This window comes from Trifolium pratense, linkage group LG6, assembly GCF_020283565.1.
Source record: "Trifolium pratense cultivar HEN17-A07 linkage group LG6, ARS_RC_1.1, whole genome shotgun sequence".
NCBI lineage: Eukaryota > Viridiplantae > Streptophyta > Magnoliopsida > Fabales > Fabaceae > Trifolium > Trifolium pratense.
In genome coordinates this window covers 17873461-18003343 of record NC_060064.1, presented here as the reverse complement: position 1 = coordinate 18003343, position 129883 = coordinate 17873461, and the positions used below count along the sequence as shown (strand labels likewise).

Below are 129883 nucleotides of genomic sequence, written 5' to 3'. Positions count from 1 at the left end.
CTCAGCATGGTGAACCTTCAAACCTTCATGATGTTGAAATCGTTCCAGAATCGATCAACACCCAACACAACTGCCAAGTTCCTCAGTTTGCTACTTGATTAGTGAATTTCTGATGCACTTTCTTTTATCTTATGATACGTCAATTATATGATTTCTCCCTTAATTTCTAATGTTTTTAATGTGTTTCCTAAGTTTAGTTGAGTTTTGCTTTTATTTTGTTTTCATGAATAAACACCAGTTTGACACCTTCTCATTACGCATAACATAACTGGAGCTACGAGTATCGAATTGAGGCTCGCCAATATGCGTTGGAAAGCTAAGGTGAAGAGCTACAACTTTTATGTTGAAGCCTAGAGCCAAATATGAAGTTCCATCGTGCCGCGATGGCCTACATTGTGCCACGATGAGGAGGATATATTTTTGAAGGATATCTGCGCAGAAACAGAAAGTTGAGAAAAATCAGGTAGCCATCGTGCCACTAATATTTGTTCAAGGATTAAAAGAACAATTGGTGTTACTAATATTTGTTCAAGTGTGCAGGATTGTAAGATAAAATTTGTATCCACTTAAATTTGGTAAAGATAAGCTAAAAACAAACCGTAAAAGGAAAACTTTGAAGGTATTCAGAGGCAGCAAGCTTCAGAAGTTGAAGAGCGTCAGAAGCAGTGAACATTAAACTCTAGGTCAGTGAGACTTGGAAGTTCAGACGTTGGTCACTCAGAGGTTCACTTCAGAGTTGACAAAGAGAAAAGAAGAAAGTACAATGTGATCTTGGCATTTGGTGCAGTTGTCCTTTTGCCATGAATATGAAGACATTATCCATATCGTCAAAGCCAATTGAGCGATTATTACCTAGATTGCAACTACCTTTGTAGAAAGCAAATTACAAATTCCAACAAGCTTCTCAACGGTCATCTTCAACGAATCTATTTCTCTGCCTATAAATAGAGCCATCCAGTTGAAGAAAATTATCAAGACTTATTCTGCTTAAGCGATTGTAATCAGTTGTGATTATAGTGAACTCTCTTGAAAGTGCAAGGGGACTGTACTACTCTCGTTTGTGGGAGGAACCCGTATAAAAACTTTTTGTTGTCTTTTCTCTGCTCTTTTTCTCTCTACGTGTTTATATTTTCCGCTACTATACACTATGTTTTGTTAAACACCAAGAGATTTTTTGAAAAGCCAAAACACAATCAACGTTTCAATCCAAAATTTAAAATGGAGATGTGGTGTTTCAATCTACTGATGATCCTGAATCGTTAGTTTGTTTTTAATCCCTACATTCTTTAACACTTTTCATACAACCCGAGTTTAAGCTTTAGGGGCTTCCATGATATCATGAATTTCATTGTCAATATAGTATCATTAATTACTCCCTAATTATTTCTCATTTGTTTGTTCTCTACTAACTGAATTATTAAAAGTTCAAAGACAAATAAATTTATGGACAATATTAAATTAAATTATATTCCTTTACTATTATACAAGTTACTATTACATAGAAGTGAAATCACTACAGGAGAATAATAACCTCCAACAAAATGAATACAAGAATTAATACATTGCACATATTGAACAACTCTGTTTGAATACATAAATAAACCTCTCAAATTAGCTTACAATTAATTAAACTAATTTGTAAGCAAATTTTAGATACTGAAATTCAATCAAAAGAAGGTGGAAGGAATTCAATCTTCCTGTGTCTCAGACTTTTCTTCTGTCTGTTCCTCTGTTTCTTCATCTGGCTTTGATGGTTCATCATCAACATCAGCAGCATCAGCTGATTCAGCTGGTTCATCTGATTCAACTGGTTCAGATGGTTCAGGAGGTGGAGTTGCATTCTTTTTATTTGCAGCAGCTTGAAGTACATGATTGTAGTTTCCTTTCTCCATGAAAAGTTGTTGAAAATGGTGCTTGCAATAAAGGACACCATCTAGGGCAGCATATGAAGAATGTGTAAGGTGGCAACCTGCATGAGCACACCTAAAGCAATTCTTGTGGTAACATTCCCCTTCCAGTGTCATCTATTTCACAAAGCAAAAGTTTTAAAAATAGCAACAAACTCTCTAGCATTCTTTTCCTAAGATGTTATATCCCAATGGTTGACATTGAAACAACCTCACTATTTTGTGAACAAATCCTAATAAATCATGCAAGTCATAAACAAATTTAATGACCTATATGAATTTTTATCTAATAAAATAGAATGTGTTGGAAAGAAAGTGTGTTGTTTGCTATGTAACATCGATGTTTCAAATGGAAGGCGTCTTTGGTGTTTGATATGTATCATGTCTTACACTGACATGACCCCAACACATATACTTATATTCAATGATACATTTTATCAAACTATTACTGGTGTCGACATGTCAGTCATGTTTTGTTTCCACATCACTCCTTCATAGGTTGCTTGCATTTCTCATTACATGTAATATATGAAATGGTTTTAATTATAATCAAAATATAAAAAGTGTTTAAGATAGTAATGAAAAAATTGTATTGAAATCATTTTTGTGTAATTTTGTAACTGTGAATTTTACAATCAAATTGAGTTTGATGATGTGACAAACCTTTTCCAAAGGATAGACTGTTTTTGTGCAGACTGAACATTTGTCTAGAGTTCCACTGAACATAGAGGATAGTCTGTTGGGGGCTCTGTTCTGTAAATGAAGAACATTATAACTTGTATGTTAGAAAGAGTAAAGAACAATATTTAAGAACACTCAAAATCATGATCTTAAATTGCGGCCACATTATAAAAGATTTTGAGGCTTTCATAATGGCTCACAATTGCAATTTTGACTGCATTTTCGCCCATTTTGCTGCAATATAAAATTGGCAGTGTAACCGCGACCGCAATTTAAAACATGCTCAAAATAGTAACACTTATGTTTAGGTTGGATAGTACATACCGCCTCATTTTGTTTCTCAGAAGACTTTGCTGCCATAATTTAGCCATGAAAACAACATATTATATGTTAGTCAAATCAACACAAAGTGACAGGTGAATGTCAATTTGAGCTCAACAAACAATGTTGTAATAACTAAACAAAAGTAGAAAACAAACAAGTGATAACAAAGATGTTCTACATCTTAATACCTGTTTGAAAGTTCTTGCTGAAATTGCCGGATTCTTTGAAAAGCTGCTCAAAATGTGGCTTACAATAGAGGACACCATCCATTGAGGAGTAGGTGCTCATCTGACCAACATATGAAACCAAACATAGAGAAAAAAAATAATTAAAACTACACATGTTTCTATCAATCAAATAACAACAAAATGTTAACATAGCCTAATAATTTTATTACAAATTTTAATTATGACACCAAGACACTAGATGCATCATAGTCATATAAAGGATTCAATAATATGCTAAATGTCAATGCATATGGTCATAACCCAATTATGGATTCAAATTTAGTCTTAACAATGCAATCGTGTTAGAATTCTTCAGCGTGAACTTTGCCGCCCGTACCTGTCACAAAGGATTAATGTCTCTTTTGCACGCAAAAAATATCTAATTTATGCAAAAATAAAGTCATAACCCTATTTCACTTCATATCAAATATGCATGTAATTAGCTAAATAAATGCATGTATCTATTATTAATGATTTCAATATATACAATTTCCCACATGGGTTCCAAGGCTAGAAAAGACCAACTATTGCTCAAGAATTAGAAATTAGAAAAAAGAAAATGATGAAAAAAGGATGCATAAATTATTTTTTGGTGAACCAAGAGCATAATGACATCAAAAGACCTAGAAGACATCCCAACTAGGTTGGCACCCCTCGCGGATCCTCCTCCTCTGCCAAGTGCTCATAAATAATATATAGATAAAAAAAAGGAAAAAATAAGCTAGAAGATGGGGGGCAAGACCAAAACCATCAGAAACCAACAAACAAGAGCAAAACCAAAGAAAAAACAAGAAAAGAAAAAGCCTAAGTAAATCTATAGCGAATAGCCCAATTCTATTCATGATAAAAAAGGATGCATAAATAAAACATTTTAAAGCAGAAAGAAGATCTAAACAACAATGACAATAGTATCATTAAACCATACCGTAAGATATCCCTTGCAGTGACTACATTTGAAGCAATTTTTATGGTAAGGTATATTTTCAAGAGTTAACAAGTCAACAACATAAACAGTCTTATCACAAGCTTTGCATTTATCAAGAGTTCCTGTGAATGACATTTTGTTGTTTCTTTATTTATTTACTCAAAAATGATAAAATCAAAACTAAAAAACTTTCACTTTTTTTTTTTTAACTTTTTCCTTTTAACACAGGTTCTAAGGATAAGAGAAAACAAGACTCATTACTTGCACCTCATGATAAATAAGGGATCGAATAAAGAAAGGACTTTGATATGTTTATGCAAAGTAGTTTATATCAGATTATAGTGGATTTGATTGCAGTGGTAAATTATTGACAGTTGATTAGAGACCTCACAATATTAAGGAAATGATGTAAAAATAATATGTTGTAATTTGTGGATATAAACTTGTTGTTTGGAGTGAAATTAGGTTGGTCTCTGACCATTTCAACGGTTGAAAATAATTTTGTCTAACGAAAATAACTCATTTCAACTTTTTCTTTCACTAGAATTTCATCAATTTTTTTTTTTGGAATAAGTTCATAATTAATAGCCAGTCATAATACCATTCAATATGTTGAAATTATGTAATTGACATAGTGACATATATGGCTCTATATTATTGCTCAAAAGCGGGCTTACTCAAAGGAACTACAAACTTTTTTTCGCTGTTATTTCTTCCTAAATTTATTTGCGTTGTAAGTTTGGATGTTTATGAACAAAACTCTTTCTCTATACTTAGAACAATATTAATTGTTGACCGACACTAATATCGTATCAGTCTCTATGGAGACGATAACACAAATAATTACTTTTGTACTTCAACAATATAGCAACAACTAATTTAAGTCATTGTAATAAGTTTTTTTTTTCTCAACAATATATCACATTGTCACTGAAAAAAATTACTTATCCCAATGATAATTATTGTTGCTGAAAATAATACAACTTTATGGTATGCATATATCAACAACTAATTTAAGTTGTTGTATCGATCCTCCGCAACTGCGATCGGAAGGAGGCTAGAACCACTTGATGCTAGAACTGACCCCAGAACCAGATTAAATTGGTGGTGAAAACAAAAACAAAAAAAAAATTAAGTTGTTGTAATAAGTAGCTTTTTTTCTCTCAACAATCTCATTGTCGCTAGGAAAGTTACTTATTCCAACAACAATTATTGTTGCTGCTAATAGTCTAATTCTCTCTGTAACCCACTCTTGCATTAGCAGTTCAAGTTATATAACAACTTTAATAAGTTCATATAGTTTTTTCTAATTTTACTTGAACAATTAATGCAAGAGTGAGTTACAAAGAGAATTAGATAGCAACGGGAATCAAAATATAGATGTTGAATCAAAGGTGCTCATCTTTAGGGTGAGAAAAGTGGTGGTTATCCTTGGGGTAACAAAATATAGATGTTGATATTGGTTTCAGGTAGCCAATTAAAAGATGATGACTCATCTTTAAGGGTGAGATAGATGGTACCACATGCATGATGTGTTTAGGTAAAATAATATATCTATGTGATATTACAAGTACTAAAGATTAGGTGCCTTCATTATTGTTATGTGACATAGTATGGAAAGCTTTTAAATCAATATGTGTTATGTATTACTTGACAATTGTTATGTGGCATAGTATGCAAAGCTTTTAAATCAATATGTGTTATGTCCTTGATCCTGCTTGATGATGTGTTGATTACTTGTAGAATTTTAAATGAATACGTACTTGATTATTGATAACTTATGTTGTATGATGATAATTACTTCTATGTATTAGCTTATTTTATTTATTAAGTGTTAGTATTTAAATACAGACACTTTAGTGATTGTATTATCTAACTCTCTGTTTTGTGTATGTTCGTTGTTGCATTGATTTAGCTTGTGGTGAGGAGATTAGCTCATGCAACTCCATTTAGTTTTATTACGATTACGATATTAGTTCGAGTTATAGTTTGTAGTGCTCTGAGTACGACTATGTCTAGGATTTCACTATCTTTTCTATACATTGTTGTTGAATTTGTTTATGTGGCTTTGTTGCCGAACTCATGTTTCCTTATTATATCATGAATTATGTTATCATGATTGGATTTTCATATGTTTGGAACTTATGTTGAGAAATCATTATTGGATGAATGATTAAGTACTCTGTGATGATTATTGGATGTTGGATTTGCATGCTTAGAAGATTAAGACAGATTTTTAATTTTCGCTGCTTATGAAATAGATTTGTGCATGCATGTTGTATGTTTTAATTGAATGTAATGCTCTGAATGTTTGCCCTTTCTTTATTTAAGTTAATAATAGCGCGTAGATCGTTTATGGTGTTACACAAGAAGGGGGTTGAATATGTTTAACTAGCAGAGTGTATAGCAGTGGAAAATATAACCACAGAGAGAGAGAGTAGGAAAAAAAAAACAACACAGAGAGAGTATAAAAAAGACAACACAAAGTTTTTATACCGGTTCCTCCCACAAACGAGAGAAGAGAAGTTCAATTCCCTTGAAACACTCGCAAGTGCACGTGTATATCATCATAATAAAAAGAGTACCGAATGGAATGGATTTGAAATAAAAAGTGCACTTGATACATTGTTTGGATTTGAAAAATAATAATGGAATGAAATTGAATATATTGGATTGAATTTCATCTCATACCACTGCTTACCTTCAATTGTGTTATATCCTTTCTAAAATATTCAAACAATGGAATGGTAGATTTATTCCATTTCGCTCCATTTTATTTCACTCCACCCTATTCATCTCGGCTTCATTCCATTATATTCCATCAATCCAAACATAGTCCCAATATTAATCTTTTTAAATGCTATATTTTTAATTCAAAATTTAATTAATAATGCTTATAGTGTTTCACTCTAACTTCAATTAAGTCTCTATGATGAATCAATGCATACAAGATTTTACTCTTTCATGTTAATTTCTTTGTCGGATCCGTCGATAGATTCACTCTGATTTTAATTTAGCAACCTTTACTAGTGGACGATGAAATTGATCTTCCAGATTAGGTTGTCCTCGAACAAGATATCGGCTTTCAAAAAAAATCTTTCCCAAAAAAATTAAATTTTTATTTTTATTTTTTCTCACATAAAGATCCAATTTTAATGTTTGCCTTAGGCCTCACAATATGTTGGGCCGGCCCTGTTAATTATGATTAGTTTAAGTTCAACTTGATAAAATTTATTTAAGAATTCAATTTGTTTTATTTGATTCAAACTTAAAATTATGATTAAATTAAATTATGCAAAGAAGATTTATAAATTCCTAGGTTCAATCTAAATTAAGGATTACTCTATGTAAATATAAACATTTGGAATGCAATAAGAAAGCCATAATTAGAACAGAACTTGAAATCAATGGTTCAAACTCTTGCATGGCTCATGCTCACAAATTTGCTAAAGGTTGAACACCCTAAAACCATTCCATTTATAAGAGGCCCCCCATGATTCATGGAACTTTTTTAGATAACACCAGCATAATATATATATGTATATATATAATATATAAAGTCTAATAACATTCCTATTTCTTTGTTGTTCTCTGTTTTTTTTTGCTCTGTTTCTGTATTGCGTCTCTGTCTTCCAACACAAATAGCAATGGCAGAGACGCAATTGAAAGCAGAATCATCTGGTTCAGCTGCACCTCCGGCTGTAGTTGAGGTACCATCATCTAATGTGGCTGTAGCTGAGCCTGAGAGTGAGTTTTAATTTGCATGTTCATGTTTTCTTATTTTCTTTATTAAATCAAAATTCTCCTTTGATTTAGTTTCATTCATTTCTTATCATATGTTAACTTTACAAATTTTATTGTTAATAAACTCGCTCAGTTAGCAGGGACATCGTACTATATGTCTAAGAGTCGGGGTTTGAACTCCGGACACTCCACTTATTCACCTTTAAGGTGGATTTTCTACCCACTAGACTAGTTGACAAAAAAAATAACTCCATTAAGACGAATCGTTCGAGAGAATTCTAGTTCGATTTTTTGTGGGAACAATTTTTGCCCAAATTTTACTTACATCGCGGTCGAATTATGTATTACTGGCACATTTTCCCTAGAAACCTGAGGGTTAATAAAAATAAAAAATAAATAAAAAGCTTCACAAATTTTATTGTTACCACAATTGATTTATTTTTACAAATTTCATGGATTTTGGCTTACAGAGACACCAGTTCCAGCAAATAAATTAAGCTCAAGAGGAGGATCCTATGATAGGGGTTAGTTTTGATTCTTTTGGTATTTAAATTTACATTGTCTTTATTCATAAGTCATAACCAATTGACTTGTGTATATAGATATTGCTCTAGCAGAAGTTGCCAAAGAGAAAAAGTTATCTTATGTGAAGGCATGGGAAAAAAGTGAAAAAACCAAAGCAGATAACAAGTATGACTATTTTATGTGTTTTTTGCATTTTTTCATTGCAATCATAAAGTTTAAATCAAGTGACATTGCCAAAATAATCTATAAAATAAATATTTTTTGGCACTATTGCATGACACTACTCATAATTCATATCAGTACTTGCATTCTTAATCTAAACTTTGGAAATGAGTTAATTTGTTAACAGAGCTCAGAAGCACATCTCTTCCATTGCTGCTTGGGAAAACAGCAAGAAGGCAGCTCTTGAAGCTGAGCTTAAAAAAATTGAGGTAATACATAACCTGATTTTCAACTTTTTATCAACTTGATCAAATTATTTCTTTTCTAATTAAGATAGAGTTCTGTTATTCAGTTATGGATCCTTTACGGTCATGCAGTCAGTGATCTATAACCGTCTGGTTGGATCAGACGTTTAAAGTTTAAAATCAATTATGTTAAATCAAAATATACTTTTATGTAAGGTTGCGCGATATCAATCAAAATGTCTAAGATCAATGTCTATGTGATTGCATGCATTCAATAATTGCACATGATCAACATTCGTGTTATTCTTAGACAAATATTACATCAAAATTCGAAAACACTTTAGTGTTAATGTATCAGGTGTAAGTTAAAAATTCTACATTAAATAAAAAAGTAGACTTTGAACAGCGTAAAAGTAACATGACTCATATACCTAATATATTAAAGTTGATATCCAACTCAAATTTTATTATTTCATATACTTTCTCCGTTCGTTAAGAGTCTTTTTAGAATAGTAACATCAGATTAACGAAGTGTATTTTTGCACATTTTCTTTCTATTATACCCTCATTTTAATCCATCAATAAATTCTTATGAGCAGGAACAACTAGAGAAAAAGAAAGCACGATATGGTGAAATAATGAAAAACAAGATAGCTTTAGTTCAGAAGGAAGCAGAGGAGAAGAGAGCAGTAATTGAAGCTAAACGAGGTGAAGAGGTTCTCAAGGTAGAGGAAATGGCTGCAAAATACCGTGCAACAGGAACCACTCCAAAGAAAACCATTGGATGTTTTTGATTATTTTGCTTTTTCCAAAATAATTTTTTAGTTGCACATTATTTTGTATATATATTTCTTTGACCTCAATATGTTTGTGTGCAAAAGCCACAACAAAATTGTTCAAAGAATAAATTACAAAGTTTTGTTAATGCCTCTTGTTGTACATCATTGGCATATAAATTAGATGGTTAATGCAATTTAAATATCAAAGTGTCACATTTTATTAAGAGTATTGCTAAATCTTATGAGTTAATCATAAGATTTAGCAATACTCTTAATAACATAATTTGACAAGTTAATTAAAATAATGCCTAGTTTAAAATTATGATATCATAATTTCTGTCAAAGAGGGGTTTAATAGTATTTTATTAAGAGTATTGCTAAATCTTATGATATTATTTTAAAAAGTTAAAATACTATTAAACCCCTCTTTGACAGAAATTATGGGGGTGCGACGTGCATTTGATTGACTTATTTTTGAATTTATGCAAAAATAATTTATAGAATTAAATAAGTTTTTATGTATTATAAGTTTGTACATGTAATTTATGAAAAAACAGTTTGTAAAGATACAATATTTGTTAGTTAAAATTTATAAATTAACATAAACACTTATTTATTTACATAAATTATCTTTTCGTACGTTCAAAATAAACCAATCCAATCGTACCAAAATCATGTCATTTTAGGATTGCATGGATATAAAGAAATACTACAAAATACCAAATAGATTGCTACATAATACTGCAAATAACATTATACACACAACCAGAAAAAGAAAAATAACAAAAGAAATTTAGAGTAGAAAAATATGAAATATGTCCCTAATTCAGCACGAAATTTCGTAACAAAAGAATTAGAATTTTTTTTTTCGCTTCATACTAGTAGTGACAAATGCTTAAAGGGAAAAAGCAAAAGAGTTTTCCAAGAAGTTCATGTCATTGTTCATAGGAAAATCCAACAAGAGCTGCAAAGCAGTGTCTGATGAATCATCCATGTCATTAGAGCTTGATGAATCATATCCAAGAATCAAATCTTCAGCACAAAACTTATAGTTTTTCCACTCAAACTCTTCTTTCACACTATTGCTTATTGGATTATTAGAGGCTAACTCTGCTATAACAGAGTCACATTTGTTGGTAGATAATGATCCTGCAGAAATAGGACTCTGACAACAACTAGTAATTTTGTTAACATTGCGAAATGCATCTCCAACTTCAGAGTTCCATATACGGAGAAAGTAATCAGAAGAAGAAGAATCAGTTTTTGTAATGGAATTAGGATTGTTGTTGTTGTTGAAGTGTGATGATGACTCAATTGAGAGTCTTGCTTCTGCTTCAAGCCTTGCACTCTCCCATTGAGCCATGTGACGTGTCGAAATCGAGGCATGTGACTTGTGATTGGGGTAACTTGATGAAGCTACTGGCTCATGTGTTTCTGGATTAATCCCCATGCTTTTCAGACGTTTCTTCAAATGCGTGTTCCAGAAGTTCTTTATCTCATTGTCCGTTCTTCCTGGTAACTGAGATGCAATTGCAGCCCCACCTGAAATATTATTAAATTTGTTGAAAAATTATTGTTATTAATTAATGTACTAAAAAAATAATGGTCTGAACTAAGGTTCAAAGAATGCATCCAACTATCTATATTTAATTAGAGTATTTGCAGAACCAACTAAACACATTTGTAGGCTGCAACATCAAAAAATGGATAGCTAATAGGACTTGACTGCAAAAGAAAATGTATAAATTGAAACCAGGTTTAATTAATTAATTAATTAAATGCTGAATTGTTTACCTATTTCCAAGGATGGCATGAAGCTGTATGACTAGTTTTTCTTCCTCAGAAGTAAAGGGACCACGTTTAATGTCAGGTCTGAGATAGTTGGTCCACCTAAGCCTGCAACTCTTACCACAACGAAGAAGACCTGAAAGTAAAATTATATTAATTTTTTTTAACGACAAATATATTAATAACTAGATCAATGCATAACGATAAATTTATTACTCTAATTTTTTTTTTTAATACTCATAATGCTATAATGCTTTAGAAGTGTCCAAAGAAGAGTGAGAGACATGAAGTTAAGAGTGATAACTTCCCTTCACATGTCCAAGGGTTCTTAAATCGGCAAGTGATGTGTTAGTGTCTAGAAAACAGCAGCAACTACCATGGATTTAGATAAAACCAAACATAGGAACTTTCTTTCCCTTCACACCATGACCCCACTTTTGTTCTAAGCTTTTATAATAGGTCGTCAATGGTCAAAATATGCCACCATTACTCTCAGAGACATAAAATTTAAATACAAAATTTGAAGTTACTTAAAATCCTAATATGTACTGTATTATGGATTGTGGCTGATTCCAAAGAAAAGTTAAGAAAATGCTCTACCTAAATGTAGTACATTTTTCACCTATTGATAAATAAATGAATAAATAAAAAAGTATGTTTTTTCCCTTAAAAAAATGTTTACTCAAGAATCATGACGCAGCATAAAAAAATCTTGGTATTACGGTAATTTTATCGATGTATGTTTGATATCGCAGTGACTAAATGTGATTATGATAAACACATCGTAATACAAACATTCACAATCACCAAAAGTGCACTATAGCAAGTCAAAATTGTTAAGAGGTCTCACATCAGTTGCGAAATGACCTAAATGTATGTTTATAAGTGAGGGCAATCCTCACCTTACAAGCTGGTTTTGTAATGTGAGGATTGCCTCTACTTTATAAACACATGTTCGGGCCATTTCGCAACCGATGTGAGACTTATTAACAAAAATACAAGGAAAATAAAAACAAAGAAAGAAAGAAAGAAAGAAAAAGGATGAAAACCTGTGATCTTGGGGAGAGAACGCCAGCTTCCATGACCACCATTTTTGTTGATATAGTTAGCAAGAATTTCATCCTCTTCAGTAGTCCAAGGTCCTTTCTTCAAACCCTTCTTGTCACAACATGGTGTCCTTCCCATTCTAATTAATTTCTCTCTTCAATTCTCAAACACAAAAGCACAAAAAATGCAGAATTTGGAGCATATATGTTTTCAACACTAAAGAAAAAGCACAGAAGACTGAAAGTAAGGTGAGATAGTAATAAATAGGGAAGAACATGGATTTGTGAAAAAGTTTTGTGTAATCTGAGGTGGCATTATTATTGGATGGGGGCATGCATAATTAATAGCAATAAATGCATGTTCTGTAGCATTGGAGAAGTTGCATCATCATTGAGGCAAAAAACATGCTGAAACAATGAAAGAGATTTTGCAATATTTTGGTTTTCATTTTGCACAGAACTAGTAGTAAGAGAGAGAAGAAATATTGCAGTCAAGATGATAGTGATGGCATTTATGGTAGAGACTGAACAACTATGGAATGCATTTATGTTGGATTCTCTTGCAGAAAAGTCAGCGTAAGATTGAAACCAACACAGACAGTTTAAAAGAGAAGGACATTAGCATTAATGGAGGGTACCAACAGAGTCACACACCATGAAATCAATACCTGAGAGAGTACACCATTTGCAATGGCCCCTCGGTGGTGATGCCTAACCATAGGTTAGGTTTGGTCTAGTGAGGAGTTTGGATAATATGCATAACGTCCTAAGCTCGATCCTCGTTGACAACATTATAAACAAAAATGAAAAAGAACTAAACATTTAAAGGGTGATTTGTGTGGTCTAAATAGGGAGACTCAATAGCATATCATTAGTGAATTTTGGATAGACTCTACCATATTAGAATCTAAATTAACTATTATAAATTAGTCGTTTGTAAATTGTGAACCACTCATCACTTATAAATTTATTTTCAATTCATATGTAACATATGAGACTCTTAACAAGATCCGAGTGAGGTCAGATGGACCAGTCATTTGAATTCAACAACTCTTGTGTATAAGTAAAGATTTGGATTTCTGTCTGTCTCCCGAGAGGTCACTTGATTGGGGATTTGTTCCTTGATCTTGAGAAACTCGGTTCGAGACTCAGCACCGAAAAAGACTTGGATTTCTTTTACACTATTAGAAATGAAAAGAGAACAAAACTGTTTATCAAAAAATGATTAAAAAAAAATTAAGCTTATATAACAACAAAATCAGGTTACCAATAATGAGCCATTAAGGCTTCTGACTACTTCTGTTTAGGAAGGTCAATAAGTTAGCTTATAGTTTATAAGCTAAAAGCTCTGTATGGTAACAATTTTTAAAAAGCCTATAGCTTATTTTTCAAACGCTATTTCAAGTAGCTTACGAGCTTATAGCTTATCATTTTTCTCCCAATTTTACCCCTATCATCTTACTTGAAAAAAATAAATATTAATTAAACATATTTTTATATGTCATTTCATACTTATAAACTAGTTGAACTGCTAATTTTACCAAACACCACAAATTCAATCAGCTAGTCTATTCGCTATCAACTCATCCGCAGCTAGTTTATCAGCTATTCGCTATTTTTTTACCAAACATAGCCTAAGTGTGTGGTAAGTCTAATAAGCTATCTTATAGCTTATTGGACTAGCTTATAAGCTTATTTGATAAAAATAGATGTGTTTGGATCTAATTAGCTTATAGCTTTTTTCGAGATTCTATTTCAAGTAGTGTATTAGCCTTATAGCTTATAGTTTTTTACATTTTATTTCATTTTTACCCTTAGTATTTTGATTTATTATTTCTTTATTTTTTTAAAAATTATTATAACTACACAGTAACCATATACTTTTATGTCATTTTGGATTTACAACAACTAAATTTGTCAAACACTTTAATTTTATTCTACTAGTTTTTAAGCTATAAGCTACCAACTATCAGCTATAAGTTATTTTTTTAACTATCAGCTAGCTTATAGGTTATTTTACCAAACAGTAGCACGAATTTAAGATTTTTAATTATTTTTTTTTGTTTTTTGCAATATATAAAGACTTGTAACTTGGTCATATACATCATCAAAAAACCATAACGCAATTCATCTAGTAACTTTGTACTTGTTCTCATTCTAACTATGTTTTCTATTTCTGGTCTTTTATTTACTTGCTTTATTTGATTTTCTATTTCTATGCTACTATGAACATAAGTGAATAGTCTCATTCTTCTTAGAATTATAGTTTAAGAATATACTTTCCATAACTCTATCTCTCTTTATCTTTTGCTTAATGTAATTTCCAAACAATCTCAATTCAACCTTGTTGCACCTAAAGCATTTTAAGTATATATGTTAGCAAGTAGAGTTGGATAATCCCAATGCTATGATGTATCATAGCCTATGTTGCAGTTTTAACAGATTAAAAGTAAGTATTTAGAGTTTATCGTATCCACATTATACGATACTAAAGTCTTTCAACAATTAATATAGTTTTAAGTATAAAAAGAGGGCTGGTTTGCACATGAATTGATCAAAGAGGGGTAACTAATCTTCAAAAAGAGGGCTGGTTTGCACATGAATTGAACAAACAGTAAAACACTATTTAACCCTTACATTAACTATAAAGAAATGTGTTTAAAGAATAAACTCTAGTTCTGCCAAGAAAGAACAATGAACGTCAAAAGCTCATAAATACTTTTTTTTTTGACAAATATGACTATTGATGCAATGATGCTACAATTATTTGCTAACCTTCAAGCAAACAGTTTTGGATAAATATGACTCCACAGGACCACCTTCAAACTATTAATTCTTTCACTTTCTTAATGTCAATTGATTGCTAACTTCGAATGTCATTAAGCCATGGCTCGGATCAACACAGTAGTATCAAATACATTATCACACAAAAAAATTTACGGATATACCATCATCATAAAACATGCAACACATAGTGAGAAGCAAATGTGAAAATTCCCACTGGAACAAGAAAATCTTTGTGTGAACCCACAATGATGAATCAAAGACTCGAATGTCATAAAGGAATAGCCAATATGGAGTCATCACAATAAGGCACATTCCTAAACAGTTTTACCAACGAAATGGGAAAATCTAGAGTAATATCAGTTACTAACAAGCACGATAGCAAATGCAATCCACGGAAAACGCAAATGGTATCCAGCATCAGACATTTAAAAACCCATTATTAAACTATAGGTCTTTTTCAGGGCTCTTAAAAGCATAAATTAAACAACAAAACAGTCAACAAAGACGTCTAACAATACCCTAACTTCCATATTGCATCCTCATGCACAGCATTCACACCTGCTTGCATGGCAGTCACATCAAGCTGTAAAACAGGTACATACACATCAATGAGCAAGGGAAACAGTTACAACAAAATAAATGAATCCTAGTCGGCAAAGCAGTAAAAAAAAAATATAAGGTGCACAAGTAAAACGTATATTTAAATTAGAATTAAAAAATCATTTAGTTGCTTAAATTTTGGCTTAGTTCTTATAGAAATGGAAATGAATTCGACTTGTAATAAAATAAAATGGAAATGAATTTGACTTTTCCAAATGGGGGTGCATTTAGAAGACAGTGCCGGTTCATCGAAAAATCAATGATTGAAATTTAAATGACTATATAATTAGTTAATTTAATCCCATTGATTCTTAAATGAATAGTGGCCATTTCATTTTATTCTCTATGCACCCCTTCACTATAGAGGAGCCAAATGGAAATACGTCTCTTTTTTATGAAAAAAGAAACAATGAAAAGTAGAGCCAATTCGTGTCTAATGAAACAAACTTTGAGACAGGTTACAAATAAAATATAAATATTTATTTTCACTCTTAAAAAAATCACAAAATATCATAAACAAGATTGGCCAGCATCATAAATATTAAAGGAAGATGTTTCCTATACTAACCATTGCTATTCACCACAGATGAGGATGCAATACAACCAAGGTAATTATCACCAGTCACCGACAATATATTGCCTGATCAATGAAGGGAGGAATTTGTTTTATTTCAGTGCCGAGTTCTTGCTCAATCCTATACCTGGAAAACATAGATAGAAACACATCAGAAATCTGCGCCAAGTATCTCTGAAATTCATATAACAGAAATACTTACAAATTGAAGCGATCCTCATAGGTTATCAAGTTCACTGCTAAACCAAGGTGTCCAAACCTCCCTGATCGACCAACCTGCATATCAACAGAACATGCATGAAGACACATACAGAGAATCATTATCAATGGTAGAGGAAAAGGCAGAAATCAAACATACATACCCTGTGCAGATATGTTTCTGAGTTCTTGGGAAAATCAAAATTAATAACAACATTCACTGCTTGGATATCTATTCCCCTAGTGAAAAGATCTGTTTCAAAATGAGAAGAAAACAAAAAGTTAATCATCAGGTTGGTTAAAATAATAAAAAAACTAACCAGCTTTTTTGACCCCAAAAAAAAAGAATCCAACAAGCTTTAATTAGGAATTTATATGAAACAGAAGATTTAGAACACACATTATCGCTCAAAATATCATCATTGCATCAATGAATTACATTAATCATATAAATGTAAATTATGTGACTATTAACATTTAAAACTGATTTCTAACAAATGAATGGATATAGTATCAGAAAATAAAGGAAATACAGACCAGAAACAGTTAGATATTTAAGAAAGTCATAGCAAATACAAAACACTCATGTCATCTATAGCAGGAAGCTGAACTGCAATTAGCATACCAGTACAAACAAGATTCCTGCAGGCACCATTGCGGAAGTCGTGAAAAACTCTATTACGGTGGTCTTGCAACATCTTAGCATGGATATAGAAACATGAATACCCTAGTTCTGTGATTTTCTTGGCAAGGAGTTCAACCCGGTTCACAGAATTGCAGAAGATGATTGACTGGTTTATTTGCAGCTGTAATAGAAGCCAGTATTACTATCATATCAAAATCTTGCAAATAAAAACATCTAAAATATTTTAGCATGGGCGACATATACCTTAGAGAAAAGAGTATTTAGGCAGTGGACCTTCTGCCTCTCCTCCACAAATGCATAAAATTGTGTAATACCCTTCAGAGTTAGTTCATCCATAAGGTTAATGATATACGGTTTACGAAGATATCTATCATTGAAGTCCTTTACAGTAACAGGAAATGTAGCTGAAAACATTAGGATTTGACGGTTTGAGGGAAGAAATTGAATCAGCTGCTCTATTGAAGGTTGGAACTCCTGGGAGAGAAGTTTATCAGCCTGAGACAGAGAGAAAAGAGAAAATGTTTATCAAAGATGAAGATGTTCAGCTATATGTTTACAACAGAAACAAGAGATGCAATATACAAAGTTTGTTGCATCAGCTACAGAGTTTAAAAAGTCAACTTAGACAAGGATAGAAATTCCTTACCCTAGCAGACCAAACAAAAACAATAGAAATATATCACACAATATCAAACATTCTTTCCTTACTCTCATCGTAAGTCCTCGTCTAATAAACAATATTATGCTTCTCTACAAACGCTATATAAATTAGTAGATTTCAGGTAAACTGTCAATACCTCATCCATGACAAGCATAGAACAATCTTTCAGAACACAGACACCCTTCTTTGCAAGATCCAATATTCTTCCTGGAGTACCAACTAGCAGATGAACAGGTTGATATAAACGCATAATGTCATCTTTCAAGCTGGTACCACCTGTTGTGACCATAACTTGAATTTGCAAATGCTTTCCAAGCTCTTTACACACTTGAGATGTTTGCAAAGCCAATTCTCGTGTTGGAACCAGTATAACAACTGTATGAGAGGACAAAACAAAAGGCAATGGTCAGGGTAGAACCTAAAATCAATTCTTATTAAAAAAAAAAAGATATGAAATAACTAAAATCATTGAATAATGAAAGCATACATCTATACAACAAAACATATCCTTTGCTATTTGTTATGAAACAAAATAGAAGAATCGGTAGACCATTACACAATTTTGTCATGTAATTATCTATAAATAATAAATGAACAGTTAATATATGAACAAGGAACAATTAATGGATATACAAAAGACTATAGTAGCCTCACATAACTTATAGTAATTCATCTCATGTTTATATTCTTAACAATAGTAACAGCTTATCCAATAAAAATATGTTGGTTTAAAGGAATTTCCAAAATTTATGGTAAAAATGAAAGAATCATCCAGGAACATTACTCCCAAAACTTAATTATTATTCTGGTCAAAGTGCTGAAGACAGGTATGTAGTCAAACTTGTTCTCTTCGAATATTCAATATTCACAAAAGGATATTGCAAAAATTCTATTTCCTTTACTTTTAAAATTTAATAAGATAACACTGCTGAGCGCTGCCGCTGAGACAAAACAAGGCATAATCATCTCTACTAGACTTCAGAGCATCATGTAAACAAAGAGAAGGAAGCCCACCTTGAATAATATTATTATCTTGATCAATTTTTTCCAATGCAGGAATGCAAAACGCAGCTGTTTTGCCTGTTCCATTTTTAGCCCTAGCAAGAATGTCACTACCAGTAAGGGCAATTGGAATGCTTTCTTCTTGGATTGGGGATGGCCTTTCAAACCCCTTCTCATATATTCCCATTAGCAGCTCACGCTTCAAAAAGTAATCCTCAAACTCATTTCCTTTAGTTGCTGTCACGTCCTGGGGTAAAACAAATATCAAAAGGTCAAGACTAACACGATGTTTAAATGACTAACCCCCAGATGGTAACATTTATCAGGCAATATCCGGCCTTGAAAAGGATATTATGAATATCTGTTGAAATATAGCCACAAACGGACATCTAGCACTTAATTTAGGATGCAAAATATAATCTATAATTATAATAATATTTAAAGAGCGACAATGAGTAGAATCTGAGATTATTTCCTTGATTTATAAATGTGTAAGAAATTATCAATATTTCAAGAATGTGCAGTTTGACAAGCATGTTAATACACCAAATTTTCAAACTCTTAACTCGTCTAATAACTGAAAAATGACATAGTAAATCAAATGTCTAATAGTGCACGGGCCATAAGGTTCTAACAATGACATGAATCAACAAAACGAAAGCAGAAACCTATGCAGAGAATCAACTCCAACAAAGGATATGTACTGTTCCGTACACACTCAAAGATCTTAATTCTCAAATAAAATATATGACCAGAACATAATGCATATGTTACATAAACAATCACTTGGAATATATATGAGAATAACTTTTAGTTGTTCAGAAACATACCTCTGTCCTATAGCGTGTATCAGCTGGTGGAAGCTTTAGTCTTGCCTTCCAATCTTGTGAACTAACAAACAAATTCAATTCAGAATAAAATTAAAAGACATTCTTACCTTAGAAAAGAACAATTGCATTAGTTTTATCGTCCAGTAAAATAAAATAATTGAATTTTACACGTTGGTTTGAAATCTTTCACAAACTCATAATGGAGCAAACATCAATCCATATCATATTAGATTCACAAAGCAAGGCATTAGAAATTGATTGTAGACATCATCAACTCAATTTTGCATTAGAGATTAACAATACAACAGAAACCAATGCAATTCCAGTTATGTTAGACATCTAGTTTTGGGAAGCAAAGCATCAGAGATTTAGAACCTAGAACCACAAAACACAATCAAGCATTCCAGGTTCACTGTTCCAATTTTAGTTTCAACAATCATTTACGGACCATGATAATAACTTTCAAAATCATCTAAAACTCTTGATTACATGATGAAAAAAAATTCTAATTCAATTCTTCACAAGATAGAAAAAGAAAACAAAATCAAGAGTCACTACACTCTAAGAAAGAAGGATAAAATTCTCAAGCTATCAAAATTAGACATAAGCCATATCAAAAACATTAACAGAAACTATCCTATATAAGAGGATATGATTCCCTCCAACAGTTACATATCATCTGATAGACTTAGGCAAACAACCGCGCACATCGAAAAGGTGTCAATGGCATGCCCTAACATAAACAATTCAAAATTCAACAACACAAACACATACAAACTGTATTTCATTATTCCATCAAATTGCATATGCTGCCTAACAAAAACACAGTCAGACCCTAATTACAAGACAAACACAAACAAATAAATAAATGTATAATAATAATCATAAAACAAAAAATAAAAGACCAAAGAGCACCGCACCTAGTGTCGTTTGCTTCAGACTGTACAGTCTTCTCAACCTCCTCGACATTGTTGGTGTCAGTACCACCCAACTGGTTCCTTCTCAGCCACTGTTGTTGTTGTTGCTGCTGTTGCTGATACTGGTGATTCTGTTGATTCTGCTGCTGGTATTGTTGCGGATTCTGATTTTGCACCATGTGCCTCTGCACATACTGTTGTTGTTGTTGTTGTTGTGGCCTCTGTTGATACCCGGTGTTCGAGTTCAAACCACCACCACCACCACCACCACCTCGCCCTAACCCGATCCCAGGTGGATATCTACCTCTGTTGTTCATCCTACCGAAAAAATCTCTACCCAAAAAGAATGTACAAGAAGCTAATAAACTGAACTAAGAAGCTAGGGTTTCTTCTTCTGGGTAACTGAAACGAGAACTATAGCCGAACGAACCCCTGGAACGATGATTTCTCAAAATGGGGTTACGATTAAAACCTAAACTGACGAAATCTGAGAAGAAAAAAATGAAATTTGTAAGGGTATGATGATACAAGTACAAGGATCTCCCAAAAAAATTGGGTAGGGTTTCGATTTAGACCGAAATTGAGAGAGGAAAAAGGGGATATTTGTACAGATCTACAGGTGTTTGAGGGTTTGAGGATTGAAATTGAATCGAGGAAAGATTTGTTGAGGGAAATCGAATTATTGATTTGAAGGGTTAGGGTTTGTTGTTTGATTTGATTCTATGGTGTGTAGAAACATTTCGAATTTGTTTCTCTAATAACTTTCTTGTGTTTGGAGAGGAGTAAGAGTAGACTGGGTTTGTTTTTTCGAACACTGTGTAATAGAAACCTATTTTCCAATTTTGGTGAAATAGTTTTACACTCTCTTCTTTTTTTTATTTACCAAAAAATAGATTTTTTTTTTCAACATAAGCTTATAAGTTATAAGATATGACCCATAAATTAAAAATATAATAATACTATTCTTTGTGGTTTTTACGACTTATATTATTATATGCAATATTATTTTTATATTTAATTTATATATTATAATTTTTTTTGCCCATCTAAAATATTTTTTCTACTTTCGCCTATGATTTTTTTTTTACAGCGGAGCTAAGGATCGAACTTGGGACCTCATTCATATTACTCAAATCTCTCACTACTAGATCAAATCTAGTGGCTTGTCTACGATCATTTTTCATAACAAAGAATCATAACAAAATATTTTTTCTACTTCCACCTACGATCTTTTGAAGATTTTAGGTTTATATTTAAGATAAAGTATCATTAAGATATCGTCAAGATTTATAATTTATATTTTCGTTTGCAATATTTTAGGATTTTTTTAAAAAAATTTAGAGACTAATTTAAGGACTCGTGCATTCGCATTGGTCACTGATTTTTATTCGATATTTAAGTTTGTCATTATATTATGGTAGAAAATTTATTTAGAATAAAAAATTTAAAAACTTGTTATATAATATTATTAAAATATAAGTGAAACTATTGTGCTATTTTTTTGTAAAATTTATTAAATGAATAAACTTGATTATAATTATCAATGATAAATTATCCAACTTTTATGTATTCATCACAAATAATAGTCTCGTGTATATTTTTAACAAAAAATTAGAAATTTGATTGTGAATATTAAGGATAATTTAGTAAATTTGATAGTAATTAACTTTATTGTTTTATTATTATATTACTAGTTTAAAGACCGATGCATTCACATGAGTGTATTAATTTTTATTCGATATTTGAGTTTGTCACTATATTAATGTGGAAAATTTATTTAAAATTAAATATCTAAAAATTTGTTATATAATATTGTTAAAATATAAGTGAAATTATTGTGTTAATTATTTCTTATAGACTTATTTATTCAATTTTTTTGTTTCAGTGACAAATAATAGTCTTGTGTATATTTTTAATCAAAAATTAGAAATTTTATTACGAATATTTAGGATAATTTAGGAAGTTTGATACTAACTAACTTTATTATATTATTATTAATGATTAGTAGTAAACTTTGTAATAATATTATTTATGCTTCGTTTATAAAAAAAAGTTGTTTGTGTTTCTTTTCTTTTTTGATGAAAAATATTTTTATAGATTTTTTTTTTAATTTCTATATTCCTATTTTTATGGGTTTTTTTTCCATAATTTTTTTATTGTTTTGTTTTTCCTATTTTTATATATAAATTTTGTTGTTTTGTTCCTATCTATAATCTGTTTTGTTGCTATTTTTAATTATATCATCTTTCTATATTTTTTTTTAATATTATTTGTAGTAAAATTACAATGAAGGATATAAAACTTGCAACGTGGTTAAAAGTAATAAGGATAAATTAGTAATTTTGGTGGTAATTTTTTTAATTAATATATTAGTAATAGTAATAGATTATTTATATTTCTTTTATAAAAAAAATTGTTGATGTTTCTTTTTTTCTTTTTTCTTTGATGAAAAATTGTTTATGTTTTTCTTTTTCGAATATTTTTTTTTATTTTATTTTTTTTGACAAATGTTTTTTTATTTGTATATTCCTATTTTTATGCGGTTTTTTTTTATTTTTTCAGCAATTTTTTTTATTGACTAAACTTTGTATAATTTTTTTATTGTTTTTTGTTCTTCCTATTTTTGTGTATAGATTGTTTCTTTATTGACTAAACAATAGATTTTTTTTGACAGTGACTAAACAATAGATTGTTTCTTCCTATTTTTGTTTTTCTACAATTTTTTTATTGACTAAACTTTGTATAATTTTTCTATATTGTTTTTTTATGTTTCTTTTTTTATTGTTTTGTTCTTATTTTTAACCATATCTTCTTTCTATATTTATTTTATATTTTTTCAGTGAAATTACAATGAAAGATATAAAACTTGTAACGTGGTTAAAAGTAATAAGAATAAATTAGTAACTTTGGTAGTAATCAAATTTAATATATTAGTAATAGATATAGTTTAAAAATATGTTTTGAACTACAATTTAATTCTTTAAAAATATGTTTTGTACCACGGTTTAATTCTATATATAGAGATGTAATGAATGAATAAGATAATGAGTATTCTCTATAAAAAAAAATAAAAATCAAGGAGAGTATTCTCATTCTTACAAAAACAATAGTTTCCGCGATACAAACACAACAAACCTGATCAAAAACATATAATTACGTATCACTTATTAGAGTGTTCTTCACGTTGACTTAGGGTGAGTTGAACCTAAAGAGTGCGAGTTGTTCCTTATCAATTTAATCAATTTTTTCTTTTTTTAGTTTTTATAAAAGAAGGAAAAAAAATCTTTTGTTTCTTTTTTTTTTGGATCCAAAAGGAAAAATAATAAATATAAAATAAAAAATCTGAATCTGTAATAAATAAATAAAATAGACATATCGTGGATTGTGGTCTTGTACTTACTTTGTTGCATTTGTGTTAGCATGGTGAATAGATGGATTATATTGAGCACACTTTTTTTCATCATCTATTTTATGATTATAAGTGGTTGGAACACCTACATCATCAACCGGTCTGATCCTGTAAGTTTTTCTTCAATTCCTTCATCTTCTCTTCTTTGTCATTGGTGTTAATTTATACTTACATCAATCAATATTAGTTCTCGTTACGTTATGCTTCTTATTTAATGACCATTATTTTTATATCAATGTTTATGTTTATTTGTGTGTACGTAGTTAATCGTATCCTCCAATATATTTTTCTTTTTCTGAACAAAATGATGGCATGAAAACCTCAGTGTTCATGGACATGGCATCAATGACATGACCAGAAATTAAATTCAAACAAATACCATACAGACAAACGACAAAATTTGGGAGGATTATCTAACAACGAAAATAGTTTTAATTTATAATGAATTCTTTGCCACTGGCGCTTACCTTTCGGGTTGGAACACGTGAGTTCACCATGGTCTAAGAAAGTCTTGTTGAGACACGAGGGCCATTAAGGGGATCATCCACATTAAGGTTTTAGGTTAAAGTGTGGTGTCCAACTCACTTGTAGAGTTGTTCTTAAGCCCAATATGGATGATCCCCAACATAGTCACCTGGTTCGCAATTCGTTCCGGTATGTGGTACGGGTTCTTGTACGCGGTACACAACCCTCAAAGTATTCGGTACGCAAGGGGGTACCATTCAGTTCGTGGTACATTCAATCGGTACGCTATAAATTAGAAAGACTATTTAGTTGTTAAAAAGTAAGTGGCTGAGTAACAATGTATGTAGTTTGAAAATATAGAGAAAAGTTTAAGTCCCACATTGATGGTGTTAGTAAACATGGAGAGGCAATTTTGCTATAAATAAAGTAGTGTTGGTTTATTGATTCACAATACATCAGAGTGCAATTGATTAGTTGCCACATGGTAGAGTACCGCGAATTGATGAAGGGTTCGACTGCCTCCTTGTATCGAAAGTTTTCCCGATAAAGATGGTCAGGCGGCGTGTCCCGTTGAACAGCGACAACGGCGGTGCAAGTGTAGTGTAGCTACCCATAAACCTAACACCTTAAAGTTTTTGGTTAAAATATGATATCCAACTCACTTGTAGAGTTGTTCTTAAGTCCAATATAGATGATATCCGGCTACCGCTGGTGTGACCCAACAAGTCCATGATTCGTAGATTATGCGGAGACATTGATTGATTAGCATATATATTATATATAATTTTTTAAGTGTTTGTTTTATTGCAGAGGAATAATAGAGGAATAATGGAGAGGAGAAAAAAAAATCAAATCTCTCTTGATCTTATTTTAAACACTTATATTTAATATGTATTTTTCATACAACCTCCTTTTAGAGTCCCCCAGGTTTTATGTGTTGTCCTCTCTCTTTTATCTAATATAATTGTTAATTGAACTATATATGAAAAAGAAAAGAAGAGAGAGAAAATATTAGATGAATGATCAAGATTATGGCAGCATGAGGAACGTGAGAGAAAATAATTGTAATTCGAAAACTTTCCCGTCTTTATATTTTGAGGGTCAAAAACATTTTACGTTACTGGCAGTTCGGTTTTTAAAACATTCATTGGCCATATATAATTTCTCATATGCACCAACATTAATTCATCTACACAAGTGATAACACAATTATTTTGCTTCTTGTCTTTGATCAGATCAAAACAACAAGCACTTCTCCTACCAAAACAATTACAAACATCAAAAGGCAAGAAATCAAATACACACTAAATTGCATCAATGGCAGCCAGACAAGAACCTGTCCAAGGGATCATTCCCTAATTCAAACATTCAAACAAGATCAAGATTCATCATTAACTGCATCAACATGTCCAGAGCACTTTAGATGGATTCATGAAGATCTAAAACCATGGAAGAGTATAGGAATCACAAGGGAAATGGTGGAGAGTGGAAAAAACATTTCACAGCTTAGAATTGTGATTAAACAAGGAAAAACTTATGTAGAAACTTATGGAGATTCATTTCAAACAAGGGACCTGTTTACTGTATGGGGAATAGTACAACTTTTAAGGTTGTACCCTGGAAGAGTACCAGATTTGGAGCTATTGTTTGAGACTGGTGACAAAACTGTGTTGGATAAACAAAAGTTTCAAGCTGTGACACCACCACCTATTTTTAGTTATTGTGGACAGAATAATGCTCTTGATATTGTCTTTCCTGATTGGTCCTTTTGGGGTTGGTAAGGCTTCTATATTCAATTACTAGTGTATGTTTGATATCACCATATGTTAGAATCACGGTGACTCAGCAGAAGCTACTATTGAGTGTAGCTTTTGAAAAGTCGATCACCGTAATTCTGATATGTCAAATGTAATATCAAACATTGGCTTAACAGTTTTGGTGCATAATTGAATTGACAGTGAATTTCACAGATACATACAAAGCTCTTAAATGTAATTATTGTTTAAACACTGGCGGTTTGATTCTATCGAAGTCTCTGTGAATCCAAACATGTACTTAGAGAATCTCCAAGTTAATTTGGAAAAAATATTTTGTTTATATATATGTTTTGTGACTACAAATTCTTACACATTATTTATTTTGTTTGAATTTTCAAGGGCTGAGACTGGAATAAAACCTTGGGAGAAAGTGTTGAAGGACATACAAGAAGGCAACAAGAAGATCAAATGGAAGGATAGGGTACCCTATGCTTTTTGGAAAGGAAACACACATGTGTCCTCAACAAGGTATAAGCTTAGGATGTGCAATGCCACAGACCAACATGATTGGAATGCTCGTATATATTCACTGGTAAATATATAATTTATCAAATGAATAATATTATATATCAAATGTTTTATGAAAACCTTATATTAATGAATATTGTTTGTTTTTAGCACTGGGATAAGGAAATTGAACAAGGGTTCAAGAACACAAAATTAGAAGATCAATGTACACACAGGTAATTAAGTACTTTTTTCATGCTTTTTTTGTAACTTATTGTTATTATTTATTAAAAGATGCAGTTATATAGATTTTTTTATCTCGGCCGTTAATCTAATATCACACAATTTAAAAGATAGGACAACATAATCAATTAAAATGATTTCAGCTGTTAGTTTGAAATCAAACGATTAAGATCGAAAACTGTGTGACGGAGTTACTACACCAAATTGAAATCCAATTTGTTACCTTTAGATTTGTCACTAATGTAAATTGTTGCATTTCATGTGAAGGTACAAGATTTATGTTGAAGGGGTATCATGGTCAGTGAGTGAAAAATATATAATAGCATGTGACTCAATGACCTTGTTCATAAAGCCAAGATATTATGATTTCTTTTCAAGAAGCTTAGTACCTCATAAGCACTTTTGGCCCATCAGCAAGCAAAACATGTGTGAAGATATTAAGCATGCGGTAGATTGGGGCAATACACATCCAAAAAAGGTAATATAGCTATATATTCAATTTAACCTTCATACTCTAATATTTACTTCACAAAAAAAGACAATAATTTAGATTTTTATTAATATAATAGAAGAAAATATAGCAATTCAAAATTCTCTTTTTTTTTTTTTGTTAGCTAACCTAGTACCTATAATTTCACCTTTTAAAAGTGAATAAGTTGAGTGTTTAGGGTTCGAACCTCAACTCTTGGATATAAAATGCGATATTCCTACCAACTGAGTTAAGCTCATGAAAACGTAATTCAAAATTCTCTAACATAAGAAGAGTGTGATGAAATCAATCTTAGAAAACCCCATCTTCATAATCATTTTAATTGTAGCTGAATATTTTTTGTATGCATAATTCAACAGGCAAAAGCTATTGGTAGAGAAGGGACAAAGTTCATAGAAGAGAATGTAAAGATGAAGTTAGTGTATGATTATATGTTACATCTATTGACTGAATATGCAAAGCTCTTGAAATTTGAACCAACCATACCTTCAGAAGCTTTTGAGGTTTGTTCTGAAAATTTGGCATGTCCAGTGGATGGTATTTGGAGGGAATTTATGGTTGATTCCATGGTTAAGTCACCAAGTGATACACCTCCATGTACAATTATTTATTGATGACAAATAAGCTATGAAAGGATAATTATATTTTAGTACATTGTAGACTTTTTTTTTAAACAAGAAACAGAACACTAGTACAATATATTATATAATACATACACACACAATAATGTGGACAGCAAGATATATTTGTGAGAAGTTTTGACTTAGTCATATTTTTGTTATATTTATGGACTTGATTTTTTTTTATCGCACCGCAATTGCGGTGTGATTTTAATTCACTCAAGTATACAGCCGCATTGTAACCGCATTAGAAGCCACATTAGAGGTTTTAGGCGATGTTCGTTCAAATGTTCTCATCAAAAAATAAAATTTATGAACTTCAAATCCAAATTTGTGTTAAATCTAAAGAAAAATCTTACTTTTAACAATATATCGACTGTGTATTTTAAACACATTCAAATTAGTGTTTATAGAATAAACTAAGACTATGCAATAGTGAATAATAGTGTAGTTACATAATAATTTCATTATATATAGTTTGTGAAATTTCAATACAATTTCACGCCACAACAGCAGCATTGTGTGCTGCAGCAACCACAATGACCACATTCGCAACAACCACAACCGTTACTACCACATCCGCGACCGCAATTTAAAACCTTGAAACGGAAGCACATGTGTCTGTACCGTGTGAGTGTCAGACCTTGAAATTGAAAGGGTCGGTGCCACATAGTCATAGATTATACATGAACTAGCGTGTTTTTACAGAATTTTGAAAATGATCAAGTTTTTTTTTCAATGTTGTTCTTAAATCATTCCCAAAACCCGGTTATTAAATAGATTTCTAAAGGAAGCCTCTCCAATTCTGAAGCCTCTCCACCGAACAACATTCATAGAGTGACATCGTCATCAATTGGATGTTAAAAGGTCCAGTTCAATTCCAAATCAAGGAGTACGACGGGTTTTTTTTTTTTTTTTGAATGACAAATTGTTGGTTGTCCATGACTCTGGCCTCAAACCCTGGAGCCTAGTTTGCTCTCGAGGCCAAAGTCATGGACAAAAGGTGTCGAGAGCACCTCAGTTATGCAACATTGATTTCATTTAATGAAGTTATCCAAAACTTGTACTAATATTAATATGTATATAACATTGATTTCATTTACTGAAGTTATCCAAAACTTGTACTAATATGTATATAGTTTTTGTTAAGATAACTAGTTGAAATATTCATTCATTCTTTTATTTTTTTTTTATGTTTCTTTTCATCATTTTGTTATTGGACCGTGATTTACTGGTAGCTAACAGAGAAGGAGTGAAAGAAATGCACGAAACCGTAGAGGAAGATAAAAAATAGGAAGGAATGCACGAATCAAGAGAGACAAAAAATGCAGTTATGAATAAGAGCAGATAATGTAGAATACTTATATAGGTGTTGTTTTTGATTGGGGAACAGCAAAAACTGCACTTAAGGAACCGTGCATAAGTTTTGGCCTATTTTTTAAAATGGCGACGTGGACCAATAGTTGAGCAAGTGAGGTGTCCAAAAGAGAGTGCTAGAGCGTGTGTCCGTACCGTAGCATTCCTCTATTGCAAATATAAACTACTTCACTAATGCATTCTCAGCCATTCAATTAAAAAAAACCACAAAATTATTTGTCATAAATATTGTTTCAAAATCACATAAAACATCTAGCCCAAGTTAATTTTTTCAAAAAGGGCATAAAAAGTATCATTACCAATAAGGAGGAGCATGAAACCTTCAAATTAAATCATGGGTGGGAGGATGATAGCTAAGTGAGATTTATCAATTGCAAAAGTCAGCTTCCTCTACTCTACTCTTTGTACTTTCCATTCTGTCATCGCTCTACTAAAACAAAATTAGAGATGAGTGACCATGATTCTGAAATATATACACAGTACACATCAACCACGCATTAAATCAATGTCACCGTGAGAATTACGCATATCCATCGGACGCGATGCTGCTGACCAAGGACTTAAAGATGAGGTTGGGGTCAGATTTTGGTTTGGTGAAATGCTATTCAGTGCACCCGGATTATGAGCTCCTTGATGAACTGATTCCACAGCACCTTCAGCATCTTCTGAACTTTCCTTTTTCTTGTTCCTTCCATTTAATCTACCCCATAGAAAGGTCCCAACCACCACCTACAGTCATGACTTCTATGTTTAGTAAGTAGCTGGAAAATTATATATGATTTTAATTGTGTAAAGTTCATTTAGACTGGCAATCAATCATACACGCATATCATTTTCCTCAGCAACAAAGAAAACTCGATCATTAAAATTGTTTGACTTGAATCATAACTACTTCTATAGTCACTGTTAGGACTTAAGCACATGAGGAGAGCCCGACCCAAAACACTAGTCCAATAGATGGGAGAGCCTCATGGCTTAAGTACCACATTGAACACTAATAGTGTGTCAAATTTAAACTCATTAGATATATGTTCCAAAAGTATAATACAAAATAGGTTTAAATATATTTTTGGTCCCTACAGATATGCCACATTTTACTTTTAGTATCAGTAAACAAAACAATTGTTTTAAACCATGCAAATATACTTTATTTTTGCTTTTGGTCTTTCTTGTTTCTTTTAGTCCCTGAAATATTTTTTTATGTTTGAATTGAGCCTTGTAATATATAGAACATTTGATTTTAGTCACACCACTGCTGACTCCATAAAAAGTAAAATGAATATTGCAAAGGACTGATTCCAACGTGAACAAATTTTAAAGAGACAAAACACAGCAAGAAACAAGAAATGTTACCTTGGTAGGAGCTGAAGCAATTAGCTGCCCAGCAACTCTTCCACCAAATACGCGGCCTTCAGGACTAGAAAGCATAACACTTATCCCACCAGCTCGGTCCCGTATGCTGCCATTCTCAGTTGGCAACAAAGAACCTGACAAGCTCAGGATTTCAAAATGTCCCTAACAAAGTCAAAACCAAGCCGACAATTAAATAAATATATAAACAACCTTATAATGAGAGAGTGGATGTAGAGAAAGCAGCAATAAAAGCAATACAAACTCGAGAAGGTAAATGTAGAATCTGTGATTATGACTACAAAGGTCTACATTAATAGAAATTTCCTATTCAAAATATGTGCTTAAAGCTAAGATAGTAAACACACCAATCAGAAAAGCACGGTGACTCAAAAAATCAAAAGATTCAATGGCATAAATTTACTTTGTTTTAGTAGAAGTGTAGAACCATCAAAATTTATTTATACCAGTCATATATGTTATTATACACGTGTGGACACACATAATCAGGATTAGGAATGTATTCATGAATTATTTTGCAACAAATTCCATGTTTAAACTATACAACTAAGTTTCGGTTAGCATGGCATTGTAGAAGAGCTGCGACACATGTTCAAAGGCTCGCATAGAGAACAATTTGAAAAGTAGCCACAAAATATTCTTAAATTGCAATACTAATACAAGTCTTAACGTGAATAAAAATATTAAGGCATTCTTCCAACAACTGCATTTATTAATCAATCAATCATATTAACTCTAATTAACACAATTACATATGCCATCAACAGCAATTTCATTTGAACCTGTAAGTGTATCCAAATTAAATTAACACAATAATAGTAAGAGAGTGTCCACACCTCATATTGGACAGTGCCACCTGAACTAGAAGGCTGACCAAGTGTGACAGCGGAGACACTGCCAAAACCGGAAAGGACACATAAAGCCCTAGCGCGCACCTGAGACAATGCTATGACTTTTGCTGAAATGTCCTGCAGGAGAAAAAAAGTTCAAAAGTGTAATTCTCCAATATTTATATAAATGCCAAAAAATTGAAACGAGACAAAAAACCATGAAATAAAATCATTATGATTTTAAGTAGCATAAAAGAATTAATGGAAATCAGGTCAATTTTCCTTTTAAGAGGAAAACAGTATATATGAAAATCTGTTCAGTATTTAATTCTAACTTTTATCGTTATTCAAAAAAATTAGTTGTACGAACTACATAGTGCCTACCACCTTTCCTTGCTCCACGATGCAAAAATTCGGTTGTAAATATATGTCAGCAGATCCTTTAGATAAAACTTATAGTAAAATAATAAGAACAGACAAATCAATAGAAATTCAGAAGTTAACATTTACTTAAATAGGTAAAAATATAAGGATTCTTATGCTTTAGGGGTCATCTTATATTAGGCTACTGATTGTAAAACAATGCATATCTACACATCACCATGATATCTTTCTGACATCTAAGTCTTAACAAAAACATAATATCATTCAAATTCATATTTATCTTTTCTCTCTTTTCCGCATATTTGTCCTGCAAATTTAAACAACATATAAATCCAAAACAGAAGATAAATCTAAATTAATTAAAAAAAAAACTTACTTCACCAATTGCAACATGGACGATATGTGGAGTGAATCCAACCCCAGCTGAACCAGGCATCGACTCACCTGACAATAAGCAACCACTAAAAACATCAGAAACTGCAGATAAAGAACTTAGCAAACTTATGTGTTATGATAAATATAAGTATCATCATATGTTGTCATCATGAAATTCTTGTTATTTTATAATTTATATGCATGTCGGAGCCATTGCAACTTTTTATATCACATGCAATCACTCTCTCTCTCTCTCTCTCTCTCTCTCTCTCTCTCTCTCTCTCACACACACACACACACACTCACACACACCACACAACACACGTATGGCATGCCGTGCACATACAGTATACTTGGTTAGAAACATTTAATTTTTCAATATTGATAAAATAATTTTCAATAGCTTGATTATTATAACTTGGTACAGTAACTAATGAATCAGGTAACACTATTTTCTGTCTATATAATTCTACAATTGTGAAAAGGAATCACGCTATATATAGATGAACATTTAGATCATAATCATCCAATTTAATTGTAATCAGATTTCCTTTCATTTGCAATTAAAAAATGCATATCTCTCTTGGAGATCAGCAAAAATTTAAACTCAAGAAAATTACTCAATGAACCAAAAAAGTCAATTGTTTCTTATAAAAAGGACCGGAATTAGAATTATAGAACAAAACTTTTTTTTTTTTGAACCAATTATAGAACGAAACTTAAATTCCACTACTTATTCATGTCATTATGATAGCAGCATGTCAAGTTGGCAACATAAAAAATATATAAATAAACAGCTAAAATAAAAAATTAGAACCAATAACATTTGAATATAGATTTACAAAACTTCAATCCAAACTTTTAAAAACCCTTACGGCATTGGAGTGATGTTTGACCAGCAATTAAACGAGGCATCTTCGGCGACAGCAGAGGGTAAAGTGAAAGATAAAGAGAGTGAGGCGAGAAGAGAGATCAGGCGTATCTCTTCTGTGGCCACAAAAGAGATGAGGATAAACCCCAAAAATACCCCTGTAACTACTCCATTTTAAGGGTATTTTAGGATTTTCAAACCCTAAAAAATTGCGCTCCTGTAGTGGGGCCTCCTTTGCCAAACACGCGTTTCTCATGCGCGAATGTGGCTGCAACTCTATTCTACACCACCTTACCACGTGTGGGGGAGGCTAGGCACTCTTCCGCACCAACCCAACTCTATCACGCCACCCAGAGCGCTATTGAAAGCATAGGAATCAATCAAACCAGTCCAAAATCACCGACGAAGAACCGGTATGAACCAGTTGTCTTTGTTATTTATTAATTTTGTAAAAAAAAATCAAGTCAGACTAAAACAATAATTTAACCTAATAAAAATTCAATTTCAAGTTAAAAGCACAACATATGACATTCAGTAATGAGTATGAATTATTATTTAGTTCTTAATATTGAAGTTTCTTTTTTCTTACAAGATTTAGATTATGATCATTCTAGGTGTAGTCATAGCAACACTAATGAACTAGATCCAATAAGATTATGATCATTTTTATGTTCATTTGAGTTTTCTCTGAATTTCTTACAGCGTTATACTAATATTAGTTAACATGTTCTATAATAATAAAAGTAAATAATGCCCGTTTGTTTAGCTTATGAAAAAAGTGATTTTAAAGTTGTGTAAAAAAGTGGTTTATTTCTTAGAGATCTTTATCGTTATCTTTATCTTTATCTTTATTAATATAAAAGTTATGTCTCCAAGTAACCCTAATTATATAACCCTAAATGGACCTGATGAAATTAATCCGGATTTGGCCCAAAACCCACATCAAAATATTAAAACAGGTCATTAAATCCGATTTCAAATTTAAATTCAAACGCTGAATATGCTTTCCATTTACTATATATATACAAGAGTCAGGGCCAGTCATGGCGAATATCTTCCACAGTCAATTTTCTCTCATGGACAACTATATGTTGCAATGTCAAGAGTAACTTCAAGGAAAGGCTTAAAGTTATTGACAACCAACCGATGAAAAAGGAGAAGATACAAATGAAACTGTAAATGCGGTTTACAAAGAAGTGTTCCATGATGTTCAGCAGTTAATTTGTAAATTATTTATCTAAATCCTTATTTTTTGTCCATAGTTGTACTGTGGACAAAAAGTTGTCCCGTGGTTCAGTGGGGGACAAAAATTCTTGTTTTTGTCCAGTCCCATAACCAGTTTCTAAATCAAACATGGTACAACAAAAGTTGTCCGGTCTAGTCCCCTGTTTTTTAGCAGATCAAACGCACCCATAGTCTTTTTTCAAAAAAAGACTTAATAACTACCTCGAGGCCGAACTCTGGATTACCGGGGCCCCCTTCCCCTGGGAACCAGAGGTTTAATAGAAAAAAAAATACCTTTTAAAAAAAAAGTTGTCAAAAAAAAATGATTTAATAATTGTAACCAAACAAAAAATAGCTTCTACTTTACATTTGTCTAAAAAAACATCTTTTTTATACATAACCTTAAATCATTGGACCCTGGTTTTTTCAAAATAAGTTATTTTTATGAAAAAGAAAAATACAGTAACAAGTAACAACCAGGCTCATAGTTAAACCAGTTAACTGTAACCATTCTTTTCACCAATCTCATGACCAGTTTGAAAAATTGCTTCAAATCCCATACATACCATTCATGCATCAAACAATAATCATAATTAAGTATTAACACTAACAAACAATAAATTGCAATAGAGAATTACCAAAAGAAGCCAATTGTTGTTTCTTCCCACTCCCAGGTGGACGCCCTCTCCCTCGTTTCGGGCCTCCTTGCATCACGGTTCCGGGATTACTAGATTGTGCTGGACTTGGACTCAGTGCCAACGACACAACTCTATCAGAGCCATATTTCCTCGGCCTTCCTCTCTTCCTTTTCACAGTCTCCCCAGATGGTACCCCGGTAGGACCACTCACATTGACACCTTGAGATGAAATTGGTAAAGATTCTAAAGGTAATGTTGATCCAATGTTACTACCACCACCAATGCTGGATTGAAATGGTAGATTGGGATTAGACAATTGATTAAAACTCGGCGAAACATGTAACTCAGGTTGTGCTCCAGAACCAGCTAGTCCTCTCTGCTGCATATAGTAAGATGCAGAACCGGGTAACGCCATATGGTCCCCGTGATCCATGCATTTACTTCAAAATGCCTTCTTTCACAAGCAACTCTTACCTCCGATATTGAAATATAATAAATACTTATGACCAAGCTCTGTTCACAAATAGAGTTTAATGACAAATATCCATATATTAGAATACCATAAAATATATGAAATTCAATAACAAATAACCAAAAAGAGTGATTTTTCAAAAAAAAAATAACCAAAAAGAGTCTCAAGTCAAAACAGTGCTTAAGCCTTAAATTATACTATTTGTAACTGTAGTTTGAGAAGAAAGACTAATAATCCTTCAAATCAAAATGGGGTAGCTTCTAGCTGATAAAGTTTTTCCTTGATAGCAACATATTAACAATACATACGAAAGAAAATGAAAGGACACAAGACTCAATGGTACCCACAAATGTAGAAGACAAGACAGCCATAAAGTAGAAGATAAATTAGAGATAAAGATGGAAAGCCAAGGCATCCACACAAATAAGGGAACCGCTATCCAATAATAACATGTACATATTTAACAGAAGACAAAAGGAGAAGCTATATGGCAACTTACTAAACATATGAAGCACCGACGCAAACACAGACGCAACCACTAACACGGTAATAAATGAAAGTGATTGAATGTAACCACATATGTCAGTGATTGAATATAACCACATATGTCACTGTCGGACACCAGACACACTTTTAATGTGTAGTGTTGTTGCTACATAGTATAACTAAAAAAAGTTACATGTTGAACATGGAAAGGTCCACTCTTACCAGCACCAATTATAAACCTTAGACACAAAGCAATTTCAAAAGTAACCATATACCCATTACAGATAAAACTCAACCCTCCATGCCAAGTTGCCAACACTAAGAAAACCAACAGCCCAAAAACAGAAAAGTAGTCATAAATACATGAAAGAAGTTCCAAACAAAGGGACCTCAAAATGACAGTCATGATGTTTCTGACATATAAAGTCACAAACTTTGGTAAATTGGGTTTTGAATTAGAACAAAATTTAACACCCCAAATACATGAAAGAGAAAATGCAACATGCAGATAAAATATAAATAATGACAAGGGAAGGATCATACATACATTTATAGGAAAGAACAAAAGGTTATGCAGTTGCACATCACCAATTCCACCTGTGCACAAATTGAAGCTAGTGATTGTGGAAAAAGACAAAAAAAGATATCGTTTTTCTTTACTTGGAGAAGAGTGGTAGTAAGAAAAAACCAGTGTGAGTGCAAAGAACGCAAATTACTAAGCAACAATGGAGAGAGAGAGAGAGAGAGAGAGAGAGAGAGAGAGAGAGAGAGAGGAAAAGGGTTATTATAAAAATGAAAAAGGGTAAACGAAAAAATGGTTTTTTTCTCACTCTCTCTCCATCTAGTGTGTGAATGAGCTGCACAGAAAAGTGCTTATCTGGTTGCATAAAATTCTAGGGCTATGCTTACTTTCTCTCTCTAAAAAAAGAGGGTTTATTATTTTGCAATACTTTCTCTCTCCTGGTTTGGGTTGCGATATCGGAGATGCTGATGCTGTGTGTTTGTTTCTGGGATTTAGGTAAGGAGAAGCAAACAGAAAAAGCACTTTTTGTTTGTTTTGTTTTGGATAATACAGAATATTTTATTTTATATTTTTAAATATTTGAAGCAATATTAGTCAAAAATAATAATATTTGAAGCAATAAAAAAAATTGAAATTAAACAAAAAAAAATAAAAATTTGCCAAAAAAAATGAAATCTAGAGTGAGTGTGTGGTGTCTGATTCAATGTAAAATCACCTTAGATTTAAAGAGCACTCGGAATAAATTTCAAGGTTTTTAAAGAGTTAAGTGAAATACTAGTATATCTTTGTAAATGTTATGAAATATAAGTAATAGTAATAATATATAAGTATAGAGGAGAGAAGAAGATAAGAGAGAAATAATAGAGATTGTATTATTCTCATCAAAGTGTATGTTTACATGACAATACAAGTCCTATTTATAGGACAATATAATGTGCCAGTGGAATGAGTCAATGCTTAATGGACATCCACCAAATTATTCATAACACTCCCCCTTGGATGTCCATCGAGGATATGCCTCGTTAAAACCTTACTAGAGAAAACTCATTGGGAAAAAATCCTAGTGAAGGAAAAAGAGTACATCATCCTTTGTGTGTGAACTGCCTCATTAAAAACCTTACCAAGAAAAACCCAGTGGGACAAAACCATGGTTAAGGGAAAAAGAGTGCAGAACATATTTATATCTCCCCCTCATAAAGACAATTATATATGAGACGAAGAAAATCAAATAATCTTATGTAGTTGTAGTAGTTGCTCAAAAGTTTTACTTGAAGCTGACTTTGTAGAAAGACATGTCTTATCTTCTTTAACATATAGTCTTCTCCAAATATGTAGTTTGTGTGATTATCTTCACGTTGAATCATTGCAAGAACCCTTTAGAAGAAAACTCACAGATTCTTGTATCTGATGAATGACACACTTCAACCAAATCACATTCTTGATTTATCTTCTATACTCCTCAACTTTCCTCGTCATTTTTTTTTTCTTCATGATATTGTTATTGTTGTTTGTTTCATAGATCTCCATGAGTAATTGTATTTTGATGTGCAATCCATTAGGGATGCATGGTGATAAATGGTGATATTTCGTAAGTTCTTCAGGAACAAAATATATTTTTTTAAGTTCTTCGGGAACTAAGTTATGAATTCTTCGGGAATTCATGTATTAAATGTCTAAGTTTTTCAGGAACTAAGAATAGGTTTTTAGGAACCAAGATTATGAATTCTTCGGGAATTCATGTATTAACTTTCTAGGTTCTTCAAGAACCCAGATTATGAATTCTTAAACATGTTTATGTTCTTTTGGATGATTGAAGTGTCGATGTTTCACCATACATGTGTCGGTCACGAAGCATAATGATGCTTCACCAGACTATTGTCGGTCACGAAACTCAAACAATATCAAACGTCCAAGATACATATTATAAATAAATAAATAAATAAATAAATAATTGATCAACATTTTATGTAATATTAATGATCAAAGTGTTATGTTTCACCATACAAATGTCGGATATCACGAAGCATAAACAACATTGAATCAATTAAATACATAAAGGAATGATGCTTATTTATTTATTTAATTTTAATTATTATTATTATTTGATCTTTATAAGTATACAAGGTTCAAACGATTCATAATCATATAATAATCAAAAATAAAAATTGCGTACCTCAGTTGGTAAGCTTGTGCTGATAACGTGTTATGAAATATAAGTAATAGTAATAATATATAAGTATAGATGAGAGAAGAAGAGAAGAGAGAAAGAATAGAGATTGTATTATTCTCATCAAAGTGTATGTTTACATGACAATACAAGTCCTATTTATAGGACAATATAATGGGCCAGTGGAATGGGTCAATGTTTAATGGACATCCACCAAATTATTCATAACAGTAAATGTTTTATAAACCGTAATATCTTTTTTGTCTTGGATCGAAAACTATCTTATAATCCAATATTCATTATCATAACTCAAATTCAATTTTTCTGATTTTGCCTTCGTCTCCACCGAATTTAAATTATTAGATCATCTTTTCGAAAAATTAAAGAGTTAATAGAAAAAAAAATTGAACGATAAATACAATAATAATATCTCTTGCCAATGAACTATAAAATTATTAAGTAATTAGTGTAGTACTAGTAAATAAAAAATACTTAATGTTTTGGGATCGTCAAAGACAATTTTGTAATATCTCTATTTTATTTTGTTTATACCAATATTGGTACGAAATTTCTATATATTTTTTTTTGTTACAAAAAGAGGGCAGAGCCCACGAAGTTTCTAATATTATTAACGATGATTAATTTTTGTCAGAGAATATATTAGACACATAAAGTGGATTCTCCACCCTCAAACAAATATTTTTCATATGCATAAAACAAGAATTGAATTGAGAAGGGTAAAATTGAGGTTTATGTGGAGAATTGATTTTGACGAGAATTGAAAAGCTACAAAATATTGCTTCAATTGGAATCAGTTCTAGGTAATAGAATCAATTCTACAAAGAAAATTCAAACACCCTTTAAACATCATAGAATCAATTCTACATATCTAAAATAAGTGGTAGCTCCTCTAAAATTGAAACCAATCATATACTAATATTATTGTCACTTGAACATATTCATTTTATAATCTCTCTATCCACGCACTTTGTAGGATCCGATCAATATTTTGTTGCAAGTGCAACCCACTCACGATAGGGTGTTTAACTTCAATATATCATTGGCCTACATCTAGGGGTGGACAACGGGCCGGTTTGGGTCGGTATGGGCCCAAAACCTCAAACCGGCCCAATCCACGGGTGGATTAATACGGCCCACACCGAACCATTATTGGGCCTCGGTTTGTTCGGTTACGGGCCAAACGGGTTTGGGTCAAAACGGATGGTTTTTACGGGTTGGGCCAATTGAAGCCCAATTTTTTTTTCTTTTTTTTGTTTAATTGACTTTTTTTAATGGCCCAATTTTAAAGTTTTTTTTGTAACAGCCCAATTTTGGACTTTTTGTAACAACTCAATTTTGACCAATAACAATTCAACTTTGGCATTTTTCTAAAATGATCATTTTTTATTTCGTATCATTTTGCTGTCATTTTTTTCCTATAAGATTCAAATTGGACAATTTTTGTTGTCCAATATTAGTTATAGTTCGATTGATTTAAATATACACAATAATTCACCATCACATAGAAGTGTATAATTAAAATATTATTACAAAGTTATATTTAAAATTTTACAATTTGATACTGATCAACAAAAATCAATTTTCTATCCTCTTATCAAGAAGCTTCTTGCATACCTGCATTCAATAAACACATCGATGTTTATGAAATTAGAAAGAAAAAAAAAACATAAGTAATTATGATCTAAAGTAATTATGTGTTAAAATAGAGTTAAGACCATACACTTACAATGAAGTGTGTCACACAATGAGCTTTTAAGACCAGGAAAAAAACTTGAGAAACATGGAGATGTTGCTTCTGCAAAAGAGAAACAATGGTTAAAAGATATAACTAATAAATTTGCTACCTATCTCAATATGTACAAATACATAGATCTAACATTTGCAACATCATTATTAATTTACTACTACCCTTAGAGAGGTATTCTTTACTCCTCTGTTAAATCTATTGTCACTTACACATATACTATGTCAACACCAACAATCATCAACAAAGCAATTACGCATATATTATATCAACACCAAGATTATATTTTACACAACAATATTTATTTTAAATAGAACTTCTTCCTAGCTTTCTCTTCATTTTCTCATTTTTCTAACAAAAGAACCAAATATTACCTTCACAAACAAAAAAGCATCTATTGTTTTCACCAAACCTAACAAAAGAGAAATATGGATCAATAACTAACATAAACCATAAATCAACACGAGGAACATATTATTAGATCTGAATATTGTTACATACCATATAGATCTGAAGAGAAATTTGTAGATCTGATGATTATTATTTATCATGTCGATCTAACATTAAAAACAACAGATCAAAGTATTAGTCATATAGAGAGAAGACTTGAAAGCCTTAACAAAAAACGAAACAAACAAGTTAAAACTCTAACCTTTGTCTACCTTCAACTTCACAAACAAGCGTAGCCTCTTGTTCCTCAGCCATGAGGATCTTTATATCTTTCTTCTTATGTATTCCATGATAAAAAAAAAAAAAAAAGCAAAATCGTAAAGAGTTGTAAAAACTTAAAACGAAAAACCCAATAAAGAAATCGAACACGAAGAAAATGGAGGAGATGGATGGGTAGGTGCTTTGAGTTCGACGAGGTGGATGGATGAGATGACGACTCACGACTGGTGAAAACGGAGGAGAAGGAGTGAGTTGGCGGCGGCGCATAAGGGTTCACTCTACTAGGGTTTGGAACATTGGAACAAAGTGAGATAACTGAAGGAGTTGGCCAAAGTTAAGAACCAAAATGGCAAAAACGACGTCGTATACGTATTAGTATTAAAAATAAAATAAAAATACTAATAAACACGGGTCGGTTCGGATACCCGTGGATGACAAATCCAGGACCGAACCCGACCATCTCAAGTCACATGAAACTGACTTATTGGGCCACTGAACCCGTGATGCTATTTGGGCCCGACCCGTTTCAGTTTTTTTTTTCCGGGCAAGGCGGATTGGGCTGGATAAACGGGTCTTGTCCACCCCTACCTACATCACCCAAAAATATCTCACAAATCTTAGAGAATCTATGCTATCTATTACTACTCCTATAACATTTTCTTTTGACAATAAATATCATATTTTATTTAATATGAAAGCCAAAAAAAATCTTATTTAATATAAATAAAAAGTTTAATCACTCTTTTATCTCTTAACTAATTTTTAGATTTTACTTTGGTCCCTTAATTCATAAAGTTTCGTTTAAATCCATTAATTTTTTCATAAACTTCAACAACAAAAATATAGATCTTCAAACATATAAAGAAAATCTACACATTTTAATGAGCATTGCTATACATAGCGAAGGAATGTATCCCGAAAGCATCCCGAATGGAAATTGGCCAATGAAAAATAAGCATAGTGCAGAATTCATGGGAATTAATTAAATAGATGGAAAAGTCAAAAAAAGTGGCTGGACATAATGCAGTTCGGGAGAAATTCGGGTGAATTTCTTTCGTGATAACTAGCATTCTCCTATTTTAATGGTCTTTTTTTCATTCATGAAATGAATTTTGTAAAACTTAGTTAAAAATATAAAGAAAACATTCATTCAACAATCTCATCAAAATTCATGAGATTCTCACTTTTTTTTTTTATTGTTATTCATCATTCATCACCTATTATCATCATATTCATCATTCATCTCTCTCTCTTCTCTCTCTCAATAACCTTGTAAAATATTCATAAATCCATGAATTCAACAACATTTGTGAATTCAAATAATGATAACTTTTTATCTCTTTTATTGAACAACTCACGGTTGATGTTGTTGTGCTGCAACTATTTCCTTGATCTCCCCTATCTCTCTGTATAAGAAAAAAAAGTCAATGACCCGAATGCACGTTTTTTTTTTTTGTTGTCTTTTGCACAGTCTTTATACTTAGTACTAGCGGGCCAGACAAGCGTGTTCCGCGCCTGCCTGTGTCTAACTTATATAAAAAAAATGTCTTATATTATGGGGAATTTGTTAATAAAAGATTGGCTTAAATGCAGTTTTACCCCCCCTGTTTTGAAAAATGCGGAATTTTACCCCCCCTATTTTAAAATGCGGAAATTTACCCCCCCTATTTTATAATTTGTTGGATTTTGCCCCCCACCAAAATTCTGCACAAAATCTGCTTCTGAGCCTCAAGTTCAAAGCTTCGCACAGAACTCAATTTAGATCAATAATTCACAAAACTGATACCGAAACGACCGTAATCGAGTTATCTTTCCACAGAATCAAACCCCACTATTGTCAGAATTTCGTTTTTATTTCGTTTTTATTTATGTAATTCTGTGGGGTTTGATTCTGTGGAGTTATAGAGAGAGATTAATTACCGTTTTAATGAAGGTCTGTCCAATTAGTAATTCTGCAAAAATCTACTTGTGACATTCAAATTCAACATCGTCTACCGAACGCATCGTAACTCCAAATTCGACGAAATTGAAATTCCAACAACGGTAATTTTGTTAGCTTTCCATACATGTAAATAGTATTCAAAAGTGAGCTACAGGGTGAGAGACATGACGAAAATACCAGTAGTAGTTTCATACGATAATTAATTTGAACATACCTTCACTAAAACGGTAATTAATCTCTCTATGTAACTCCAAATTTAGTGGAGTTTGATTCTGTGGAAAACTAACTCGATTGCGGTCGTTTCGGTACCAGTTTGGTGAATTATTGATCTAAATTGAGTTCTGTGCGAAGCTTTGAATTTGAGGCTCAGAAGCAGATTTTGTGCAGAATTTTGGTGGGGGGCAAAATCCAACAAATTATAAAATAGGGGGGGTAAAATTCCGCATTTTAAAATAGGGGGGGTAAAATTCCGCATTTTTCAAAACAGGGGGGTAAAACTGCATTTAAGCCTAAAAGATTTTTGCTACTACTAAAAAAAATTAAGGGTATTGTTGGCATTATGAAAAGTCTACCCAAAAACTAATGTATCATCTTTATATATAGTATAGAATAGATACAGTTATACCACATAATCATAATAGACGGAGTAAATAGAGCAATGATATTTTATAAACATTTTTCAAATTCAGGAGGGGTGTAGAGTAAATTGTCAAATACCCCATAAAATTTCAAAATTCGTTAAATACCCCTTTAAATTTGGAAATAGGCAAATATCCATGAAATTATAAAACGTCAATCAAATTACCCCTGACGTGGACTCTGACTGGTAGTGTCAAGGGACAATTTGATTGACTTTTTATAATTTCAGGCGGTATTTGATTATTTTCAAATTTCATGAGGTAGTTGCGAATTTTAAAATTTGAAAGGGTATTTCATAGTTTACTCAAGGGTGTATTTGATAATTTTCAATTTTCTGATTTCATTGGTTGAAACATTAGTATTTTGATCGAAAACACCACTATAATATAAAAGAGTAAAAAGTAAAAAGTGTTTATAATATAACCAGAACCACTGTTCTGAGAGCTAAACAGCATTGCATTTCATCTATGGAAGAACCAAAAGCACCTGTAGCTGTTGCTGCAACTCAACAAACTCTTCATACTCAAACTCCCACAACCAGGAAGAGACCACTCGACTCTAATTCCAATTCCAATTCCAATTCCAATTACTTCAAGATTCGTGCCCTTGTTCGAGACCTTCGTCCCCATTTTATCCAGGTACATATACCACTCCCCCCGTTTTTCCTAAATCATCTCAAAATCTCTTCTTTTTCACGGAATTTTGGTGTGGTTCTTGTTTTCTTATATGGGTTTAACTTGTTTGTTATGTTCCTGAAAAAAGTTGAATTTATACTCTTGTTAGGGATTTGAACTATGTTATTTTCATATTAAATTTAGGGCTGAATTGTTGTGTTAAAGTTTGGCATGTGCCAATGTTAGGGGTTTTCATTGGTTGTCAATAACAAAATGAGTTAGGACAAGTCTCTTTGGGGGTACACTAAAAGATTGATATTTAAAAAAGGAAATAAAAATTGTATGTATTATACTAATTGAAAATAGTTGTAAGGTACCTTTAGACTTTTTAATCTCAGTATCTTATATCTAGACTTTGCTTGGAGTGTTCTCTATTTTTCTGCTTCAGGATTGACAATGTATATTAACTTTATGGTGCGGGAGACCTAGGCTAGACCAAGTTTTGTTACTTGGGTTGTAAACTTCTTCTTACTAGCTTGATAAGGAATTGGGATATTTTGGTATAATTCGAGGGAATTTGAGTAGGGTGTGTTTTTGGAAGTAGAACCAATCTAAGGAAATGAAGATACGTGTGTCATAGCCTCGCAGGAGGGTAAATGGTATTTTCTACAGGCCTTTCATGGTCATACTTTGTGTGAGATGTATCCTAAAAATAAGTACTATGGGAAAAAGAATGATTGGGTTATTGGTTGAGTAGCAATCTAGTGACAGAAGATATGAATGTGTACATCATGTAAAAAGAAATCCAGATTCTGTTTGAGGGGGATCTTGTATATGCTGGAATAATCAACCTTAATTATACTCCAATTCCTATCGCTTTTATTAAGGTTGACATAAAACCCCAATAATCTCCTCAAATGTTTCTTCTAGTTTTTTTGTGGCATATATTTTGTGTCATTAATTGCGGCACTTCCTATAGTGTACCATACTGGAATAGTGAAATGTAATTGGAGTCTGGTGCGACGCTAAATGTTGGTGTTGTGCATTTTCATGTAGCGGTTGCGATCAGAGTAAGAGCCTTTAAAGTCCAGGGGTTCCCTTTCCTTTTTTTCTCATTTCAATAAAGAGAAAAACTTATGCAATCGTAGACCTGGAAATGTTATTAAGAAGAAAATGTGCTTAATAAAACCTATACCAATTATCTACTCCCACTTATTTGTTTATTTGAGAAGCTAATTTTGGTATTTCCAAATTTTGGTCAATGAAATTCTAATTACCCAATTCAGAGTATTAATACTCATCAATACACGTGAAACACAAATTTTTGTACCTCTGCCACTGGTTGTACTGGCTACTATAGCAGCCGTTATCACGATCTTTCGTGTGCAAAATGGCTGCTCTAGAGGATCTAGATCCCTTGTGAACATGCCATGCAAAAATTTGTTGATGTAACTTATGAAATTCAAATAAGTTTGTTAGGATTGAGGATGAAGTTTTCAAGGAGATGGGTAGTTTTCATGGTTTCTCTACAAAAACTTGCTGGTTTTAAGTACTTATTTTCTATAGAAGAAAATGAAATAAAATGAAGGTACATTTGACCTGCTAATCCAGCACAATTTTGGGACTTCACTTTATTTACGGCTCTTAGATTTTATGGTTGTAAGTTGTAACTTGCAAGTGTGATAGAGACCTGAGCGACAAAGGAAAATGGCTATTATTGTAATGAAGAGTATAATGAGGTTTTATAATAAATAATGAGGGGGTTAAGATGCTTAGTTGGCAAGTTTGTTATGCATTAGTAGTATATATATAGTGAGGTGAGGGAAGTGTGGGATTATGGAATATTTTAGTTGAAACCATTATGGTTAGGCAAAGAATGAGTATTCAATCTTTGAGGAGTTTAGCTCCAAGGGTAGATTGGAAGAGCTTTGTTCTATTTTAATCTTTTCATTTTTCTATTTTAAGAGCTTTGCTCAATTTTCAGTTAATAAACACAATTCTATAGATTTGCATTTTCCACGTGACATCCTGTTTACCTTTCTTTCAAGAGAGCCACCAGGTAAAAGCATCCCCACTCAACCCAAATGCAGTCACCCATCCCACCTTTCTTCCTTCTCAAAGCTGTTGGCCTCAAAATACCGATCTAACTGGATCAGCCACCAGTAACCATCTTCCGGTCCGTCGAATCTAGGAACCACCTTCGTCGACATCACTGGCTCTCTGTCGGATCCGGTAGCTCGGACCATTGTTGGAACCCGAAAATGCAATTATATGAAATAATGTGTTTATCGAGTGAAAATGGAGCAAAAGCTTTTACAATGGAAAATAGCGAAATGAAAGATAAAATGTAGAAGGAAATGAATTCCAATCTACCCTTGGAGCTAAGGTCCTCAAAGAAAGAGAACACTCATTCTTTGCCTAACCATAAAGGTTCCAATAAAAAATCTTCCATAATCCCACACTTCCCTCACCTCACTATATATATACTACTAATGCATAACAAACTTGTCAACTAAGCATCTTAACCCCCTCATTATTTATCATATAACCTCACCATACTCTTTATTACAATAATAGCCATTTTCATATGTCGCTCATACTCAGGTCTCTATCAAAGTGCATGCTCCTCTTACAAAGATGCATATGCATCATTAATTATGATAAACTCTTGCAACCTTTGTTGTACCGTTACGCATTGCCTATATGTTGTACTGGACTACTATGTACATAGCATGTAGTTTCTTTCCAACAAACCAAGTCATGTGTTATAAACTTTAAAGAGGTTTTCTGTGAAGTTGTTTTCTTTGAAGCTAGTAAGAATGTGTTCAACTAGATACATAGAATGACTATTTTTTTTTAATACTATAACAAGTGCCTAATGATTTCTGTTTAATCTTGAAGGTTCTCCAAACTCCTGACTATAAAAATTGCAAGGCATCCCATGAAATTCGAGACCGTAAGTTGACCAAGTTATCAAATCATAATTCAAATGACATATACCTGTTATACTTCTGACATATTGAAAAACAGCATGAAATTTATTTCTATTTATATTTGGCTGTCCACCAAATTTACTTGGAGTTGGATGTGTTATGCTGACTGCATGTAACTAGAATCATGTTCCTGTTGATGACACCATCTCCATGTCTAAGCTTTCTTATACTCAGATTAGGTGTTGTAAATGATATTTAGTTTTGCGGTTCCTTGAACTGTAATATGCTTTTGATTTTAACTTTTAATTGCAGAGCTGAAAATTGTTCTGAAGGTATATGATGATATGAAAGCGGATGTAGTTTCTCTGAAGCAGCTACCTCAACGTTTCAAGTCTCCAGAGCAAACTCAAGTAGAGAAAGCATTTGCACGACCATCTGTGGGCGAAGACAGTCAGACATCAGGCACATATATTATTGGAGGATCTGCTTTTGGCTGGAATTTCATCACCTTTTCAGCCCTGGATTCTGTCTATTACGGTAGGACGAAGGAACAATTTCGATTGCAAAAAAAGACCGAGTAATATTTGGGTGCCATGGCGCAATCAAGGACTTCATGCGCAAACTATCCCATTGGAACATCTATTCATTCAGCCAAAAGCAGTGTATCAGTTTCTATAAACTTGCTATATTTTTATGAAGTCCTTCGTTTCATCAACATTTAAAAATTCAGCAAGAGACTAGGCACGTTCTCTGTAATATTTTTAATAGCAGTTGGACTTCATCTTGAAAGAAAATCACATGCTCTTTTTTTTTCCATTAAATATTTACTGAAAAAGGATATGTTTTGTATCTTATGCAAGTTATGTTGCTCTTTTACCATGAACTCCAGTTATTCCATGGGATGTTTTGGCTGCAATATGTGGAATTGATGCCCACAATAAGGCACAATGAATGAAGGTAGAAGTGTGTGCAAAAAATTAGATAATACAGTTTGTTGGCTACACTGCGAACGGATTTTGCAATGTAGGCAGTGAATCTGTCTGCATTAATAAAAATAGTCTCCCATGCAGTCAAACTCTGGTTACATATTTACCTGAAGCAGTGTAGCATAACCTGCCAAAATGCCAAATACTTGCACTTCAGAACGGTGGCATTGGTGTTGCGGGGTCCCAGGCATATGCGTTGAACGCAAGGTCCCTTATGTACAGAATGTACTTGAGGTCAACATAGTTTTTGGCTTTGTTGGAGAATATGGTGGTGGTGCCAACCAAGAAAATCAAGTATGTTCTGATGGCGTGGTCTCGGATTAACATGCTTGCCACATCTTCGTCCCTCTCAACTTGACGTGCAGATCTCTAGTGGTTGGCTAGCAGGGTCTTCAAGTATATAAACCAGGCATGAGCTGCGCGAGTATATGCGAATTCATGGTACGCGACAACGGGACTTGCAACAAGATAGGTCACCATCAGTTCAATACCATTAGACGTGACATCCCTCAATGGAGAGATGCAAAATATATTGCACGTCATCTAGAGTGATTGTCATCTCCCCACCAGAGATCAAGAAATGAGAAACTACTATTATTGAAAGTAGTTAAAAAGTGTAACATACAAAGTCTATTTTATGATTCTTAGCAAATAAACATTCAGTAACGAGTTGCACGTTAATAATATTTTTCAATGTAAATACCATATAATTTGTTAAACAGAAGAAGTAAAAATCATAGAAAGCTTGTTTTATTTTTTTATTTTTTATTTTTTTAAAAAATAAGTAAAAATCATTATACGAAATGATAAGAAATGATCGCACAAGTACATATCACGTTTTTTATTACTACTACTACTTCTGGGTACCGACTACATCCAATAGAGAGTCTGTTTGTTATAGATTTTTTCAAAATAGATTCTTATAGTATTACATAATATTAAGTAAAAAAAATTTACAAAGAATTTTTTTATAAAAGCTTCAAATGAAAATTTAGTTTAAATAGTTATTCTTAAAATGTTATTTTAGGTATTTGATCATTTTATTGAAATTTTTTTGAATATCAAAATTTCGAAAAATCACTTAATTTTGAAACTATTTCAAATAGATTTTCATAAAAATCATTTTTGAAATACAACTTTTTGAAAAAATTGTGATTTTGACTATATTTTGATCTTCAATAATGTGTATTTATGTTATATGATGTCAAAATTAGTGTTTCAATTTAGAAAAAATGAATATAAAAAAACTTGTAATATTTTGAAAAACGATTTTAGAAAATCTATTTTCAAAAATACAAAGAAAAAATCCATTTTTTTAAAGCTGAAACAAACAGGCCAGAGTCTTAAACATATAATGAATTTTCAATAATCACCCTTCCTTCTATTCGTATTATTTTAACTTATACAAAATATAAGGGCATTTTTTTAGTATGTATAACCCATCATTAAATTGCTAATCAAACTTTTTATATAAGACTTGTAAAAGAGAGAGAGAACTAAAAGAGAACCACATGACATATGAATTTTCAGCTGTTTAAAACTTGAGTTTATATTTATTTTTTTGACAAAACTTCACAACTTAGAGTTGGTGGCTGATCTTTTGGGAATTTCCTTCCTTGTCAGGCCTTCTTGAACCAATGAAACAAGAAGCTGCAAGTTAACAATGAAAGAAGTTAGACAAGCTGGGAAAAGAAAGGGATCTTATGCTGACAGAAGTATACACACAACATATGAAAAAGAAGATAAAGGTAATAGATGAAGTGATTTAATCCTTTACCTCTCCCTTTTGATTGAACATCCGGCCTGTGACATAGCCACGCGCATTGAAGGCAGCAGGGCTAAATATCTGCAGAACAAATCCGGTTGGGTGTATCAACAACTTTACAATACACACCACAAACAAAATTTGGTGAAAATAAATTTAGGAAAAGTCAAGCACTTGACCAGTTGAGTACTTATTGATATTCAAAATGTGGTCAATGAGTAACCATTTATTGACTTAAATAATCAACTTGGATAGTTTTTTTTTTTTTTTGAAGGGAAATCAACTTGTATAGTTTAATTGTTCCTTAAAAATTGTTTTTAATTTTTACCAAGAATTTTGTTGTTGTATGTTGAGATTTTCCCAAAATAATGAAGGCACTAACCTCATATAGTATCCAGTCATCAGCTCTTAACGGTCTGTGAAACCACATGCTGAAATTAAAATGAAAATAGAAACATCAAACACATAGGCTAGAAAGCTTGAAAACTTTCTAAGCACGCCTCACACGTTATTATTTTAATATATAAATAACCTATTGTACAACCAAAAGGACTATGACACTTACGAGTGGTCCAAACTTACAGCACGTGTCTTTAAACCCACCCGACGGTGGGGATTCACACTTACTTGAAGAAATAATAGATCAGAAGCAAATGCTGCCACACACCTGCAATACAAACCAATTATTTGATATAATACCATTGATAAGCCAATTGTTTAAACTTTTTGGATATTTGGTCTAGATGTGTATCAGAGTCCCTTGTCCAAGTGGTTATAACTTATAATTATGATCTTTGACTCTTTAATGTAAGAGTTGAATTTCAGCAAAGTAAATTGGCCTATGCATTGGTAACTTGCAACTAAAGCTTTTGGGATTTGGTTTTTGACATAGGTCCAAATGCATATGCACAATAAAATCAAATTTTCCTCAATCTCCATTTTCACAAATTTTAACATAAACTCCAACACTTTCAAGCACAAGGCTCCTAGTTCGTGCATTTTGCCAATATCACTCAACCCTTCAAAACAAGAATATCTAACAGTAGATAAAGGTATGTACCTATGCAAGGCCTGATCATCCGACAATTTTCCTTTTGCTCTAAACCAGTATCTCAAACTGCATTTAAATTTTAAATAAGTTTAGGTAATATGTAATACCATTAAGAATCCCAGATATTGAGGCTATGTGAAAATGATTTACAGAGAAAGGAAGGAAAAGGATAGCTGTATTCCCAAAGGTACACTCATGCTTTCCTTTCCCCTCCTTCCAAATCTTCCATAAAAAACTGGTATAAATAAATGTAAGAAAAAATTGGGACAGAGAGCACCCAGCTAACCTAGGAGGAGACTTGGTCTGATTTGTTGTTGGTCTAGGTTCACAGAATCGTATCTCTATGGGCCAGGGAATGAACTCAGCTGTAGCAACTTTGGCCCGGTAAGTTCTGAAGCAAATAAATTTGTAAATATGGCATAGAAAATCATCATACGCACACAATTATCTGGAGTTGAACTAAATAAACAAATATAGGAAATTATTGCATGAAATAATAAATCTTACCTTGGAAGACGAGGGTCAGTAAGACGTTGCTCTCGTAACTCTTCCAATGATAGAAGCTATAACAGAGAGCAAAAACTAGTACTCCAAAATTCCTAGCAAATTTAGCCTTTTTTTATTGAATATAACTTTACTACTTACCTGGTCTGGGGCAGGGACAGATGGCATAGACACTTCCTGGTGTTGAAATCCTAATTCATCTTTCTGTAGAATTAAGATAATAACAAAATTAAATGTAACTAGAATGTAAAGTAAAATTTCTCAACCAGTATTAGAGTATATATGCTAAAAGAACGCATACCAATCAAAATGAAAACAGCTAAAGACAAAGCTACATCAACCGTGTTATATTTTGTAATCGTGACCGAGCCATATCCCACTAGATGGGGTTGATAACATAGATCACACCGTAACTCTATATCATGTATTAACTTCAAAGATAGACTGTTTACCTCTAAATATATCTCTTAATGGTTTGATATAGTTTCTCTGAAAAAACTGAAGCAGAAGAGATACCCATCATAGATTTATATTCTTACTATTGAATTGACAATGCTAGACAGCATCTCATTTACCGATGGTTCAAATTGCACCAAAATTTCTATCCCTATTAGGAATAAATCCAATCATACATAACAGTATATATAAATATATAAATTTCTTTTATACCAAAAAGCAGAATATAGGGATGCCCATCTATATAGTTGCAATATCTGGGTGGTCCTTCAAATGACATTTCATCTTTTAATTCCCAACAGTAACTAGTCTGAAATATTAAGTTAAAGATAACTGTTTGTCCTCAATACTAAAATTTTCTGTTATTATACAATATTCATTTAAGAATGATAAGAAAATGAAGGTTGGCTCGGCGGTTGGAGTGGAGGAGTTAAGGAGGTTGAGGGTTCTATCATCATCCACAAATAACACTAACATATACTTCCAAAAAACGAAAGAATAATAAGAAAATGCTTATATGAAACAAGAAGAGTGCATAACTTGACCTGATCCGCAGCTAAACAAATAAATAAAAATGACTGAATAATTATCAAACTCCAAGTCAAAAAGAATGAGGATTACCTGAAATGAAGCCAGCAAAGTGAATATGATGTTTCCCTTTTGAATTGCATCCACTTTCCTCGTAGCAAAGCTCTTCCCTTCGCGCAGACGCTTAACTTTATATAGAATTGGTACTGGAATAGGAAAGTGCACAAAATATATAACAAGTATACACAAACAAATATATTTTAAAGTAAAAAATATATTACCAGTACTCAACCTATAAACACGGACACCGGGCACGCCACTTCTAAAGTAAAAAATATAGGACACCGACACCAATATATTTTATTCTAGTTAAATAAAATATGAACAGCGTATCTACTATCCAACCAATCCATCCAAAATATGAGCGGTTGAAGCTATTCTACCAATACAGAAAAAGGGAGTTACATCAGAGCACTGTCAACAAAGTTCAGTGATTAAACATCTTACTGTTAAAATCCCCCACGAGAAGAAAATACACATGCAAGCTATGAACAACTTTAAGACAATCAACAGACTTTGATGCCGCAGCCAATGCCTGGGGATTACGCATTACGTCATAAGAAGTCAACCCTTAGAAATTGCTATAAGAAGAAGATAAAGAAGTTTTATCATACCTGTCCAATTAGCTGTCCCCCAAAAACCTTCCCAAATTTTGGAGCATCTGGTGGGGTTATTCCTTGAAAAATATCTACCTTCCAAAGAGAAAGAGCGGAAAGATATAAGGCTTAATTATTGGAAATTCAGTGTTTTACTACTTATTATCAAAGGTACACCAAGACAATAATATTTCCTTCTCTAGTGACATGTATCAATTATACTATATCATATGTGTTGCTGAGTACCTCTATTGGTTCCAAATGCAATATATGCTCTACAGGTGAGCATGTCTCAAGAGATTTTTCTGCACTCCAGATAGAATTTGGCTGCAACAGTGTCGAGTGCTCATGGGGCAGCACTAGGCAGGATAGCTGACACAGCAAACAAAAAAATAGTTGCTATAGGATTGTAAGTAACATTTTATTTACAAGTATATCATGTTGATATTGGAAGGCAGTAGGATGATAAACCAAAAAGGGGAACCTTAGTCAAAGCTACAACATCAGCATGGTGAACTGCATTTGATAAACCTGCAAGTCACAAGTTCACATTACCTTCTGTAATTAAAGTTATGAAGCAGTTTAAGGTAATATCTCTCGTGCATTTTATGTAACAAAGAAACTCTAAACAAAAATATCAATAACAAAAAACCTATGCATTTTAGACCAGTGAAACCTCGTTTATTTGACTAAAGAAATTTTAACTAACGTCCATATTTCCAGTGCAGAGTATTGTTGAAAATAGAGAGACGGGTATGTTAAACTACTTTCTCTTGTGTATAATTGAGTGTCAAATTACAGAGTACCAAAACCTATTATACTAGTAATATACTTCTGATACTAATTAAATAAGGAAATGGGTTAGACAATGTTATGAAATCTAGAGGCCATAACTAAGGAAACAAATTGGGCAATGTTACGAAATCTAGAAGCCATAAGGAAAGAGGTTAACAATCTTCGAATACTAATACTAATATGTTAAAAACTAGAATACCGCACTAACTAGATAAAGAAGAATGAGAGCAATACAATCTTTTAAACACTCTTTATAATACATTCTTTATGATTGATCTGTTTCAAAGAAAATATTTCACATGCTTGCCTAATAATTCCATTGCACTTTTTAAAGGGCACGTTGACTTTTTAAAAATGCACCATAGAGAGTATGTTAAACAGTTTGATGCTAGCATTCCTCATAGAGAAATATTAGCATTTTGTTTTGTTTACAGTTACCCATGCTAACTTTTAAAATATTTATTATCTCTTCTTAATTCAGATTATATATTTATATTATCTTTATACTAAAAATATTTGTTCTATTCTAGGGGGGGTTATTTATAAAATCTGCCATATCCGCATGTCTGCAGTGTTTTTTACTCTTATGTCCTTTTTTTCTAGATCATTCTACTAAAGCTAAAGCTAAAATCTGTTATGCTTTTAACTACCCAGAAACCTAACATATGCTAACAAACATAATTAAGAATAACAAATCCATGATGACAGAAACACCAAACAAGACTATACCGTTTGAAATGAAGGGAAAACACAAAAAATAAAGAGCAGTTTTGAGCATAGCTGCATAAGAATTAAGGCTAGAGTTACCAATACCAAAATAGTCATATCTTTTCAGTTGAAACTCTAGATCCTTTTGATCATCAGCAAGACCAGATCCAATAACCTCAGCCTGCAAACCAAGAAACCGAACGTTAAGCACAAAACTCTAAAATATTAAAGAATAGTATTGCATAAATAAATAAAATCTTAACACCCCATTATCCATCATAACCATTAGATGATACATACACTACTCCCTTTCAATTATGATGAATTCTGAAATATAACATGAAGGAAAAATAAAGAGCATACCTCTCCTTCCCAAATGAAGTAAAGACCCTCTCCAGGCTCTCCATCACGAACAACATACTCTCCCGGCTCTACACAAGAACCAACCATTCAAGAATTGAAAACATTAATGCATTCAATAGTTCATCAACCAACTGTCCCTTAAATCAAACATATCTTCCTATGAATCAATATGACATAGACACGTATAAACGACACGACACTAGGCACGACACTGGTACATTGACACAAGTAATAATTCAGAAAATGAAATAATTGAATATAATTATCATATGTGTCGGACACCGCACCTACATGCTCTTTTAGTTGCAAAAAACTTAACTAAATAATGGTTAATGCTACGGTGAACCACCTTCACAAGTGGGTCTACCGTGGACAAGTGATCAGATTATTATAATGAATACGAATTTTCCCCATAAAAAAATATTAAAACTTGAAAATCATCTCATATGTTATTGAGACATATCAAGATTAATGGTTAGCTCGCAAACAATTCATTGCATAAATTTCAATTGAACAACAAAACAAAGTAAATAATGAAAATCTGATTAGTAATTAGTAATTACCATAGTTTTTGAGAATGACAAGTTGAGAAATGTTCCGTAAAGATGATCTAGGAAGCCTCTGAAGCAAAGGGACACAACCGAGAAACTCGAACACTGCAAAAAGATGAAACAAAAGAGTGATCCTAACAGAAATTCAAAAAAAAAAAAAAAAAAGTAAAATCGAAGTATGAAGAAATGAAAGGAAAGAAATATTGTCGGTAAGGATGACCTTCTTCCTTCGCCATTAGAGAATGGATTGAAAATTACGCTTTTTCTAAGATCAAGAATAAAACGAGAGATAAGTGATTACAACAAAAATTAAAGATGACATAAATAAATAAATAATTAAATATTGTAAATTTATAATCTAGAGTGCATAATGGAGGGAGCATCCATTATACTGAAAAGTCCACATCTATTGAAATTTGAAAAATGGAAAAATGTGGTTTATTTTAGAAAAAAATCAATTTTTTTATTAAAATAATCAGTTCTGTTTGTTACAGATTTTTAAAATAATTAGAAATTAAAAATAATTAGAAAATAGCTAAAAATGAAAAACTACTAAGAGTAGTTTGTAAAATAATAGATTTTTAGAGAAAAAAAATGCTAAAAGAATAAAATTATTTGTAATTAAAAAAATTACTTTTATAAATTGTATCCAAACAAACTAAAAATTATTTTATTTACAAAAATGATTTTTATTATAATAAACAAACACAAAGTAAATTCAACTTTTCTAAAAATCTCTAAAAACTAATCTCTAAATTATTTTACATCAAAATCACTATTTTTTTTTTTAATTTGTAACAAACGAACCAGATGTAAAACAAAAAAATCGAAAAAAAATTGATAGAAAAAAAAATAGAGAATTCATTCTCGCTTTGAATTAAGTAGTTGACATACAACCGTAAAAAAAATAATGGGTATACCATTATAAATACTAGTTGCCAGACGGACACGTTCGATGCCCATCTGTGTGATCCGATTTTATGAAAACAAAAACGTGTTAAAAAATGTAAATGATTTGATGAAAACAAAAAAGTATAAATGTTATTTTTTTTAGGGTAGAAATTATTAAGATAGAAGTTATTAAATAGAAGTTAATAATAGTTTTGAAAAAATGTAGAAGTTAAGAAGAGTTTTTTTTAAAAAAAAAAACCGTTAAGGGTATTATAGGAATTAGAAAAAAAGGCTACTTCAAAAACCAAGTTTATATAGTATAGATTTTAAATTTTGTTTTTAGTTTTTGCCTTTCAAGTTAATTCATGTGTAGCTTACGTTTTATTTAATGAGTTATATTGTTGTTTATAAAACAAATAAAAAAGTTATATTGTTCATGTGTTTATAATATTACAAGAATTTTTCCTACAAAAATTTACGCGTTAACAAAAAATAATTAAATATGAATTTTTAAGCACTAAAAACTTAAAATAATCATATTTAACTAGTTTAAAGCTCAATGCATTCGTATGGATCTATTGACTTTTATTCAATATTTAAGTTTGTCTTTATATTAAGGTAGAAAATTTATTTAGAATAAAATATTTTAAAATTTGTTATATAATATTGTTAAAATATAAATGAAACTATTGTATTATTTCTTGTGAAACTTATTAAATGATTTTTTTATTTATAAATTAAATGAATGAATTTGATTATAATTATGAATAACATATATTTATCTAGTTTTGAATGTATCAGTGACAAATAATGGTTATCCCATAATCTCAATGCCTTTTTTAGAAATTTTATGACCTGAAACAATACCTTCAGTTAACATAAAATGACATTTTTTCCAATTTAAAACAAGGTTTGTTTCAACACATCTTTTTAAAACAGCATCAAGATGACCAAGGCAATTATCAAAGGAAATAAGAGATTACTGAACCCAGAAAAATCGTCAGAAAAGATAGAAAACATGCACATTTGAAAAGTAGCAGGGGCATTGTATAGACCAAAGGGCATCCTTCGATAAGCAAAGACCCTGTAAGGACAAGTGAAGGTAGCCTTCTCTTGGTCGGCATGGTCAACAACTATTTGATTATATCCTGAGTATCCATCTATAAAACAATAATAAGCTTGACCGGCTAACCTTTTTAGCATCCGGTCCATGAAGGATAATGGGAAGTGATATTTCATTGTTGTCGGATGTAGCCACCGGTAGTCAATACACACTTGCCACCTAGTTATTGTACAAGATGAAATTAACTCGTTCTTCTCATTTTTTATGACTGTCATTCCTCCCTTCTTTGGAACCACGTCAACTGGGCTCACCCATGAATTGTTAGGGATGGGGTAGATCATTCCTGCTCCAAGTAATTTGAGAATATCCTTCTTCACTACTTCTTTCATTGACGGATTTAATCGTCGTTAGGGTTGGACGACTGACTTGAATTCTTCTTCTAATTTAATCTTATGCATACAATGGGCTGGACATATACCTTTTAGATCTGATATATTCCACCCAAGCCTCTTTGTGTTTTCTCAACGCTCTTAGTAATGATTCTTCTTCAAGAGGTGCGAGAGAATTGCTAATGATGGCCGGTTGTATCTTCATATCACCCAGAAATACATATTTCAAATGTGTTGCCAGTACTTTCAATTCTAAACCATTGGGTGATGACACACCCTCAACTATGGGGGGTCCTAGGCTCCAAAGTAAGATACTCGTATTGTTTTGGCCACCTAGCTATTTCACATGTTTCTAGTTGGTGTACATTTTTCATTATTTCCATATTTTGTCCTATCTCTTCTTTTCCAATGGAATTAACAATTACCTGATCAATAGGCATACTAGGTGACTCTAGTATCCTCATTATGAAACTTAATTTGAGTTCACCTAGTTCAACAATCAACATCAATTAGAGCTCGACCGATTGCCAAGAAAGGTCTTCCAAGAAGGAGCGAAACTTCAGAGTCTTCATTCATATCCCTAATCACAAAATCAACTAGGAATAAAAGATCATCAACCGGAAACTATATTTTTGCATCATTCACTTGTTTTCAAATTCACCCCTATTATCAATTTAGTGTCATTCTAGTTCGGACAAATACCAACAAAGAGACAAATTTGATTAAAATTTTACAATTTCATCGACCATTTTAAAATATCAATAAAGTGAACCACTAGATAGATATTTTATTACAATTTCAAAGACTTAGGTATTTACTCATTGAAGACAATTACTACATGTACACATTATTTACCATTTAGATAAATAAGTGTTTTATAATTAAAGCTTACATATGATTGTAATCACGGTAATTCGAGTTATCACAAGCTTGTGTCGGTATTGCTTATTGTAACCATAGAAGTTTATAACTTAATTAAGATTTTTATGTTAGGGGTTTGCCAAGTTTTTCATTAGACACATAATGAAAAATAATGTCACACACTTGGAATACATTTGATCCGCTAAAAAATTGAAAACTAAACAACATTTTTTTATATCCTATTTTGTCCCTCATTGAACTATGGAATAACTTTAACTTTTTGTCCAAATTACAAACTATCAAAAATACCAAAATGCCTTTTTTATTCTCCAACATAAAATCTAAAAATCTTTATCTCATCAGTACAATTCTATTTTGTCTTGTACTATTTATTTTGTCATGTTATGTCTAATACTTATTGTTTAACGAATTAAACAGATCCTTGAGGTGGCAAGAGCTTAATCTTGTAACCTTAAGTTGTCGAGATTGAATCTCGTCAAGGATGTTGTAAAGTTGTCAATAATGCCCCTTGAATTAATAATAAAAAATTTCCACTTCCCCAATTTTGTTAAAAACAATGTCATCTGCTCAATCAAATCTATAATAATTGTGACAAACTAGCATATCACACTCTCTCTACTAGATTACTACTATACTGATACAATTTGCAAAAATTGGAGAGGTCAATGTGTAGTAGCTAATATAGGTCACAATTAGTTACAATGTATGGACAAATTTTACATCCAGATTCTATTCTACGAGTTTGAATCCACAAAAAAAAAAAACTATCCTAACCAACTACTTGATTAACTAGTATGTGCTGTCGCAAGTGACAATTCTATTCTCCTAATCTGTATCAGGATACCCCAACCGCTTTGTTGGGGGAACTATAAATATAAACTCCACAACACAAGATTCTCTTTTCTGCCAGTTATACCTGAAGATCAAGAACAGCTTCTCCTGCAGCGAGAAAAGACACAATCATCACTAAAAACATGCTACTGTTAACTGATATTAAAACTCATTTGATGCTGTTTAACTTATAAAATTATTCCAAACCCAATCAGATAAAAGGTTCATGCTATGATTAGCTGTAAAAGGTTAGGTACTGGATATGGAATGCATGGAGATCAAAGGACACTATCAGTGGGAGCCAATAATGAAACTGAAGTGGTTAAGTTACTGAACTATGTTTATTAAAGAAATTTGGGAATTCCAAATTTCTAATTGGACAAGAGTCTGGAATAGAAAGGTTCTAAGTGACACATGATCATTCATTCAATTAAAGTCAGATAAAGGTTTCTCCTTAACATATTATTTTACAAAAAAGAAGAGGCTAGAGATACATTTAAAACTTTCTTGCAGCAACTTACCATGCATTCTCTTGACAAAACGTTCAAACTCAATGAAGTTTTGACGTTCCATCAGAAGTGGACTGAGCCTCAGGTATGTAAAGGATGAAAAGTGCCTTCCATCTGGATCATTCATGGGCTTGGTATTATCCAAAACCTTGTTATAGCTAACTCTGTTTAGGCAAGGAAGTGAATTCTCACTGACAACTGGAAGTCCAACATCCCACCCGGCATTCAACACCTGCAATGCATAACCACAATGTGTATTTTAGATCATACAACTTTTATACTATAATGTATTTGGCACATCCTAATTTTTTCTGTAATAGAAGTATAGAACAACAAAGACCAATTTTCTATTACTTTCTTCCTAATGTAATTGCTTATATAAGAAACAAATTATATAGAAGATAAACTTAAGTATTAAATACTAACTTGCCAAACTAATCGCTCAGGATCAGCAAATGGCTCCGGAAAACCCTCATGTTGATTCAATGTGTGCAGGTCAACACAAGCAATGTTTAAGCTAACTCCATTTCTCTTTAACATTGCAACAATTGCAGCATAGCCATCACGATTGCATGGATTATAATACCCAGCAGTTAATTCAGCAGCATGACTAGCAGTCTTGTACCACCAGTAAATACCTGATAGCTGCATAGAAATTAAAACATATCAAATTGTATAGAAATTAAAACATATCAAATAGATTGCACAAGGCCATGGCACACCTGCAAAAACTAAAAATGAAGTACCTACAAATGAAGTACCTAATAGGGCAAGCATTACTGTAGCATTGATTTTACAATTCTAGTTTTTACATTGAGGGACAGTAATGTTCAAAAAATGTATTAGTTTAGGAGAGTTGTTTTTGTGAAGATTATCGAAAAAGTAATATTATGTAGAGAATATTTTGACCCAAAAATGTATTACTAGAAGTTATTTTCTAACACCATGCTAGTTTTATGCGACAAATGATGCTTAAAAACATTGAAATTAATAGCCCACATAAGTGGAGGACCCCATCAATTAAAAACTCCTTATCGTACAAAAAACCCATTAAGGTTACAAGAACAAAGAACAACAACCAAGCCTAATCCCACTAGGTGGGGCTCAGCTACATGGAACAAATTACGTCATAATGCTCTATCATATTTTTATCAAAACCATTGACTTCTAGGTCTTAATTGATAGTTTCTCTTAATAGTTTTTCCTGGTTTTCCATTGCCTCTAGCAATTAGGTTATCCTCCATCTTACTCTCCTTGCTGCGGATTCTATAGGCCTCCTCCACACATGCCTAAATTGAGATTCAAACCATCTTTTCGCAATAGGTGCTACCAGAGCTCTCTCTCTCTCTCTCTCTCTCTCTCTCTCTCTCTCTCTCTCTCTCTCTCATTCCTAAACAAACAACAGCCGAAGCCATAATCATAAAGGTGGAATCAGCAAAAATTCATTAAGTTTACCATAAAGAAAACAATTCAAGAAGCTATTTTTCTAACAGATCACAAAATTATCTTCACATTACAATTTTGATTATCTTACCTTTGCAGCAATGCAGGATCCCTCAAAAGCTAATTTTGCCAGAGAAAGTACTCGGTTTCCATGATCAACTAAAGCCTGAGAGTACCAGTTGAGAAAAAACCTACCATAGAAGCCATCATAATCGCCCCCATCGCAAAAGAAACCTGTTTCGTGTGGCTGAGAATTATAGTTGCCCACATTATCTGGCCCTCTTGCCCAAATAGTGTGCCCTCTTGCTTCTGCTGCTTTCCTAAGATTTTTCAACATATATCGATCATAGCACTGCACAGAAGTGAAAAAGATGATGAGCAAATTGATTAAAAAGGTATTTGAGCCTCTGAGGTGTATGCATAGGCAAAAGGACATCAGCAACTATAAGTGAAGAATAAAAGACAGAGATGGGGCTCAGCATAATGAGGATTTTCTTGGTTAAAAGAATTTACTGGAACGCAGATATTTGAGCAAAGGAGGCATTCACAATGAAAAACTGAATCTGAAAATTATCAGATTTCGATAAAAAAAAAAATTAATACACTTGAGAAATGAAGAAAAAAAACCTTGATTTTTAATAAAAAAGTATATTTAAGGAAACAATTACCTGGAATTCACCAACACCAGGATATCTCCAGCCATGCTTTACAGGAGAAGATGGGTATCTTAGCTCTCCACATGGACCTAGTCCAACTTCAATCATGGAGATGAAGCCATCCTCAAAATACTCGTCAAACTCTATCCGGAAACTTCTCATGAAATCAAAATAAACCTAAAAAAGAGTACAATACACAAATGGCATGCCTTAATTTTATTTGTATAACATAAAACGGAAAACATGTCTCCTCTCACATTCTTGAAAAGCATCTGATAAATAATTCAAATGAATCTATTCAGAGGAAATGTGATTTATGGCTAACACCATAATATGTAATATAGGAGGGATTAAAGCATTTTCCATCATGATTTAATAATTACTTCAAGCTCGGTTTACAGATGTCTACACTGATGACATTTCATTACCATACGCAAAAATCCATTTCATACTAAATGCATTCAGTAGTAGACTAGTAGTAGTAGTAGTAATAATAATAATATAACAACAACAACAACAACAACAATAGTTGTTAATAACAACAGAAGCAAACAACAACTAAAACAAACAACCATAGTTGTCATAGTTGTATTATAAAGTCGTTATTACCTCCACAGCAGTCCGACCTCTCAAAACACGTTCCTTATCTATTCCCCAAGAGAGACATTCAGGGTTGTGTCTTCCCTCTCTATCTGTGAAAAAAATATCTGGATTGCTCCTACCAATTTCAGCAACCCAGTGGGGTAATGGAATACAAACATCATCACCAAAATTGCCTCCACATTCATGAAAAGACATGACAACCTAGCCAAATGTAAACAAGACAACTCACTATGAAAGCCAGACTGAATCAGCAAGAGAGTTACCCACAATGATTAAAGTAGCTTACAAAACTCACCTGCAACTTAAGCTTAAGCTCATGCACCATTTGAAAGAGTCTCTTGTAACCATTCCAATTATACTCTTGTGGAGCATGTGCCTCCACTATTCCCCACCAGCAGTCTACCATAACACCGTCAACATTTGCTGATTTTAACACCTTCAGCTGCTTTAGTAGACCATCCGGATCAACAAGCTCACATTTAATATTGATCACCCCCAACTGTCAAACATATAGATAGAATATGGTATATGATGTTAACTGGCGTATACAGATAATTTCCAATAAGAGAAATTATTTATTTCGCTTAACATACATTTAAAAAAAATCCCAAACAATATATTAAAAAGACCAATATATTTTTTAAGCATAACTACTTACTACAGGCATTTTAAGAAACCAAGAAACAGAACTGAAAAGAAAATGAAAAATAAGAATAAAATCATAGCTCACCGGCAGCATCACATAAACAGGAACATATGGGGTCCCAGCAAAATCACGTTCTGATAATCTGGGTGGAATGTCAACAATCTGCAAAAAATAAAAAGACGTAACACAATGCCGAGAGACTTGCCTGCTTAAGGCACCATGTTGAAATTATATGCAAAATAAAAAAGGAACAACATGCCGTTTTGGATAATCCTTCTTGTTGCGCTATCATTTAAAAAAAAAAAAAAAAAACTATAGGGACTGATTTTCAATGATAAACACTGGAGATTAGCACTTACTACAAGAACAGAAAATGGAGAAAAATAAGAGATAAATCCAGAGTTCTGCATTAGAACAGAACCTCTAGCCTAAAGTCATTCCACTTATTCCTCTAAATCCATGCCTACCATAAACTATCTATCCTTCCCTCCTATATTCTCCTTCTCCCCAAATGAGTTCACCCCCCACAAGTCTTCACCAGCTCAAAATTCGTTATGCTTAAAACAACATAAACTTTCTCTTTAATTTCTATTATGTACCCCTCATGGACCTCACCCATGTGTTTATCCTTTTATTTCCCAATCCTTGTAGCACATCTAATGGATTAAGTTGGAAAAATATGAAAGAGGTCAAGTGGGTCACATTGACAGTGCAGATAAAATTCACAAAGCAAGTAAGATGTGAAATTTTCAATAGTAATTTATTCATTAAAAGTCAATTTAACATGCTCTGCTTATTAAATGCATGAGTGAAATTTTGATATTGATATGGAAAGAAAGAATAACGTAGCTACTAGATCATTCCATCAGCATATCACAACAGCAGCCGGAAAAAACTTATTTCTAAAACAAACAGTAACAGGCCAATCATTCTAAAACAAATCAATAAGAGGCCAATCAACTTCATTAAATACCTGCTTCTCATTAATGGTATCTATTGAACCACCAACCACAGGAGGATTGTCTCTCTGAGCTTCACCATCCCCCACCATAGATGTTTGAGACCGGGAACTTGAGGATAGATCATAAGGAGATGGAGATGGAGCTGGTACGAAAACACCTTTCATTGGACATGCATTATACTCTAAAGGGCTGCCATAGTCAGAAGCAACCCCCTTGAGGGAAACAGATGGTGGCTGTTGGGAAGGCACATGGGATGATGACGAAGTAACAACTGCAGAATTGCCACCAGCAGGCATCTGACCCTGTAAGGTTGAGAAGAAAAGGTTCCAATGTGGGAGTTTTTCTGAGATTTATCAGAACTGAAATTTGCAGATAAACAACAGTAATAAGATATGCAGATACAACCATAAAAAAAAAAAAAATTGCAGATACAAAATGGTAATAAGACATTTATAAGTACATATAATTAATGTCTACACTACTGAAGTTAAATATTTTCTAAACAATGGAGCCATCCAAAACAAATGTTGATTAGGGTTTTTTGAAGAATAAACAAAGTGCGGAAAAAATTATCAGGCCGTAGTCCCCCCCCACCCCCCCTTCATCGAAAAACAGCAAAGGATGCCAGCGGATGCACACCAAAAGTCACAAAATGCAGCTTTAAGTCTTAACAGATAATTACCTGAGATCTTGAGGGAAATGTAGTTCCATCTGGAAGAACCACCCATCCAGCTTCCCTTGCAAGAGCAGCAATGACATCATTAATGTCAGCCCTAACTCTAAGATTATAATTTCCATGCCTGCGAAGCCCTGCCAAGATCCTTGCAGTGATAGCCCTCCGGCGCCTCTCTCTTAGCTTTGTTCTCTCTTTCTCTTCTACCGGTCTAGATCTTCGAGTGCCTCCACCCGGAGAGCCTACTTGCTCTTGAAACAAGTGGTGCTGCTGAAACCTACTGTCACCACCAGCTCCAGTTCCCATCCCACTCCCACCATCAATCTCGACCATCCTTGAAACATTTCCAAGCACACCTCCATTTTCGTCGTAATCTTCATCCTCATCATCCTCGCCTTTCATACCCATTCCCATTTCTTCTTCATCATCCTCACTCATTCCAACCAGCCTTTGCATATCAGTTGCCATAATCCCAAATCTAAACTCTCAATAATTCAATTCAATCTAATTCATAAATATCCTAGGGATTCTGTTGATGTCCAAATCCATCAAAATTTATCAATGGCCTCCATTTAAAACCTAAAAAATCATGTCCAAATGAATTCCACTGGCTGCACAATAACGCCACCAGGTGAAAATGCACTCTTTCCTTAAATTGCTTAAATTAAATTAAGCCTTCATAGGTAATTTTCTTTTTTTTTAAAAAAAAAGAAAAGAAAATATCAAAATAGGATACTTTTGTATATGTAATTAGTATATGTAATTTTCTTTTCCATAATGAGTCATGCTAATCAGTATCAGCATACCAAAAAAGGAAACAAATGACAAAATTAACGATGAGAGATGATAAGTTTTTACATATTTAAGCCATTGAATGCACAATTTACCAGATAAAATTTCCATTTGAATATCATGAACTAGTGCCAGGGACACTGTTTAGCATTTTCCATTATATTTTCTCTTCCCCAAAATCATTTTAAGCTTCCATACCAAAAAGCACATAGCTACTCTAAACTAAATGTACCACAATTAGTATTTTAACAATGCATCTTTTTCCTATCCAAAACCACAGCAAAAAAAAAAAAGAAATACAAAAAAATGAAAATATCGCGTGGATTCATCATAAATCAGCTCGAGGTTACCTTCGAGATCGAGATCATGATTAAATTAATGAAATTCCCCGTCGATCGGTCTCTTCCTTGCAAGATCCTCGAGAGCTCCGTCGTATAGCGATATTCCCGGCGACCGGCGCGGAGTTCCAGCTCGGATCGGAAGAAAATGAGAGGAATCCTGGAGGATCTAGATCCGGAGAGGATGACAGCGGCTCCGGGAAGATCCGGCGGCAAGAAAGAGGTGAAATCTGGCCGGCGGGGAAATGGAAGCGAGCGTGCGAGTGAAGCATGCGAGATGCGTCTCACGAGGTAGGGTTCTCGCTCGTGTCGAGTGTGCGGAGACGAGCGTGTTTGCGAGGTGCACGTGTAAATTAAAAAAACAAACTAAATCACTTGGTTTATTGATTAAATTTTTTAATTTTATTTTGGCCCCAAAATTAATTTTTGTTACGTGCTTTTGTTTAAATTTTAAATTTTTTTATTTTTTTCATCATGTCTAAAAAAATACAGAGATGTTATAATAAATTGGAAAATCAACAAAATTATCTTGAAAGACATTGGTTACTATTAATGTTGAAATATCTATCTATAATGTCAACTTAAAATAGTAATGTAAAATTATCAATGTAAATGTCAACTTGCAATAGTAAATCTAAGTTAATGTATTCATAGTTTTAGTAGTATAAATACCACCCTTTGGATCATGTAAAAGACACTCTTGAGAGCAATAAGTAATCTCATAAAACTTCTCCATTCTCTCCATTCTCTTCATTAGTATAATATATATTTATAGTATTATAACTACATTAGTATTTAATATCATTATATTAGTCCTTTAAGAATACTTAAATATTTGATTTTCTCAACACGTTATCAGCACGATCGTTTCTATCGGAAGTGATTTACCACCACTAGGTATATATCATCTATCCTTATTACTTTAATCTTATGATAATTATAATTATTATTCGCCCCGTTATAGAGAACTGGCAATTTGTCAAGTGATTTATAACTAGAGTGGCTATTATTATTATTATTTTTATTACTACTACTTTACCCACTTATTATAGAAAACTCACAACTTGTCAAGAACTTTATAATAAGTGTGAATATTATTTAAGTTTTGTGTGGAGGTCTAAAATCCCCATAATATCACAAAAGATAATTTTTGATTAATAATACTAATTTCCATGGAGGTGTTCAAAACCCCATCTATATTACTAACTTTCATACTTAATGGAGGATTAAAACCCCATATCTATAACTAACTTTTATACTTAATGGAGGTATTCAAAACCCCATCTATATTACTAACTTTCATACTTAATGGAGGATTAAAACCCCATATCTATAACTAACTTTTATACTTAATGGAGGTATTCAAAACCCCATCTATATTACTAACTTTCATACTTAATGGAGGATTAAAACCCCATATGTATGACTAACTTTTATACTTAATGGAGGTATTCAAAACCCCATCTATATTACTAACTTTCATACTTAATGGAGGATTAAAACCCCATATGTATGACTAACTTTTATACTTAATGGAAGACTAAAATCCACATCTATAATATTGCTAACTTTAATTGTTAATGGAAGACTAAAATCTCAGTCAATAATATTATTTCACGAGAGACTCATAATTAAGATTTTGAAATTTGATATTATTTAAAGTTATTATCATATAACTTTACATGTTGTTCTCTCCATTTGTGCATCTTAAGAGCTAGATGATTTTTAACACACTTAGAATATTTTTACTCATTCCCAACGGTAACAAACAATAAAATTTAACACTTTTCTCATATCCCCTAACGGCCACATAACGGCCATGAACAGTAAAAGCTTACATTTTTCCACTATCTCCCAACGGCCACAAACCCAACGGTAACGTAACGGACACTTCATAAAATTCACCTATAAATACTTCACCTTCACTCATAAGTTTTCATACCATTCTCAAACTTTTACTCATATTTCCAAAATGTTTAAATTTTTTCTTATGCTTATCACTCTACTTGTCTTTATGTTTTTCATCTTCTGGATCACCAAATATGAAGAATTAGGAGAACCTTTTATAATAGTAACAATATTTGTTGTTTTACCATTACTAGTATTAGCCTGGTTTATTAGCTGATAGAATCATGGTTTTTGTAATCGTAGCTATTGAATAAAATAATTTATTTTTTTTGTCATTGTTTATACATTAAAAATTGATTCTGTTCTTTTGTAATTTAGATATAAACATGTCAAACGTTAAGCATCATTTCAAAATTCTAAACATAACCGGAGATAATTACATAACATGGAACAACAACTTAACTGAGTACCTTGCATGTGAGGGGCTCGATAAAATTCTAGAAGGAGATAATGCAGAGGTGCAAACAGCTGACTCACAGGAATTAGCAATGAAAAAATCGAAAGTAAATCGGATAATTAAACACCACCTTGATGATGGATTACAAACAGAATATTCAAATGCCAAGGATCCCAAAATACTATGGGACAAACTTAAGGCAAGATTTGGACATCAGAGGAAAGTCCTGTTACCTTCATTAATGGATCAGTGGAACAAATTAAGGTTCCAAGATTATAAAAGTGTTGTTGCATATAACTCTGCCATGCACCAAATTATTGCACAATTAAAATTTTGCGGTGTGGCTATAACTGAAGAACAGAAATTGGAAAAAACATTTTCAACTTTCCATGCATCCCAAGTATTGTTGCAACAACAATATAGAATGAGGGGATTTACTGAGTACTCTGATTTGGTCGCAGCTCTTTTGGTGGCAGAACAAAACAATGAGCTCTTGATAAAAAACCACCAGACACGTCCCACAGGAACAATAGCATACCCTGAAATAAATGCAACAACATTTAATCGTGGGCGTGGTGGCCATAATCATCATAAAGGACGAGGGGGTAAAGCTCATTTTGATGGTCGAGGCAGAAATCACGGTCGAAACCACTTTCGTGGTAGAGGTCGTGGACGAGGATATGTGAATAATTATAGGCCTCCTAAATATGACCAAAATAATAAGAATCATCAAGGTAAAGGTAAATATATCCAAGAAGGTCCCTCAAGGAACCGTGATGATATCTGTTTTAGATGCGGAAAGAATGGACATTGGTCTAAGACGTGTAGGACACCAGAACACCTGTGTAAAAAATACAGGGCATCTGTTGAAGAAAAGGGAAAGGAAGTAAATTTTAATGAAGTTGAACCCAATAATGATACTACCTACCTTGAGGCTGCTGATTTTGTTGAAGAAGAAAATGAAATGAATATGAATTAAGTAACTAATTAAATAAGTATTTGAATAATGTGTGGTGTTCTTGTATTACTTAATAATATGTGTGACTTGTGTGGTGTGCTTGAATTATTTAATAATATGTATGACTTATGTGGTGTGCAGTGTGTAATATTTGGTTATTGAATAATAATGTTGAATGTATTATATTGATTTATTGTTTTCCTATCTTTAATCTTGATTTTATTTTAAGAAGGTCAGACATGGAACATGGCAAAGACATTTGCATCCCGGACAGTGGAACTACCCACACGATCCTCAAAAGTAAGAAATATTTCAATGATTTAAATTCTACTAAAGGTGTGATAAATACTATCTCAGGACCTGCTGATTTAATAGAAGGGACAGGTAATGCTATGTTCATGTTACCAAATGGAACAAAATTTGTCATTAATGATGCTTTATATTCTCCTAAATCAAAGAGAAATTTGTTGAGTTTTAATGACAAATATCGTCAAGGGTTTGACACTGAAACTGTAACTGAAGGCAATATGAAATATATTAATATTACTACTAATGTTTCTGGAAAGAAGAAAACCTTAGAAAAGCTACCAAAATTGCCTTCGGGATTACATTATACATATATACATAAAATTGAATGTAATTTGGTAGTAAAAGAAGACCCCAAAACTATGATTTTATGGCATGACCGTTTAGGTCACCCTGGCTCAACAATGATGCGAAAAATAATTGAAAGTACTCATGGTCATCCTTTGAAAGGTTTAAAGTTTACAAAAGAGGATAAACCATGTGAAGCCTGTTCTCTTGGAAAACTAATAACAAAACATTCACCAGGCAAAATTCATACAGAATCACCTGCATTTCTTGAAATGATTCAAGGTGATATATGTGGACTTATCCATCCACCGTCTGGACCATTCAGATATTTTATGGTATTAATTGATGCATCTAGTAGATGGTCGTATGTTTGTTTATTGTCAAGTCGTGATATGGCATTTGCAAAATTTCTTGCACAAATAATTAAATTAAGAGCACAATTTCCTGATTATACTATAAAGAAAATTAGACTTGACAATGCTGGTGAATTTACATCAGAATCATTCAATAATTATTGCATGTCAGTAGGAATCACTGTTGAACACCTTGTTCCTCATGTGCATACACAAAATGGCTTAGCTGAGTCATTAATAAAACGTCTTCAATATATAGCTAGACCATTAATAATGAGAACTAAGCTACCAGTTACTGTTTGGGGTCATGCAATTTTACATGCTGCAACACTCATCCGTCTAAGGCCGAGTGCTGATCATAAACACACCCCTTATCAGCTTGCAATTGGTAAGGAACCAAATATTTCCCATTTAAAAATTTTTGGTTGTGCAGTATATGTCCCAATAGCTCCACCACAAAGAACAAAAATGGGACCTCAAAGGAGATTGGGAATATATGTAGGGTATGAATCACCGTCTATTATTAGATACCTTGAACCTTTAACAGGTGATGTTTTTCAGGCAAGATTTGCTGATTGTCATTTTGATGAAACAAAATTTCCAACACTAGGGGGAGAAAATAAACACATAGAAAATGAAATAACATGGTATGTACCATCTTTATTACATTTGGACCCATATAATAAATCATGGGAAGAAAATGTAAAGAAAATAGTACACTTACAAGATTTAGCAAACCAACTGCCAGATTCATTCACTGATTTGAAAAGAGTGACAAAGTCACATGTACCAGCTATAAATGTCCCAGCTAGAATTGATATTTCAAAAACAAATGATGTAGCAAGTACATCCAAGGCACGCTTGAAGCGTGGCCGACCTATGGGATCCAAAGACAAAAATCCCCGAAAAAGAAAAGAAACAGAAAAGGTGAATATGATTGAAAGTGATCCTGAAAAGACACTAGATAACAACAAATCCATGATTGAAAATTGTGCTCTCGAAGAAGCACAAAATGATGACAATGAGATCATTAATAATGAAGCTGATAACAAGAATGATCTCGAGATTTCAATAAATTATGTTAATACAGGAAATCTGTGGAGCCGAAAAGGTATGAACATTGATGAAATATTTTCGTTCTCAATTGCATGTGAAATCATAAACGAAAATGATGATCCTGAACCCAAAACTGTGAATGAATGTCAAAATAGACATGATTGGAAAAATTGGAAAGATGCGATAAATACTGAGTTAAACTCTCTTAAAAATCGAAAAGTATTTGGACCCATTGTGGATATACCTGAAGGTGTGAAACCTGTTGGGTATAAGTGGGTCTTTGTAAGAAAACGAAATGAGAAAAATGAGATTGTAAGATACAAGGCTCGTCTTGTTGCACAAGGTTTTTCCCAAAGACCAGGAATTGATTATGAGGTAACATATTCTCCTGTTATGGATGCCATTACTTTTCGTTATTTAATTGGTTTATCAGTGTTTAACAAATTGGACATGTATCTCATGGATGTTGTTACTGCTTACTTGTATGGATCACTTGATAGTAACATATATATGAAAATCCCGGAAGGATTTAAGATGCCTGAAAACTCAAAACCCAGAGAGACGTATGCAATAAAGTTGCAGAGGTCATTATACGGGTTAAAGCAGTCAGGACGCATGTGGTATAACAGACTGAGTGAATATTTATTTAAAGAAGGCTATGTAAATAATCTTATTTGCCCTTGTGTTTTTATAAGAAAAACAATATCTGGTTTTGTAATAATCGCTGTCTATGTTGATGATTTAAATATCATTGGTACCAATAAAGAAATTAAAGAAGCAAGAGATTACTTAAAGAAAGAATTTGAAATGAAAGATTTGGGGAAAACCAAATTCTGCCTTGGTTTGCAAATTGAATATACTAAAAATGGTATATTGGTACATCAATCAAACTATACAGAAAGGGTATTGAAAAGATTCAACATGGACAAAGCCAACCCTTTGAGTACCCCAATGATGGGCAGAACATTAAATGTTGAAAAGGATCCGTTTAGACCTAAGGAAGAAAATGAAACAGATCTTGGCTCTGAAGTACCATACCTCAGTGCCATTGGGGCACTCATGTACCTTGCCAACTGTACAAGGCCTGATATAGCCTTCGCAGTGAATTTACTAGCAAGATTCAGTTCATGTCCTACAAAGAGACATTGGAAAGGAATAAAACATATTTTTCGATATCTCCGAGGTACTTCTGATTTTGGTTTGTTTTATTCTAACAATACAAAACCAGTTTTACTTGGTTATGCAGATGCAGGATATTTGTCAGATCCACATAATGCTAAATCACAGACTGGATATGTGTTTACATATGGTGACACCGCAATATCATGGAGATCTCAAAAGCAAACACTTGTAGCAACTTCTTCAAATCATGCTGAAGTAATTGCCCTCCATGAAGCTAGCAAAGAATGTAGATGGTTGAGATCAGTAACTCAACATATCCAAGGAACGTCTGGTTTATCAACTGATAAGAATCCAACAATTTTGTATGAAGACAATGCTGCATGTGTTACCCAGATGAAAGAAGGTTACATCAAAAGTGATAGAACCAAACACATCCCTCCAAAATTCTTCTCATTCACACAAGAGCTAGAAAGAAACAAAGAGGTTGATATTCAATACATCCGTTCGAGTGAAAATGTGGCCGATCTCTTTACAAAGGCACTTTCTACATCAGTATTCAAGAAACACGTACGAAGTATTGGAATGCGTCACCTTCGAGATCTTTGAAGAAGAATTACCTATGCTTGGTTAAGGGGGAGCATAATGTTGTACTCTTTTTCCCTTATTGAGGTTTTTATCCCAATGGGTTTTTCCTAATAAGGTTTTTAACGAGGCAGCACATGTTCCCATCACAATCTCCTCGACCAAGCTTCAATAAAGCACCATGATAGATATTTCAAAGGGGGAGTGTTATAATAAATTGGAAAATCAACAAAATTATCTTGAAAGACATTGGTTACTATTAATGTTGAAATATCTATCTATAATGTCAACTTAAAATAGTAATGTAAAATTATCAATGTAAATGTCAACTTGCAATAGTAAATCTAAGTTAATGTATTCATAGTTTTAGTAGTATAAATACCACCCTTTGGATCATGTAAAAGACACTCTTGAGAGCAATAAGTAATCTCATAAAACTTCTCCATTCTCTCCATTCTCTTCATTAGTATAATATATATTTATAGTATTATAACTACATTAGTATTTAATATCATTATATTAGTCCTTTAAGAATACTTAAATATTTGATTTTCTCAACAAGAGATTCTTTTTTGGTGATTTTAAAATAACTTAAAGTTACTTATCATTTCACTTGAGCCAATATTTTCCCTACCTCAGCCTTACGGACTATACAAATGTGTCACTCAATCGATAGTTACATATTGACCAAGTCAATCTTTTTTTTACAAAGAGTTGTTGGATCACAAACTTACAAATAAAATTCAATCAAGTTGAGAAGCTTAACACAAGTGCACTCAGTTCACTCGATAGTATACTGATCCAAGTATTTAATTCAGATATCTAGGAGTGAGTGGTTAAAGAGTTGTACAATAAAGACAAATGTAGAATGAATGTTGTAGTGTAAAGTCTTCCTCTTCAAAGGCACTCAAATATGCTATTTATAGATCTCGTTTGCTCTGAGTTGCGTGGCCTCCAAGTATGTCTGATGTGGAGCCAAAAACTAGTCGTTGTTCCTTCAAAAGATAGATCAAATAAAGTTGATGAAAGAGAGTAACACTGCAGAAACATTCTCAGACTGTTCTTCAAGATTTATAAATGATGAGCGTGGATGTGAGCATACAAGAGTTGTATTAAGTTTTTTATTTTTTTGTCAATTAGCTTAGTGGCTAGAAAATCCACTTTAAAGGTGAATAAGTGGAGTGACCCGAGTTCGAACCCAGGCTCCTGCACATATAGTGTGATGTCCCTACCAACTGAGTTAAACTCATGAGGACGAGTTGTATCAAGTTGTTAATCCTTGCCCTCTAAGGAAAGACGTTGCAAAATAATAGTTATATTCAAAGTATAACTTTTGTAGACAGCTGGATATGGATGATAAAAGAATGTGCATAAAATTGTATAAAAACAAGAACATTCTCGCAACATTCTCGCAATGTTCTCCAGAATTTTGCTGATATTTGGCCTAGATCAAAGAGGTTGTTGCTTGGTCTTCGAGATAGCTATTAAGAGTAGAAGAAAATAGTTGAAGCTTCTTATCCAGTTACTATTCAAGTGTGTTGCAAAAATACAACTAGCTTCCTTCTTCGTAAGAAATGACATGGGAGAATGTTCATCAAATTGTCCTTGAGAAGTACAAGCCAACTATTAGTTCAGAGTTGTTGTCTAACTCTCATTGGTCCATAAAATGTTTTCAAATAATCTCTTGTGGGAGCATGTAATCTTGAGAATTTATGTGTCAAAGACAAGTTAATGTTTATTCCTTAAACATGACCAAAAGAAAAACTTTCTTATGTTACCATTTAATTCTTAACTTAAATGACTTATTTTATGTAGAGATTCTATGAAATAAAGTCCTTGCAAAAAGTGTTTCTTTGTCACTTGCTCAGTTGTCATGAAATTAAGTGTTTATGTTGAGATATATTTTTGTATGTGTAAAAGCATGGACCAGTTTTCATAAACTTGTAGTTTTCAACAATTTCAAAGAGAATAATATATAGTGAATGAACTTTTATTCCTGTCTATATTAATCACTCAAGAGCACTCATTAGATCACAATAAAATTAATCACTCAAGAGCACTCATTAGATCACTATAAAATCAGAATTCATTTAAAATATAATTAAGATATTTTTTTTTTTGTTAATAGACGAAATGACAAAAATATTGAAAACTCACACACACAAAATAAACTAACCAGAATTTTGATATTTATTATCTTTAAAACATCAAATTGAAATTTTGCGTGAACATATAACAAATGCACCAACCCACAACTTTGCTACTACAAACAAAGAGCAAGTAAAAAACTATTTCTAACTAAATCCGAATCAAATCAAACCAAGCGGAACGGTAAATTAGCACCAGCAAAGCTCTTAATTTGTATATTGAAAAGAGCTTCAGATGCATTTATTTAAGATACAACTACCATATATTCTTTGTGATGTTCATGAAATATTCATGAATCAAATAATACATACTCTGACAGACTATATATTTATTGTGAGAAATGGGTTGCACGTTTTTGCACATTCAAGGGAATTTAATTTTGCATTTTCATGATTAATTAGTTCTTATTTGATCTTAAATTAAATAAGCATGTGTACCTCCACGTAAATCTTATAATTTTAAGTTTAATTAGTTCTTATTGTCAAAAAAAAAAAAAAAATTAGTTAGTTCTTATTTAATTTTAAATTAAACACTGCCCCCGAGCCAGATTAAACTGGTGGTGAAAAACCAAAAAAAGTTAAACACTGCTCCGTCCTAAAATATACTGTAAATGGAAAAAAATATTTTCTTATCTCAATTTTTTTTTAAAAAAGAAACAACTGTTTATCTTTTTTATAAAAGAAAGTTTTTGTTTATTCTTATAAAATTAAATACAAATTACATTTAATTTTTTATCCATGAACAATAACCTATAAAAATTACTTTTACATCTTTTCAAACAATTTATTTTTAAAAAATATACTCTAAATTATTATATTTTGATTTTTTTTAATATTATAATTTGGAATTGAAGAAATATTACATAGGCAGCTGCAATACAATGGTTTGTGGTATTTTTTAAGACACTAGGTTAGCTATTGTGGTTAGGAATTTGAATAGTATGCATGAGGTCCTAGGTTCGATTCTCATCGCCAATATTGTAAATAAATAAATAAAATACAATGGTTTGTGTTTCACATGCATGTGCAAAATAACATTTTTTTTAATAACTAAAATTAAAAAGAATCGTGGAGATTAAATGTCATTAACATAATAAAATGAATACCTTTTTATTATATATTTAGTTAATTACACTCAATGAGAGGTAAACAGACAATAAGTTACCCGCTAATTCTTTTATATGTCAAAAGGCCCGTTTTAATTAGATTATTTTTGAGATTATGCAATATAAATTAGATTTTATGTTATTTTATAAGTTCGCACTAGTGAAAATTGTATTTTTATAAACTATTTTATCATAAACTATCTTGACAAACTTAAAATAATACATAAAAATTGCATAAGCTCAAAAATAAACTAATTCAAACCAGCCAAAAATCAATCCTCTTTAAAACTATATTTTTAGGAGACAAAATTACTATGACTCTTTAAACTCTTTTTAAAAGATTCATAGTCTCTAGTGCTTAAAAAACCAAAAGTATCAAATACAAATAGTATAAAATCATGTTGATTATCATAACACGATTACTCATGTGTTTGGCCATTTTACTTGAGATAACTTTGAGGACCATATGTTTTACGGTAAAATCTCAGTCGTCAATCCTACAAGTGGTAAAATAGATTGTTCAAGAAATCGACTTTAAATTCTATCTGAAAGAATCTATCGACCAAACTTTAGGATACTAAGACCATAAAAAAAAGAAAGAAAAAAAACTAAACAAATATCATGATAAATTAACAATTTTAGAAATATGATTTATTTAGTTTAACGAGCTTAAATTTTAAGCTCAAATACGATTCATTTGTTTCATAAACTAAGTTCAATAAATTTATTATCTAATAAAATCTCAAACTAATTTTGAGTTGATTTGATTAATGTCGACTCTAATTATACCTCCAAATTCAAAAGACAAGTCTAATAGCTTATAAAAAAAAAAAAGACAAGTCTAATATTTTTTAACTATATATTGCTGCTGCTTTTTTTTGGGGCTATTATTAAGTAATTACTAATTCAAATACATTTGATATTTTCTCTTCGGGCCCCATTATATCTTTTATACCTCCCAATATTCTAATTTTGCCTTTAATAAAAACTTCGGTTCGCAGAAACCGAAGTTTTTTCTAGTTCAAATTCAGGAAAATTTCGGTTAACAGAAAACGAATTTTTTTTTCAAGGCAAAAAAAATTCGGTTCGTAGAAACCGAAGTTTTTATTGAAGGGCAAAAAAGTAAAATCCAGAGGGTGAAAAAGAACCATGGGGCCTAAACAGAAAATATCAATACATTTTTTTTAAAATGTGAACTAATATCCATTTATTATAACCACATGCACAACAAGTCTGAAAGAAAGATTCTCACATGTCATCTTCATTTTCAAAATAATACACACTTTGCATGCCTTTGAATCTAACAATAATTTGGCCATTTCTGTTTCTGCAACTTGGTCTTTCTTATATATTTAATAATTGAACTATATGATTAATCACATTGTTATAGTAGCAGCATGAAATTGAAAAGGCACATTATTTTTTTTTGGTTTTGTTCAAACTCTGCTTTCTTTCTTTTTGCATGGAAATTCTTCACCTAAGAAGGTATAAAGTTAGGAGGGAACTGTTTCAAACATTGTTAACTAGTTAATGTTTAAACTTCAAATTCAAATCTACCACATAAAAAAGGTAAAACATTAGAAAAAGAATGTTTGGGACCGTTGCTGCTTTTTTTTTTACCAACCGTTTGTTTTGAAGTTTTAAATTTCAGTTAGTTTTCAACCTCAAAAAGTTGTCCAAGGTTGCTTTTTTCCTTCACAGTCCACAACCCTTTACTGCGTTTTTCATTGAATTATTGAGTCTCAGTAGTAGTAGTAGTAGTAACAGCATTGTTTTAAGAGCTTTTGCTTTTTAATTTGCTAGAAAACAAGAACATTCAAATTTTTTGCTTTTTCTTTTTAATCTCTCCTTTTTTTCCCCTTTTGTTTTTCTATATCTATAGTTTGATTTCAATTGAAATTTTATTATAGTTTAAGCTGAGGTTTAATTTTATGTCAAGCTTTATATCATAGTATGTGTGAAAGTGATTATAACAAAAATGGCTTAAATTTAGAGTCCACAACCACAATTTGACTCATTTACCCTTCATGTTTATATATGTGCAGGTGTTAAGGAAGTTCCATTGATTACATATTCTTGAGCTAAGATGGATAAATCATCCAACTTTGGTGATAACTGTGATGTGAGGTATCACCTTTCACCTTCTATGGATCATTCAGTTAGTGAAACTCCTCCTTTTTCTAGATTGAGTGGTGATTCTTTCGGATACTGCCGAGTTTGGACAAGCTCAGACGCGTCAAATTCAAATTTCTCTGACACTCTAGATGATAGCAGCTATGCCAGTGAACCTTCGCCTTTGCCTTCACCTTCGCCTTCTCGGTGGAGGGATGTTAAACCTGGTCTTTCTAGGCTAGGAATGAAGCTGCGCAAGCAATCAGTCGATGATAAACTCGATGATAATGATCTCTTGGATTCAGGTTTGTTTCCATAGTTACTTGAGATGAGAGCTTTTTTTTTCCTCTTAGAATGTCGGTTAGTTTGCATAGTTAATTGTGAACTTTTCTTTTTAGAATATGCATGATTCTATCTACAAAACCTAATGCATGAGGATTCCACCGGATGTACATAGTCTTAATTATCCCTGCAAGCGGAGAGACTGTTTCCAGGATTTGAACGTGTGATTCGACATCACAAATCTATATATAGAAGATAATAAACTTAATTTTGTTGACATGATTAGGTGAGCTTGAAATGATGAAGGAAAGATTTGCAAAACTTCTACTAGGAGAAGACATGTCTGGTGGAGGAAAAGGTGTTTCCACAGCAGTTACAATCTCAAATGCCATTACCAATCTCTATGGTAATTCTTTTTATGATTCAACATTATCAATAGCATAATATGATTAAAAAAAAAGGCTATTAGTTTGTCAAATTATTTGTTACTGAACATGTTTCGATTACGAATTTCTGCAGCAACAGTATTTGGACAAAGTTTAAAGTTGGAGCCGCTGAAGCCAGAGAAGAAAGCCATGTGGAAAAGGGAAATGAAGGTTCTTTTATCAGTGTGTGATTACATACAAGAATTTGCCCCAACTGCACAATATTTAGAAGATGGCACAATTGTGGAGGTGAGTTTTGTTTGCCAAATGATTTATTTACGCAAATGTCAGTATATTAGTTGTTATTGTGTTAGTAATTTATCCTTCACCAAGGTCTGAACCCTGGTTCTATAACTCCTCAAAATCGTTCGACTCTTAGCTCAAACCAGTTGAGCTAAAATGATAATGAAACTTGTTTGTCATCACTAATATGATTGTTCTCTTTCAGATGATGAAAAGCAGACCAAGGTCAGATATCTATATCAACCTCCCTGCACTACAGAAGCTTGACACAATGCTTATAGTAAGAGAAAACCTCAGTTGCTTCTTTCATGTAAGAACTCAGTTTTCCGTCAAGTTCTTGTGGCTGATAAACATGAAAATGTTGTTTGCAGGAAATATTAGATTCTTTTGAGGATACTGAATTCTGGTATGCAGAGAATATATCAGCAAGTTCGCCTCGTTTACGCGCAGCCTCATTTCGGAAGATTGTTACAAGGAAAGATGAGAAATGGTGGTTACCAGTTCCCTGTGTTCTCCCTGGTGGCCTCTCTGAGAAGTCAAGGAAACACCTTACAGAGAAAAGGGATTGTGCTAATCAAATTCATAAAGCGGCAATGGCAATAAATAGCAATATTCTTGCGGAAATAGATATTCCAGAAACATATATAGATGATCTTCCAAAGGTTAGTCCTCGTTGTTGAATATCATTCGAGTTTTAGAAAGTCTTAATCTGAAAGTAATCTCAGAATAAGTCTGCATTTCTTTTTTTCCAGCTGAAATTCTATTGCCAAGTGATTGAGGATTCCTTTAAATGTGACCCTATAAGACAAATGTCTTGGAATTTATCATCAAATTTGATAAGCCTTTTATGGAAGCCAATAATAGCAGCTGAATCTTGTAGAAAACGGGACGATATAATTTCATATAAGGTACTAGTAGCATGTAACTTCCATGAGATGCATTAATCTTATGTTTATTCCCTTGAAATTTAGTTATAAAAATTCCAAACTAATATAATGTTAATGCATTATAGAAGAATTGTTTTCATGCTACTAGTATAATGCACTCACTTTCATTCACATTTTTTCATCAAAAATGTCTGAAATTTAATCTTACATATATTTTGTTTTTCAAACATTAATTTCTTCAGAGTGGAAGAGGAAGTCTAGGAGACACAATTTACCACTATATGTATACTGCTGACAAGTTCTCGCCTGATCGCCTTCTTGACTGTCTCAAAATAAGTTCTGAGCATGAAGCACTCGATCTAGCAGACAGGGTCGAATCATCGATGTACACGTGGAGACGTAAAGCTTGTCTTAGCCATTCAAAGTCATCATGGAAAGAAGTAAAAGATCTGATGGATGACACCGATTGGAAGGACAAAAACTACATCTTAGCTGACAGAGCTGAAGCTTTGTTGTTTAGCCTCAAGCAAAGATATCCTGAACTTTCACAAACTTCTTTGGATACATGCAAGATCCAATACAACCGTGTAAGTTTAGACTTCTTCCCCAGCTTTAGCAATATCCACTTTTGACTTAGTATAAACATACAAAAGAATAAGATCGAATTAAATTGAGATATTTGAATTTATCAAATGAACTCTTTTGCAGGATGTGGGGAAAGCAGTACTAGAAAGCTATTCAAGAGTTTTAGAAGGCCTAGCATTTAACATTGTTGCTTGGATTGAAGATGTTCTGTGTGCAGATAAATCAATGACAAATAGAGAAGTCTAGAAACCACAACTGGGTTATACAACTTCATCACAACAATGCTTCTCTTCCATTCAACAATCTTATTGTAAACCAAGGATTTGGGAGAATTTAAGACAGTTAGTACTTGGTAGATGATGTGTGAAAATATATTATTCACTTGCATCTGTGTGAAGCTCATTTGTCAACAGTATATAGAAGACAGTGTCAACATTCAGTTGAATTTTTAAGCATGACTTCCAACAGACACACCACAAATACACACTAGGAAATATCAGTTAAATTGCTCAACTCTGGAAATTTATTTGATTTTGGGCGCTAGAACTAATAGCCGATCTAATTACATCAAAAATTTAAAACTGTTTTTTCTCTAGACTAAACACAGCTAGGTTTATTAGGTAAATTTTTCCTTTGATTTTGACATGTTTATAAATTTTATTCAAGTTCTATTTTGGTGAACCAAAATTACCTCCAAATTTCGCCTCATCACATCGATCACATAATTAAAAAGGGATATAACTGAATGATTGAATGTTGCTTTTCATGCAGATTCTCCATATGAAAGCATAGATAATTTTGATAATGTGAATATACAAAAAGAACTATTGGTTAGGTGCCCTCGTGTGTGATTGTGACCTCCTCCTAAATACAGCTCACACATTAAGACACGAATGAGAAAGAAACAGCTATAAACCATTTGAGATATTTTACTCAAAATAAATCAGTAAAGTGAAACAAATCATCCCAATATATACAACAAACCCATGAACTGTGCAACGAAATACACAAGTCCATATTGAGAGGGGGTGGTGATCAAGCTGTAAGAAGTTAACCAGGGAAGATTCAACACATGATGGACTGGTATCAACAACACCTTCACTTTTCTTCACCAAAGAATCCATGCCTTTTACCTGTTTCTCAAAATGATGTCCCCTCAACTTCCCTTCAAGTTCAACACAAGAAGGGAAAGCATAAAATGGCATATTTTCGCCAATATGCATAAAAATTATATAACAAAACAATAAATACACCTGATGAGGGATTTGCTTTGAATACTCCAAAACCAATCAAAAATCTTTTTTAATCAACTATCATCATCATCCACGGCACCAATATAAGTAAGGTCTGTCCTTCTCACCCTTACAGCCCCTTTAAGCCAGCTGGCGGCATGAATATTAACAAGGTCGCCACTTCCTTTATTTGCAGAAGGATAAGATCCGGCGCCATCCTCTAAAAGCGTCCAAGGGTCGACTTCAAAATCAGTGTCCTGTTGTTTTGACTTCCCTGATGCTGCTGCAGTCCTTGATAGTGGAACTGCACTCCTCTGAGGGGTAGCCAAACTGCTGGAATTAAACCCGGAATTTTTAATTCTGGGTTGAAGAGATACAATAGAAGAATTTGGAACAGATGATGGCTGGCAAGAGAAAGAGTATAGTGTAGAACGAGGGAGCACAGGCATTGCAGCTTGGATACGCCACCGGATAGAGTCTGGCAGTTGCATGGAGTCTAAGTGATTCTGCATTAGATAATAGAGTCAGAAGAAAGAGAAAATGAAAGGAAAAAAAAAAAAAAAATAGCCTACATGCTTCCATCTAATCAACATCATCCCTAGAGATAATACCAAGATTGAAATTGAGGTTGTCAAATATGTTAAAAGAAATGACAGGAAAAATTAGAAAGGAAAAATAAAACATACATCATATTCAATGTTATCCGTGCTGTTCTTAACTTGAAATATTCATAACTACCATGATTTCCTTAAATACACAAATTTCTGAATAACAACAAAAAATGTATTTTAAGTTAAGAAAGCACAAAAAACACCTAAGGAAGTGCACCTAAGTTTTGTCCTCCAATGTTTGATGCAAGATCAGACCTAGTAGCTAAATGGGATCATCAGTCACAGAAACTAGAAGTTATGCATTCATAGACAGGAAGATCAAACCTGCAAAGTCTCCAACAGCTCTCGATCAAATCCAGAAAACTCTCTTGTCGGTGCATTACTCGTCTTTGAAACAGGTTTCAACCTAAGCCAGCTAGGAGGACTACTACTCAACAAACCATGCAAAATCAACAACAATCGATCAAAAAGGCCCTGTGCAGAAGAATCTACAAAAGCAGCACTAGCAACCTCGAAAGGTGACTCCCCATCCTTTTTTGACAGAGAAGAGTGTGTGGCATTAAACAAAATGTTAGCATCCTCAAACACAATTCGACTACCAAGTAGTCGAAGAATTACAGAGGCAAGAGTGTGTCTCATGTTCCGCACTGAGGGCTCCCTGCAAAAATACATCTAGTTAAACTGTATCTATCTACAGCCATATCAAACAAACTAATGCTGCCAGAAGTTAGTCGATTTCCAGCACCAAATTTTATTCAAGAAATAGTTTTTGATATAAAAAACAAATTAATGAATAATCATCATCAACACATGCTCCAGGAAAATATCATACTCCCTCTGTCCCATATTAAGTGACCTATTTGCTAAAAAAAAATTGTCCCTAAATAATTGACTTGTTCAACTTTCAAGGTAACTTTTTTCAATTTTACCTCTTCCTTATAAATGCTTTATACACTTTTCTCTCTCTTTCGCATCAAGGACTTATTAAGAACGTTTCAGTAATAATATCACTCTCTCTCTTTCATTATTACACTTTTCTTAAAGTATATGAAACAGTCAAATGAGTCGTCTAATATGGGACAGAAGGAGTACTATTTATCCAGATGAAGATAACTTAAATGCAGCAACAATCCAGGAAGAAAAAATACTCCAGCATAGTATCAGGGCCATTTGAAGAATAGAAAAATTGTCTTAATTACCTGTCTGAGCAAAGAATGGGAAGGAATCTCATCATTAACTGGATACGCAATGACATTGAGGCTCGTAGAGCTGCAGGAGAAGGTGGAGAAGAATCTGTTGAAGATGTTGGCCGTCTGGCTAATCCAGGGCTGCCACCTTTTGTAGTTTTGCGGGTATGTACTTTATTTGTCAGACCTTCAGTCACCGGCGTACTTGGTGCTGACTTACCTGGACCACGATTAATTGCAGCTATTTGTTGCTCAACATAACTTAATTGTTTGATCAAATCACTAGCGAACGAATAACGAGATTCATCGGAGCTTTGATCTATGGATGGAAGAATTAATTCAAGAAAAGCCCTCTCAGTCCCGCGCAGCTGCTTAATGGTTGAGAATTCAGAGTCAAACACTTGAGAGGACCCTTTTAGGTTCCTTTTCACATCCACTCCTTCAACAACTTCTCCTTCTTCAAGAGAGAAAGAATCAATTTTCCTTTTACCCCTCTTTATAGTTATTGGATCAGTACACGGGCTACACCAACCCCAGGGCTCTGAAAACTGAGGCTTAATAGAAAATCCTTTTGTCTCTGCAATGTTAATTAGCCGTTGCCTGATGGTCTTTCGACCAAAGAGGACATCTTGACCTCCAAGGAACCATTTAGCCTGCAACAACATAGAATCCTCTAGCGACTTCCCAAAAAGATGAATCAACTCTGAAAAAAGGGGTGCAGCATCGGGTCTAACAAGTAATCTTGTGAAAATTATTTGAATAAAATTGTTCTCATTCTCAGAAGCAGCAGCCTTCTCGGACCTCGGTGAAGATAACTGTATAGCATTAACCAGTGACATATCATGTGTCTGCAGTTTTTCAATGAGAGCCAGCTCGTTTAAAAGCAGCCTGAGTTCAACCCATTGCCAGTGGAATTTGGAAGGTTGCAGAGCCTCTAAAACATCTACAAGCTTATCCTGAAGCTTAGACTCATTTTCAATAAAATGAATTTTAGATTCACCCTGCCCAGAAATCTGGTTTCCACCATCATTTGTGTAAATAGACTGTGGCATCTTACAATCAATCATGGCATTTAAAAAAAGCCTAGCACGAAGCGGAACAAACGCCGTGGAGTTTAAATGCATGTCAGAGCCATTCAACTCTAGCAGGGTTGCAAACTCTAAATCACTCGTATCTGTAGCCATAAGATCATAAAGACCCTGAGAATCTCTTAAACATGCATCTCGGAAAGGCAAATGTTTTAATGCATCATTTATGGCCATTGTTAGAGTCTGATAAAGTTGATTTGTGTCTTCACGTATGACTGCATTAGCATTCATAATGAAGGGCCGCCACATGACAAAGGCAAATATTGAATAGGCAGGCGGAAAGACCAAACTTAGAGGAAGCATACGCTGCATTCTTGAAAGAGCTACAATGGATGGTTCACTCAAGAGATCCACCACTAAGCCTTCACATATGGTTCTGCAGTTTCCAACAAGCAGTCTAAACCAGTGGAGATGTACTTCAACTGAACTTTCCACCTTAATAGCCCCAACTGAACGTGCATTTCCATTTGAATTGGATCTCGAGCTTCTTACAAATTGAATTACATCCAGGCCCTCCTTCAATCTGAGAATGGTTACCATTCTCTCCAGGCTGGTAACACCATATATAACTGCACCAACAATAAGTGCAGAAACAGAAGCAGCAATTTTCGTTGTTCTGGCGAGCACGATTTTACTAGAGCTGTTTACAACATCATTTGACATAGTTGCACTGGTATCATGGGTTTCAGGTTGAAACTGATTTCTAGATGCTTTACTAGGAGCAAAAACTCCAGCAAGAGCATTGGAAGCTTCTGTTGCAAGTGCAATGTCAAATACACGGCTCTGACGTTCTCCCAGGGCTTCCTTAAGCAGACACAAACATGTTATATGCATTCGCAGAATGCATTTAGCATAGTTCAATGAACTTGTTGCCAGTGATATATTTGGATGATTATTGCCAGCAGAAAAATCAGGCAATTTTGCTAAAGATGGACCAACACTGCCAACAATGGCAGAAACAGCAGAAGTGACCAAAGAGGGATCTCCTTCTTGAGCAGCACCACCAGTCTGCCTAATGCAATCCATCAGACCCATAACTATTTGTTGAGCAATTTGATATCCACTATCCCATTTTTCTAAAGAAGGAACTTTTGGTGCTCCAGCAGCAAAGAGCTTTCGGTCTTTTCCAAAAAGATAGTGAAATGCATCTTCCACATTACGCTGTACAACATCTCTCATGCCAGAACCTACTCTGGACGGTAACCGGCCACCACTTATCTTTTGACGGAAATAATCATCAGGGTCCTCAATTCCTGCAGGAACGCCAAGGGGAAGTCCAAACTCTCCATTAACTAATCGTCCTCCAGACTCAAGTTCAGAAGCAAGTCTCTTGTCACATGTAGTTTTGAAATTTTTCTCCCACTCAACGACACTGACCACATTGCTATATTTTTTCAACAGATAACGGGCAAAAGCTAGAGCTCCTGAACCTGAAACCCGTCCATTAGATGCTATAATAGCTGCAGCTCGATGCATTATAGATGACAGAATTTCAGGAATAAGATCCGCTGTAGCAAGAATGTTCTCATATCTGAATCAAAATATAATTACAACGTTAGACAAAGAAGACATATGCTAAAAAGAATCAGCATCACATCCCAAAAATCCATTAAAAAAACACTGTTAAATATTAGCATAAAAATGGAAAGTAAAAAACTACTCAAAGCACCTGTTCAGTTATGAAAGATTATAAAGAAGACAAAGATGGGAAAAACTCGGGAGCTCATACAAAGTCATGGCAAACTTAATATCAAACCTGCAGTTCGTTATGAAACTACAAACTAGCAGCGGGACCCATATAACAAGGCAGAATGATTTTTGCTATCAACCATCAGACAGAGGATTTCTATCTGGGCAAGTCTGAATGGTTGGGAAAAAAACTTAAATTTAAACCATACTAGCTTGATTTAGTTAAAATGAAAAACAAAAGGAGCATATTAAGCACTGAGACTCTAACAACTTCTATGGAAACAAATAATAATAAGTTATTAAAAAAGCAGCAGACACTAATGGATTAGAGGGGAAAGCCGGAGGAAGTGCATGTATACTCGTGAATGAAACAAAACCAAATTTTGGCTGAGAAAGCTAATAAAACTACAGAAATAAAGTTGAGTACAAACCTTCTCAGTGATGATAGCAGAAAAGCCTCTCCAACATTACAAACTTGGTTATCCACATTCCTTTGCAGCATTGAAGCATTTCTGCCGCTATTAATTGTAGAATTCGGGTTACTGCTAACCTTTGGTAGCAACCACAGGAGGAATTTAATAGCTGGTACTAATTCATCTGAGACATCCATCAGATAAAGTATAGCAGAAAGTTCATCCTCCCCAAATTTCCACCGTATTGAACTTTTATCATCCACAGTGGCTACTGGCCTGCCAAATTGGCCAACTTTACCAATACTTTTTTCAGTGTCTTCAATAATCTGCCTGATTAAAGTCATCAGCCAAACCGTTACTTGCTTTTTCTCAACAAAACGAAGGCGTTTTAGTGCTCTTCCTGTTGAAACAATATCCCCACACGGACCAGTACGGATTCCGTCAACAGACTTCTCTGTATCTCCATCCATAGCAGTTCTATGGTGAGGGCAGATTACCTTATTATCACATATGTGACTTGTTGATGCCCCTTGGCTTCCCTCAACTCTAGAAGCAGCTAGTTGCGCAAGACTTTGGGTTTTACGCACAGTCTTTTGCCGACTCTTAGTAACCTGCTTAGTTGTCTTAAGTGGTTGATCAACTTTGGGAGGCTCCAAAGATTTTAGGCCCTTTTTCACCCACCATGTATCTTCATCATCGGTTAAAACTGAAAAATGAGCTTGAACAAATGAACTTTTTTCTTCACTTAGTTTTTGTTTCTTTGCTCTTCTACATTCTTCACACCCAGGTGTAGCCTCCGTGACATCAATCTTGCTGCGACACCTAGTAGGTCTTTTGACACTGACTTGAGATTCATCCAATCCAGTAGTGGTAAAATTAAATAAACTTTTTGGCAGCTGTAACAATACTGAAATGACTGTCTTCAGGTCTTCAACACTAGTGTCATCCTTCTCAACTTTATACGATATTTTATTCAAAGAAACAGTTTTTCGCTGATCAATTGATACTGTAGAAGATCTATCTTTTGTTGAAGATGAACAATGTTTTTTATTGACATCAGAATTATTGGCACCACTGCCATTGTCATGGTTCTCACTAAAGGAACCACGGAGTATGAGGCGTCGCTCATTCAAGTAAACATGTAAGGCTTCAATAAGCAGTGGTCCTTCAATAATCTCTGATTCTTCTAAAGCATGGTGAATGAATTTCCCAGGAAGCTGCTTCAAGATTCGACAATGTCTCTTTTGTCTCTCTAGGTCAACCATATTTACACTTGTATCCATGATCCCACTCACTATCAACTGGCGTACATAAGCCAAAGGGTAAAAGATGCCTGCACGAATGAGTTCCACTATAAAGAGATGCAAGCGCTTGAGGCCTTCTCCTTTATGCACCACATGTTGATCAATCCAGCAAACTATGATATCATGTAGAGGACCCGGGCTTTCAAATGCAACTGAAGAACAGATACCCTGATTCATACTTTTTGAGCTACATTTTATTTTGGATCCAATATTCCAGTTATTCTGCTGACTTGAACATTTTGCTAAATAAGTGACTCCATGATGAGTACTTCCATTCTTTTTTCTTGAGAAAGTCTGCATATTCCTCAGCTTCATCTTTAAAAGTCTAACTGCTATATGTACTTGGGACATATCTTTCTTACCCGTGAACTTTATATCACAAGGAGGAGCAGTCCGAAAATTCCTAAAATCACATGTTGCCCATTCACAAAGGAAAAACACTGAATAAATAAGTGATGTATTTACATTCACAAACCACTTTAGGGATAACCTTAAACAAGGGCTAACTTTTGCAACCCAGGCGTCAGTTGCAGGTCCTTCATATAGGTCTTCAAAAAGAAATTTGTATGCTTCACGTATATCACCAAGCACAAGAGAATTATCCAAGGCTTGTGCAGCTTTAGCCAGACAATCACCTGGATAGCCTGGGCTTACTGCCTTTGTGAGATTTTCTGCATGTTTACGAATGCATGCAATAACACGATCAAATGCCAGTGATTCGTATCGTGCATCAAGGCCTTTACTTTTAAATATATACACAACATCTGAACTATTTTTTATCTTTTCTGCAGCTTCAATTGCTTTTGGTACAAAATTACCATCATTATTTGCATGTGAAACTACAGAGGATGGCAAAGGAAAGCAATCCAAAGCAACAAAAGTTTCTGGAACTGCGAGTATTAAATACTGGAGCATCTCAATAAGAGCAGCGGCCGTATATGCCCTCCGAGAATTATCTACTAGATCCGATCCACCTGGAGCAGGATCACGAATAATACGAAGAGCTACTCCAGTAAGAGTGCGTACATATGTTTGGGATAGAACAACAATTTCTAAAAAGCCATATACAATAGGCAAAAGCAGCTGCCAAATCTCAAGCAATTGCTTTTCCTGAAAGAAGCAAAAGAGTAAAAAATCAAAGCATGAAGTCTGAAGGATTGAAATCAGCAAAATACATAAATTGATCGGTGTTATTTTTATGAGCACTTAAAACATGTTTTATGCACTTACCTGTAGTTGATGTAAAACCCAGTCAATGACAACAGAAGGAAGAAGCAGTCCTTCAGCATGATGCCACTGTAGAAGCCGAACAACATACCACCATTTAAAATGTAAAGACGGTTCTTCACCATCAGAAACGGGTAATAATTGATTAGTTCTGTGCTTAAGTGACGCAGTATAAGGCATTTGGGGTGATCGATCTCGATTATGAAGAGTAGAATGAGAAGTACTTTTTGAGAAAAAATCATCCAGAAGAGTTTGCAAGTATTCAATAATATCTTTGGTCCAAAACTCAGAACAAGACAGCTGTGTTTTGTCATTAGTCCCAGAAGGAACACTGGCAGAACCAGGACAAACCTGCAAATTCGAACAATTTAACTAAAAATATTGAAAAGGGGTGCCTTTAAGGAAATTGTGTAACATTCTGCATCCTTACCAAATTGAGGTATGTAACCTTTACAAACCAGGTTGCCCTCAGCAAAGGAACATTATTCCTAATAAGAACCTCTAACACTGATTTCCTTCTATATTGTGGAACAAGATCAGCCAACGAACATAATCGCTTGTGCTGTTGAGATAAGCCCTACAAAAACAATTTGAACTTATAAAATTGATAGTAACAAAAAATAATCCAAGAAAATAAGCACTTTCGAGTAGGATTTATGAAAGTATTCAAGCATTTAACGTGAATATCAACCTAGACAACAAAAAGCCTATGCAATCTGTTATGCATCTTATAGAACAATGGCTGTATACATCAACATTTTCTTTATAAACATCAGGTTACGGTATGTGCATTATGTATAAAATATATCTCACATCATGTTGTTGGCTTTTTTTCTTTAATTTCCATCTCTTTACCTAGAACCTACTATTTCAATTTCCCACATGCTAGAATTATATGGTTAGGAGGGAAGGATAGAATGAAAAATGGTTAACAATGGTTAACAATGGTAAACTAAATATTTATTAGTGTTAAACTATTTATTATTCACTAATTATTACCTCAATCCATTTCTTCCGGAAATCTTCAGGACAAGGCCTTTGTTCGGGGAAAACACTGGATTTTGAAAGTTGTGATCCTGAAAGAGCCACTCCATAAACTTGACCAGCCTGTTAAAGTAAGCACTGTCATGTAGATCAAATACCTTTATAACAAATTGGCATAGGAAGGACCACCAATCCCAAAATGATTGAAATAAAACATATAAATTTGGGCATATCATAGAGGCAGGTATAATCTTCACAATCATAATGAAAAATATTGGTCACCTTCCGCTTCTGAACGCGAGATTCATTGATGGCCCTTAGTCGTTTTCTAATGGCCTGGAGAGAAGATGAAAGACATAGTTAACCTACAAAGATATGCAATGAATACAAAAAACAAATATGGAGAATTTGCACAAAATTCACTGCATACTTATAGAAACAACAGAGCATAAATCTCTCACAGAGATAAGTTAGTCACCTCTTTGCAATTAAGGACAATTGTCTTGTTAAAATGAGGAATCTGAGTCAGCAATATTTCTCTGGCTTCCTGAAAACAGATCAAATAATGCCATGTTATAACAGCTAACAATAAGCTCTTAAGGAATCACAGATTGATTTTCGATGAGTAAAACCAATCAAGAATATACAAATGCCTAGACCACAATCTCAACCATCATGAATCAAAGTTGACATACTGAAGAACAGACTAACAAAACCACTAATTGGATAAATTTAATGATGTACCTCAAGCCCCTCAACTGTATCCCTATATCCAGACAGCAAATATTCTTTGGTGAGAGTCTCCTCAGGACAATTTGGTGTTTGAGGGTTAAAGTCTGGGGGGCCAAGCCTGAGATTAGATAGAGATCTATACTTAAAATTCATATAACAATATAATAAGGAAACATAATAAAATTAAATATTGCCGAGTTTAAATTAACCTTGGTATTGTAGGATAACAAGAAATTAAAGAAAATACCGAACAACAGTGGCATCCAACCAGTTTATCGGCAAATCTTTTTGATATTAACAGTATAAATGCAAATTTACCCCAGAAAAGTTTAAGATGACTGTAGTGCATAAACTAACAAAATTTTACATAAATAAATTACCTAGAGTTCAGGGGCTCTTTATCACACTTCAACTTGTACAGGTTTAATGGTGGTTGTCGCCTGAAATCATAAATCCATTGTGTTGAAAGTGATTAACAGCATCATATAACTGATTTAGCATAACAATACACACAACAATTTATTACCAACTGTCAAATAAAACAAACTCTTCAAAATTGACACAGATATTGCAAACTCTCTATATTACATTAAAGGAATGTTTCAAATGCTAAAAAAACATAAAGTGAGACCACAGCTCTTACTAACTGTCTACTCAAAATATATCACCATGTTCCTAATATAAGAACGTCACAAACCTATGTTGCAGTATTGTGGTTCAGGCCATTAAATAATTCATAAAAACATGTAGCAATTCAAATATCTCCACTTTCTTCTATAATTAAAATAGTTGTTACAATTTAACCAAAAAAAAATAGTAGTTACAAAAAAAAAAATTAAAAAACTTCACACACCTCAATTGTGGCCTTTATTCTACATGTTTAACACAATTCCGATACTACGATGCTTTGGTTAAATGGCATTATTAACCAAAAGTGGTAATAATTATAAATAAAAGATTTTGATTATTTAAATGATAGAAAAACACAATGGAAAACACCATATTTATAATATATAGACACATACACACACACATGTACATACAAACTCCTGCATATTTGCTACCATTCTCTGATTTTATATATCTAATATCTGATATGCATCTCGTTCCACCCTCAAGTACGCCACACCACGTTCGACGTATTGTCTGTGAGCCCTCACGGTTTTGTCCTTTTTAAAAAGCGCCTCATTGGGTTGAGGAGTGTGGGTGTTGTATATAAACTACCCTTAGCCTCGATCCCAATCGATGTGGGACTTTAAGGTGTACCGAACAGTTGCCCCGCAGTCGAGGCTAAAGGAGAGCGTTGTTGGCCTCGACCCCCAGTCAAGTCGCCAATATTTCATTCCACCCTCAAGTACGCTACATGTTCAAGGTATTGTCTGCTTTGGGCCGCGTGTGAGCTCCCAAAGTTTTGTCCTTTGTAAAAGGCCCATCTTTGGGTTGAGGAGTGTGGATGTTGTATATAACCACCCTCAAGTACGCCACACCACGTTCAACGTATTGTCTGCGAGCCCTCACGGTTTTGTCCTTTGTAAAAAGCGCCTCATTGGGTTGAGGAGTGTGGGTGTTGTATATAAACTACCCTTAGCCTTGATCCCAAGCGATGTGGGACTTTAAGGTGTACCGAACAGTTGCCCCGCAGTCGAGGCTAAAGGAGAGCGTTGTTGGCCTCGACCCCTAGTCAAGTCGCCAATATTTCATTCCACCCTCAAGTAGACTACACATTCAAGGTATTGCCCGCTTTGGGCCGCGTGTGAGCTCCCACAGTTTTGTCCTTTGTAAAAGGCCCATCTTTGGATTGAGGAGTGTGGATGTTGTATATAACTACCCTTTAGCCTCGATTCCCAAGTGATGTGGGACTTTTAACATGTATCGGAACAATACGATTAATTGACTATTACTCCTAATTTTTAAGTTCAACCACTATTTCAGCCCTTTCAATTTTAAAATTAAAAAACTGTAGATGAATCAGTTATATGAGCTCGGATAGCAGGCCGCTTTTTTCCTGATAAACAGTGAGCAGTTATTTAACTCATTCTATGACAGTAAATTCATGTTCCCACTCCCAATATTCTTTAAACCCATTTTCCTAGATTAAGGAACCAGAGAGATCCCTGAGAAGCTGTATCATGATTCACAACCACAACAGTTCAGAATAGGCAGTACATTAGTCACAGGTGGAATGATCACAATCAAAATTGTAATAAGATTCTAACCGGAGAACGCCGGCAGAGAGTATCTTACCTTGAACTTACAGGAAAGGCAGTTGGCAAGGAAGATGAATCAATTCTTCCAATGTCCCTAGCCGATGGCCCACCAATTGTACTGTTATTAACTGCACTAGTGCTGCTGCCAGCATGATACCTTTGCATTTCCCCTGACTATAACCGGCATACTGCCCTCAGCATCAAGCCACTACAAGTAGCTGTGCTAGCTGAACTGCTCCATGAAAAATATTCTCTGTGCCATTTCCAACCAGAGCAATTTAGAAGCTAAAAAACACGATGAAAAACTGTAGTGAAGGGATTAAAAAAACGGCACAAAATGAATGAAGTAATAATTACAGCAAATGACCTTACGCATCAAATCTATACCTCGTTGAACTGCCTTCAGCTTCTCAAGAGAATATGCACTGAAATCAAAATGCCCCAGAAACTATATACCTCAATCTTGAGACCCAATTTGTGGACCCAAACGTGTAATGCAGAGTGCTACTATTCTGACCTGTAACAAATTTAAAAAACAAAACAAAAAAATTCCCAGTGAAATCACCATAAGAAGAACCATTAAGAAACATCCAAGTTGGCATCAGAAGAGTGCAACTCAGAGGCAAATAAACATGTTGCGAAAAATGAAATAAAAAATATACTCTAGTCTGAATATTGTACTTGAAATACAAGGAATACAAAATATTTTGAAAACAGGTAAATTAAAGAAAACAAGATCCTAAACTATGCCTGCACCCTGCGCTGAATCCGGTTTCCAACATAGTGACATCCTAATTTCTGGATCAAAAGAAATCCCCATGCCTAACAATGTAATAGTCTTTTTTCAAGAAACAGCTCAAAATCAAACATACCAATGAAGTTAGGAACTTTAAATACAATGGCACCTTCCCCTATCAACTAACACAAACATGATCCCACAAATTATACAAGTGAATAAAATTATGGACACTGAAACAGAATTTAACCATTGCAATTGGAAACATTCCATCAAGATTAAAATGTTAGTACGCATGAAGTTCAACAAAAAACCAAAAAAAAAAAGTTCCATCTATATGAAGTGCAACTTGAAGGTTTGTGGCAATCATTTGAGAGTTACAAGAATCATATCTTCAAGTATTCAACCCTAGCATATATAATAACACGTTATAATAGAAATGCCCTTACTTTGTAAAACTTGATTCCCAACTAGAGCGCAAAATGAAAGGGGCAAAAATTGTAGAGACAACCCACCAGCTGAATCGTTCAAAGATCTCAACTTTATCATAAAAAATCCAAGCAATTTCAAAAATCTACAGAATCAAATCTAATGCAACCAAAAGGGTTTCGGAATTTGAGCTCTTAAGCGCGATAAAAAAGCTAGGGTTTTTTGGGGACAAATTGCATAATTAAAAATTGGGGATTTTGAAGCACAGACAGAGCTAGGGTTTTTGATTGACAATTCCGCGGAAGAGAACAAAAGGGGTTTCGTTGAAAAAATGATAAATAATGGGAAATTTAGCAGATATTGATGAAGAACTAGAAAGGGAAAGATTGGAGGGCATACCTGGAAAGAAAAAATTGGCAACTTTGACAGAAAGAGAGGGAAAGTGTGTCTCTGAGAGAGAGAGAGAGAGAGAGAGAGAGAGCGCTACGAGGCTTTGACTCTCTCTTCTTATTTTTATTTTTTTTAATATTTTTTACTTTTTTTTATAGTGATGAAGATTATTACCGTATTTTTTTCTTAATATTAAAAATTACTCTTTTAGTCCATAGACGGATATTTTAGTTGAAAGTGACCCCGGCTTGTTTTTCCAAATTTTTTTAGAGTTTATGCAAACAGTTTATGTAATTTTTATATATTATTATAAGTTTATTAAGGTAGTTTATGATAAAATAGTTTATAAAATTACAATTTTCACTAGTGTAAACTTATAAAATAACATAAAATCTAATTTATATTGCATAAGCTGTTTGCAAAAGCTGTAAAAAAAGTTGGGCCAAACGAGTCAATCATCAAAAAATATTTAAAAGTTTTTGAATTTAACTTTCTTAAATCATAGTAATCTCTGACGTTAAATTTCATCTAAAAACGGTGTCATTTGACTTTCAAAAACTTATGTCACGTAGCTAGGAACCAAACTGAAAGATAAAGTATATAAAAAAGGAAGATAAATGTTGGGGGACTAAAACGAAAAAAAAAAAAAAAATAATAATAATAATAATAATAATAATGGAATCAGTCATCAATTATTCATCTTCTTGTAATCGTGTTGCCTTTGTTCTTCGAGAGCATTAACATTTTCATAAACTTCAACAAACAAACAAAATCCAAAAGTTCAAACAAATCCAAAAAATATGTGGTAAATCAGAGAAGATTTACGTGAAGTCATTAAAAAATGGCTAAATTGGAGTTTTAATCCCTCATGTTTTATAATTGTGCGATTTTGGTCTCCCTAGTTTCAAATGAGCGATTTTGTTCCCCGCGTTTCTTAATTGTGCGATTTTTGTCCTGTTTCAAACGAGCGATTTTGGTCCCCCACATTTGCCCTATTCTGCATTTCTCAGTCCATAGTGACTATTTTGACAAAAAAAACTGCTGACATAGATATTTTTCACACATGTCTTAATTATATTGGACAACCTATAAAAAAAATTATATATTTTCTTTTTAAAAAAAAATCAAGGAATAGCACTTGAGACTATTAGAGCATAGATGATGGTATTTTTAAAAAAAACTCATGTGAACCTTTCTTAGTTTTTTTTTTTAAAAAAAAACAAACAATAAAAAAATTATAGGTTGTCCATTATAATTTAAACATGTGTCAAAAAATTCAATGTCAACGTTTTTTTGGTTAAAATAGTTAACATAACCAAAAAATGCAAAATTGGGCAAATGCGGGGGACTAAAATCACTCGTTTGAAACTATGGGGATAAGAATCGCACAATTATGAAACGTGGGAACCAAAATCGCTCATTTGAAAGTACGGAAACCAAAATCGCACAATTAGAAAACGTGGAGACCAAAACTTCAAATTAGCAAAAAAAAAAAATTACAAAACAATTTTTGTTTAGGGCAAAACAAAACACATATCTATATCTATATCTATCTATCTATATATATAAATCCTAGATAGTTCTCCTACTACTCCTCTAAACCCTAATCCACTTAAACCAATGAGTTTTTTTCATTTAGCCACGTCAGCCACTTAAAATGTCACATCACTTCTACTTGCATTATTGTCATCTCTATCTAGCCTTTCTTTTCTTTCTTTTTTTCATTTATAAACCTACAACCATATTCTTATAAAATGAGTTTTATTATAAAAATTGGAAAGTTTACTCATAATTCTTATTCATGAGACCTTTCATTTGCATAACCGTAGATTTTAATTACATAACACTTTCTCTAATGCAAGGTAGCCTTTTAGTTGACATATTTATTATTTGCATTTGCACTAATTAAAGACCAAGTGATGTGATTCTTCAATATATATTTTGTTCCACGCTTACACCTAGCTTTTTCATTTTGTATTGTCAACTTGCATGTTTAGGTAGGACAACTTCTTTTGAAGGAAGGTTAATATAACTTTGGATAGTTTTTATTATTATTCTGAAGAAAATGTAACTAATTGTAGTACAATTGTTTTATTTTTGGTCTTAATATCTTAAAGAGAATTTTTTTACTCACGACTATTTTTCATGTAAATAAGAGGACTTCTATTTTTTACTTTTGTTGTATCTATTTTACTTTAGTAGTTTTCTTTTATTTGCAAATTGGTTTTTAACACTTTAGTTTATAATTTCTTTATGAAGGAATTTTAATGATTTGGTGGATAAGCCGGTGCACATACCATGTAACAAAAGGTAAAATTATTTATAAAATTGTTACTATTGTATTTTGTTTTGGGTCAAAATATGTTAGTTACTTTATGACATTTTTTGGGTGTAATACTGTAATTGAGTCATAATTGAAAAAATGATAAAAAAAAGTGCATAAATTAAATTATTATTTATACATTGTACAAATTCTATAGATGATATAATGAATTAAAGATGTTTGATTATTTTCTTATTTTAATTTGTTTGTATTTGATCATTAAATTTAGGTTAAAAAAGTTCAACTGACATTATATATATATATATATATATATATATATATATATATATATATATATATATATATATATATATATATATATAATTTTTGACTAAAGAGCTATCTTATTATTTATCTAAACTATATTCCACTTACTACGTTTTAGGATGAATTTGGAGAAGTCGAACTAACTCAAGGTGTGAGTCAGATTAAAGGTCCAGTTGTTGAATGACCATGATGAGTTGATTGAATCTCCTATGATTTGTGTTCAATTTTTGTAAATTATATAGAATATATATGTAATAATGAAAAACAAATATTGTGCACAAATTCAACTCCACTGTTAAAAATACTATTTTATTTTATTTTTATTATTATTTATTATTTTGATAATATTTATTGTTTCAATTTTTTTACGTTATGGTATAAAACAACGCATCACACCGGTGCAAGCATCTAATATATACACATGAGTAGAGCAAAACTGAATCCAGGTTCCCTCCATTTAGCCTATTATCCATTTAACCCATTAAGTACATGGATGTGTGACATGTGTAATAAAAACAATCTAAGGGCTGAAATAAAAACTTAAGAAAAAAGTATTTGTTTAATAAAAGGCAAATTCTTATCTACTCATTCCATAAAATTGGGTAACTTGACCCATCCTAGTTGTCAAGCTTAGATAAATGTGTGTATTTTATTATTGTGTCATCATTATTATTAGATAATTGCATTTTTAGCCCAATTGCATTAATTGTGAGTTTTATCATTTCCAATTCAATTAGCCAATTAGATGTTCACCCTTTCACCTTTACATCGTTTCTCCACTTTAGTGCACTATTCAGCCATTGTTGCACCACTTTCACTTCATTAAAAATTTAAGGATGAGGATGATGCAACCATGTTTTTCCTTTGAAAATAAACTGGTAATATTTTTGTAACAAAAAGGACTAATGTAATAAAAAAAAACTGATAATGAAAACAAACAAATTAAGATTTCATTCGATATTTGTTAAAAAAAAATTCATTTTGATATTTTTACATGTATTATTTTTGTACATTATTTTTACATGTGTTTCAAATATATTTTAAATAAAAAAATTCAAGTGTTATTCAATTAATTTAAATTATATTTAATTAAAAAATAATCATACAGACCAAAAAAAAAAATACACTATCTTTAAATTTAAAATAATTCTCTATGTTAAAAATCACAATATTGTTGTGCCAAAAAAAAATCACAATATTGAAAGTAAATTTGAAACTTAAATTGACTAGAATACACAATTATGTACAAATTGTAAGTTGATCTAATAATCATATATGGTCGACGACTTAGTCAAGTCAAAAAGAATGTTAACCTATAAGGTTTGTTCGACAAATACATAAGTAGTTAATTTAGACAAAGATCTAATCAAATGAAAATGAGAGCACTATTTTTTGGGACGAGCTCCTTGTCTTCGATTCAACTCGACATACGTTGTTTTTTATTTATTATTTTGAGCATAAAATTATCATAGCATATTTCAAGTGATTTTTTTAATAACTTGTGATTATTAATTTAAGTATTTAATCTTACTTGATTTTAAAAAGAAATTCCATTTGTATATAAAAGAGTTAAATAATTTTTTTGTCTCTGTAAATATTCCAAATTTCATTTTTAGTTTTCAATCAAACCGTTCAATCTTACGTAATTGAACTAACAATCACTCGGGATATGAAATTTCAACAATTAATCTAACGATCCAATCTCAACTATTTTGGAGAAATTGTGACTTGGGAAACCTAATCCTATGAGTGGACCGCAAAGTCTCAATCTGATCACCCGGTCTCACCAAATTAGAATAATAATCACTCATAAATTCCAATTGTGATAGTCTAACGGTTCAATCTCAGCTAATTTTGTTGACCACTATCGTCCTTTCGATTTAGGGAAGTGTGTCGAGTATGAACATCATGTTAGGTGAACTGAGTGCTCAGATGAGAATATTCTGATGGTGAAGTCGAATTTGTCAAACCTGTCTTTGAATGGTGATTGTGTGATCTCCTAGTATTTGAGAGGAAAATGTAGTTGTAATAATGTTAACACTCCAACGCTCAGATCAGTATATCAATGAGTTGAGAAAGTGTGCTAAATTGGGGTAGGATGTGTGTACCTTGAGAGTGAGTGCATGAACGCTTATATATAAGAATATTAGGGTTTACTATGTGGTGAGGTCTCCATGTGTAGAGGATCAGCCATAAATATCCCATGGAGTGTCATTTATCCAGTGTATGCTAGCATACATTGGAACCATGAACCCTCACTCCGTGGTCGTATATGCTTCCGTAGTCGTTTGAGAACCACGTGGAAGTCCTATCTATTTTAGTGGGCCTTTTGATGTATTGGCCTTTAGTCAATTCATAAGCATTAGGGTTGTAGCGAGCTTTAGATCATCTGTCATATCGAAGCATTTAATGATGACTAAGGAATTCTATTTTTTTTTTAATCTGACCGCTCAGTCTCACCAAATTAGAATAACAACCACTTATGAATTTTAATGGCAACAGTCTAACAGTTCAATCTCAGCTAATTTGTTGACCACAATTGTCCTGTTAATTTAGGGAAATGTGTCGAGTATGAACATCTCGTTGAAGGACGCATTCATCGAGTGCAAGCCCTTAACGAGTGAAGTAACGTAAGACATGTTAGGGTCGTACTGAGCATCAAAATAATTTGAACACAAAAACTAGACACTCTCGTAAAAGTGAATAAAGAGAAAAAGGAAAAAAAATAAATAATGTGCATTTTTTTATATTTGTTATTTAATATATATCATTTTGAACAATGTAGTGCTAGCAACACACTCCAATAACAAACACACTCTAACACACTCTCTTTTATTGGTTAAAATTTATATGAGTCCCATAAAAGTTATATGGGTCCATATTTTTTTATGGGACCCATGTGAATTTCAACCAATAAAAGAGAGTGTGTTGGAGTGTGTTTGTTAAAGAGTGTGTTGCTAGCATTATTCGTTTAATATATATCATATATTCATATTTAACGTTAAAAAAAATATCTTTATATTCATATTTTGATATAAACTCTTTATAAGACCCATTTTTATATTTTAAATTGTGTTATAAATATCATACCCATTTTTATATTTTTATAGTTTTGTATTGTCTAGAAGATGGCATTCCTTATAGGCCTACGTCTTTCTTTATAAGTTATAACTAATAAAATTAGATTACTGTATTTGAGATTATTGTATTTGGGAGGAGGTTTATGAAAATGGAAGAGAAAAAATAGAAAAGAGATAAAAAAAAATCCCCGTAGTATTATCCATAAGATGACATTCTTATGCCTATGTCTTTCTTTACAACTAATGAAATTTTATTTTCCTTTAAGAAAAAAAAAAACAAACCCTTGCTATGCCAATTTGAGTTTTGAAAGTTGTAGTAATTGCAAAGGAATTTATGTGTGGTCGTTGGTTTGCTAGGGGTGACTTTTGGGATATTGTGCGCAGTAAATGCATGGGGGAAATTTATAATTATCATAAGTTATATTGCCATAATTAAAACTATAATCTTTTTAATGACATAAATTGTATAAGCCACTATATTTATGACAACTCAGATGGGCTGAACAACCCAATGTTATGAAATGGGTAGTCAAGTTGTCACCTTAATAAAAAACTTCTTGTAATTCCCTTTCACAGATACAAAACTCCATCTTCCTCTAATCTCCACCGCCATCCGCCGCTACACCAGAAATCACGCTTTATCTTTCTCTGCACCGTCGAACGAACCTTTTGATCCATGTTCTCCTTTCCCTCTTCGCCGTCGTTCCGTCTCGACGCGTCATCTTCCACGGCGTTTTTCCATTCTCGATCTCTCCTCCTTCTCGCATTGCAACTCATTCCTCCCTTTGATTCATTCTGGAATTTGAATCATTTCTAAGTTTCATAACACTTCTTCTCAGAGATGAATTTTGTTAAGTTAGTTGGCTTGTATTTGCTGGTTTGATCAACTGTTTTTGTCAAAATTCACTTCAATTTTGTTGTGGTTTGCCATTATAGGGGCGGCGCTGAGATTGAACAAAAGTGACGGCGTCGACTGCGGCGGAGATGAGAAGAAGAGGAGTTCCGTATCAGATGAGAAGGGGAAAGTTACTGGGAGATGCATTTTCATTTTAACCAAACAAATAGTAATTTTTCAGCCATTGGATTATCTTTTTGACACATGTCACACATCCATGTAATTAATGGATTAAATGGAGAATAGGCTAAATGGAGGCAACCTGGACTCAGCAAAACTTGGGTAATTGGGTTGCAGGGTAAAATCCTATTTATCCTATCAAAAAAGAAAAGAAAAGAAAAACACTTCCCAGCAAAAAGACACTTCTCACACACCCTCACTCACCGGAAAAGCTTCGACCAGTGACTACCACCACTCGCCTCTCACCACCGGCCGCCACCTTTCTCTCTCTCTCTCTCTCTCTCTCTCTCTCTCTCTTCTCGGCCGAAAAGCTCTTTCACCGGAAAAGCAAGTCGACCACCACAAAAGCTTTTTCTATCTCCTTCTCCCATTTGTCTCTCACTCTGTATTCTCTCTACGCGACAGGCAGGTACAATTTTTCAAAATCTATAAATTTTCTAGGTTTTAGGTGTTTGGGAAATTTTGATTTGTTTCTTTGATTGATTGATTGATTGAATAAATATAGATAATGGATATACTCAATCCTTCTTTGATTGATGATGTTTTCATTGCAATACCAATCAGTTGTTGTAATCAATAACAATTAGCATGCAATGCACAGATATACAATATTATTTTTCAAAAGATGGTTATAATGTGTTCCTTGAATTTATTTCATATTGCTATTGCTATTGAATAAAAGGATTGCTAGTTGTATCTAAGTTGGAAGGCCTTGATGGAATAAAAGGACTTTTTTTTAATAATGTCACCCATCCAGTGATTATGAGTCTATTGCATATGTGACTTTTAAGGATGCTTATGCATTGGAGACTGCATTGTTGCTGAATGTAAGGCTCTTATCTTCTTTGTTTGATTTTATGGATCAACTTAATATATAATGGACTTCCTTGTTCTTTTCAACTTTCAATTGTGTGCTACTTATAGATATTTATAATCTAAAAAGCATGAAAATTTTGCCCAGGCTCTATTAGAGGCACCAAATCCTAATGTTACTGTTTTTCATTTCATGCAATTAGGGATTGAAATTGGTATTTGATCGATATTGATACAGTATTTGTTCCTGTTAGCCATAAAAGGATAGCTTTCTCTTCATTTTTTGTCATGGGTTTGTCAACAAAGAATATATGAGTATTGGCTTGGGACCTGGGAGTGTGCTCCTCTTGAGGTCTGAGGTTCGATTCTCTCTGGCGCCAATTTGGGTGGGCTAATTTAGCTTCTTCAAAAAAAACAAAGAATATATGATTAGGTGCAAGGTGAGAATAACCATGTATGATAAGTAGCTTCAAGTACATAAAGTAAATTAGCAATGAGGGGAGGTGATCCACTATAATAGTATAAGGTGTAGGGATTGGAAGTACTTAGTTTAGTGTATGAAAGTTTAAGTTGAACATGAGTGTCTAATCTATCTTCGAAGTCTTTGAGCTATAAGCTACGATTCTGCACTTCTTTTTATTAGGGGTCCAATTTTTAATATTAGAACAATGTCTCCATGTTGTTTGAGACGGCCCTGATCCACTTAAGTACCCAAAAATAGATTTTTTCATTGTAGATGCTCTAAGCTGCCCCACGCTTGTATCTTCCGATGTGCCGTCGTCGTCTGAAGCCCCTTCGCTTTTGTTGTCTACTCAAATCGTCTGACGCTGCTTGTTTATTGCATAAAATCTATGATTTTGTTCCCTCTTTCTCGATTTTGATGCTCTTGTTTGGATTATTGGTAATGAATGCTAAAATTTTCAATTATGTTTCTTGTTTGATATTATATTGAACACTCTTTCACATATTACATTTTAATGAAGTTATAGAACAAAATTAGTAGAACTTAACTCTCTAGAGAGTCTCTGTTAAGTTTTCTAATGGTTCATGATAAGCATAGGAAAACCCTTACATAGAGATACCAAATGATTTTCACTGAAGATTTATATAATTCAACTGCATGGTATTAGCTCTGTTACGGGCTTACGGCTAATCAGTTACTGATCTATCTTCTTAGTTGGAAGGAAGACAAAATATGTTGTTCTCTCAAACTGAAAGGTTCTTGCCCTATAAAACACTGGAATAGACACATACACGAACACTAACACAGACACAGACAGAGCACTGACACGTCGACACTGGTAACAATTTAAGAAAATGACATGATTGAATTGAAAATGTAATTACATTTGTCAATGTTGTGTTGGTGGCAGATGCATTTTTGCGTCCTCAATCAAGGCTTCAAGATGAAATCTCTCGAATGCCCTTTTTAAAACTGTTTTGTTTAGTTATTAAGGGTATACTAGTCACTTTGAAGTGTTGTAAGTGACCTAATATATATTAATTCTTCCTTTCTCATTTACTGCTTTGTTCTCCTTATCGTGGTTTTCTTTGTGCGACAAGTTTGCTTTGGTCTCCTCCTTATTCTAAGTCTCCTATTTCTTCGTGTGGATTGCATTTGCTCTTGTTTATTCCTTCTTCTGCGTGCGTTTTCTCTGGTGCTGTATTCTTCTCTGTTCTTTAAGTTTCAGTTGTTCTATTCTGCGGGTTTTCTGTTTTACGGAGAAAACAATGACACAATAACCTTCTCTTCTGTCATTTTGATTATTTTTACAACTTAATTTTGATTGGATGCCATTTTGGTTACTTACAGAACTGTACTTAGTAGTTAAGTTATATTGGGTTTTGATTTTTAATGTCAGTGGCAAGTGACCAACGTTAATTATAAATTTTAATTTGATTCTCTCCCTTTAATTTTGTATATTTTTTTATTATTTATGTATCTTGGTGGAATTATGTTTACTCTGTAAAATGTTTTACAGTATTCGCAAAAGTTGAATTAGGGAATATGCTATTATATTTGTAAAGTTGGGCAATAAAGGTCAAATAATTTTTATTTTTAAAATTATGTCATCAGATATTTAGATGTTTGGAGTATATAGTTAGTAGTATATATTAATTGTTTCTCTTCAATTTATCAAGGCACGGAAAGCTTGAAATGAGTGCTACAGAAAATCCAAAGAAAGTTGGTGCTCCCCCAATTGTCAAGTTGAATAAGGCCTTGAAATTGGTAACTATTTTCTTTGCTCATCTTGCTATGAATAGAGAATAAGGTTTATATATCATATGTCTATGAAGTGGTTGGTGGATTATTTGATATGGTATAGATCTGCATTCATTCAGATTTCAGATTATTAACTTACAGTGATGAATGTTTTGTTAGATCTGTTTTCTAAGTTTGCAGCAAGTATTTAGCAACAAGATTGTTGTTTTGTGGAGCTTGTTCCAAATGATTTCCATGTTTCTGAAGCAAGTGTTGATTATGCGTAAAATATATAGATATCTTAGAAGGCTGCATTAAAAAGAAAAACCCACAGAAGAGTGTTCTCATATGCATAATTATGTATCTAAAATGCCATATAAATTGAACATCAGTTTTGATTATGATGTTCAATTTTATAATTAAAACTGTTTTCTTTCCCATCATACTATTTTATGGACTTGAACTTTGATAGTGTTTTAAATATTTGGTAACGGTAATTTAACTTGTAAAGATTGAAAAAATTATTTATTTGTTATGAAAGCTCCAAGCATTGTCCCTATCCTCTAATTTTGACATAAGCTCGCTCCTTTGTTGATCTCTTAAGAATTGATCTCTTAAGAAATTTGCTGAAAGAAATATGTGAAATTTCCATTGATTATGTTGGATCTCAGTATAAACCAATTTATGGTTGATTTGGATTTGTAAGTTAATTCTTTATCCATGCCCTCAGTCTCATCCTCAAAGAAAAAGTAAAGGAAACAGTGAAAAATATGTTTACATCCAAATCCTGTCACAAAATGTGGTGAGTGGATAACTCATGTATATCTTGAAACTCCTTTTTGTTCTAAAGTTTCATTTTTAATTTTTTTGAGGATAAGCTACGAGGGATTTTATCAAATATTGTGGATTTCTTGTTGCTGCTGTGAGTTACTTGTTAGTTATTGTGATTGGCAGGCTGAGGTATGGGTAAAAAATATGAGCAGATCTGCAGACGATGAAACACCAAGTGTGGATACAGAGGGTCGACCTCAAAGGTCAGTATAATCACCACTGCCGATAAATTCTTGACCGTTTGGCTTCTGCTAATCTGTTTGATGTATACCTACTTTATGTTGTAACATAACAAGTCACAAATCTTTGCAGGCTTGGTCTAGGTGCAAAAGTTTCACGGCAAACCAAAGTAGGGCCTTCAAATGACCCTGTTGAAAGGAAATTGAATGCCAAATTAGATGCTGAAAAAAGAAAAGCAGCCAATATTGCCAAAGAGTGTACTACAATTGCTAGTGACGACGATGATGAAGACAACGAAGATGAAAGCAGAACTAATGCTTTTTCCAAGAGGAAGGCCCCGGCTCCTTTGACCCGGCCTATGCCGGGAAATAAGAAGCCGAAGTGATACTAATATGAATAATGCAAGGCTTTGCGTTATCGCATATTTTGTATTGACTAGACCAACAATGTATACATTATTTTTAAAATATTGGAAGTCATTGGGCATTTCATGGAACTTAGCTTTATTGTTTACCCAGTTGGCATCGTGCCTACCCTACTAGATGAGGGGTTAATCCTGGTCTCAGTTGGCAATGTATAGTCCTGAGAATAAACTTATAATTATCAAAATACCCCTAATATGATACTCCCTCCGATTTTTAATATAAAAAGTTCATTTTTTAGATACATTGAGAGATTGATGCATCTAGACTATATTATAGATTAGATACATTAATTTTTTAATGTATCTAAAAAGTAAACTTAGTATTAAGGACCGGAGGGAGTATAATATATATGCTTTTTTTTTTGCAAGTGAAATATGGGTATAAATGTTTTTTACTCCAAAAATGGGTTTCTCATTCATGGGAATCAATTTTACCCACCCTCTCACGAGAATAAAAATTGATAGAAATTAGAAAGTGAGTCAAATAGATTCATGGGTATTATTTTTTATTTTTTTGAAGCAGGGTATTATTCATTCCTAGGCATATTATTTTTGTTCCTTCCTACTAAACATAAGAATAATAATTTTACCTATTCCATTCCCAGGAATGTTATATTTGTTCTCCACTTCAAAACTATACCAAACTGAAATCCCATTTCATTATTTCCACACACTAAATTACAATAGGTTAACCAAAAAGCAAATATACAAAGTAAGGATGGTGTCAAAACAAAATTATAACACACCAGGTATTATGATCAGCAAATCAAACTTTACAAAATCTACAATCAAACAAACACCTTTTACTCTCCGAAGGTGAAGTATGTCACACCAAATAAAACTGTTTCTCTGTCTGATATCATTGAAAACAAGTATAATTTAGTACCATTGCAAGAAGCAGCTGCAACTGTCTGGCTTCCTTATTGAGTATATCCTCATTCACATCATATTTTCCTGTCAGATATGATTAAAAAAATAGTACCAAAGTCCTTGGGTGTCTTAAAGAGGTCTATGACACCTCATTATTCTTCCTGACCAATTTTTGTTTCTCTGCATGATGTATAATTTTTTTACTTGCCTTCAAATTGGAACACAACATTAACTTTCTACAAGTTAATGCTGCACCTCTGCATGATGTTGTTCCACTGACATGTCATCTACAAGTTAATGTTTGCTCTCTATGTCTTTCAATTCAAATTGAAGCACACAACATTAACTTTCTGTACTTTGATTCACAAAGCTCAATATTGCATCTTCCATCAGCTCTACAAGAATGACATCACCCATTTCAAAACCAACTGTTTCAGCATCGAGTCGAAGGTCCATCCATGTTCCATTTCTTGCCATGTCTTTCCTAACAATTTGTTCCAAAGTATGCGGTGGGGGTAAAGGAAGGACATGCCAACACACTCCTTCCCAGACCTTGAGAATAATCTTCTTCATATTTGGAGTTGGCCTTATACTCGGATTTACAAATGATACCCAAGGTGAAACCCCAAAGTAATTCCAACAAACCTCCATGAGAACCTCGTTGATACAGTCGAATAGGAGCTTCTGTTCGTGGCAAAGCATGTTTGAGAAGAACTCTACCTGATCAAACAAGGAAGGATCTAGTATCTTGTCTGAGGAAAGACATTTCATCAATAGTTGATCTTGTGTCAAGCTAGCGGCGTGGAAGACAGCATTTATGTAGTCATATATCAATTCATTTTCTTCCAGACAAGATTTTCTTCTATGAAATCGATCCAACGATGAACAGTCTTGTTCCTCAAATCGAATTTGTAGCGATTGTATGCATAATTTAACTGAAAACCATGAATGAATGTGTTACCAATTAAAACTAATATCATGAACAAAGATGATGATAAAACATAAACAAAGATTAAAACTATTATGATAAACAAAAAGGGTTAGTTTGTCCTTCAAAAACACTTCATACTTCTGTCTATCAGCAGGGAATAAAGGGACAAGATTCTGAACCTACCAAATTATCTGAAAAATAATTCTAGATCATAAAGTATGAATTAACGAACCCCCACCAACCTACTGATTTGTTTCTTTTCTTTGTTTCGGGTTTAGAGACAGCACTATTGGGAAAAAAAGATTCAAAATCTTTTTTTTTTAAAAAAAACTTGGTATCCGGTCCTAGGACCGACTAAAAAATTCAAAATCTTGTTTTAAAATATTATTTTATCTTTTAAGAACATAGCTAGTGCAGGAATTTTACCAGGCTGACATGTGGAGTAGCCAGGGTCATCATCGGAGAACGGTATATCGAGCACAGATACTGGACTTGGTCGACCAGATAAATCTGTACAACTTTCTAGCTCTTCCATTTTCTCAGTGATGGAAGAGTGAGAAGGGGAAGATAGTGGAGATGATTGTTGGTTCTCTTTTAAATCCTGCAAAAGAATCATATGATAGTTTACTTTTAAATGAAATCTTACAGTTAAACTTAAAAAGCTTTGAAAGAAATTTTAAAGGGCCCATCGTAACTGATCATTTATATCCAATTTATGCCCCAAATCAAAGATTTACATAAAAATATAATGTATTGAGTGAAATTACCCCATTCAAACATTCAGAACATATAGCATCAACAGCAATTTTTGAGACATCATGATTTTGGTCCTTCCCTGCAGTACAGCAGTTTGGATCTGAGGAAGATTCCAAAACAATAATATCTTTTGTGAATTCTAAATTACCTGCACAAAAATTAAGAAAGGATAAATGAAAGAATATAGGTAAATGTATCCAAGCACACACAGACCAAAGTTTTATCATAGTGTCTATAATAATTTAAATCATGCACTTCAAACTAGTACCTTCCGCAACTATCTCGTCTCTAACAGGATAACTGATTTCAGCAGTATCAACGTGATCAGGATCATGTGAGAGAGTTGAGTCTGACTCAATTTCTGGTACTTCATTAGATCTTTTGTCACAAACGCTTGATTGGTTCCTTGAATTGTTTGTTTCCTGATAGGGTTGTTCAATATAGGTGTCTTGCTTGGGAGACAAGCTATCCTCATTAACCTCCCAAGTTTTATCTGAAGTGGATAATCTTGCATGTGTAGTCAAAAAATTATGCTCCAAATTCCCTCCAGGACTTCCAAGAGGAGAAAAGTTGTACTCAGGAAGAGATAGTATTCTCCCAAGGGTTTTCGGAATCTGCCTGCTAGAAATGCTTGTGTTATCATCTCCATTATCTACCAGCATCTCAGATAAATGTTTCTTAGCCTCGATGTATAAGTTCGAAACTTTTTCCTTCGAAGAACCACTTTCATTTATACCAGTCTTGGTTCCTTTTACAACATCAAACATAGGTCTTGCAATTTTTTCAATGAAAAAATGATCCTTATTAGGAGATTTCATTCCAGTTTTATCTTTACAAATGGCTTTGCCTCTCGAGTCATTGTTTTGACGTTCAGCAGGGAGTTTGTGGTTTCCATGCTTCTCCTTTCCTATAGCATGTTTTAATTTCCTTTTTATCTCTGTAAGAGAAAAAGGTGAACCAACTCTCACAGAAGGATCTTTGTAATGGACAATATCACGAGAATCAAGCGACGAAACAACATTGTTTTCACTTTCTGAATTTTGCATTTTTGTTGGTGCAGGTTTCAGAATGACAATTCTATTTGGAACCTCAGTTTTCACATTTTTATTTGTTGGAACTTTTGATTGAGACTTTACCTTTTTCCAGAAAAATTTATGATGCTTGCGGTTGACAATATCTCGAGTTTGTTTTAGATTGCCAAGGTCTTGTTCGGAGAAGTTGGAATCAGCAACAGAATTGTATTCTTTTTCACTTCTCCCTTGAGCATTTTCCAACTCCTGAATATATCGCAGTAAGTGGGAATTTGGATCTTGTAGAAGTTTTAGAAACAATTCCTTATCCGAGCTTATAACCTGAAGTGTTTCCATGAGTTCGTGAGAGCAAAGGAATTTTTTATCTTCTACCATATCTTTCCCATTCAATATCATCTGATTCACAAAATCATGAATTGCATCTCTTGCAAGTTCTTCAGAATTGATATTCTTTTGGTTTGATTGAGCAAGAACTTTGCTATCATCGTCATCATGCATCAAGGAACAAGCACGTTCAATTTGACAAAAATCTTCCATAATCTTGTCCAAATCTATATTATCTCTTGATTGTTGATTTGAATGCTGATTATGTGTGACTTCAGATTTCAAAGTTGCACTCAAATCATTGCTGTCCATATCTCGGCTTTTCTTTCGTGATTTTCTTTTTCTTTTGGAATCTGTCTTCAGCGAATCTTCAGACCCTAATTCGGTTCGTGTCGATTCAACAACATTACCTTGATCCTTTATTTCATCCTGGTCAATGAACATCTCTTCTTCTATGAGTTTCTTCACACTAAGCTTGTCAGCATCGGTAGTCACCGTTAGTCTCTTACTCTCTCCTCTGTCCTGAAACATAGATGATACAGTTATATCAACATATGAGACTATGCGTAAATCATAATGTAAGCAAATATCATAATCTAATGTAACCTGTGCTCAATTTTGTTATTTAAACTTCAAATTGTTGGCTGAAAGAAAGAAGTCCAGATTTGGATAAGTATGTGGATGAACAAACTTACCATATTGCCTTGATATTCTTCATCCAAATTGCTCAATGCCTCAAATTTGTTCTTGGTAAGTACAGCACCTGTAGAAACAAAAATAATGAAAATTAAATGATTGTTATGATTATTGCAAAGAAAGCATATTATGATGAAATATATTAACTCAAACATTGAGCGATATGCATGCAGACATCAATCATACGACAATTGCTTAAAACAAAACGTAGTCCTGAAAAGGATATGCAAAACAACACAAGTATATTCAAGACTTTCCATACCATAAAACTTGGCACAAAAACAATTAATTATATATTTAGCATACATTACAGACATTCCTTGTACATATAGACATATGACAAGTGCAAAGTTGACAAATTATTTGGAAGTAAAAAGTCGGACATTAATTTCATTAAAACATTACCAAGAGCATGCTTGTTGTTGTGCCTCTTATCAGCGATCAACTTCCGAGTAAAGCGAGCATGGCGAAAATCAAACATACTAATAAATCCCCACATACAACCTGACTGATCTTTCTCATACTGCACAGGGAATCTTTGAGACCTCTTTGTCATATTGAAATGATTGGATTTGGCACAGTTGACTTCCTTCTTTTGAATCTTTTCTCTTTTCCCTTTCCTTGGGATGTTAATAAGGTTATCTTGGCTTTTTGTTGTTTATGTTCATACAAAACTCCTCAGTGGTACAATATTTTATAACCTGATGGATGGAAAAATACATTCAATAAACAAATGCCTTTAATAATAGTCATAAAAATGCTCCAAAATCATAGTTTGTGAACAAACACCCTAACAAGAAGGGACAAATAATGCAGACCAAACTAATCTTTTCATGCTAACAAGTTTTTTAAAATCAACCTAGTTAGTCACATGATTAAAGGATATTGGCTCAATAACATGCTCAATTTGTACTTAAATATAGGCAAAAAAGTACATGTATCTGGTACTCCCTCCTTTTCAAAATATAAGCAAAAATTAGTCAACAAAAGTTGATGTATTTGGTGTAAAATTTAGACCAAATACATTAACTTTTGTTAACTCATTTTTGCTTATATTCTTGGATGGAGAGAGTACATATTTGGATTGGACCAAATAGTGCTTATAATTTAAGTCCGGAGTAGTATAATAGTTTGGTCATCTGAATCATCAAAGCCTCAGGGCACAAAAAATTGGGTTAGAAAATGGAGGATGATGAAACTAAATCAAGTGGTTAGTAACAAGGCATGTAAGGTAAGACTGAAAAAATTGTGACAACTAAAACTAAGTACCATATTGTTAAAGGACCTTTTTTTTTTGTGTCAAAGAGTACAAGGTATGTAGGTTGATGAGTCCACTTACAAAGCATTTAGGAATTCCAATTTCAGTCCCTAAGTTTCACAACTGAGTGAAGATATCAAAGGATTCCTTTGAAGGGAAAATATCAAGATTCAATGTTTTTTTCCCTTCATGCACAGACATTAATTAACTCAAGTTTCAAAGAGAAAGCTGAAAATTTCAATTATTCACTCTTCTCATAAAAGAAAAGTACAATTGAGACAACTTGCAACAGATTTACAGCTCACAAAAAGTGAATGATTAAAAACTTAATGAAAAAGTTTGATAAAAAAAAAAAAAAAAACTGAATGATTTCTGCATAACAGAATGGATGTATGCAATCTCAATGAACCATCAAATCCCAATTAGCAACAAAATAATACTACAACTTTATGGTGAAATTTTTGTATACACCCTTGTGAATGAAATTGACCACACATAAAAACAAAATGGATGACTAAAATCTTCCCTCAGTTTCAGCAAAACCCAGATAAGAAAATAAAAAAAATGCCTAGGGAAACAGAAACACTGTGTTCTGTTTCTCAAAGAAGAATGAAGCTACAGCAAAGAAAATGAAGGCTTTTTTCAACAGGGTATCTTTTTGACAGCGAAAAAGTGAAGAAAAATGGAAACTTGCACCGACCCACCATTGTATTTTGATGGTGGCTGCTATTAAAGTCTTGGAGAAAAGTGAAAGCAAAAAAGTAGAGAGAGAGAGAGAGAGAGAGAGAGAGAGAGAGAGAGAAGGTGTTGCTGTTGAAGACAAGTTTGGTATTGTTGAGGGACAGACAGAAGAAGAAGAAGAAAAGGGCACTAACACTAAAGTATCTACGTATGCATGTGGGTCCACATAACATAAGAGAGATTTTGTATTCAATTCTGAAGGTGATGTGATTGTAAATTTGTAACCGGGGTAAAATGTTTATTACATGCATAAATTTTTACTTTATTTATACATACATTGCAATTGCAATGCAGCATAAAAACTAACAAAAATAAACGATTCGTTAGTTGCTTCAGTGTTGATTAAAATATGGGTTAGTTCAAATGAGTCATGGGCAGCCCGAGCCCGAATAAATTATAATAAAAAAAATAAAAAATAGACATGAGTATAATTTGTGAAAAGAAATTGTCCTGTTTGTTGTGTAGTAATACAAATTTCGTTCAATTTGTCAAAAAATTATTGATACCGTATATTTATGTTTTTTTTTTTGCCAGAAATCTTGCTAAACTACAAATTTTAAAAAACAAAAAACAATTTTCTGCCATTTTATATTTTTTATTGAAAAAACAAAAAAAAAATACCGGCTAGCTCGAAACCCGTATAGAGCCGGACCATACTTTTCAGACCCATTTTTCATTCAGGTTTTTTGGCCCGGCCCGATGTAGTCCGAAGCCCACCCATGCCGTTCAGAAATTGGTTGAGCGGTCCGTTTTGACAGCTCTGCTGTAAGCATAACTCAATTAGTGGGGACATTGTATGTAATATGTAGAAATTGGGGTTCGAACCATGATGTCCCACTTATTCACCTTTAAAAAGTGAATTTCTAGTCACTAGACTACTAAAAAAAATTGTATAAGATTAAGAGTAGGGATGTCAACAGGACGGAGATTAAACGAGGAGTACCTTACCACTCTTTTGTTAGATAATAATAAAATATGGGCTTATGTTATTGGGCTCTTTAAGCTTTTAGGTTAGTATAGTCCATTAAGTTCTACTATATATATTTTCTTGGAACTTTCATTATGTCAAGTCATTGTAATGTAATTCTAATAAAATCCTAGTAGCCCTTTTGGTCTTATCTACTTTGTATCTTTGATTCATATCAGAGCATGGTTTGATCCTCCTTGAACTCTTTGTTGATTCCGTTGTGTAAGTTCCCAAATATTTGGGAATATAATATAGTAGTTTTGTATGTTCTTGGGTTTGTGGATTTTACGTTCATTTATGTGTGCAAATCGTTGCTGTCAAAATTCAGAGGCTTAATTAGTAAAATGGTCCCTTAAAGACATTTTTGGTTTTAGATTGGCCCCTTAAAGAATAAAAGATCCAAATAGGTCCCTTAAAGAAAAAAAAAGTCCGAATAGGTCCCTTAAAGACATCTCCGTTAATCAATTTGGTCCCTAAAAAGAGGTCTAAATAGGACCAAACTGATTAATGGAGATGTCTTTAAGGGACCTATTCGGACTTTTTTTTTCTTTAAGGGACCTATTTGGACCTTTTTTTCTTTAAGGGACCAATATGAAACAAAAAATATCTTTAAGAGACCATTTTACTAATTAAGCCTTTTAAGATCCGTCTTTCGCTAATTTTGTGGGTGTTTGCGAAAAGTTTTGTGTGACTTGGTTCTGTTCGGTTTTGGAGAGCATACATTGGTGAAGATTGATTTGATGAGATGTGTGTTCAATTTGGATTATTGGAACCGTGGAAGCATTATTGGTTTATTCTCCATTTGGTTTGATTTCAAGTCATTAGAAAAGACATTTCTTGTGGTCATTAGTTGAGTTATAGAATTTGTTGGCAGCCATATTGTTTAAGTCTTTAAGATTATTGGATTGGAAGGCAATTGTGGCAGCAGGTGATTAATTTGATTTTGGTTAGTAGTTATTTTGGTGGTTTGTGAAGCAAAATTTCGTGGTGTTTCTTTTAGATAATTTGATGAGTCAAAATAGTGCTCACAATGTGTTTGTGAAAAATTCTCTTTGAAGGCAAATTTGAATTTGTGCCCATCACTCTTCTCTTTGGTTTATTCTTCTTTGGTTGATCCTCTCTTTGTTGGTATGTTGGTTTCTCTTCTTTGATCGTTCTTCTTTGGTTTGGTTTGGATTGATTCCTCTTTAATTGGTTGCTTCTTATGTTTGATTGATTTCCTCCTGTTAATTCTACCGTTGGATTGTTTCTCCCTATTGATTCTTTCGTTGGATTGTTTCTCCCTATCGATTCTTCTGATTAATTGCACTTCTCCATATTGATTCTTCTGATTGCATTTCTCCCTGTTGGTTTCTTCTATCTGGTTGATTTTCTCCCTATTGGTTCATTCTGTTTGATTGCTTCTCCCTGTTCATCTTTGTTCATTCCTTTTGTTTGATTGTCTCTCTCTGGTTGATTCTTCTCTATTGGTTTTGATTTGGTTCTTCCTTCTGTTGATTCGGTTTGGCTTGATTTAAGTTGGATGTGTTCAATTGGTTCGGTTTCAGCTGAGTTGGATTGTATATTGGATTGGTTTTATTGAATTGGTTTGAATTAGTTCTCCCCTTGATGGTTTCTCTTTTGGTTGCTAGTTGATGTTCTCCACTGGTCGTGATATATAGTTAGTTTAGTTTATTTGTTGGGATAATTTTGTAACAAACTTAAAGCTTAGTATAAGCTTTAGCTTGAGGCGTAGTATTAAGATAAAATATTTTGAGTTTATATTATTAAGTATGTTTTTCGTTTTGTTTGACAAACTCTCGATGCTTCTTGTTGTTGCATCGTGAGTTTGAGGGTAGGTGTTAGATAATAATAAAATATGGGCTTATGTTATCGGGTCCTTTATGCTTTTAGGTTAGTATAGTCCATTAAGTTCTACTATATATATTTTATTGTAACTTTCATTATGTCAAGCCATTGTAATGTAATCCTAATAAAACCCTAGTAGCCCTTTTTGTCTTCTCTACTTTGTATCTTTGATTCTAACATCTTTGTCCCACCATCTAAAATGTTATCCATCACCATCTTTATTTACCGCTTTGGGGAGTATTCTTCATTCATCATTATCTCTGTGGATCTGCACAGTTTCTGCGGAGATCAATCAACCTTAAAAAGTATCAAATTTGTATTTTTGTTTGTCAGGTAATTTGTATTATTTTCAATCCAATTAGTTGTACCAATAGTAAAGTTTAATTATAAATCAAATAAAAAATAAATAAAATATTATTGTGAGTCTTGTGATAGTAATAAACATCATATATAAACAAATGTATATACATATTGTGTGAAAATATAATTAAAAAGAATTTATAAAGTACTTAATATACATTATTAAAATGTTATTTTAATAAAGTTTTCGGAGAAGTAGTCTCCACGGGGTGGGGGATAAAATGTTGTCCCCAACCCCAAACCTCTCTCGGGGGAACTTTCTCTTCAATCTCCATTTCCCGAGGGGAAAAATTCCCCAAATTTGAGTTCTCAAATGAGGCAATCCCCTCGAAGATTCATATTTACATATGAAATTGACATCCATACTTTCAAGTATCTACCTGGAAATTTGGTTAGATGTATGAATAAAGGATTCAGATTCATTATAGTAAAAAATACATGCAGTTAATGAAGTCAATATTTTTAATGTCGTATGATCAAGATTAGACAACTTATATTTCAATTTTTAATTTTATATTAAATAAAAAAATGAAAGCTGTTTTAAGATATGAACCGTCTGATATTGATCGAACGGTTCAGAGATAATGACTGGAACCAACAAAAATATTTTGGATGAGCCGCTAAAAAAAATTATAATATATAAATTAAATACAAAATTATATTTTCACAAAAAAATATAACTCGTATAAAGCACAAAGGACTCTACTTGGCAATACCAAATTTTGATCTTATGACTTATAAGCTCATATTGAAAAGAAAAAAACCTACTTAGTAATTTTTTTTTTCTTGAGCATATAGTTTATTAATTATACTAGCTTATAATTTATTTTGATACGCTAATTGAATTAGCTTATAACTTTTTTTTTTTCCAAATTTACACATATTATCTTATTTGAAAAAATTAAATATTAATCAAACATTTTTTTTAAAGTCATTTCATATTTACATGCTAGTTGGGGCTATGCCCTTTTTCCCATTTAAAAAAATATTTATATGCTATAGTTCAATTGCTAATTTTATCCAAAAAATTCAATCAGCTATCCGCTATTTTTTTCCAAACAAAGCCAAAGTTGACTGCATACCTTAAAATAATACTATACGTATATCAAGTGAATTGAAATCATTAATAATAAAGTATGAACTAATACTTGAACTAATATGTGTACCAAGTGACTTACAATCCATCAATAATAAACTAGTATAAACTAATATTTACATTAATATTTATACTAATATGTATACCGAATGACATAATTTTTTTATAAGATGAAGAGCATCTAGAAAGCAGGTTTCACCCCCACCTTTGACGAATCAAAATCTTATTAAGAATCCAAGCAACCCATAACCAATCGAAAGCAATATTGAGGATGATCAGTCAACGAGTCTGAGCACCACGAGCACAAGAATTACAACAATAAAAACCAGCGAACCCATTAGCGCAACGATCGACTACTACTGTCACCACTAAGTATCTAAGAACCTAGCCTTTCGAGCAATATCAGGGCGAGTTAGGTCTTGATGAATCCAACTCATGGGAAGCTTCCAACAAAACAACGCATAGAGACTCCATCATGAAAAATGATTTTGAGAACGACGAATGAATTCGACCGTCAACACGGAAACACACGAACCAACTGCTCACGACGACATCGACAACCACAAAACCAACACCAATAACATGACATCAACGACGGTTATAAAATCTCAATCAGAATCACAAACCAGATCCAAGAGACACAACACGCCAAGCGTCATGAACCAAAAATTTGAGAAGAAAATAGAGACTATCGTTGACGGCAGATGCCGACAGTTGACAACTCGCATGAGGTTTACTACCCCTAGTTAGGGTTGAAAGGTGGTGCTGCCGTGAGGTCGCTCAGACCATTGGAGACCATATGTCTACATCAGAACTTCTTAAGAAAAGGTAAACACCAGTGGACGGCTGTGAAAAGTTCTAGAGAAAGGAAAGCGTGGCGGCGCATGAAGGTTTAAGAGAGAGAAACCGAATGAGTTAAAATCACTAACAATATACTTAAATTAATATTCTATCTATAAAAAATTATTTGTTAAGGCTAAGTTAAGTATCCTGTGTTATAAGAAGCCAATAATTTACACCCTTTACAACAAGTACTCCACATCTTTTAGAGAACGATAATTATCATGAAAAACTAAACTAGCTAGTAAGTCAATTTTCTTATTAAGTTTTTCATCATTTTACACATTTAAAATTCACATTTTACTTTAGTGGATCCAAAGCTGTAAAGTTCATTAAGAAAAGGCTTATGTAATTTGCCGTTTTATGCTATTAACATGGATGCTGTGAGTTTGTTTGCAGATTCATCCTTTTTGTTTTTAGCAAATTTAAATTTGTATTACATCGATGTACTCTATCAGTTTGAATGAATGAATATCCTTTATTTTTAGTCAAAAAAAAAAAAGTTGAAAATGATCCGTGACCAATCTAATTGGAATTTTTTTTTAGTAAGTCAAAAGTCAATTTTTTAATTTTTTTTAAAAATAAAAAAAATTGGAAAATTGCTTTTTAGGCAGAAGAGTAATTTTCATCTAATTGTATGATTAAAAAATCGATAATTAATTGTACTAGATCAAATATGATTTGATAAAAAAAAAATCAAATATGACATATTTATTTGACTGTTTAATTAGCACGCTGCACGCCATTGTTTGTATTTGTATGTAGTCTAAGTGTGAGACATATGCTGCAGATTAATTTTGGGTCTTTGTAACATGTCAAAAGCAGTTGGGCCTAGAAATAGTATCTTTAGGTCCAATTTTTTTTATCCTACTCACTTTTCACGCGCTTTACACCTTTTAAATTTTACTTTTCTACTATTTAAGTAATAGATATTATATATTTTTTTTAGGATATTTTTTAAGGATATCCGTTACCTAAATAGCAGATAGTGATTTATAGTAAATTTATAGGGCGCACGAGAAAATAGATACGGTGAAAAAAATTTCAATGTAATAAATTGTTCAATCTATGCCTCTATTAGACAAAAATTAGTATGCAGGTTGGAGGCACTTGAATTAATATTAAAAATTTTCTTTTGGAACATTATGAATTTTTCACGTCCCTATTTTTACTCATACGCTGCTTAAATAGCAGATGTTATAAAATGAAAAAGAAATAAGAAAAACACCATATATTACTTAAGTAGCGAGTAATATTTGAGAAACTCATAGAACATAAAAAAAATAACCTTAATATTATGCATGGTTTACACATAATGTTAATAAAAATCTTATCAATATTTTAAAATCATATAAAAAAGGCGCAATTCTTTTTCATTTATAATTGTACTTTAGTGATGCATATACATGGTGGTTAATTGGTCATAAATAAATTAAATGGATTGAATAGTACTTAACAAACGATCAATTATATATGTGTCATATAAATTTTGTTCTCACATGTATCAACCTGTATCATTGTTCTGGAATCTATTGGAGTCATCAATAAGGCTTTTGTTTTGAGTAATTGGAAAAGGTCTCAAGGGTAACATTTTTGGGACCACTAAGACATGGAATCTAATCTTATATCTACTTCATTAATTATACATATTGGGTGTGTACAACTTATATTATATTGTGAAATCATGAATTGGAGAAAGGGATGTGATACCTTGTTTTTATGTATAAATAAATTAGGCTTGTTTTTCTTAGAATCTCAAATGGAAGGTTTATAAATTGAAGCCTTTTATAAATTATACCCAAGGACTTCTAATCACTTGATTTTATCATTAGAGTTGGTATATGTAGCTGCCATGCCACATGTACATGTGTGATTGGAACGAGTGAAATAAACAAGAAGAGAGAGGAGAGAACTTAGGGACGAGAGGTAGAAAAATCGAAAGAGGAGTATATATAGCCTCTGTGCTGGGCCAAGAATAATATACATGACTCCTCTGCATAAGAGGAGTATATATAACCTCTATGTTGGGTCAAAACCATTGATGAGCGCCATCAATAATTGTCGGAATACGATGGACCGTAAATATCGTCATTTCGTTGTCAGACATTACAGTATAGCGGAATATTGTACTCGTTGGAAAGAGACGCGCGATCTTGCACCTACTATATTTGGGCCGTGCTCGACGGTTGGAAAGGATAATTTTCTATATAGTACTATTTATCTTCTTCTTTTTTCCTGTATTTCTCAACTCTATTTCAGTTTACATTCTTCTTACAATTTTATCCCCTCACTTTATTCTCTAAACCAATCATAGGAATAATCTGTAATCTGTAGTTGCTTGTGTTAAAACAAAAAATTAAAATATGCTAAAGTTGGCGTGGCATATAATCCAGTCAAAAGAAAAGTTGGCGTGGCATGATATATAAAGAATAAGATCTATTAAATGTGAATTAAATAAAGTCTACACCTTGGTTGCACTATTTGTGCCTAAACACAGTCACTTATTACTGTGTGAGGCATATGTGGAGCATAGTAGATTTGAGAAAATAGTCATTTCATTTCTCTAGCTTGCCCTCAAAGCCATATACAATATAATTAAAGGTAAAATTGAGATGGTAGGGTGGGTGCATGACATAATTGAGGACCACAAAGAACTTAAAAATAAGCACTCACTCCTAATTCAATCATTCATGTACCGATATTATATTTTCAATTTTAATTATATTATGCATGTATAGACATGGAAAAAATTCACCTTTCATATCTCAATTCTTGAATATGAAGCAAGAATTCTGGTAAAAAGATGTGATTGTCTGTCTTAGAAAATGACCATATGCATGGATGCTTGTTAATGGGATTATATATGTCAAATTATTAATGATGATTAATTATGTTTATGGTGCTACTGCTACTTAATCTAGATTTTTTTTCTTGCTCTTTACTTTTGGTGGGTGAGGAGCATGCACACAAATGCATGGTTGATTTTTTTTTTTTTGAAGAAGCTAAATTAGCCCACTCAAATTAGCACCAGATATAATTGAACCTCAGACTTCAAGAGAAGCTCACACTCAGGTCCCAAGTCAATACAAATGCACCAACCCAAGTGGGTTCACTTTCTAAATAATTATAATCTATAAATATACTTGTCTTTTATTGATGACTGTTTGTGTTGATAAAAATGACAAATAAGGTGGTAGTTAACATGTTATTATGTGATTTGTTGTAATTGTAACTGATGGTCTAGATTTTTTATTTATTTTAATTGGAAAAAATAATTGGTATTCTATCTTGCAATAATCTCAAACCAAACACTAATTAACACAAAAAACAAAAAAACTTCTATTTGTTTATGGATATGTTAATAACCTTCATACATGTTAACTTTTAATTCCTTTTAATGTTAAGTAGTGGGTGGGCTATAACCCCATCTAATGTCTTTAAGCATTGGATTCTCTCTGCCTGCCTCTTTTATCCATGCTGTGTTGTAAAATGGGTTCATAATTAAATGATTAATCCGTTATGCTATTGAGAAAAATCAAAGTTATTATTTTAATTTTTTATAACGAAATTGAGGGTTGAACCTACGACCAATACAACTTATTTAATTTGGCATAAGATATGCACATATGAGAAGAAGAAACAAGAATACAACTATAAGTTCATATTTACTTATATGACAGTTTCAGATCAAAACTCCCAACAAACCATCACAACTAACTGCACCATAAAACCCAATACCAAAACAAAAACCAATACAAAATCAAACTTTAATTTCTCCATCAATGTGGAAGTTTTGATGAAACTGTTGGAGCAAAATGGATTTATGGAATGTCCTTAGCAGGGACGGATCTAGAAATTTGGAGCAGTGGGGCAATATGTATATTTTTTTTTTTTTTACTAAATGTATATTTTATTATGGTCTCAAATATAAGTAAAAAATAGTCAGTTTTACATGTACTCAGAAAATTCATCTTAATAAATCCTATAAATTGAGTTCTCCATAGACAACATTTCTCTCTGTCTCATTAATAATAATAAAAAAAACGAAAAGCATATATCTCCCAACCCTTTTTTATAGCTATTTAATGTAAGGGTTTTGCTAAGTAGTGTCCGCGGACACTAATTAAGGAACTAAAAAAAAATATAAGAATAATTATGTGTTGAAAAAACCAAAATTTAAACTTTTAACGTGTTGGCTGTATAATACTCAACAACTTTCTATTTTTAAATTTTTAACAAGTGCCTTTTAGGACATTTTTTAATATTTGTCTTAATGTAATTAGAATATATGGATGGTATAGTGTTAGCGTATGTATGTATCTGTACATGGAGTTTCGCCAAATATTTATTCCCACCTTGAGAAATGTTATGCCTTCATTTCTTCTCTATATTTTACCTAGTGTATATATAATTGACATTGCTCAAAATATAGTGGGGCCGGTGCTTACACAAGTGACTATGTAGGTCCGTCCCTGGTCCTTAGAGTTTTGACGATAACAAAGAATTGACTGAACAAATTAGATATACTAATGTGTGTTCAAGTGTGCAGAAACAACGATTAAATTTATATAAATACATGAAGAGCGTATGCATTTTGGGAGAGAAGCTACATCAACTGGTCAAAAGCTAGAAAACATATTTTAGTAAGGGAAACTAGAATATGTGAAGAAGGTCAGAAGCTATGAAGACAAATTCTAATAAGCCATAATCTGAAAAAACAACTTTTGAAAAATATTGCCTCTGAAGAGCATAAAACCTGAATGACACGTCAGCCTCAGAAGCTTCTGAAGTGTCACTATCTTTCCCAAAGACAACTTTGTCTTCTTCTGATCACTTGCAGAAACAAATAAAAAGTTCAAAGACAAATAAAAAGATCGCCAACAATATGAGACTTTTTTTTCACATGTATGTAATTTCAACCAACATCAACAAAACTAAGTGTGGAGGTTGTTTTTTGAATTGTAAGGGTTGAGTACCCCTGTACTCCTTATAATTTAATTTTTGCTTATAAAAAAAAAAAAAACTAAGTGTGGGGTTTAAAAATATATTAATTATACCCGAGAAATTTTGAAAAATAAAACTACCGGTGCCTAATCTTTTGGCAAAACTGAAATAAATGAGATTTGAGGGGGTGCAGGGTATAGGTGAGGGGTTGACAAGTTGTTTCCTCAAGAAAAGAAAAGAAGCCAAAGAAAATACTAATATGGGCTTGAACCTAAGACTGTTACTTTATAAAAAATGAGATATGATATTCTTTTCTCACCCTACTTATTTCTCGCGTGTCTTACGTATTTTCATTTATACTCTTCCCTTATTTAAGTAGTGAGCATTATAAAAATGAGAAATTTTTTAAAAATGTTGTCCGCTAGTTAAGTAGCGGACGTTATAAAAAAACAAAGTTGGTAGGGTGTTCCGCTATCTAAGTAGCGGACAAATGTATTATTGTAAATTCGTAGGACGTGCGAGAAAATGAGTAGAGTGACAAAAGAAAATCCCATTAAAAATTAACTATTTTAGAATCTTATATTTGAAACTCGTTTACATTGGGTTTTAGAATTTGATCTGGATAGTTCCTACAAATTATATTTTGCTTTAAACTTATGTTTTTTTTACATCTTGTTTCCTTTGGTCCATAATTTAAAATAATTACACATATATGAAAGACGGGTCCCCCTAATATGCACCCCTTTCTTTAGAGTCCATCGGTGGACCTTTTCATTTGACTTGCTATAGCAGGTTGCACCCATTTTTGGACAGTGGGACCCATCAGAGAGAAAAACAATTTTTTTTAAATGAAAATAGGTTGATTACATTTTTGTCCTTGGATTGATTCCCAATCTTTTTCCTTCATTCATTTGTAGAAAAGTCTCAAAAGACATTCTCTTCAACTTCATCCTCTTCTGATTCTTACTAGATATTTTCATCTCACTTGCTTTACTTTTGTTCTCTCACAATCAAACATAAAAAGTCCAAAATACATGATTTCTAGTACTACTAGTAGCAACATATCTAAATTTATACTCCAATTTCTTCACTACAATAACACACAATAACTTGAAATTATAACAACATAATTGGGTTACAATTATCAGAGAGAGATGAAGATAACATGGAGTTGGCCGCCGGAATCGAAGAACACCGGTTGGTGTTCTTGAGAGAAAGAGTGAGAGACCCGTGAGAAGAGTGAGTGAAGAGAGAGAAAGAAAATGAGAAATTTTGAGGTTTTGGGGTATTTATAGGGATGACAATGGGCGCCCACGGGTGCGGGTTTGAGTGATACCAAACTCACACCCGAAATCAACACCCAAACCCAAACCCAAATCTGTTCGGGTGGCAAAATCACACCCACGCCCACACCCATTGAGTTCGGGTTTTTTACACCCAAACCCAAACCCACAACACATTTTGTACTACTTTGCAAATTTAGGCAAAACAAGGTAAATTTAAGCAAAAACAATGGAATTTAAACATATTGTCAATCACTTAGCAAAAACATAGGTTTAAAATTACAAGGGAATTTAAAATTACAAAATAGTCTTTCAAGAAATTAAATTACAACTAAACCAAAATTAAGTTCTTCCAACTTTCAAGCAAAATTCAAACACAATTTTGGTTTGTGGTTTGTGAAAAACCTAATTTTACTTTTACACTTATATATATATGTGGGGGTATTTAGGTAATTTTAACATGTTTCGGGTGGGTGTATGGGTTTCGGGTGTGGGTTTGAGTGATACCAAACCCACACCCATATTTTCGGGTGTCACCCAAACCCAAACCCAGTCAATTCGGGTTTCGCCCGTTGACTTGGGTTTGGGTTCGGGTGGGTCTCACGGGTTTGGGTTTTTCTGCCATCCCTAGGTATTTATACGCGTGATGATCCGGTGCGAGCGCGCCCACTGCAATACTCGTTAAGCTTTCCATAACAGCCACTAATCTTCATCAGACAGCACAGATTCCTTCCTGCCCATGCCCTATCATGACCGTCTGATCCATCCGACGACCAGATTTGATCCTAACTACTTTCTTTTCTTGGCGCCTTTGGGCCTGTCTGGACTTGGGCCTCTTTTGCTATACTTGCACCCCTTATTTCCGTTTTGCGCCTCCCCTGTCATCTCATTTATATATTTAAATAAGTCATTTTTATTTGCTTGTTTTGTTCATATATTTATGTTTTCAAAACAAAATAATAATAATAAAAAAAAAATCATATTTCCACCCTTTTGTATACATACGAATAAAACAATAGGTAAAAAAAAGCAAAACATCAATAAAAAAAAAACATGCAAACAAATTAAAAAACACTTGTAACCCTAAGCTAATAAGGAGGTTCCCGTTGAGTACAACGGATGTGAGTGGTGCTAATATTTTTCCCGCATAAACGACTCTTGAACCCAACATTGGTTGTGATGACCATGTCTTAGCCTTTTTAGGTTTTAATCGATAGATTTTGTCAAACTTCATGGCCCTTTCATTAAAACTAGGATTCCGATGAGACTGTTATTACGATCTGTCTATACATTCAAAGTCTGATGATCAAAATTATTTTTCTCAATTGTTTGTTAGTCCAATTAGGTGATACTGAACGGTCGGATTGATAAAATTTGAAATCTCCTGTTAAAATCGGTAGTTTTTGTCAAACTTCAAGACCCTTTCTTTAAAACTAGGTTTCCGATGAGACTGTTATTACGATCTGTCTATACATTCGGAGTCTGGTGATCAAAATTATTTTTCTCATTTGTTTGTTAGTCCAATTAGGTGATATTGAACGGTCGGATTGATAAAATTTGAAATCTCGAATCAAAATTGGTAGATTTTGTCAAACTCCACGACCCTTTCATTAAAACCAGGTTTTTGATTAGACTGTTATTACGACCTGTCTATACATTCGGAGTCCGATGATCAAAATTCTTTTTCTCATTTGTTTGTTAGTTCAATTAGGTGATATTGAATGGTCAGATTGATAAAATTTGAAATCTCGAATCAAAATCGGTAGATTTTGTCAAACTCCACGGCCCTTTCATTAAAACTAGGTTTCTGATTAGACTGTTATTACGATCTGTCTATACATTCGGAGTCCGATGATCAAAATTCTTTTTTTTTTTTCATTTGTTTGTTAGTTCAATTAGGTGATATTGAACGGTCGGATTGATAAAATTTGAAATTTCCTGTTAAAATCGGTAGTTTATGTCAAACTTCACGATCCTTTCATTAAAACTAGGTTTCCGATGAGACTGTTATTACGACTGTCTATACATTCGGTGTCCGGTGATCAATATTTTTTTCTCATTTGTTTGTTAGCCCAATTAGGTGATATTGAACGGTCGGATTGATAAAATTTGAAATCTTCAATCAAAATCGGTAGATTTTATCAAACTCCACGACCCTTTTCATTAAAACTATGTTTTCGATGAGACTGTTATTACGATCTGTCTATACATTCGGAGTTCGGTGATCAAATTTTGTTCTCTATTGGTTTGTTAGTCCAATTAGGTGATATTGAACGATCGGATTGATAAAATTCAAAATCTCCAATCAAAATCGGTAGATTTTGTCAAACTTCACGGTTCTTTCATTAAAACTAGATTTATGATGAGACTGTTATTACGATTGATAGATTTTGAAGTTTTGGTTCCCAATTTTAAAAACCAACTTTTTGGGTCTCTGATTTAAGTGATGTGGCGCTGATATGGCGTGACTATCTGGAAATTACCTTTTTCCTTGCCAGATTTATTTATTTAAAAAATATATTTAAGGAAAATGCTTAATACCATGAAGGTATCTTTCCACGAAACCTGCGAACACGCCTTTGCAACAAATAAAAACAAACTGCTCTCACCTTCTCTCCTCTCTGTCCTTTTTTTTTTAATATCAATTCTAAAAGAGATACTATGCTCAAATTCATCTTCATGTTACAATCAACCAAACGTTTCTTCCGGAGGTAGCAAGGCAAGCTTGTAGTTGTACATATTCTTAAATCTTGAAGATGCACGTACAGATGCACACAAAGAGGGAATTACCCATGAGACAGCTAAAATGGCCGCAACAAACAAATTTTATAGTTGGATTATTAAACTAGTTGATATTGTGGCTGCTTTGATGCACTGATAGATACTATCCAAAAAGTGGGATAAGAGATGGTGTCACTTTATTGTTTTGGTGATCAAATACAGTTTGCCGACAAAGTGGTTTGTTGCTGTGTAGAAAGAAGCTTATTATGTCACTAATCACTATGTTAATAAATAAATTAAAAACGCATAAGTTGTGGTTTGTAACCACGTTCGTAGTTTTCGTTTTTTAACTCTTCGTGTTATTTAGCACTCCTCTATATTTAATTATATTATTAATTAAAAAAAAAAAAAAACTCACATGAATCTTCATCATATCGAAGAAAAATTTGACAGAAGAAAATTTCTAAAATCCCTGTCTAACACAATCAACTAATTGCAACTTCCTTTTGGTGGACTATACAGATCTAATAGAAACTTTCTCAAATCCAATTTTTTTTTTCTTCGGCGTAATTAGAAACATTTGTTGATGATTTTTCGGCGGTAGTGGATTTGAGAGGGGAATTGAGGGAAGAGGTGAGATCTTCGAGGGAGAGAGAAGCGAAGTGGCTTCCGTAAGAGTTAGGGTCAAGGCGGAAGATGGTTTTACCGGCGGCCGATGCAGCAACGGTGAGTTTGTCGGCAGCGTTTTGAGAGTAGAAGAGAAATATGAGTTTTAGCACTTGGAAAAGAAGAGAAAGATGAATGAAGGAAAGCTGAAAAGAGATTGAGAATCAATCCAAGGACATAAATGTAATCAACCTATTTCCATTTAAAAAATTAGTTTTTTCTCTCATGTGGGCCCACTATCCAAAAACTGGTGCAACCTGCTATAGCAGGTAAAAGACAGGGGTGCACCGGTGCACCTAAAAAAGAGAGGTGCATATTAGGGACTCCCATGAAAGACAATCAGATAATAAGTTATACTGCTAATTTTTTCTAAGATGGCTAACTTAATCCTCTGAAAAACTACATCGATAGACATATGAGGTACAATATTGTTATGCATGACTCTGTGAATTACAATGATACTTACAAAATACATAAAAATATATATTTAGAAATACTAAGTTTTAAAAGATTGAAGATATTCATATGCTTTCCAATTCTTAATTTTAGGAACATATACTTTTGCATTTCAAAGCCAAACTTCAATAATATAATATTTTTTATGTAAACCTTCAATAATATAATTTAAGAAGACATTATATAAGGAGGAAAAAAATATGTTGTGCTCAAAGGGTGGCGTATACGAAACATAAGAGGGTGCATAAAGCAACCCCGTTCGTTATTGTTCATGGATGTGGAGCCCAAAAGACGAATAATAGAGTTGCGGCCTTATAAAACAAGGTTGCTATTTGCACCCCATTTTTGTTAATAAAATGGTTGAGATAATTATTTTTTGCTCAAAATATCTTATTCGTTAACTTACATAAACTATATATTTTTATTACGTAATTATAATTTTTTTTGTTGTGAACCCTGCTTTTTTGTGTCTCTGTCAAAACTCAAAAGTTTTATAGAAATTTTCATCAAAGAAAAAAAAAAATCATAAAAGTTTGCCGTTAATTATCTCTACCACTTCCTTAGCCCTTGAGTGTAACCTATCTCCTTCAACGGAAATAATTATGGATTAAACAAAGCATATAATAATAAAACAATAATTCATTAATACAGTCATAGCTATATTATATTAATTATGAATGAACATAACATAAAATATATTCACATATCTGGTAATCTACTATTTATATGCACATATCAAACTCAATAATATATACAGTATATATTGAAAAAAAATTAAGTCTCACATTAAATAAAAACAAGGTTTGATTATAGCTAGTAAATCTCTTAAATCAGTTTTGTAAGTATGTTAGTGAAAATCAATCAGCCAACTAATTAATTAATCTATTTCATCGGCCATCATTAATTTATTATCCATAATTTTTTACTGTATAAATTCTCTTTCAATCGTTATCAATATTAGTTTATCATATTTTGTCCAAAAAATAATCAGTTTATGTGATACATTGACGTAGAAACCGTACAAACTATTTTTTTTTAAACTTGTCTCCTAAATGTCACCCACTTTGACCAAAGAGATATTCTTCTATTCCTCAGCATATTCTTCTGCAGGATGCATCGACAATTTCCATGCATCTTTCAGATTAATGAATCATAATTAATAAAATTGCATAGATTATTAAATTGACTTAATTTATTCGTGATAGTAATATCAGTTTATCTCTCATCGAAGTCTTAATTTACTTGTTATAGTTGGTAGTAGTAGTAGTACTAATATATAATTTGTTCACCCAAAAAAAGTAATATATAATTCTTTTCGGTAACTAATATAGATCCATTCAAAAATTTGTAGATGAAAAAATTGATGTTTAAACGTCATTTAATTTCTTTCAAAATAATTATATCAACTTCAAAATTAAAAATCATGATCAAGTCATAGTTACATGTATGTATATTAATCGTAGCCTTACACCATCCAACTACTTTTTTTTTTTGAAGGTAAAAAGGGATTTTTATTCTGTTCTGGACTGGGCC

The 129883-nt window shown here is 32.9% G+C and overlaps 14 protein-coding genes and 1 long non-coding RNA gene across 34 annotated transcripts; 6 read left to right on the top strand and 9 right to left on the bottom strand.

Annotated features, from left to right (window-relative positions):
* Positions 1 to 1453: 1453 nt before the first annotated feature.
* Positions 1454 to 4374, bottom strand: LOC123891197 (LIM domain-containing protein PLIM2c-like). The gene is made up of 5 exons (XM_045941039.1): positions 4065 to 4374; positions 3101 to 3200; positions 2913 to 2941; positions 2571 to 2660; positions 1454 to 2024 (listed from the first exon to the last, which is right to left on the bottom strand). Exons 1-5 carry the CDS (start codon positions 4197 to 4199, stop codon positions 1689 to 1691), a joined length of 690 nt encoding a protein of 229 aa, XP_045796995.1. The 5' UTR covers positions 4200 to 4374; the 3' UTR covers positions 1454 to 1688.
* Positions 4375 to 7645: 3271 nt separating this feature from the next.
* LOC123891198 (remorin-like) lies at positions 7646 to 9719 on the top strand. Its single transcript, XM_045941040.1, has 5 exons — positions 7646 to 7811; positions 8279 to 8332; positions 8411 to 8498; positions 8683 to 8764; positions 9340 to 9719. Exons 1-5 carry the CDS (start codon positions 7712 to 7714, stop codon positions 9532 to 9534), a joined length of 519 nt encoding a protein of 172 aa, XP_045796996.1. The 5' UTR covers positions 7646 to 7711; the 3' UTR covers positions 9535 to 9719.
* Positions 9720 to 10335: 616 nt separating this feature from the next.
* LOC123889898 (transcription factor MYB17-like) lies at positions 10336 to 12613 on the bottom strand. Its single transcript, XM_045939406.1, has 3 exons — positions 12357 to 12613; positions 11312 to 11443; positions 10336 to 11058 (listed from the first exon to the last, which is right to left on the bottom strand). The coding sequence occupies exons 1-3, from the start codon at positions 12490 to 12492 to the stop codon at positions 10415 to 10417; spliced, it is 912 nt and encodes a 303-aa protein (XP_045795362.1). The 5' UTR covers positions 12493 to 12613; the 3' UTR covers positions 10336 to 10414.
* Positions 12614 to 15325: 2712 nt separating this feature from the next.
* Positions 15326 to 21458, bottom strand: LOC123888924 (DEAD-box ATP-dependent RNA helicase 8-like). The gene is made up of 10 exons (XM_045938085.1): positions 20572 to 21458; positions 19652 to 19712; positions 18834 to 19068; positions 17956 to 18194; positions 17402 to 17653; positions 17138 to 17318; positions 16677 to 16765; positions 16517 to 16590; positions 16309 to 16441; positions 15326 to 15723 (listed from the first exon to the last, which is right to left on the bottom strand). Exons 1-9 carry the CDS (start codon positions 20883 to 20885, stop codon positions 16363 to 16365), a joined length of 1524 nt encoding a protein of 507 aa, XP_045794041.1. The 5' UTR covers positions 20886 to 21458; the 3' UTR covers positions 15326 to 15723; positions 16309 to 16362.
* Positions 21459 to 24587: 3129 nt separating this feature from the next.
* LOC123891851 (O-glucosyltransferase rumi homolog) lies at positions 24588 to 28151 on the top strand. Its single transcript, XM_045941733.1, has 6 exons — positions 24588 to 24631; positions 25641 to 26219; positions 26599 to 26791; positions 26878 to 26942; positions 27217 to 27427; positions 27799 to 28151. The coding sequence occupies exons 1-6, from the start codon at positions 24588 to 24590 to the stop codon at positions 28051 to 28053; spliced, it is 1347 nt and encodes a 448-aa protein (XP_045797689.1). The 3' UTR covers positions 28054 to 28151.
* Positions 28152 to 29632: 1481 nt separating this feature from the next.
* LOC123890611 (AT-hook motif nuclear-localized protein 9-like) lies at positions 29633 to 37141 on the bottom strand. Its single transcript, XM_045940249.1, has 6 exons — positions 36635 to 37141; positions 35130 to 35642; positions 32398 to 32465; positions 31644 to 31775; positions 30790 to 30951; positions 29633 to 30165 (listed from the first exon to the last, which is right to left on the bottom strand). The coding sequence occupies exons 2-6, from the start codon at positions 35560 to 35562 to the stop codon at positions 29923 to 29925; spliced, it is 1038 nt and encodes a 345-aa protein (XP_045796205.1). The 5' UTR covers positions 35563 to 35642; positions 36635 to 37141; the 3' UTR covers positions 29633 to 29922.
* Positions 37142 to 39952: 2811 nt separating this feature from the next.
* LOC123890676 lies at positions 39953 to 41553 on the bottom strand. Its single transcript, XR_006802913.1, has 5 exons — positions 41195 to 41553; positions 41044 to 41099; positions 40917 to 40954; positions 40525 to 40593; positions 39953 to 40412 (listed from the first exon to the last, which is right to left on the bottom strand). It is a non-coding gene; the product is annotated as an uncharacterized LOC123890676 (long non-coding RNA).
* Positions 41554 to 44202: 2649 nt separating this feature from the next.
* LOC123893208 lies at positions 44203 to 48160 on the top strand. The gene is made up of 3 exons (XM_045943141.1): positions 44203 to 44430; positions 47308 to 47362; positions 47652 to 48160. The coding sequence occupies exons 1-3, from the start codon at positions 44260 to 44262 to the stop codon at positions 47918 to 47920; spliced, it is 495 nt and encodes a 164-aa protein (XP_045799097.1). The 5' UTR covers positions 44203 to 44259; the 3' UTR covers positions 47921 to 48160.
* Positions 48161 to 49773: 1613 nt separating this feature from the next.
* Positions 49774 to 56113, bottom strand: LOC123889970 (acyl-CoA thioesterase 2-like). 2 transcript variants are annotated; one of them, XM_045939504.1, is made up of 17 exons: positions 55923 to 56113; positions 55715 to 55807; positions 55152 to 55219; positions 54894 to 54969; positions 53770 to 53816; positions 53532 to 53657; positions 53304 to 53381; positions 53137 to 53224; positions 52723 to 52835; positions 51787 to 51849; positions 51649 to 51704; positions 51428 to 51532; positions 51151 to 51207; positions 50656 to 50757; positions 50473 to 50521; positions 50103 to 50171; positions 49774 to 49975 (listed from the first exon to the last, which is right to left on the bottom strand). In XM_045939504.1, exons 1-17 carry the CDS (start codon positions 55936 to 55938, stop codon positions 49898 to 49900), a joined length of 1284 nt encoding a protein of 427 aa, XP_045795460.1. In that variant the 5' UTR covers positions 55939 to 56113; the 3' UTR covers positions 49774 to 49897. The 2 variants fall into 2 exon arrangements, with proteins under 2 accessions (XP_045795460.1, XP_045795459.1); XM_045939503.1 differs by having other exon boundaries at positions 54888 to 54969; positions 55923 to 56083.
* A 3327-nt stretch (positions 56114 to 59440) lies between these two features.
* On the bottom strand, positions 59441 to 66752 carry LOC123888817 (beta-amylase 7-like). 3 transcript variants are annotated; one of them, XM_045938005.1, is made up of 11 exons: positions 66393 to 66752; positions 65260 to 65861; positions 64589 to 64879; positions 63700 to 63777; positions 63265 to 63468; positions 62976 to 63170; positions 62379 to 62543; positions 61802 to 62062; positions 60694 to 60912; positions 60280 to 60499; positions 59441 to 59866 (listed from the first exon to the last, which is right to left on the bottom strand). In XM_045938005.1, the coding sequence occupies exons 2-11, from the start codon at positions 65716 to 65718 to the stop codon at positions 59838 to 59840; spliced, it is 2121 nt and encodes a 706-aa protein (XP_045793961.1). In that variant the 5' UTR covers positions 65719 to 65861; positions 66393 to 66752; the 3' UTR covers positions 59441 to 59837. The 3 variants fall into 3 exon arrangements, with proteins under 3 accessions (XP_045793961.1, XP_045793962.1, XP_045793963.1); XM_045938006.1 differs by having other exon boundaries at positions 65260 to 65941; positions 66393 to 66731; XM_045938007.1 differs by having other exon boundaries at positions 65260 to 65829; positions 66393 to 66731.
* A 1862-nt stretch (positions 66753 to 68614) lies between these two features.
* LOC123891850 lies at positions 68615 to 69805 on the top strand. Its single transcript, XM_045941732.1, has 2 exons — positions 68615 to 69631; positions 69785 to 69805. The coding sequence occupies exons 1-2, from the start codon at positions 68615 to 68617 to the stop codon at positions 69803 to 69805; spliced, it is 1038 nt and encodes a 345-aa protein (XP_045797688.1).
* An 8248-nt stretch (positions 69806 to 78053) lies between these two features.
* On the top strand, positions 78054 to 81819 carry LOC123888734 (rop guanine nucleotide exchange factor 3-like). 5 transcript variants are annotated; one of them, XM_045937888.1, is made up of 9 exons: positions 78054 to 78172; positions 78649 to 79020; positions 79284 to 79403; positions 79517 to 79671; positions 79871 to 79945; positions 80037 to 80327; positions 80418 to 80573; positions 80795 to 81139; positions 81261 to 81761. In XM_045937888.1, the coding sequence occupies exons 2-9, from the start codon at positions 78690 to 78692 to the stop codon at positions 81381 to 81383; spliced, it is 1596 nt and encodes a 531-aa protein (XP_045793844.1). In that variant the 5' UTR covers positions 78054 to 78172; positions 78649 to 78689; the 3' UTR covers positions 81384 to 81761. The 5 variants fall into 5 exon arrangements, with proteins under 5 accessions (XP_045793844.1, XP_045793846.1, XP_045793847.1 ...); XM_045937890.1 differs by lacking the exon at positions 78054 to 78172 and adding an exon at positions 78269 to 78284; XM_045937889.1 differs by lacking the exon at positions 78054 to 78172 and adding an exon at positions 78510 to 78554 and having other exon boundaries at positions 81261 to 81819.
* Positions 81820 to 81875: 56 nt separating this feature from the next.
* On the bottom strand, positions 81876 to 95491 carry LOC123888732 (mediator of RNA polymerase II transcription subunit 12-like). Of its 9 annotated transcripts, XM_045937880.1 has the most exons (15): positions 95376 to 95410; positions 94997 to 95065; positions 94199 to 94328; positions 93849 to 94064; positions 91985 to 92044; positions 91617 to 91722; positions 91351 to 91419; positions 91155 to 91208; positions 90888 to 90995; positions 90319 to 90465; positions 89892 to 90239; positions 87376 to 89771; positions 84180 to 86786; positions 83305 to 83638; positions 81876 to 82875 (listed from the first exon to the last, which is right to left on the bottom strand). In XM_045937880.1, exons 4-15 carry the CDS (start codon positions 93974 to 93976, stop codon positions 82444 to 82446), a joined length of 6789 nt encoding a protein of 2262 aa, XP_045793836.1. In that variant the 5' UTR covers positions 93977 to 94064; positions 94199 to 94328; positions 94997 to 95065; positions 95376 to 95410; the 3' UTR covers positions 81876 to 82443. The 9 variants fall into 9 exon arrangements, with proteins under 9 accessions (XP_045793836.1, XP_045793834.1, XP_045793835.1 ...); XM_045937878.1 differs by lacking the exon at positions 94997 to 95065 and having other exon boundaries at positions 94179 to 94328; positions 95376 to 95491; XM_045937879.1 differs by lacking the exon at positions 94997 to 95065 and having other exon boundaries at positions 95376 to 95491.
* A 6109-nt stretch (positions 95492 to 101600) lies between these two features.
* LOC123888185 lies at positions 101601 to 106634 on the top strand. 3 transcript variants are annotated; one of them, XM_045937146.1, is made up of 5 exons: positions 102389 to 102520; positions 102869 to 102938; positions 105067 to 105154; positions 106082 to 106161; positions 106271 to 106634. In XM_045937146.1, coding segments are annotated over exons 2-5 (423 nt in total). In that variant the 5' UTR covers positions 102389 to 102520; positions 102869 to 102936; the 3' UTR covers positions 106524 to 106634. The 3 variants fall into 3 exon arrangements, with proteins under 3 accessions (XP_045793103.1, XP_045793104.1, XP_045793102.1); XM_045937147.1 differs by lacking the exon at positions 102869 to 102938 and having other exon boundaries at positions 101601 to 102520; XM_045937148.1 differs by lacking the exon at positions 102869 to 102938 and having other exon boundaries at positions 102232 to 102516.
* Positions 106635 to 107197: 563 nt separating this feature from the next.
* Positions 107198 to 113327, bottom strand: LOC123888184. 3 transcript variants are annotated; one of them, XM_045937144.1, is made up of 7 exons: positions 112510 to 113327; positions 111576 to 111871; positions 111170 to 111237; positions 109388 to 110996; positions 109131 to 109267; positions 108790 to 108964; positions 107198 to 108367 (listed from the first exon to the last, which is right to left on the bottom strand). In XM_045937144.1, the coding sequence occupies exons 2-7, from the start codon at positions 111724 to 111726 to the stop codon at positions 107775 to 107777; spliced, it is 2733 nt and encodes a 910-aa protein (XP_045793100.1). In that variant the 5' UTR covers positions 111727 to 111871; positions 112510 to 113327; the 3' UTR covers positions 107198 to 107774. The 3 variants fall into 3 exon arrangements, with proteins under 3 accessions (XP_045793100.1, XP_045793099.1, XP_045793101.1); XM_045937143.1 differs by having other exon boundaries at positions 112440 to 113311; XM_045937145.1 differs by lacking the exons at positions 111576 to 111871; positions 112510 to 113327 and having other exon boundaries at positions 109388 to 110991; positions 111170 to 111222.
* Positions 113328 to 129883: the final 16556 nt, after the last annotated feature.

Bases quoted from the DNA above. Each gene is read 5' to 3' on its own strand.
- LOC123891197 (XM_045941039.1), bottom strand. From the start codon at position 4,199: ATGTCATTCACAGGAACTCTTGATAAATGCAAAGCTTGTGATAAGACT. The intron at 2,942-3,100 runs GTATTAAGATGT...AAATTATGGCAG, and splicing joins CAGCAAGAACTTTCAAACAG to CAAAGTCTTCTGAGAAACAA. The intron at 2,661-2,912 runs GTATGTACTATC...CTTCATTTACAG, and splicing joins CTGAGAAACAAAATGAGGCG to AACAGAGCCCCCAACAGACT.
- LOC123891198 (XM_045941040.1), top strand. From the start codon at position 7,712: ATGGCAGAGACGCAATTGAAAGCAGAATCATCTGGTTCAGCTGCACCT. The intron at 8,333-8,410 runs GTTAGTTTTGAT...TTGTGTATATAG, and splicing joins AGGAGGATCCTATGATAGGG to ATATTGCTCTAGCAGAAGTT. The intron at 8,765-9,339 runs GTAATACATAAC...TCTTATGAGCAG, and splicing joins CTGAGCTTAAAAAAATTGAG to GAACAACTAGAGAAAAAGAA.
- LOC123889898 (XM_045939406.1), bottom strand. From the start codon at position 12,492: ATGGGAAGGACACCATGTTGTGACAAGAAGGGTTTGAAGAAAGGACCT. The intron at 11,444-12,356 runs GTTTTCATCCTT...TTTTACTTTCAG, and splicing joins TTCTCTCCCCAAGATCACAG to GTCTTCTTCGTTGTGGTAAG. The intron at 11,059-11,311 runs AAACAATTCAGC...ATATTTCAGGTG, and splicing joins TGCCATCCTTGGAAATAGGT to GGGCTGCAATTGCATCTCAG.
- LOC123888924 (XM_045938085.1), bottom strand. From the start codon at position 20,885: ATGAACAACAGAGGTAGATATCCACCTGGGATCGGGTTAGGGCGAGGT. The intron at 16,591-16,676 runs GTATGTATGTTT...GTTGATATGCAG, and splicing joins CAGAAACATATCTGCACAGG to GTTGGTCGATCAGGGAGGTT. The intron at 16,442-16,516 runs GTAAGTATTTCT...TATGTTTTCCAG, and splicing joins TATGAGGATCGCTTCAATTT to GTATAGGATTGAGCAAGAAC.
- LOC123891851 (XM_045941733.1), top strand. From the start codon at position 24,588: ATGGATGATCCCCAACATAGTCACCTGGTTCGCAATTCGTTCCG. The intron at 26,220-26,598 runs GTAAGGCTTCTA...TGAATTTTCAAG, and splicing joins GATTGGTCCTTTTGGGGTTG to GGCTGAGACTGGAATAAAAC. The intron at 27,428-27,798 runs GTAATATAGCTA...ATAATTCAACAG, and splicing joins GCAATACACATCCAAAAAAG to GCAAAAGCTATTGGTAGAGA.
- LOC123890611 (XM_045940249.1), bottom strand. From the start codon at position 35,562: ATGGATCACGGGGACCATATGGCGTTACCCGGTTCTGCATCTTACTAT. The intron at 30,952-31,643 runs GTGTGGACACTC...TGACTTTGTTAG, and splicing joins GTGGCACTGTCCAATATGAG to GGACATTTTGAAATCCTGAG. The intron at 30,166-30,789 runs GTAACATTTCTT...TCATGACTGTAG, and splicing joins TTGCTTCAGCTCCTACCAAG to GTGGTGGTTGGGACCTTTCT.
- LOC123893208 (XM_045943141.1), top strand. From the start codon at position 44,260: ATGGAAGAACCAAAAGCACCTGTAGCTGTTGCTGCAACTCAACAAACT. The intron at 44,431-47,307 runs GTACATATACCA...TTAATCTTGAAG, and splicing joins TTCGTCCCCATTTTATCCAG to GTTCTCCAAACTCCTGACTA. The intron at 47,363-47,651 runs GTAAGTTGACCA...TTTTAATTGCAG, and splicing joins ATCCCATGAAATTCGAGACC to AGCTGAAAATTGTTCTGAAG.
- LOC123889970 (XM_045939503.1), bottom strand. The intron at 53,225-53,303 runs GTATGATAAAAC...CGTAATCCCCAG, and splicing joins GGGGACAGCTAATTGGACAG to GCATTGGCTGCGGCATCAAA. The intron at 49,976-50,102 runs GTAAAGGATTAA...GTTAACTTGCAG, and splicing joins TGTTCAATCAAAAGGGAGAG to CTTCTTGTTTCATTGGTTCA.
- LOC123888817 (XM_045938005.1), bottom strand. From the start codon at position 65,718: ATGGCAACTGATATGCAAAGGCTGGTTGGAATGAGTGAGGATGATGAA. The intron at 64,880-65,259 runs GTAATTATCTGT...TCAACCTTACAG, and splicing joins CATTTCCCTCAAGATCTCAG to GGTCAGATGCCTGCTGGTGG. The intron at 62,544-62,975 runs GTAATAACGACT...ACTCTTTTTTAG, and splicing joins GAGGTCGGACTGCTGTGGAG to GTTTATTTTGATTTCATGAG.
- LOC123891850 (XM_045941732.1), top strand. From the start codon at position 68,615: ATGTCAAACGTTAAGCATCATTTCAAAATTCTAAACATAACCGGAGAT. The intron at 69,632-69,784 runs GTTGAAGAAGAA...TGTGGTGTGCAG, and splicing joins ACCTTGAGGCTGCTGATTTT to TGTGTAATATTTGGTTATTG.
- LOC123888734 (XM_045937889.1), top strand. From the start codon at position 78,690: ATGGATAAATCATCCAACTTTGGTGATAACTGTGATGTGAGGTATCAC. The intron at 79,404-79,516 runs GTAATTCTTTTT...GAATTTCTGCAG, and splicing joins TGCCATTACCAATCTCTATG to CAACAGTATTTGGACAAAGT. The intron at 81,140-81,260 runs GTAAGTTTAGAC...ACTCTTTTGCAG, and splicing joins GCAAGATCCAATACAACCGT to GATGTGGGGAAAGCAGTACT.
- LOC123888732 (XM_045937878.1), bottom strand. From the start codon at position 93,976: ATGCAAAGGTATCATGCTGGCAGCAGCACTAGTGCAGTTAATAACAGT. The intron at 91,420-91,616 runs GTACATCATTAA...ATCTGTTTTCAG, and splicing joins ATACAGTTGAGGGGCTTGAG to GAAGCCAGAGAAATATTGCT. The intron at 90,996-91,154 runs GTGACCAATATT...TTACTTTAACAG, and splicing joins CTCGCGTTCAGAAGCGGAAG to GCTGGTCAAGTTTATGGAGT.
- LOC123888185 (XM_045937146.1), top strand. The intron at 105,155-106,081 runs GTAACTATTTTC...TGTGATTGGCAG, and splicing joins TGAATAAGGCCTTGAAATTG to GCTGAGGTATGGGTAAAAAA. The intron at 106,162-106,270 runs GTCAGTATAATC...AAATCTTTGCAG, and splicing joins ACAGAGGGTCGACCTCAAAG to GCTTGGTCTAGGTGCAAAAG.
- LOC123888184 (XM_045937144.1), bottom strand. From the start codon at position 111,726: ATGACAAAGAGGTCTCAAAGATTCCCTGTGCAGTATGAGAAAGATCAG. The intron at 110,997-111,169 runs GTAAGTTTGTTC...TCTATGTTTCAG, and splicing joins AAGAATATCAAGGCAATATG to GACAGAGGAGAGAGTAAGAG. The intron at 108,965-109,130 runs GTAATTTCACTC...ATTCTTTTGCAG, and splicing joins GTTCTGAATGTTTGAATGGG to GATTTAAAAGAGAACCAACA.